The sequence below is a fragment of the Tenebrio molitor genome, chromosome 8 (genome assembly GCF_963966145.1).
Source record: "Tenebrio molitor chromosome 8, icTenMoli1.1, whole genome shotgun sequence".
Taxonomy (NCBI): Eukaryota; Metazoa; Arthropoda; class Insecta; order Coleoptera; family Tenebrionidae; genus Tenebrio; species Tenebrio molitor.
Window position 1 is genome coordinate 17,190,308 of NC_091053.1, and position 131,770 is coordinate 17,322,077.

Sequence of the window (131,770 nt, forward strand, 5' to 3'; positions counted from 1 at the left end):
TTGGTAGTGCAAATTTTCTCGTGCATCATTTCTATTTAGGTTAGGTTAAGTCACAAAGTACATTGTTTTGTTTGTTTGTTTGTGATTTTAAGATAGCACCCTAGATTTTCACATTCGACTATACAAACCCAATACCGTTGGAAAGCTTGTTAAAAAAGCTTTCGACCAGTGCAATAATAAATGCTGGGTGCCATTTGAAAAAAATGAGTTTTTGACATTTTTACTTTGTTATATTTAAAAAATCGCAGTAGGCATATGCGACTAAGCACGTTATTGAGTAAACACTTAGCAGATGCGGCAAACATTCAGAAATCAGACAGCGTCAATTATTTTAATTTATGTGCAACTATTTGGAAGGTACGAATTTTCGAAGAGACCCCGGCAATTCGGAATTCTGGTAAAAAAAAGCGCCACTGATCAAAAACGATGGCAGATACTCGTGAGTAAAAACGACCTGTGTAGATTTGATTCACAATTAGCATAGAATCCAAAAATGAAATCAAACTGGGTAGGTTCCATTTAAAAAAACATAACTTTAGTGTTTTTATAATATTGGGACACTGTATATATATTTTCCGAATATGCAGTATAAGCGTAGTTATCATCTAGAAAAAAGAAGTTGATATCTTTAATAACAAACAAGTTATGGAGCTTTTTCTCAACTCTCAGACACCTGTATGTATTTAGTTTCCGCATCAGAAAGTTTTTATTTGCGTGAATCTCTTATGTAGCAAATCCCAGAAATAGGAAAAAATATCAATAATGAAAGGTATCAGTGTAATAAACCATTTATATTTATTCTTTTTTTAACCGATTATTTGCATTTCTTTATGAAATTCAAACCACAACGACAATTTTTTGTGTAAATTGTTTTGCATTATACTCCATGATTTGTTTACTAACGCAATTAACGTTGACCAATGTCATTACATTGGCTAATAAAAAATATTGTGTTCCATAATAATTGCCAACTAATGATGTACGAGTATACAGGGTGATTTTGAAAGTTGTGCAGATATTTTAATCACGAGCTACTGGCTTCATGTAGAACTCGGAAAAAATATTTTAAAAATACTGTCAAAAAATAAAATAAGATTTATTTTTTGAGCTACAATTTTTTTTAATTGCTTTTAGTTTTCTACGTTATTCCACAACCTCGTAGGTAAAATTTCGGCACATTTTAAAATACACCCATGTTTTAGAAAATGTACGCCAATGCGAAGTAACCTATAGGAAATATGCTTTAAAACAAGGAAACCGCATTGGTGTACGTTTTATAAAATATGATATACAGGGTGTATTTTTAAAATGTGCCGAAATTTTACCTACGAGGTTGTTTGACAACGTAGAAGAATAAAAGCAATTAAAAAAAATTCTAGTTCAAAAAATAAATGTCATTTTATTTTTTGACATAGAATTTTTTAAATATTTTTCCGAGTTCTACATGCTCGTGGTTAAAATATCTGCACAACTTTCAAAATCACCCTGTATGTATTGCATTTTTTGGCGGAATAAACTGTTTATTTACAAGACTGTCGGAAAGTCTATCTTATTGCTTGTCGACGTTCAATTAACTTTTTGTTCTCGTACTTCCTACGATGTTTCCTGTTCAATTAGTACTTAATTAATACATAACTGTAGTAATAACAAGCGATACCAAATACATGCAAGCATTTGGTAACTGAAGTGTGCCAAACTCTTAACGACAGCTACTCTGATTAAAGCTACTCTCATAAGTTACTTATAGTGCGCTGCATTTAATTAAAAATGTTACCGTTTGTTTGGGTAAATCTCATATGATTTTTCATGGAAATTAACTAATTTTTTTGTTTGACACTGTCAGAATTTGAGAATTTTCCCCTGTGTGAACGGAGCTTATCAAATCGACACGTCAAGATAATTTTAAAGATTTTTTTCTAATATCTTATACTGTTTCTACGGTGCATTTGAGCTCACTCGTTATGTTTCAGTAAAAGACGCTTTTCTCTACTATCCATTTAAACTAAACTCCCGCACTGTCAAAGTAGTCCAATCAATAGGGAGTTTTACCTTGCAAAAGGTACAGAAAAGTTCATACTTGGCAGGTATCTTCTATCAGGCATATTATTAATATTGTTGAGTTTGCGACCTTGGGGGGTTGCCGCTCGCCCCGCCATACTGGAGAATAGGGGTGGAAAATCCCATTTCTGCGATTATTTCATTATCCGTGCGAGATACGTCTATCTAAGTTATTATAGAAAATGTAGAGCGTACAATTCTCTACATTTTTTGTTCTTTATGTTTTTTTTTGTCAGATCAATAGTTTCGTAGTTACAGCGTGTAGAATTCGAGAATTTCTTTTATTTTTGTACTTTTTATTCTTTTCCACACCACTACAGAGGTAGAGCAATAGGGTGCGTTTTTTTCTTACGTAGTGTCCCCGGTGGGCATAGTCCACGACGCAATAGAAGTTTACTGTTTTACTCTTTTTGATCTTTTTGTAACGTAGACGGATCCAAATGATCTGGATCGATCGGTATAGATGAGCTGAATTCATCAGAGTTTATGAATTCGGGAATTCCTCTTAAGAAGTTTCCTCTAATTCCTCAGGGTCATCATCATCATCATCAAAATCACCTGGTGTTTGCCAAAACAGAAATTCATTGATTTCAGGTATTTGTTCGTCTTGATCTTCAGATTCTGGAACGTTTGTGATTATTTCATTATCCGTGCAAGATACGTATACTAACTAATTACAAAAAATGTAGAACATACAATTCTCTACAATTTTTGTTCTTTACGTTTTTTTGTCAGATCTATAGTTTCGTAGTTAGAGCCTGTAGAAATCGAGCATTTATTGTTTGCCCGTCTACGGGCATATCGGACTCTAACGTGTATTCTAATGAAACAGGTAAACGCCAAATGATCCTGATGATGATGATGATAACCCCGAGGAACAAGAGGAAAATTCTCAAGAGGAATTCCCAAATTCATAAACTCTGATGAATTCAGCTCATCTATACCGATCGATCCAGATCATTTGGATCCGTCTACGTTACAAAGAGATCAAAAAGAGTAAAACAGTAAACTTCTACTGCATCGTGGACTATGCCCACCGGGGACACTACGTAAGAAAAAAACGCACCCTATTACTCTACCTCTGTGGTGGTATAAAAAAGAATAAAAAGTACAAAAATAAAAGAAATTCTCGAATTCTACACGCTGTAACTACGAAACTATTGCTCTGACAAAAAAACATAAAGAACAAGAAATGTAGATAATTGTACGCTCTACATTTTCTATAATAACTTAGATAGACGTATCTCGCACGGATAATGAAATAATCGCAGAAATGTGATTTTCCACCCCTATTCTCCAGTATGGCGGGGCGAGCGGCAACCCCCCAAGGTCGCAAACTCGGCAATATTAATAATATGCCTAATAGAAAATACCTGCCAAGTGTAAACTTTTCAGTACCTTTTGCAAGGTGGAGCCATTTTTATGTCTCTATTGACTGGACTAACGTGTTTGCAAGGTGCCGCACTGCCGTTCTGACTTCTGAGACACGAGAGGCTAAATAACCCAGGACGATCCTTATCAATACGCATGCGTTAGTAACTTGGGTGCTTTGTTGTTACATGCAGATATTTGTTAGTAAAGTAACGCTTAATAAGATTATATGGCAGCACTAAAATTATCCCAATAATGGAAACCAATATTGGCGTTAAGACGGTTGTCTCGGCTCGTGCAGCTGCATCTCTTTTCCTTAGTTCAGGGCTTAAGGTATAAGATTATATGGCCCTTTAAAAGTATTTGACCGGAGATAAACGTCCCTTTTGTCGCAATTGCAGTAGGCGGTCAGCCCAACCATAAATCATGCTTCAAGCAATTCTCTGTTGTGAATTCCAGAGCCGGCCTCAAAACAAATGCGTACCGATGAAATTATACTTATTTATTAAATATACAATACTATTACAAATCATCTTTACTGTTTTCAAGACACAAAGTACTAAAGGGAATTTCGTTACAATCACAAAATTTACAATAAACATCAAAAACATGTTCTATCACAAATTTTTAATCCCTGCCCTGAACCGAGGAAAAGGGATGCAGCTGCACGAGCGGAGACAACCATCTCAACGCCAATATTGGTTTCCATTATTGGGATAATTTTAGTGCTGCCATATAATCTTATACCTTAAGCGTTACTTTACTTTTTCTAATTTTAACATATAAAGTGACACTTTTCAAAATTAACTGACGTTGGGAAACGTCACACTTTTCGTAACTGGTTACGAAAAGTAAAATCTTTCCTAACTGGTTAGGAAAAATTTATTGTATCATCAGTTTGACACTGTCATATTTTTTGTTTTTAAGCAAAATAACCGTGCCTACTTACCTACTTGATATTTTAACACAATAATAATTTATTATTAATGAAATTCATTACTTCGTTTAACGTTTGAAGAAACTTTTTTTTGTCAAAATTAGAAAAAATCTTGTATGTAACACATTAGGAAATGCAATTTTGTGTAACTCGTGTGATTTTGCGGGATCTCGCTGCGCTCGTCCCGCAAATATTCCACTCGTTACACAAAATAACGCATTTCATAACTGGTTACATAAATAGCTATTTCACGTTTGTTGTTGTAGAATCCTTGTTGGATTAAATATTAAAATTCACAGTTAACAGCTGACGCGCGAGTTCTGGGACACCTGTATAAATGAGTTTACTACATAAAGAAGGTCTTTTATTGTATTGTTTCTTATTAGATACGCAAGTGTTGTTCTAATTTTTAAACAATAAATTTGCGATATTTTCTAAGTCCGTGAACGTCAAATTTAAATAACGCGCAAAATTATAGGACTTGCGCACAAGTATGGAATGGCCTGGGTCATTTAGCCTCTCGTTTCTGAGACTAGTAAGTTTTACTTTAACGTTGGCGCAAAAATTTGAAATTTCAAAATTGAATTTAAGTTTAATAAATTAGATTTCTTTCATTCAAAATGTTACTTACACGAAATGGCTGATCAAAAAAAAAAAGATGTGAAATATAAAATAATACTGCTAACGGCCAGAGAGAAGCGGGGTATTGTTCATTATTGTCTGGAAAGAAGATAATTAACTCCATTAACATAACCAAACTTTTCTTGTTGACGTTCTTATAACTAGATTTTGTGTACAGGCAACTGAAAAGGTATGTCACCATAAGTACACTAAAAAAAAAGTCAAACATTTTACACTGACATGCGGGAGTTTAATAAACGGATAGTATAAAACATGTCGTTAATAGCAACGTATTTTATGAAATTATAAAATACGTCGTCAATAACAACGCATCTTATAGGATTAGAAAATGGACAGATATACATTATTCAATTAACATTTTATTCATCATTTTTACAGTAATAATTTCAAAAGGGAAAAGTACAATTATTGGATTGGAAACTCAGGCCAGTACTTGAGCTAGAACTGCTACATTCTTCACTATTGGTGCTCTTGTTTAATGCGTCCCACCACCAAAGCATGTGTGACGCTGACGAAAGAACTTGAAAGAGACGATGCTCTGCAATTCCTCAACTTTGTTCGTACACCAATGCGGTTTCCTTGTTTTAAAGCATATTTCCTATAGGTTACTTCGCATTGGCGTAAATTTTATAAAACATGATATACAGGGTGTATTTTTAAAATGTGCCGAAATTTTACCTACGAGGTTGTAGGACAACGTGGAAAACTAAAGGCAATTTAAAAAAATTATAGTTCAAAATATAAATGTTATTTTATTTTTGACATAGAATTTTTTAAATATTTTTTCCGAGTTCTACATGAAGCCAGTAGCTCGGGGTTAAAATATCTGTACAACTTTCAATAACACCCAGTATTTATACAAATGCGTGAGGCTATTTCTTGTTCTAACAATTCTTTTAATATTTTGTCCTTTCACGATTTCTATATTCTTTACTTTTATCTAATATACGAGTATGTATAAGGAAATTTTTGAGAAAAAAAATAATAAAGTTGGAATAATTAAATTTTATAAAGAACAAAAACAAGTCAAAAAATCAAGTAGGTAAATCAAACAGTCAAATGTTACTGTCAATTTCATTCGTATGTGTTATTTGTTTTACAAAACATTTTCTAAAATGACTCATTTATTGAAACACAACGTATAGAAATTTTAATTTTGATTAGGTGCGTGGATAAAACTAAAACAGGGGGAATTTCTTCATAAACTTGCTTATTGTCAACAAGCTGGAAGATGGCAATTCAAACATTGAATTCCATAATTTTAAGTACCGAGCGATCATTTAAAAAATAAATCGAGTTTGCTTTGGAGCCTATGCTATAGCATGGGTTGCCATAGATAACACGCCGACTAGATTTATTTTTTAATTGATCGCACCGTACTAACACAGTTTTTGACTCGTTTTTGTTTGTTATTATATTTATTTTTTCCAACTTTATAATTTTTTTCTCAAAAATTTTCTTATGTAAGATAACAAAATTTTTATACTGGCGTTTAGACAATTAAAAGGCCTATCAGAATCAAGAACAAAAATAGGGGGTTTCTATTTAAAAAAAACTATCGATGACGTCATAACTCGAAAACAAATGACTGCTTGGAATTTATTATATTAAAATATGTATTTTTATAAACTAAAATTGACCCTTAAGTGTGTCCACATGACAGCAGGTCTCGACATGTTCACTGTCCGAGAGTTAGTAGGCAATCTCCAATAGTTACTCTTAAAAGTGTGTCCACCAGAGAGTGGACACTTAGCTTACGATAAACCAGCAAGTTTTGTTTGAGCTAAAATTAAAAACAAGTTTTAATTATAAATGTTTGATTATTTTTTCATGTTTATAACCAGAGACCGGCACTCTAGTGCAGTGGCTTGGTCGGCGGAGACGAGTTCCTCCCGGTACCCAAAATATCCTAATCTTGGATGCAGGTAGCGAAGGGTTGGGGATTAGACTGCATTGCAGGGGTGGTATAGTTCTCCCAGAGCTGCAGCGGTTTTATGGCAGGGTACCATTGTATAAACGTTAACAACACCGACAATAGGTTTAAACCGCAAGTACAACCCCTAATCGTAAATTCGTCCAAGTACTACCCTGTAAACTGACAGGTATAGAACGAAAATGATGATTGACAGGGGTCTGTTTATGTCGCGTATCGGCATCTCAACAGGCGTAATAATTACTATTGCCCTGCCATAAAACCGCTGCAGCTCTGGGAGAACTTTAATTATTATCTGCACATTTAAAAAATAATTTTTATTCTAGTCATCCTTCCATTTTTGCTTTTTTAGATGCACTTACATATTAGTTTTCAAACATATACGTATAGCAAAATTCAATCTGCAAACAGAGAAATGAAAAAGTTGAGAAACGACGTAAGAAACAAAAAGGAGACATTACAAAAATTAATAGAAAATTGTGAAAATGGAATACTCCCTAGAATAAATTTGTACAAATAATCTCTTATCATAATAAACCTATGACTCCTGGGAGTAAACATTTTATTTTAATATTTAGCAAATATTCGTTTATCTTGCACTCAAAAATGTAAAAATATACCTGCCGCCTTCCTTAATCCTTCGACAATAAGCGGGAGCAACTCGTCTACAGATAACAGCTAAGTAGCGACCACCTGTGGTGTAAGCTGACCGCTGGGAGGAACTCGTCTACGTCCGGCTTGGTAGCTTTGAGTTCGCCAAATGAATTGTGTGCGTGTCAATTGCGAATTCGAAAATTATAACTCGGACGAGTAAAACCAATTTTTGATTTTGTCAACAGAGAATTGAACAATGTTTCTTGTTTATATGAGAATGAGGATGACGAAGAAAGCATTTAAAATAGGTAAATTTTAGCAAAAATACAAAGTTCCGGGTTATTTCAGCTCGTCGAATAAAAAAATTATTTTCTCAAAAAGTACACGGGCTATCGACTTAATTCTTTTTTTAAAATCTTTTCCAATATCTTAGTTACATTTGACTCGCTACATGTGTATGGAAATTTTCAATATTTCACATAGGTCCCAGCAGAGTGAAGTTTACGATGCGCATTTTTGATTAATCGAAATTCATTAATTATTTTTTTCAAAACTATTGATATTTGCGAAATTTTCAATTCACTGTTGGAAGCGCTCTACTTTCTAGTATAAATATACAGAAAATCAAAATTATAGCTTCAATAGTTGAATTAACACAGCGTTAAATGTTACGAAAAACGTAGTCTTTCGGACTACATCTCAACTACGTAGTTATAAAAGCCGTTTTTAAAGTTCGGTCCTATTATAGTATTTTACAGTAGAAGTCCGTTAGGATAGCCTTTACTGCCGAGCCAGAGATTTTGTGAGACGAGCTCGCAGAGCTAGTCGAATAATACTGGCGAGGCTGTAAAGGCCCTAACGGACGAGTATTGTACAATAGTTTTTGTAATATCTCTACGATTCGTTCAAAATTATCTTTTTGAAATACATTTTTTTCAACGCCATCGAAAAAACCGAATGATTAATAAGTGTGCGAAGAACGTCGTCATGTCAACCGTTGTTTGTGAAAAAAAATTGTTTCAATGTTGTTTGTCAGATTTGTTTAACGCTTAACATTCCGTTGAAAATAAGTGAATGAAATCAATAAAAAATCGCAATCAAGATATTCCCGATGTCCGGAAGTGAGGTCATCGTTATTGCCTGCAAAATCGCACTTGTGTTAGTGAAGCATCATCTTCGATCTTGTCTCCATTTGCTGCTGTTTGTCAGATTTGTTCAACACTTAACTTTCCGTTGAAAATAAACGACTGAAGTGAATAAAAAATCGCGATCAAGGTATTCCCGATGTCCGGATGGCCGCAGAGCAAGTGAAGTCATCGTTATTCCCTGCAAAATCGCGCTTGTGTTGGTGTTAAAATTCTGAAGCATCATCTTCGATCTCGTCTACATCTGCTAGTGGCATACCGATTTGGATTAATTCAAGGTGTGTCCCATAACATTAAACATTAATTATTGTACTATTACGATCATAAAATTTTGGACATCAAACTTCTGTCACATTAAAAAAATTACTCTAAATCATGCTTTATTGAAACTGTCACATGAAAGATGAAATTGTTGTCAATTTGACACCGGTTTAAAATATTTTTTTTTTAATATGCGAGTACATTTGGGTATTTGTTTTATATTTTTTATTAATTAAAACCTCGTTCTATTCCATTTGTCTGATTTTTACAACTTTTTGAATATTTTCTCGGTAAATCTGACATTCACTTTTTCAAAATTGACACAATCAGAATTGAGGTTATTAATACATAAGGGTCGTTTTAGAATGTATGACAGCACGATGACATTAGTGTCCAAAATTTTTTGATCGCAATAGTACCAGTTGTAAAAAAGTTGAAAAATAAAGTTTAGATCTACGTTGCTATAGTTATTTAGTCATTCATAACGGCCGCTCCCACTCATAAAGGACACCTATAACGGACTCCGGCCGTTATGAGGTTGTTTACATGGTGACAAACAGTCCGGAAAGCCACCTTTAACAACTAGATATTACAAAAAAAAAAGTTGTAGATGGCCATTCCTTATGCCCCAAAATGTCCTCTACAAGATAGGATATGTCTCATTTAGTTATTTATACCTTTGAATCACTAATTCATAATTGCAGGCCGATTTTACTCCACTAATAGAGCGTGCCTTGGTTGGTTACATTGTATCCGGTGACGGCGCCGGCTCCGGCTCTGGTTTTGCCGGTGTCTGTGAAAACGGCCTAAGGGTATTGTGGTGGGAGTTATTCGCTAGCGTTTGACCATTTTTCGCCGGTCTCTGTTTATAACTTTCAATAGTTCATCAGCATTTTTGATCACATGTTCAAATCTGTCCAATTGTATCATTATTATAGTGAGTATAATCTAAGTACATTATCCTTGTGAGAATAATATATGTAGTTCGTATTTTGTTTTAATTTTTGTTCAGTGACCACGTATTTTTCAATTGGACAGTAAGTGTCATCAATTGTTGAAAATGAACGAAAAACGATTCAGTGCGATAATATAATCTTTTTTTGTATTTTTTATTTTGTACTCATGAAAAAATAATCCTAGGAATACCCCTCGAGAGTGAGAATAAATAGAAAATAATTCTCCAGATTCTTTCTCAAACTTGTTGCCAAATGGCAACAAGTTTTCGAAAATCTGTGATGGGCGTATCCGAGTTTCTCCCGGTGGTCACTTCTTTACCTGCATAACCCTTTTTAACCAAGGAGTTTCTCCCGAGGTTATCGGGGATTACTGCGATAGGTAGTCGACGGATGGTAGCCGGACTAGATTATAATGACGAGTATTTTGCTTAAAATTGACAAAAAATACACTGATGAGAGGGAGAATTAAAATGACATACGGCATTTACAAATTGTACTCTATTTATGTACCGGGTGTCCCATCACTTGTGTCCCGTAGGAAAATGACTTTAAAACTAAATTATATTTATATGAAGGTATTATAGATGCATAAATACTGTTCACCGCCACAAAAATTGGGTATTACTTTTTTGTTAAAATTAATTACCTAGGTACAGAAAGCAAAAAACTATCACTTTAAAAATTAAATTTTGTTTGATGCAGTTCAAATTTAGTATACGTTATGAAATAGTTATAGAGAAATAAAATCCGTAATTAGAATTTAATTAAAATGTTTTGACGTAAAGATATTTGGTTAATTTAATTTGGGTCCTTCTACTTTATAAAAACTTATGGAAGACAAAGTTAAGTTTGTGGGTATTATTCTTGTCCGCAATTTATGGTACGAAGACCATTCAAGAGGGTTCCAGCGGTACCTGCCTGTGTTACCCCGTCAAACACACTGCAACCCCTCATAAATCTTCGTCTGCAATAAATTTTCATAAAGTAAAACGGCCCAAATTAATTTAACCAAATATCTTTACATCAAAACATTTTAATTAAATTCTAATCACGGATTTTATTGCTCTACCATTTTTTCAAAACGTATACTAAATTTGAACTGCATTGAACAAAATTTAATTTTTAAAGTGATAGTTTTTTGTCTGCTGTACCTAGGTAATTAATTTTAACAAAAAAGTAATACCCAATTTTTGTGGCGGTGAACAGTATTTATGCATCTATAATACCTTCATATAAATATAATTTAGTCATTTTCCTACGGGACACAAGTGATGGGACACCCGGTACATGATATGAGTATACAGTGAGTTTTTTTTAAGACTGGCCATAGGGTTTTACATCTCCAACGTATACGGTTATCACTTTTTACATAACTTTCTGGCTTGACAAAATTTTGCACCATTCACTACAAGTTTGCCTTTTTCACTCAGTTTCCATGGTGACGCTTTTAAAGAAATAATTAAACTAAAAATTTTACTTTGAAATGGGCCTATTTATAAGCGAGATTTACCCCTGCATCCCACCAAAAAAGAGATGGTTTTAATCATTGGTCGCAATTTTTTAGGAAAGGGAATGTAATTCCTAATTACCGGATCATTCTTATCACCAGTGCTAATCCCTTACCGTTCACTACCTTCTACAAGACCTGAAAATTTCTGACCGTCGGGAGGAACTTCGCTGTCGTCCTTGTGATATTATTACAGAAAACATACATTTCTCATGTTCCTAATTTTCAACACTGCCTTCAGCTTGTTAATTCTAAATTCCATTTTAAAATCATTTCCGTTCTATATAAAAGTCAAACTTTTTTGTTATACAGGGTGAATTTGAAATACGTCACAATCTTAAAACCCCAGGATCTTCAGGAAGTGAATAAACCGAAAATGTGGTTAAACATTTTAAATTCATAAAATCCAATTTAACTTAATTCCATCCCGAACGAAACGCTTCTGAAAGTTCTAATAAATCGAAACATGAATATCTGCAAAAACGATTTAAAAACCGAGAGTGACAAAACCTTGTTTTGAATGAAATAGCCGAAAAACACTTTAAACAGCCGCAAAAACATGTAACATTAAGAGTGAAAACCAAGTGAAAGGAAAAGTCGAAGCAAAAACCACAATTACCGTACTTACAATTTATTAGACACAATGTCCGGAATTTGCGCAGATGAATATGCGTGTTAAGGATGAACTGGAGTAACAATCTCAGCAAAAAGTTGCGGAATTCTTATAATGCTATGAAACGTTTATTACGAGAAATCAATATTTGAAAAAATAGTTTTTAATTTTTGGAAAGGAATTGTAATGAGTTGCAAGTAAATTTTGTGTTTATTTTCTTCATATTTACTTACATGTGATTTTACAATCTTTTGACTAAGACTGTACGTGAAAGTAAACAAAAGCTCACTGAATTTCAATTTTCATTGATTTCTGTTAAAGTTCTTAACGTAACTGCAGTAAAACGTGCGATATGAGTGTAATGCTGCATACCGACGTCAATTATATGCATTTTGTTCACTTTTATTGAAATTAAAACAGATACATAACCTCAAAAACCGTGTTTTTCCACATGTAATTAGCGATTACAAGGAAAATCCTCGACCAACTTTTTTTGTAAATTCATTAGAAAATTCTACGACATCGATACTTTATGTGTGAAAAATTTAAGAAAAGTTGGCCTTTTTGAAATATGTTTTTTATCAATTTTTATGCGACCATTGCCCCATTTCTCATAAGAACACGTGTAAAATATCCCGAAATTTTAAAAGGTAATAACATTAAAATTCCTTCCCCAATTTTTTTAAATTTGGCACAGTACTTTAGAATGGATGAAATGACTATTGCCATTTTTCAATGTTACTCCAGTTCATCCTTAACATTAATCGCGTAAAATCAGGTTGATCGACGCACATTTGAATTACTAACAAAAATCTTGCTGACGAATGCAATCGAAAAGTACCATTTTCCCGTAGACAACCGGTGTTTGTAAATTTCTCCGATGGTTAAACTAGGTACTGATAAGACATGGAAAATTTCTCCGATGGTCAAATTAGCCCCTAATTAGGCATGGTAAATTTCTCCGCTGGATTATGGAAGCATCACGTCCGACCGATCGACTACCCGACATAATCCTAGAATATTATCGATTCATGATGAATGTGGATGAGGGGCTACTGTGATTCCTTTTTATCATCTTGGATAAACTGACACCATTTTATATTTTTTCTTGTCAGAAATATGACATGTTTGTTCCGACATTGAAATTTGAACAATGTCGTCTAATTTAATTTGATTAAATATTTTTGTTTGTTTGTTAGAGTATAGATTAAGGTACAGTCGTCGCCAGCAATAAATTTTATTCGTCAATGTCATTTCAAAATTTGGTTAGATTGTCAAAATCCCCGTCTGATTATACTCACGTCAATAAAATGTCAAAAAAATGGGGAAAAAAATATTAAGGTTTTACAATGGAGCATTTTCTATTGCGTCAAAGAATGACATTGACGACTAAGATTTATTGCTCGCAACTGTACTTACCATTTGGTTAAAACAAATTATAAGAAATCAATTTGTGATTAAAAAAAAAATTCATGCCTATTCGTGTGTCAAAATAATAAGCGCCTACTGAAGGGTTAATCCTCTCAGGTACCGAACAGACCACCGGAGCAATTGGCCACTTTCCAGAAAGGCTAGGGTTAATCCTTCGGAGCAATTTACATGTTTGAGGGTTGAAACAATAGCCGAAGATCGCACTGAAAACAACTAACAACAACGCGGTACTAGCACCCGCGTAACAATAGTATGAGTAGCGCTGTCAGATCACTTTTCAGGTATGAGGGCGAAATTTGAAGCACGAGGCGTCAGCCAAGTGCTGCAAAACAGGCCGAACAAAAATGAAATTTTTGCAGACTATTGGGATGCATAGAATGTTTTTAAATGTTGCCACATTTAGTGTAACTTCTACAAAAAAGAAGATTGATTTTTTTAAACATTTTTATCTGAACTCTTAATGACTACTTAACAACGTACTACTACGTTGTTCCGCGAATTTTGGGGCACCCAGTATTTAGTTATATACCACTTTTCCAGTTATGTATCTCAGGAAACGAACACGAAATAGCTATTTATGCACCAAGGGCGTTACAACGATGATTACGCCCGGAGAACGATGAATCCAGCTCGAGAGCTTTAGCCCGAGAGATGGATATCGTTCGATGGGCGTAAGCATTCGGTGACGCCGTGGTGCATACAAGATTTTATTTTTCACTATACGTGTTCTTAAAAAAAAAAATGGCATCTTTGCAATTTTGAATTGATGAGGTCGTTATGAATTCATTACGCCCGCTTATTCTTATTACGTCCTGTATTATTCCCCGGTTGTTATAGACATGTTTACGTATTTCGTATCCTAGGAGTTATCATGCAATTATACTAAAGTGAAAAATAAAACTGTTTGCACCTATTTTGTGTTGCACTTTAGACTCATAGCAAGCACTATCGATGCTTACTCCATATATTCCTCGCCTGCAGCCACGTGGAACTGTGACGCTAGACCTAAATCATTGGCCTCGGACCTCGCCACTGGGCTTCAAATTTTGATACTTTTTCCGGTACCCCCACCAATGCGAATTCCAATTGTCTTGAGTGACGGCTCCGCTGAAGACATCCCACCTCCACTTGTCGACGAGCAAACAGAAAGGCAGCATGGCGACTTTTTGTAATGCCATGTCCATCAGTGTGGTGATCGTAGATTCGTAGTTGTCTTCGTAATCCTGGAGGAAGTGGATCTTTTGCAAGTGTTTGGTTGAGGAGACTGACAATGCGATGCTGTCACTGACAGCCTCGTGGAAGCCTGAATTTGGTGCCTCCCGCAAAATGTAAGGTTGCTTGGTGTACTGCACATAGTACTGGATGTGACCAATTTCGTGATGAACAGCTGGGAAATAGAAGTCGTTGACTTCCGTACACATTAGAATCATAAAATATGAAATTTTGACTTGTTTCAATTGCAGTTTGATGTTATCACCTGTTGTTCTGGCCGTCGCAGAAGTCCACAGCCTGCGACTGAGAGAAGACTTCTCTACCATCAGAAGGTTTCTCGATCACAGCTCCTGCACTAGTGTTATAACAAATGTCGTTTGGAAGTAGTCCCATAGATTTAAAGAAATGATCAGCGGTTTTGAACATTTCCAAGACAGTGTACTTTTGGTCAGCCACAGCCTGGTTAATATCGATTGTGCTTGCATTGGGGAACGGTTTGACCACTCGAGCTAGGGAACCCCACCGTTGCGCAAACATATCTCCTAAGATATGAGCCGGTAGGAGACCATCAGAAATATCTAGTTTATCACCATAAACTTCCTTCAGTTTGTTACTAACATATTTGTGCAATTGTACGTAAAGAGGTTCAACTTTGCTCCACAGATCGTCCATATCTTGGACAAAAGTAGGCGTTTCGTAACTTTCCACATTTCTCCTTTGTTCTTGAAACCTGAAAATATTTGCTTGAAAGGAGTCAGTTACCGTTGGTAACTGCCGCCTCATTCGACAAATCTACATAAGTCTTGTACAGGTTTCTATTTTTGGCACCTGAGGCATCCCTCCAACCCTTCCACACGTAAAGCAACTTATAATTTGAGGAGTTTGCTAAAACGTAAGCGATTTTGGGCTTAAATGACAACTCGTCTTTGGACAAGTCACAACTGATGTTGATATACGGACAGATCTTGGCAGTATGGTAGACGTCGCTCATTGATAATTGTCGTAAGCTTTGTCAGTTTGTCTTCATCAAGCGCAGCATCACCTAGAATTCTTAATCTTTTAAATTGTCTCTTGACTTTTTCGTCTTGATAATTGTCAGGGTTCAAATCTTTGAAGTACTTCTGCCACATAGCTTTTTCCAAAGGATCTTGTTCTAATGTCAGCTCGTGCTGAAATGTTTTTAATCATAATCATAATTTCTTAAGAGAAGTAGTATAGTATATACGTATATTTTTCGCTTTTCCTCGCTGTTTAAGGTCTGTGTGGTGATTCCATTTAGCTTTAATCAGTCTGGTACACATGTCGGACGCCTTTTTTTCATAGTAATCGTTGGCCAAAAAATCTTTGAGTTCTTTTTCGGTCATGGCACATTTTGAGGGGTGTATAAGCATCCCCACTAATATGCCACACAACATCTACATAAAAAAAAACAATGTTGCGTTACGTTAAAAAATAAAACTTTATCTTATCCCTGAACCATACAACTGCCGTATAACTTTTTCAAGTGAAATGGTTTAGGTAAAAAAAATGTTTGTAAAGTAAAAATATGATATAAGAAACCAAGAAAAATGTTTGTTAACAATCTACTGTGACAATTTGAATTGCTTATCAACAAAACAAGAATAATATGTATAATCACATCTGATACTCCTATATGATAAGTAATAAGATTTAAGAAATCACTTAGAAGAATAAGATTCATTTCACTAGTGTGCAGGTGTATTTATAACAATCTTGATTCAAGAATAATAATTTATCAGACCAGTAAATTTCAAGCTGTAAATCAAACGCTTTACTAATTTAAATTTCGCCACAGTTCTGCTACGTCCAAAAATAATGAGAGTTAAAAATTGTTTGCAAAAATTATGTGGAGATCTTGATATTTAAAGAAAATTGAAAAAAATGATAAAAACTGAATGAATTGAATATCATCAATTCATCATATCGAACGTTTTAAATTTAGTTTGGTTGATTGTTAGTTAGCAATGTTACATAAAAAAAGCAAATTTTTATTATTACAATGTGAAACGTTTCACTCGCGTTTTAATCTGGCTCACTCATACCAAAAAAAGCCCAATTTACATACGAACTCGTTAAATAAACAACTATTAATTCACTCTTTGTTAAAGAACAGATATACAGGGTGTCTCAGCTAAGACTTTCGAGCCTAATAACTCGGTTATTTTCCAAAGGATTTTTGTGAAATTTAAAATGCAGATATTTTAGACAGTGAAGAATAAAATTCCATTAATGCAATTACCCAAATCTTAAAAACGTAATTTTTACATGCCTTTTTAAAATGTTGAATCACTTAAAATTTACATCAAAAAATTGATCGTCAATAAAAAATGCTGTCGGGAGAAACTCGTCCTCGAAAGACGTCTGGTTTGCAAGAAAAAAGAAAAAACTCTGTTAAACGTAGCTGCAGATGCAAAAACGTAGACGCGTATGAAACAAACGCGCACCCTCGCCGAATTTTGGTCATCCCTTTTCGCACAAACGCAGGTGACACATTTGACGTTTATCTTGCTAACCTTACAAACATTTACAAAGTTAAAGACAACATTTGGACGTAATTTATTATACTGGATGCTTTAATTCTTTCATAAAGGACTAAAACAGGATCGGGATATTTTAGCAAGGTAATTTAGTTTACGTACGCTTCCTGTGTCTTCAAATAAATTGACGACTCTCTTAACCTTACTTTTTGTAAAGCCTACAATTGGATAGTGTTTCACGAGAAAACGAACTGTGTCATTGAAGTTCTTACGACACTCATAGGCAAGGTAAGAAAGTGCTTTCTTGCAGACCGCAGGCAAAGATTATAAACCGAGCCGTAGGCGAGGTTTGTAAGTGCTAAAAGGTTTGCAAGGGCACTTTCTTAACAAGGTTTGAATACAATTTTTTTCCCTACTGGCACAACTTCGTTGAAAAAAGTCAAAAACAGATGGTTGTATTCCTGATTAAAACGAAAATTTTGGGAATTGAATAGTAGGCTGGTTTATTTGTTTAATTAACTTGTTATCGCATTTGAAAATTTGACGTTTGTTCGAAAATTTGAAATAAACAGGGTAAAGTAATCTACCTACCTAGCTTATCTGTTTATTTTCCAGATTATATGATTGATCTACCAACTTGCTTTATTGAATTGGCTTTCATTTATCAATAACTTATTTCACTTTTGACACTTTTGACATTTGTATTTTGGTACAGTTTTACCATAAACATTTCATGATTAACTTTCTTACCTTAGCGAGAAAGTTGAATTTTCTCACCTCAAATGAGGTATCTACAGCCTACATTTCTAACCGGTAGGGAAAAATTTTTTTTTTGCATAGTTCATAATAATTCGTGAATTGAAACTGTGTCTTCGCAAAATTGAATAAAATATTGTATAAACCGCGTGAGTTAAACGAATGTTTATTTACTAGCGCTTCGCGCTCTTGAGGTAATTCTTCTTTTGAATAAACATTGGTTTAACTCACTTGGTGTATAAATATCTATTTTAATGTATGTGCAATTAACATACCTAGCGATGTTATGATTCATAACATCCGCGGTTTGTTCAATAGATTACCGATTTCAGAATAATTAGAGAGAATTTAAAACAATTAAATCCAAAAACTCGTTTTAAAATAGATTGAGTTGAAAGCGTTTGCATGATATGTTCAGGTGTCATAGTTACATTTGGTTGTTTATACAAACATATATTTCGCAAAATGAGTTTGAATGATAGTGTTTTACCGGAAAACGTCTTAAATGAAGAAGAGAACAAGCTTTAAATAGCTTAATACCGGAAAAATCAAAAGGCAGGAGGTACTTATCTGAACTCAGAGGCATTCAAACAATGGCAAGATCTACATAAGGCTCGAAATAAGGTTACAACTGCAAATGAAAGTGATGTTGGCGTATTTTCATGAACTGGTAAGTGCTCATAGTGTTAGTTCCGTAACGTATTTACCTTTTTGTTTATAGAGTCGAAGAACTATAGCCCCGCATGCCTCATCATTATGGACGTCCTGGTACATATGTACCTACTACCCGAATACCCGATGCCCGATGCTACGAAGTGCAGTTCATTTTTACTATGGCAGAGTTCCGTCTATTTAAGTAATTAATGTTGTTTTTAGTTCCGTTTGTTTGAATAAAGTTAGATACTGTCCTTCATTTGCTGATTGTTGTTGACATGTCACTATGGCAATATTACCCTACAGCATAACTGTACTGGTTACTAGTACTTTTGTGAATGTAAACCAAGGCATACTATATTGAAACCGGTAAAAATTTTAATTGACCTCAAACAAATACAAACAACCATCTAAGCTTAACAATAAAGTTTAACGCAAATGTTGAAATTATTCCCTGCCAACCATTTGGCACTTACCGACACTTTGTACACTGCGCTCAATAATGTCAGGGCTTTTCGTTCCATTTTAGAACGAATTCGCTGCAGTAAATCTTCTAAATTGTTTGGTCGATTAAAATAAACCTTCTGTTTTAAATAAACCAAAAAAAAAAACATTAAAAATGAAATTAAATTTTTGAAATAAAAATTGCCATTTTCTCAAAAAAATTGTTATGTAAGGTACCAATTTTTTTCATTCGTCGTTTATGTAGTAGAAGGGTCTATCAAAAAGAGAAGAAAAAAATGTGGGTTGTCATTTAAAAAAATTGGTGATGATGTGATTGCGCAAAAAGCAGTGACGTCATTTAAACAAGTTGCACGTCACAGGATGTCATTTTTCAAAATAAAATCGACTTGTCCGAGTAATTTTCTTAAAAACATCACATTACACGTGCTGTTTCCTCGTTTTAGTCTCACTCATAGCTCCAGCCTTCTCTTTTTTCAGATTGTTGTAAACATTTAAACAAATCTGTTTAGCCTGTTCATTTAAATTCTTTTCTTTCTTGATTCACTGCTGTTAATTCTTGTGTCTTCTCCATCGGTGCTTTCCAGATAATTAAAATCGCTATCACTATAGCTGTCACTGTAGAGTGTAGAGAAGTACCGTACGATCAAATAAAAATAAATCGAGTAAGCCTTGACTATTATAGTTCAGTTGGCAGCACTAGTTTAAAGTTATAAGACTTAAATGTGTTTTTGGCTACAGTAGTATTTAAACTAGGACTGCCAACTTAACCATGATAGTCATAGTGACTTTTAATGATTGAAATTATTTTTGTTCGGTTGGCAACATATTTACGATTTTATGTTGGTACTGTCAAATTTCAATATGACAATTAAAACCACAAAATAACGCATTGTACATTTAGAATCTTAACCTAGAAAGCGAATCAACAGACAACTCATTGACAAAAGACTAGACGTACCAATTATTCGGGAGTGCCAACCCACTAAATTTGTCTCAATCATTAAAAGTCATCCGGTATTTTGATTACTACAGTACAAGACGAATTACTTGACGGGTTCGTTGCTTAAGGAGACAACAATATCACAAAAACATTTTATTAAACATTAAAGCACCACATTGAGCAAATACATTAAAAATGGAATGTTGAGTCAATTGAATTAAAGCTTTGTGAAACATTTTCATTTTCTGTTTCCTAGTTCTGTAATGGTGGTTGGGGGACACAATTATATTTTATTTTGTTACATATAATGTTTAAAAACACCAACGGTAAATTGTAATCTGTAATTAAATAAAAACCTGTAGGTACAGTTGGTTGCAAAAAAAATGGGAATTGAACATTTTCCTAATGTAAATTTGGTTTTGCCCATTTGTCAATTCATTGTCTACTTGACAATACCTATCAAATAATTTAAAAAAATGTCGTTGAATTTTGACCATAATTCTAACCTACTTATTTCTCGTAAGAAGGTTTCACATTATGGGAAAATTGTAAAAATGTGTCAATTTTATTCTGACAGTTCCCGTTTTTTTGCAACCAACTGTACTTTCTATTGTTGTTATCATTTTGATCTAGGTTAATGTCATTTATTCCCTACACAATTCCATGGCAATTTACTCTCCTCAAATAATATTAGATGATTAGAGCAGAAGAAGTGAGTCTTTTTGTGTTCTAAGCCCAGAGATTGAAGACCGAGACGAAGTCGAGGACGCAACTGGGCGAAGCACAAAAAGACCTCCTACTCTGAATGATATATGTATACTATTTTATCTTCAAGCGGATCACAAAAAAAAACCGGACATGAACTCATTTATCTTCTTTTACTGCAGTTACAGTAAAATGACAATTTTCAAACTTACAATCTTCAAATTTTAAGGCACCAGTAATTCCTACTTCTCTTGTTGCATATTATTGAAGGTTCAATAAGACTGGATGATCCAAATGGTTGTTGACTTGATAATTTTAAAAATCGCGCGACTATGAACTGTCAAAGAAATGTCAACTCAATCCTACCCACACAGCTGCCACATAAATTTTCGTACATAGTTGCCATACCTATTCACAATCATTTTGAATCACCCAATATACAATAGTAAAATCTACTAAAGTCTAAAATTTGCTTTTTAATGGTGAACGGCCATCTTGCTCTTTTTGATTTTGACATTTGTCATCCATTCACCCTGCGACTCGTGTTACACCACAGTGGCACCGGTTAAATATTGGGTAATGATTTCGTTATTTCGCCTTAATAGGGATAATAATAATTAAATATTTCGTAATTTTCGTAATTTCATGTAATTATTGATAAATAAATCGTGAGAAATGCTTCAAATGACCGTACATTTGACTCGAGCCTCCTGTGACATTTCAGCTCCTAGGATTTGAAGTGTTTCAAGTCCGGTCACAAAAAATACATAGTATATTATGTTATGAGGAGCAAAAACAAGCCAAAGCACATAAAACCATTTTGCTCCGAATAACATATACTATTTTGTCTTCAAACCTTCATAACAAATTATTTAAGACATGTTAAGAAACCAGGTAGGAATTTCAAATGATTTAGCTAGTTTACTTTACAGCCGCTCATCAGCGAAGATAATAACTTCACGGACGCCCTCAGCGGAGATAATAACTTCACGGACGCTCCTCAGCGGAGATAATAACTTCACGGACGCTGGTCAGCTCGTTAGATGCCATGACAATGAAGTGACATTTTAGCATTATCAGTGCAGCAGTGCAATGTCATATTTTACGGACGTTTGAAGAAAAAAGTCATTTCCACCGTTTCTATAGACATACACAAAGGTGCAATGCTTGAAGATAAAATATAATTTCCTGACATATCTGATGCTCACAATCCAATCGTTCTAACATGCTGTGGAAGTTAAATGCAAAACGTTTACAAGTGAAGAGTTGCTTTAACGTCTTTTGGCTTGTAAACTGTCTTATCAAATGATTTTCGAACGGTAAAAGTCTCTTTCATGCAGTTCAAAAATATACACATAACGTGCCCACATTTAACACTAACGAAGTCCAACAAAGAATTTTGTTCTTGAACACTTGTCCAAACGTAGTCCTAAACATCCTGTTCATAAAACAGTACAAAATAAAGTTGATGGCCCCATTAATGAGCGCCAATATGTCCATCAATTCTCCGTACAACTGATAACACTCTAGAAACAGATGTTTTCCCTTGATTCCAATCAAGAACGCAAAAATTCCTTGCGGAAATTCGGTGATGAGAAACAATATCAGCACCGCCACCAACATCTTCGTGGTGCGATCGGCACGCCTTTCAGTTTTCGAAACTTCTCGCTTCTTCGTTCCGGTTTCCGTCAAAGGATAACAGTCGTAGCTCCGCAGGACTTGTTTCCGCTTCTTCGCGTTAAACACGGTGCGGATCAACCAACAGCTTATCACCGTCAGGATGCAACAAGGCAACAGCTTGATGAGCACGGCGTAGATCCAGAAGTTGATCTTCAAGAGAGTGTTGTTGGCTTTGAACATGTCGCTCAAGTCTGTGTGGTAAAGGGTGTATCTTGTTTCGTTCTCTATTATTTCCCGTTTTGTTATGCTGATTGCGGTGTAGGTCGGGATGCACAGGATCAGCGGCAGGACGTAGCTGATGCCGATTCCTAAGGTGCAGCGGAACTCCGAGCATACGATGTGTTTTCTCGCAGGATATCTGCAACGAAAAGCAAGAAAATTAATACAGGATGTTAACGAAATCTGTAGAAGAGCTCGCAACTAAACAAGATGGAGTTACAAATGTCAAAACTGGATCTTCAAGGACCGTGTGAAACTAACATTAAGTTATATTTTTATTTTAAATTAAGTCTGAAGCAAATAAAATGGAAACTTAAAGAATACACAACGACAAATTTGATTTATTGTATTTTTTTTACAAAATGGTTGACTTATGTCCCCCACGCGTCTATTTGTAAAGCCCACTTCAGAATTAGAAAAGATTGAATTTTTTTCGCAAACATCTTTTTCATTTTTTCAGCCTACAGTCAGTCCTACGTAGAATTACTCAATTGTAATATTTGTATAAAAGGTGAGTAACCTCCAATTTGGATGACAACCACTTTACTTCCAAGAATTATACAATGTGGCAGCAGTAATTTAAGCAAAGTATCAATGAAAGGTGTTGCCCACATAAACAGCTTTCTTTAAATTTGTTCGCAAATAAAAATCTTCCTTAACATATTCACTTAAAAATATGACAATGAAAAATAACAACTATTCGGTGAAAGTCTCGTGTGTTAAGTTAAGCAATATTTCATTAATTATTTCCAGAAATTAGGTTGAGTGCATGTGACTATTATTTTGGTGCAGTGAACGTAGTATAGCAAAAAGAATCTCTTTATTACATTTAGAATTGAGTTATTTTTAACAGATATAAACGTTTCAAATAAAAACCGCAAACCATACATATCAAATGTCAGTTCTGACAACTAAAAGATAAATATTAGGGTACAGTGGATCTTATTACGAGTCTGTCAGAATCTGTCTAGATCTAACATGTAGGCAGGATTGATTAACTTAAAAATGTTAAAAATTAAATGAAGCCTTCACATTTCTCCATCTCTGATTTTTTTTAATGAAATTGATTTACAGGGATAATCCTGTAAATCAATAAAAAAACATGTACAGTCGCGAGCAATAAATTTTGATCGTCAAGGTCATTCTTTGACGCAATCGAAAATGCTCCATTGTAAAACAGTCGTAAATGTCATAACTTATCATAATGTTGTATGACAGTAATTGTCATTTTGTTCTCATTTTTTTGACACTTTGTTGACATGGGCATAATCAGGCAGGGAATTTTTTAAAATTTGTGACAATCTAACCAAATTTTGAAATGACATTGACGACCAAAATCTATTGCTCGCGACAGTATTATAATAGAAAAAATGTATCTAACATCGTAGTTGGTTGTAATTTACAGTGTACGTATGGATTTTTCCCCTTTTCTGGACTTGTAAATTTGACATTTGACAGTTCACAGTTGTCCCTTTACAGATTTAACTTTTAGCTTTTGTTATATTGATAACATCAGCTGTTTGACGTCAGGCGTCAAGGTAACGAGTGAAACTACGAAGTAAATTTAGTAAAATAACCTTACATTTTTGTGAAAAATGTCTATTACCAACCCACGCGAAAGTCCCTTGTCTAATATGAAAGCTTGAGCAGTCGAAATTTCAGGGATTAGTACAGCAAAGTAGATAAAATAGTATATTATACTATAATAGTTTGTTAGGATTTTTTTACTTCGAAATTAACTTTATCATCTTAAACCCCTCGTATTTAGGCAACCAAGCAATCACGTCGATTTACATTAAGTGTAGTATACTTACGCTATGCATTGTGTGCGGCATATATTATAGACCAGAAACCTATGAAACATTTATAATAACCCCGTATTATCATTAAAATAAAGGTAAATACCGGGTGCCCCAAAATTCTCGGAACAACGTAGTAGTACGTTGTTAAATAGTCATTATGAGATCAGGTAAAAATGTTTAAAAAAATCAATCTTCTTTTTTGTAGAAGATATGGACCTATTCGTTACACTAAATGTGGCAACATTGAAAAACATTCTATGCATCCCAATAGTTTGCAAATATTTCATTTTTGCTGTATCCTTGGAAATGAGAGGGAAAAATCAAAGCCGTGTTGCCGTACGCTATTTAAGGTAAATCGAACATAAAATTACTACTTGGAAATGCTGGAAATAATGAAGAAAATAATTGCAAACCTGAACACAATCGTTCAAAATTATTAGGCCACCACTGGCTAGTAAAAGACAAATAGTCAAAAACATTTTTATTATTTAAAATAAATGAGATCAAAGCTGCACCTTTTGGGCCCCCATATCTTTAAATCTAAGAGGTATAGAATTTTTTAATTATTTTTCTCGTTATTTTCTAACATGAATTGACATTGCCTTAATGAGTTGTTGCGCGAATTTTGGGGCACCCAGTATAAAGCAGTTCAGTTGTTAGTCTAAAACTCTAAAACAAACTTCGCATAAATCATTAATATTTTTTGCATATCGTAATGAAAGTGGCACTTTTTTACACGCAAAATCGTAGTGAAAGTGGCGCTTTTTTACACGAAAAATCGTAGTGAAGGTAGTACTTTTTTGCATCATTTTACTCCATCTCCTTGGAGATGATTCTCAAAGCATACCTATTTTTTTTTTATTAATTTTTTATAAATTCTTTTAGACCAAATTTCTCAACTTATATGCAAAAAAAATGGTGTGTACAACACGTTATGAAAGTCTCTTTTTTACACTTATTTGCTTAATTAACTCGGGCTACGCCCTCGTTAATCAATCTGCAAATTCGTGAAAAAAATTATAACTTTCATAACTAGTTGTACAAATAACTATTTAGTTTTATGTTCGAAGTAATTTTTACTGTGAAAAATTAACGGTTATTTAGAGTTTATAAGATATGAGAGATCTACAAAAGTAATTTACCCCAGGTCGGAATCGATAACGCTCCAATCATCACGATTTTGTCCTCTTAATCCCCGAAATCTCTATAAAACCTGTCAACAATTCTGTTGAAAATATGGAACAAAAACACGCTTTGAAAAAAGAGTTCCTCCAATCTGGAATTTTATTTCAAAACCTAAATCTAATTTTATCGATAGTATTTACAACAAAGATCAACTAAAAGCACGAGACACACAAAGGAAAGCCCAGGAAATACGGGTCTACCGTGAAAAACAACAAAAAAATTTATTTGTTATGAATAGGAATTTTATTTGGGCATTTATTGTAGTCGGGAACACACAGCTTTTTAAGCAGACGAAATAACAATAGACGGTGATTGTGTGGAGTTATTTTGATGCCGGCAGTAAATGTACACGTTTCACGATTATTCTTGGGAGATTTTGGTCAGCTGGTCATAAAAGCAGTTAACTAGGTCGCTGAGAATGTTATATTGAACGTTGAAAAAAATTGTGGTCAAGTGGTCCGATGCTTGCGATTGTTAACATCTGGCGCAGCCTCGCCTATAAAAGGATAAAGAAAGATTTTGTCATTCTCTCCCTTGGGAAGCTGGTCTGACGGTGGCAGGTGGTACTGATGGGTAGAGATTTGACTCCGCATTTAACTATATCTGGCATATAGGGGGCTGGTTTTTAAACGACATATCTAGATCCAGTGGTGTGGAAAAGAAAACCCAGGAAAAAAAAAATGCCCCCACGTATGGGATCGAACCTAACACTCCCCGAATACAAAACGGCAGGCTAAACGCTTGACTGCAGTACTCCTTCAAAACATGTAGGGTTATTAATATTATAAATGTTTCTAATATCGTGGTGGCTGTGCGTTATGCTTTAGGTGCGTCGTTACTAGATGTTAGAAACATTTATAATAACTCCATATTACCGTCAAACGTCTTTTATTTAGCGTACAAGTAATGATGGGATGTAGTAATAATTGTATTGCAAGTAGTAAATTTCAAGCTGATAATAGATACCTACTATTAAATAAATTGTTAATATGTATTAATAAATTAATCTACATATTTGATACAAAATAAATTTGTAATTTTTCCGGTTTGCACTTCGTACTGTCGCCTAGAAAATTTAATGTGCATCTCTGCCAAAAAATGCTTTTTACCCTCGCTTGTTTAAGCCTCGGCTGCGCCTCGGCCAGAAAACCCAGAGTCGGACGAAAAAGATGCACTTTTTGTTTCTCAGGGGCGAAATCATTTACGGTGGCCTCTTATTTTCGTAATAAGACAAAATTGACGGAGTATGAAAAACTCATTACCAGCACCCGAAAGTCTTAGCAAACGTGGTTAACTAAAAAAAATTTTCAAGTAACTGTGTCACATATTTCGTGAAGCAGGACCATCAATGGACACGTCAGGAATTGTTCAAACAGTTGGGGATATAATGGTAAATGAGGCGATGACTTGAATTACATAAGGATTTGCATTTTTATTCTTATCGAGCGGCTGCAATCCCAAAGCTTCTTCTGGCTGATTTAACGTTTACAGTTCAATGGATGTTTCTTAACGTAACAGTAGTCTTTATTTATAAAAAAAATAATGTTCAATTGAATAAAGAGACTAGGATCTCCGTTATGCTTAAAGAGTAGTGGCCTTTTTTACTACCCTGTGGTGCTGCCTTCCCCAAGAAGTCGAAAGCTCGATTCATTTTTTAGAAAGGGGCGTGTTCGAATTATTTTAATCATGTGGCAACTTAAACATCGAAACCATCTAGACTACCACTAAGGACAGCTTAAAATACAGTGTTCGCCAAAATTTGCAACAATGGAAATATTTTCTTTCCATTTGAGCTTTTCGAAGAAACTCGGACAGGTTTCCGATAATTTTCATTTTTCCACCCCCTTCTGTTTGTGTTAGGGATGTAATAAAAAATAAAGCGAAAACTCGAATTACACAAGGATTTGTCCTTATCGAGTGACTGCAGTTTAACAGCTTCTCCCAGCTGATTTGGCGCAATGTTTACAATTCGTTGGATTTTTCTTAAAGTACATTGCTTTTAATTCTGAATTAACTGTATCCTAACTAATTTTTATTTTCACTTAACGTCAAGGCAGTACGGAAGAAATGTTAAGGGCATTTTTGAATGAATTGTAGGATGAGTAATTCCGGCAAGGTTATTTGCATGATGTTGCAACTTCTGGTTGCACTTATCGAACTCTGGTAATTTTCTCATAATAATCGTCTGGTAAGTCGTAAAACAGAGGTTACTTTTCTTCTACATTCCTGAGATGTAACAGTAATTTCCAGTAAGAGTTAATAATGTAGATGAGCTTAAAAGATGCGTTCGAGATATAAGAGATAATATTGAACCAATAAACCACAAGTTCAGAGATATTAAAGAATATTTCCAATAGGCTGAAATGCAGAATAACAACATGATTTGAAATAGGGAGTGAGCGTATTAATAATAGCTTCCGTAATTAATTACGGAGTAAATAATAGAAACAAATGTTGTTAAAAAGTGTTTAATATTTAATTTATTATTTAATTATTATGCTCAGGGGCTACAATGAGCCTTTTAATCTCGAGCATGAAATGTATTACTCTTTTTAAAATGGCATTAAGCGAAGAGAACCGCCCGTTTCATCATCATAATCATCACAATCATCTAGTAGTTGCCTTTTAAGATTGAACATTGACTGACCTGCAAAAAATTAAAAAAATAAAAATTAGAAAACAAATATAAAAAGCATGATGCCTTATTACCATATGGAATGGCCACGACGATCAATAGAAGCAACGCCAACAACTTCATGATGAGGACTTGTGAGCTGCAATTTTTTCGGAAAGCTTTTATTGTAGAATATTGTCGCATGAGATCCGACGAAATTCACTAAGCTAGCAGCAAAATACGAATCATTAAAATAATACAAACACACTTTTTTGGAACTGCAGGTTTTTTTTATAATTTACAGTTTAATAGATGATTGTCCGTAATATAATCTATTATCGAACACCTACTCGTAATAGGAATGTTACGGTTGTAATTGCATCAAATTAATAATATCCACCATTACTTACTAGTGAGAGAATTATAGAATGTCATGGAGAAATAATTGTTATAGTTTTTTTGTGAGTTGCACAACCAAACATTAATAAAATAAAACACAACTTACGGTAACAACTAATCTAAGGTTTATTTATCATTTTTAAAATAACGTATGAAATGATTTCTCGTTATCGGTGCCAAAAAATTCACGAGAAAATGAAAGAAAAAATTTCTTTCGTGACTAATTTCCCACATTTCGCACTCGTTCAATACATAACTATACAGGGTGTTAGGTAAATGTCCGGCCAAACTTTAACCGCGAGCTACTGGCTTCATGTAGAACTCGGAAAAAATATTTAAAAAATTTTATGTCAAAAAATAAATTGACATTTAATTTTTGAGGTAATTTTTTTTAACGGCTTTTAGTCTTCTACGTTGTCCCACAACCTCGTAGGTAAAATTTTGGCATATTTTTAAAATACACCCTGTATATCATATTTTATAAAACGTACGCCAATGCGAAGTAACCTCTAGGAAATATGCTTTCAAACAAGAAAACCGCATTGGTGTACGTTTAATAAAATATGATATACAAGGTGTATTTTAAAAATGTGCCGAAATTTTACCTACGAGGTTGTGAGACAACGTAGAAGACTAAAAGCAGTTAAAAAAAATTGTAACTCAAAAATTAAATGTCAATTTATTTTTTGACATAGAATTTTTTAAATATTTTATCCGAGTTCTACATGAAGCCAGTAGCTCGCGGTTAAAGTTTGGCCGGACATTTACCTAACACACTGTATACGTAATATGCGTCTCGGTGTAAAAGACTTATTCGAACCCAAAAAAACACTCATTTCACGCACTTAATATAAAAATAACTATTATCTACGATCATCAGATAAAAGCAACATTATTGATGTGAAAGCTCTACTCGAAATCGTCATTTAATCCATCAACAAAGTAAAAGCGAGCTTTTATTGGTTCCCAGCCATGGAAAAAAATTAACAGGCTCTTTTATTCATCGGGATTTGAACCATTCAAAATTAGAAATATTGGGATTTTTATTTTTCCACCATAGTCAAGTTGACATCAGTTTACAGTAACTGTAGCAACATAACCAAATACAAGAACGTAGCCATGGTAACAAAACGAACATTAACATTTAAAAAATAAAAAGTATTGAACTAAGAATTTGTTTTGATTTTTGTGTAGGTTTACAATGGCGCTATGTCAACTCATGTTAGAAAATAATAAGAAAAATAATAAAAAATTTCTATACCTCTTTCAGTTTTCTACAGGGTGTTTTCGAAGTTGAGGCGTTCCTTTTAACATATGATAGTATGCGTTGTTCTAAAGAGTTTTAGCCAAAATCACCTTAGTAAAATGTGTACGGCAATGAAGATACAATAAGTTAATTTTTTGAAATTTTTGAAACCGGTCCTGCTCACATTTGCGCTGATTTGTTAGAAATTAGAATTGACAAAAAAAAGTCAAATGAGCATTGACGTTAATCAAAAATACTGTCAGAGTTGTCATTTAATTAGTCGGAATGGCTTTATCATTATCACTCACAGATATGTTGCTGATGTATGGGCAATGTTATCACGTTATCACTGTTATCAGAATGCAGCTGCGGCGTCCGGAGAGTACGCAGGGCGGTTTCCAAAAAGACACCATCCTGGGCCAAGTCAGAAAAAAATGATTCTTCTAATGATTTGAAGTATGTAATTTGTTCTTTTTTCTTGTTCGTTTTTTTCTCTTCTTCTGTCGTTACTAGGTACTATCGATGTAACTGATCTTTCTTTTGTTTGGGACATGTGTAATAATTACTTATGCAACGAGTTTCTGAGTAAATTGGGCTTTTCTAATTGCCCGAGGGACAAGATTAAAACACGAGCGTAGGGAGGGTTTTAAGGCCCAGAAACGAGTTGCATACAAAATTTTATTGTTTGAAACGACGTCCCTGAAGCTTCCAAATCTTTTAAAAATGATTTCACATTTGCTTTTGACAGTTTTGACAAATTTTTTAAGACCTGTCAGAAATGTAACGTTAAATGTGTTGTCTAGGGCAACAGTGCGTTATCTGCTCATTTTGCTTTAGGGCAGTTAAGAGCCAGTTTACAAAGGAGAAAAATGAGAATTTACGACAGTTGAAAACAATAATAGTTATTTACACAATTAGTGGGATAAAAGCAATATTACAGGATTCGAGTGTGAAGATTGCAGATGACGAGGGCGTTAGCCCGAGTTCATCTGTAATCACACGAGTTTCCTGTAATATGCTTTAGCCCACGTGTGATGTACAAAATTTTATCTAAGACCGCCCCGAATTAAAAAAAAAAGGTAAATGTTATTTATTTCCGCCAGTCTCATTACACCACTCAGTGGAATAATGACTTACTTATCCCACTGAGTGGGGTAATGAAGCTCACTTATCCCACTGAGTGGAGTAATGAAATGCGTCCGATAATGAAGTTCCTTATTCCACTCAAATGAGTGGGGTAAGTGTCATTTATCCCACGGGATTAGATAAATACATTTATTTGTATATTAACACGAATAAACAGTCCCTCCGCCACCCGGCGGCACGGCAATTTTGCCGGAGTACATACACTATTACGGATATTACTATCAAGTAATAGTGCAGTGCTTATCAACATAATTACCGGCGTCTCGCCTCCGCATTTTGACCTTGTTGTGTTTTATTATGTTCTGTGTCAATGTTATGTAATTTCCTTACGATGTGACATGAGTACAATAATATACCTTTTTGAATTTCAACTACCAATGTGTTCTCTAATTTTTAAAAAGAGATTGCGGTACTATTCCCGTTGCTGAAATTATAAGTGGTAAAATAGATTTTTTTTCTAAACTCCAAAGATTTCTCATAGCAACGGAGAGCTCTAAATATTTATTAATTTTTGTGTTATATGTCTGTGTTATATTATGGGAATTTGGAACAGCTATATCCAAAAGATATGCTTGCTTTTGTTGTTTATTTAAAATAATAATGTCTGGTCTGTTATGCTGAATATGAATGTCAGTTAAAACTGTACGATCAAAATATAATTTGTAATTGTCATTTTCCAAACAACTTTCTGGTTTATAAATATAACGTGGTTATGTATCCTTTAATAAGTTGAATTTAACTGCTAAATTCATCTGTATAATAATTTTTGCGAATATATCATGACGTTTTTTATATTCGCTTTGAGCCAAAATGGTGCAAGAAGAAATGATGTGTTCAATGGTCTCCCCTTCAGTTCCGCAAATCCTACATTTATCAATTATCGATTGCAAACCGCATATGTGTTTTTTATAATTTCTTGTATTTATAACACGATCTTGTATTGCAAATATAAAACCCTCAGTCTCAGGGTGAATATTTGATTTCTTAAGCCATGCATGAGAAGCCTGAATATTAATTTCTGGTTGTTCCAATTCTTTAAAATATCTCCCATGTAAAGACTTCTGTTTTATATTTGCTAGTGTCAGGTATATTTGACTCAACAATATCTGAAATTACATTATCACTTAAATTTAAAGGTGTGTAACCTTTATCCGCAGAAACCAAAGCATTAAAAAAAGTGTTATCACGAGAAAAAAATTTTTTAGTGAAGCAATTTGATTGTGTTGTAGAATTTCTAGATTTGAAAAACCCCTACCACCAATTTCGCCTGATAAATTAAATCTTTCAATAGCAGATTTGGGTTAGTTGACAAAATTTTGTAAAGAGAACTCTAGTTTGAATGTTTATATTCTGTAAATTAGTTTTAGACCATTTTATAACACCAAAAGAATAGGTCAACAATGGAACAGCATATGTATTAACTGCTTTAATTAAATTATTACCGTTTAATTTTGATTTTAAAATAGATTTAATTCTTAAATAAAATTGTTTTTCTAAATTTTCTTTTATAATTGAATGTTGAATATGATTTGATTGATTAATACCTAAATATTTATTAAACTCTCCTTTATTTAAATTTTTAATGATTTCTCCTTCTTTAGTTATATATTCTAAATTTTCGTAATGACCGCGACATATTGATTGCGTTTTACACTTATCAATACCAAAGCTCATGCCAATATCATTTGAGAAATTTTCAGTTATTGTTAGTAAAGATAAAATGTGATTCTTTTTAGATGCATAAAGTTTTATGTCATCCATATAAAGAAGGTGATTTAATTTGGATAGTGTGGTATTATTAAGTCTAATATTGAAACCATATCCAGTGCTATTTAATAGATTTGTCAAAGGATTAATGGCTAGACAAAACCATAAAGGACTTAAAGAATCTCCTTGATAAATTCCCCGTTTAATTTGAATAGGCTCGGATTTTAATTTAGTATTGTTTATTGATAAATTTAAAGTAGTTCTCCAAAATGTCATTATATGAGATAAAAAATTAATCAAATCCAAATTAATTTTATAAATTTTAAGAATTTTAATTAACCATGAATGTGGTACTGAATCATAGGCTTTTTTGTAGTCTATGAATGCGGTACAAATATTTCTATTATTTTTTCTAGCTTGTTCCATTATTACCGTATCTATTATGAGTTGTTCGTTACAACCAAAACACACCTTAACACAACCTTTTTTTCTTCATTAAGTATATTTAATTTTTGACAATGATCGTAAATTATTACTCTAATGGAAGATGTCATAATTTTATAAATTGCAGGTAGACATGTGATTGGTCTATATTTTGATGGATTTTTAGTATCGGAATCTTTTGGTTTCAGATATGTTATACCATGGGCCAAAAACTCTGGGAATGTGTTAGGTTCCCTAATAAATCCGTTAAAATGATCAAGTAAGCATTTATGAATACAAGTAGATTTTTTTAACCAAAAGTTATGAATTTGGTCACCTCCAGGGGATTTCCAATTATGTGAATTATTAATATTTTTAACTAAAATTTCAAGGCTAATTTGAATATGATGTGGATTATTAATATCTGTTATCTCATTTTCTAAATTAGGAATCCATTCTGCCTGATTATTAAAGTGAACTTCATTTGACCATATGTTTGACCAGAATTTTTAATTTCATTTATATTTGGTATGCCATTATTATTTTGAGTTTTATTATCTGCTAAATTTTTGTAAAACAACTTCTCATTATTTCTAAATAGTTTGTTTTCAAATATCCGTTGTTTATTATTTTTATATCTTTTTAATCGTTTAGAATAAATATTCAATGTTTGTAATAATGTGTCTTTAATTTCTATTAATGTTTCATTATATTCATTAAATTTTAAACAATGTATTCTGTTTTTATTTAAAATCGATTGAATACAGTTATTTAGATGATTAGAATTTATACCCTTTAAATATTGAGTTATTCTACCTAAATCTCGTCTGATATTATTAATACGTTTATTTAGTCTTTGTTCCCATTTTGGTAATTCTTTCGCTTTTATATTATTTGTCTGGCCAATTTCTTTTGATCCATTTAATCTGATAATTGTTAAAGCTCCACTATATATAATACTGTGTAATTTTTTAAAACTTGTGTTATTTACAAATTTAGGCAAAATGAATTGATTTAAAATTTCAATCATTGCAAAGAATTTTTTGGTGCTTTGTTGTTTAGGTAATAGTGGTCTATTAAATGGTTCTATATGTTCAAATTCGTTCAGAGTTCTATTAAATTCATCTTCAATTTGTTCTTCAAAATTTTGATGGTAGTAAAATTTTGATTAATAACATGTATATCATTATAACTCAAGTCTAAATTATTTATCTCTTTTTGTATCGTGTTGTTTGGTGTTGAACTATTTTGATAACAGAAAGAGTCATTATGATTTGATAAACTTTGTAAACTTTGCGGTTCAACAAAATTTTCAACTAAATTATTAGAAACTTCATTATTGTCAGAATAATTAATTGACAATTCTAACTTTACATCATTTTGATCTTTTCTAAAATTGCCGAAGGGATATAATTTTTCTTCATAATGGCTCTCCTTTGGTCAGCTAAATTTTGAATAGTAACAGGAAACTGGGGGTACTTATTTTGGAACGCTTTAAATAAATCAAGCTTGTGAGTACTCACAACATCCTTTAGTTTCGTGATCCGAAAATATTCCCGTATAATGAAAATATTCATTTCCATAGTCCATTTTTTGCGTTTTCTAACTTCTGTAGCACCATTGGATTGCAGTGAAGCACTTGCAACAACATTTGGCGCGTTTTTATTACAGAGCGAATTTAATGACATTTATACAGTTGTCACGGCACTCTTTTTTTTAAAATTATTTTTATTTAGGTAATGTGGTCGAACCGCGGCGGTTGTACACGGAGCTGACTTTTTCGGCAACTGTTCAACGAGTGGGTGATCACGGAAAATTTGATTCACCAAAAAGTGACCACGTTGATATAGAACTTTTTACAAGCCTATGAAGAAGAGCCAAATTTGAGTATCAGAAGACTTGCTTTATGTTTCGGTGTTTCCACTTTTATTGTCTATCGCACGTTACATCTTTACCATGTCCAACGTGTTCAAGCTCTTCAACATGGAGATTCATTTCGGAGGATTGCTTTTCGTCAATGACGTGGCCGGAAGATCGACGAGGTACAAAATTTTCGGAGTCGATTATTAACAAGGGACGAAATCGAAATCGTTTAATTGGGCCCCATAATTTACCTCCACGTTTGAATGATGCAGCGTATTTGGATTTTCTTCAAAATGTGCTGAATGATCCAGTTAATACCATTGAAGAATTAACTGTCCGTCTGATGCAAACGGCCGAAAATATACGTGAAAATCCGGAAATGTAGTGCGAAAACAGGCCTCTGTGGTCCGAAAGACAAAAGCCTGCATGAATAATGATTATGATTAAATCAGCTCAGGGAAATTATTACTAACCTATCTCAATAATACGTTTTTCTAACCCCTACTTTGACACTTCGCTCATGGGATAATCATCAATTGAAACGAAACAGAGAGTGAATTTTTTTTTTGTGCGTAAAAACTTTACCAATTTTTTGAAGAAAAAACTATCGCTGTTCTAATACGAGTACAAGCAGTTTTTATTGTTTCTCATTCTAGGATTTTAATCGAGTAATTCTTTTTTCGTGCTTCGTTCTCAATGGATGTGTAAACACATGAGCGGATATGAATTTTAGGGTTCAAGTCAATCTCGAGATCGTCAGAGGATTTCGTAGCCAAGGTGTACACAACATTTTGTGTGCAACCCGAAAATTTGTAATTATAAAATGAACAAGTAAAATTTCCTTCATTGTCAATAAAAATAAAGTCGGCCTACATGTCGCCATGTCGCTATGGAAACGACATAAATAAAACAACTGACTTTGAGAAAAATTGCAAAAATGTCCGAAGAAAATTACGATGTTTCAGTTCCGTGTACTCATCCAGAGTTAAAAAAATATTATAAATTATGCAGTGTCGCATTTGAAACCTGAAAAAGCGAAACGGCAATATGACAAATGTTACAGTGACTTTGAGACTGATGTAACAAAAAGAATGTGAAAACTGTGTCGGATAATGTTGTACTGGCTTACCTATTTATTGAAATTTATTTATTGTGGAAGGTAAATGTTAAGTTCTGTTATGCTAGGTTGTATCATCTGCTCCTTTTTAGGTTATTTTAATCGTGAAAATATCAGGAGCCGTGCAAAGACACAAATAAATCAAAATGTCTTTTGATGACATTCAGGAATTATTACGAGATATTTCTCTTTTTGATCGGTGAAAAATTAACCAAAATTAACCTAATTCACATGTGTATGTTTTATATAGATGATAGATCGATAATGGGGATCTTTCTTATCGACTCCTTCTCATGCGTCTGTCTCATTTGAAATTGGCGGAAACTTCAAACCGGATGAAAATTCTGTACTAATAGTGGCCGTTCCTGACACAAAATCAAACTTCAACTGCATCCAATCCAGATTTTGTAAGATTACACCGGAAATATGCAGATAGATATGTTGTAATTGTGATAATAAATAGGTACATATAAAAATGACTTTTACTTTTACGGCCGTCGTCAAGGCAACGGCTGCGAAATTCAATTTCGCGGCCTGTTGTACGCACGCGAAGTGCTCATTTCGCGTATGGTTGCACACAATAGTTATTTGTGTATCAAGGCTAAAAAGTGCATCTTTTTTGTCCGAGTCTGGGTTTTCTATTCGAGGCGGAGCCGAGACTTGAAAACAGGTGAGAACAAAAGGCACTTTTTGGCCGAGGTGCTAATTTTTTAGGCAACCGCACGAACTACAAAGCAAAAGACATCCTTGAAAGAATTACAAATTCATTATAGTAATACATTTTAACTACAATGGTGCAACAAGAAGAAAATAACTAAATACAGTGAAAATGTCTTACTTGCTTTCTTTTCACAAAAAGCGAAGAAATATAAATCTTTGACTTATGGTCGACATTTTGAATGTTATACAGGTCTCCAGATTTTTTCGGAAGCAAGTATTGTTTTGCAGCGCTAGCTTCGTCTGCAATGTCCGGCGGCGTATCAGTCATCGCTACGTCAATTTCACTGTCGCTATCATCAATTCATCAAATAACCACTACCAGAAGTAAATCAATGGGGTTAGGTAAATTTTACTGTCATTGATTGATTTTCAGTCGGTTTACACGGTTTTGTCGGTTTCGTTGTTAACTTACTAAATTGACCAATAGATGGCGCTACGGTCCCTGCCTTGAAAAGTGCGCCCGAAAAACAGTTACGCATGGGAGTACGTAAAATTACCTTTTTCATTAAGGGTACCTAAAAACTCATTACCAGCACCCGGAAGTCTTAGCAAACGTGGTTAACTACACATTTTTTCAAATAACTGTGTCACATTTTTCATGAAGCAGGACCATCAATGAACATTTCAGAAATTGTTCAAACAGTTGGGGATATAATGGAAAAAGAAGCGATGACTTGAATTACATAAGGATTTTTGCATCTTTACCCTTATCGAGCGGCTGCAATCCCAAAGCTTCTTCTGGTTGATTTAACGTTTACAGTTCGATGGATGTTTCTTAACGTAACAGTAGTCTTTATTTATAAAAAAAAATCATGTTCAATTGAATAAAGAGACTAGGAGTAGTGGCCCCCCTTCTGCTAAAATTTTTACTACCCTGTACTGCTGCCTTCCCCAATAAGTCGAAAGCTCGATTCATTTCTTAGAAAGGGACGTGTTCAAATTATTTTAACCATGCGATAACTCAAATGTCGAAACCATAAAGTTGAGTTTTTCGAAGAAACTCGGACAGGTTTCCGATAATATTCATTTTCCACCCCCTTCTGTTTGTGTTAGGCACCGCCGTCTTGATGATTGACATATTTCACTATAGATCTGCCTGGGCGAAGTTTTAGTGCCTGTGATCTCCACGGCGCCACTTTAGGGGGGAATGTCACTAAATAATCATAATCTCACAAACAAAAATGTAATGAATTCAGTGAAGTTGTCAAAGTGCAATGTCAAGAGTCTCACAGTTTAAAAAGAACTTTAATAACAAACATTTTATTAATTTAGTTGATGCTAGTTCTGTATGGTATTTCTAGTACCTATTTTGCTGTTAGTGTTTATGAATTGGCTTTTTTATCATATGAGAACTGATATTGCGGTAAATGCAGCAACAAGTTCCCTTAGTTGTAAACCTATTTCTGGAATAATATTAAAATTACAATCTCAATCTTGGATTTGCAGTAGGTACATTATTTCCTAAGCGGATCATTTCAGATAAAAATGAGTCCATAACAAAACAATTATATTTACTTAATTAATCCGTGCCATTCCTGGTGGAAATGAGTGGAAAGTATACTTTAAGTTTTGTACAGTTCTGAATGTAATTAGATAATTTTGGACAAATTATTATTCTGTGAATTTGCACTCGCCACTGACATTTTCTGATATTTTCAAAAAACGCGGCGCCGAAACTTTGTTCCTTCCGCACAACCGAACCAGTGCGCAATATCTTGCTTCTTCAGAATATCCAAACTGTAATTACAATTAAAGTAAAGTATCATTTATCACTGGACAACTACTCAGATACATGTGTGTGGAGTGTGGACTGCATGTCTAAATTGTCACTATGCACATGGCGTCACACATTTGATAGCATGACAGTTAGTTACTAACAGCAACCCCCGAAAACAACCCCAAATGTCAGAATCATGAGGGCAATAGGATTTTTCGGTCTACGCCCAGGCCGCTATAGACACTCTGACTATCTAGCAGGTCGTGGTGTTAGAGATGTAATAAAAAATAAAGCGAAAACTTGAATTACACAAGATTTGTCCTTATCGAGTGACTGCAGTTCAAAAGCTTCTCCTAGCTGATTTGTTGAAAACATTGTTTAGGTTGCTAAACGACGTGGTTCTCAAACGACTTTGGTTATTAAAAAAAAAAAAAAGTGCCGAACTATTAGTTCTGTCAATAAATGTCATCAATCGAATTGACAATTGTGACAATTTACCAAATTGAATTAACAAACGTTGGTGGCTACTTTCAACACTAGCTGTGACTTGCTTTTGTTCCTCCTTTTTAATTTCAATCTCTACTTTGCATTCATATCATCCCTTTGCAATAAATCACATTTGGAATTTTGGAATATTTTGAGGTTAGGCTTTCTTTTTTTTGTAGAGCGGCATTTCGTATTTTTACAAGGGTAATGCAAAGGTAACTAGATGTAAATCATTTTATTCCACACTGTATTTTAAACCCGTTCGTGCAATAAAGGATAACTTTTTACACTTATATCTTAAATAACTATGCTATTTTCAGTTAAAGTCAAGGCAATACGGAAGAAATGTTAAGGGCATTTTTGAATGAATTGTAGGATGAGTAATTCCGGCAAGGTTATTTGCATGATGTTGCAACTTCTGGTTGCACTTATCGAACTCTGGTAATTTTCTCATAATAATCGTCTGGTAAGTCGTAAAACATAGGTTACTTTTCTTCTACATTCCTGAGATGTAACAGTAATTTCCAGTAAGAGTTAATAATGTAGATGAGCTTAAAAGAAGCGTTCGAGATATAAGAGATAATATTGAACCAATAAACCACAAGTTCAGAGATATTAAAGAATATTTCCAATAGGCTGAAATGCAGAATAACAACATGATTTGAAATAGGGAGTGAGCGTATTAATAATAGCTTTCATAATTAATTAAGGAGTAAATAATAGAACCAAGTGTTGTTAAAAAGTGTTTAATATTTAGTAATCATTATGCTCAGGGGCTACAATGAGCCTTTTAATTTCGAACATAGTCCCAAGGAAGCTCATCTTCATCATCAAAATCATCTTCATCAAAGTATCGCTTTTTAAAAATAAACTTTGACTGACCTGCAAAAAATTAAAAAATTAAAAATTAGAAAACAAATATAAAAAGCATGATGCCTTATTACCATATGTAATTGCCAGGACGATCAATAGAAGGAACGCCAACAACTTCATGATGAGGACTTGTGAGCTGCAATTTTTTCGGAGAGCTTTTATTGTGGAATATTGTCACATGAGATCCGACGAAATTCACTAAGCTAGCAGCAAAATAAGAATCATTAAAATAATACAAACAGACTTTTTTGGAACTGCAGATTTTTTTTAAAATTTACAGTTTAATAGATGATTGACCGTAATATAATCTATTATCGAACACCTACTCATAATAGGAATGTTACGGTTGGAATTGCAAATTAATAATATTCACCATTACTTACTAATGAGAGAATTACAGAATGTCATGGAGAAATATTTGTTATAGTTTTTTTGTGAATTGCACAACCAAACAATAATAAAATAAAACACAACTTACCGTAACAACTAATCTAAGGTTTATTTATAATTTTTAAAATAACGTATGAAATGATTTCTCGTTATCGGTGCCAAAAAATTCAGGAGAAAATGAAAGAAAAAATTTCTTTCGTGACTAATTTGCCACATTTCGCACTCGTTCAATACATAAATATACCGGGTGATTCAGTTTGGTATTCGCGGCCTTATATGTTTTTTGTTTTAAGAAAAAAGTATAGCAAACCATATATTTGTAAATCGCTTGTGAAACTACAATAGATGATGTTGTCAAATCTTCTCTACGATGACATATGTCAAAGTTAAGACAGTCAACTTTTTTTTTTAAATAGTACGCTATACATTTCTTAGCCTATTCTTTTAAAGCTTTTTTTTCTACATTTGAATGTGTAAAAAAAGTTGACACTTACATCAGAAAAAAATAGAGAGAAATAATAAAATATGATTTAATTTATTCGAAAGCGTTATTTTCTAAAAAGAGCTTACTAGCTCTTACTAGCCAAACATTTGTAAATTCGCATTATGTTGGTTCCCTGCATGTCACTATTTACAAGACAACCACGTAGCCAAAAAATAAAATGATTTGAGCTTGTTTGTTACGCCTCGGGTGCGCCTCGGCCAGAAAACTGAGACTCGGACGAAATACCAAATCCCCACTGAGCTGGATCTTACTATTTTAAGAATTACATAGCCAAAAAATAAAATGATTTGACAGTGAAATACCCGATCCATCCTGAATTTAATTTATTCGAATATTAGAATACACTTTACACTTATTCGAATTTTACATAGTCACCTATTCAAATATTCGAATATTTCGAATACGATTCCCAAGATTCATCATGTCATTCATGCAGTATCAAAATTCAACTACATATTTTCATCGTGTATGCATTCAAAGCGGTATAGTCAGGAAGAAGTTAGGTTTCGAAGCCAGATGTTATATCATAGTTATTTATTTAAATCTAGGTTATAACATAGCTATTTATTTAAATGTAGGTACGTTAATAATTAACGCTATTAATGTCAAAATTCAATTGTCTCCATGGCTAACTAGCTATTTTTAGAAAATAACACTTTCGAATAAATTAAATCATATTTTTTTTTTTTTCTCGATTTTTTCTTATTGCAAGTGTCAACTTTTTTATACATTCAACTGTAGAAAAAAAGCTTTACAAGAATAGATTAAGAAATGTATAATGTACCATTTAAAAAAAAAGTTGACTGTCTTAACTTTGACATATGTTATCGTAGAGAATATTTGACAACGTCACCTATTGTAGTTTCATAAGCGATTTACAAATATATATGGTTTGCTATACTTTTTTCTTAAAATAAAAAAGATATAGGGGCGCGAATACCAATCTGAATCACCCGGTATACGTAATATGCGTCTCGGTGTAAAAGACTTATTCAAACCCAAAAAAACACTCATTTCACGCACTTGATATAAAAATAACTATTATCTACGATCATCAGATAAAAGCAACATTATTGATGTGAAAGCTCTACTCGAAATCGTCATTTAATCCATCAACAAAGTAAAAGAGAGCTTTTATTGGTTCCCAGCCATGGATAAAATTAACAGGCTCTTTTATCCATCGGGATTTGAACCATTCAAAATTAGAAATATTGGGATTTTTATTTTTCCACCATAGTCAAGTTGACATCAGTTTGCAGTAACTGTAGCAACATAACCAAATACAAGAACGTAGCCATGGTAACAAAACGAACATTAACATTTAAAAAATAAAAAGTATTGAACTAAGAATTTGTTTTGATTTTTGTGTAAGTATACAATGGCGCTATGTCAACTCATGTTAGAAAATAATAAGAAAAATAATAAAAAATTTCTATACCTCTTTCAGTTTTATACAGGGTGTTTTCGAAGTTGAGGCGTTCCTTTTAACATATGATAGTATGCGTTGTTCTAAAGAGTTTTAGCCAAAATCACCTTAGTAAAATGTGTACGGCAATGAAGATACAATAAGTTAATTTTTTGAAATTTTTGAAACCGGTCCTGCTCACATTTGCGCTGATTTGTTAGAAATTAGAATTGACAAAAAAAAGTCAAATGAGCATTGACGTTAATCAAAAATACTGTCAGAGTTGTCATTTAATTAGTCGGAATGGCTTTATCATTATCACTCACAGATATGTTGCTGATGTATGGGCAATGTTATCACGTTATCACTGTTATCAGAATGCAGCTGCGGCGTCCGGAGAGTACGCAGAGCGATTTCCAAAAAGATACCATCCTGGGCCACGTCAGAAAAAAATGATTCTTCTAATGATTTGAAGTATGTAATTTGTTCTTTTTTCTTTTTCTTTTTTTTTTTCTTCTTCGGTCGTTACTAGGTAATATCGATGTAACTGATTTTTCTTTTGTTTGGGACATGTGTAATAATTACTTATGCAACGAGTTTCTGAGTAAATTGGGCTTTTCTAATTGCCCGAGGGACAAGACGAGCGTAGGGAGGGTTTTAAGACCCAGAAATGAGTTGCATACAAAATTTTATTGTTTGAAACGACGTCCCTGAAGCTTCCAAATCTTTTAAAAATGATTTCACATTTACTTTTGACACTTTTGACAAATTTTTTAAGACCTGTCAGAAATGTAACGTTACTCGTAAATGTGTTGTCTAGGGCGACGGTTCGTTATCTGCTCATTTTGCTTTAGGGCAGTTAAGAGCCAGTTTACAAAGGAGAAAAATGAGAATTTACGACAGTTGAAAACAATAAATATTGCATATTAACACAAATAAACATATTATTATGAAATGTAAAATATTGTTACACAGTCTAGGACTGGTTGACAAATCTATGAGGGGCGTGATGACAAACTCAATAGATCGGGACTTCCGAATCACGAGAGAGAATATCGCCTTTTTTTTCCGCCCTGGGTCGGAATCGAACGCGCGACCCTCGCGTCCCTGAGCCGAAAGGGACTCCCTTAGGCAATATTCCGCCTTAAATTTATTCACTATCCCACCTCCACCCGGCGGCACGGCAATTTTGCCGGAGTACATACACTATTACGAAGTGACCACGTTTTGGAAATATAACCTGAAATTTTACAAGCCTATGAAGAAGAGCCAAATTTGAGTATCAGAAGACTTGCTTTATGTTTCGGTGCTTCCACTTTTATTGTCTATCGCACGTTACATCTTTACCATGTCCAACGTGTTCAAGCTCTTCAACATGGAGATTCATTTCGGAGGATTGCTTTTCGTCAATGACGTGGCCGGAAGATCGACGAGGTACAAAATTTTCGAAGTCGATTATTTACAATGGACGAAATCGAAATCGTTTAATTGGGCCCCATAATTTACCTCCACGTTTGAATGATGCAGCGTATTTGGATTTTCTTCAAAATGTGCTGAATGATCCAGTTAATACCATTGAAGAATTAACTGTCCGTCTGATGCAAACGGCCGAAAATATACGTGAAAATCCGGAAATGTAGTGCGAAAACAGGCCTCTGTGGTCCGAAAGACACAAGCCTGCATCAATTGAAACTAAACAGAGAGTGAAAATGTTTTTGTGCGGTAAAAACTTTACCAATTTTTTAAAGAAAGAACGGTCGCTGTTTCAATACTAGCAGTTTTTATTGTTTTTCATTCTAGGATTTTAATCGAGTAATTCTTTTTTCGTGCTTCGTTCTCAATGGATGTGTAAACACATGAGCGGGTATGAATTTTAGGGTTCAAATCATATTTAATTTTAACTCTGCTTTGAAAATTTTGCCGAACAAATGATAAAGAAAAATAGTTATTTGTATATCAAGGATGCGAAATCGTACTTTGACGAACCGAGAGAAAAATTGTCGCCAAGGCCGCTTTGCGGCCGAGTCAAACAATCTCGAGATCGTCAGAGGATTTCGTAGCCAAGGTGTACACAACATTTTGTGTGCAACCCGAAAATTTGTAATTATAAAATGAACAAGTAAAATTTCCTTCATTGTCAATAAAAATAAATTCGGCCTACATGTCGCCATGTCGCTATGGAAACGACATAAATAAAACAATTGACTTTGAGAAAAATTGCAAAAATGTCCGAAGAAAATTACAATGTTTCAGTTCCGTGTACTCATCCAGAGTTAAAAAAATATTATAAATTATGCAGTGTCGCATTTGAAACCTGAAAAATCGAAACAGCAATATGACAAATGTTACAGTGACTTTGAGACTGGTGTAACAAGAAGAATGTGAAAACTGTGTTGGATAATGTTGTACTGGCTTACCTATTTATTGGAATTTATTTATTGTGGAAGGTAAATGTTAAGTTCTGTTATTATTATTATTATTATTATTTCTTCGACTATCCCACCTCCACCCGGCGGCACGGCAATTTTGCCGGAGTACATACACTATTACGGATAATACTATCAAGTAATAGTGCAGTGCTTATCAACATAATTACCGGCGTCTCGCCTCCGCATTTTGACTTTGTTGTGTATTATGTTCTGTGTCAATGTTAAGGAATTTCCTCACGATATGACATGAGTATAATAATATACCTTTTTGAATTTCAACCACTAATGTTTTCTCTAAGTCCAAAATTTTTAAATTTTTAAAAAGAGATTGTGGTACTATTCCTGTTGCTGAAATTATAAATGGTAAAATCGAAATTTTTTCTAAACACCAAAGATTTCTCATAGCAACGGAGAGTTCTAAATATTTATTAATTTTTGTATTATATGTCTGTGTTATATTGTGTGAATTTGGAACAGCTATATCTAAAAGATATGCTTGCTTTTGTTGTTTATTTAAAATAATAATGTCTGGTCTGTTATGCTGAATGTGAATGTCAGTTAAAATTGTGCGATCAAAATATAATTTGTAATTGTCATTTTCTAAACAACTTTCTGGTTTATAAATGTAATGTGGTTGTGTATCCTTTAATAAATTGAATTTAACTGCTAAATTCATGTGTATAATTTTTGCGAATATATCATGACGTTTTTTATATTCGCTTTGAGCCAAATCGGTGCAAGAAGAAATGATGTGTTCAATGGTTTCCCCTTCAGTTCCGCAAATCCTACATTTATCGATGATCGATTGTAAACCGCATATGTGTTTTTTATAATTTCTTGTATTTATAACACGATCTTGTATTGCAAATATAAAACTCTCAGTCTCAGGATGAATATTTGATTTTTTAAGCCATGCATGAGAAGCTTGAATATTAATTTCTGGCTGTTCTAGCTCTTTAAAATATCTCCCATGTAAAGACTTTTGTTTTATATTTGCTATAGTGTCAGGTATATTTGGCTCAACAATATCTGAAATTACATTATCACTTAAATTTAAAGGTGTGTAACCTTTATCCGCTGAAACCAAAGCATTAAAAAAAGTGTTATCACGAGCTCTATTGAGAAAATAATTTTTTCGGCCTCCCAATCTGGGAAATATAGCGTTACCTTACACTTTAGGTCAAGGGAGGTGCGATTTCCCGTACAATGTCAAAAATTTCTAGTGGAATGTGGGAAAAATCTAGTGGAGTACGGGAAAAATGTGCGGACACCGTTGATTTATTGACAATTGTCAGGTATTTAATAAATATCTGCAAAATTGCACAATAAAACTAAACCACAGAAGTTGATATATGGTTTTGTGTACCTACTTTATCCAGTACTAGCTGTTAGTGCTAAAGTGCAACTGGAAACTAAAAATTTACAAAACATTCTAACCCCAAAATCTTGTATTCACCTGAAGAAAGATGATTCGTTTTCACCAGAAAGTACAAGACATTTTAATAAATTGCAACATTATTAACATAATTTATTTTGTAAAATTACAGTTGTAAACATTATTGTTACAATTCTCCCCTTTAGAGAACAATGCAGAAACAATTTGGTAACAGTCAGCTTTATTACTTCTGGGTTGAATGTCAATATGTTGTACTGGTGCTTCTCTTACGGTACTGGTGATGGAATTGTCTGCTGGTACATAGTTATATTGGAAGCAAGTGCTAAAAATTCAAGTAGATTAAAGCACAGTATCGAAGTTTGTGACACAACTCACCATTGTTTGAGCTATAGCTGCAACACAGTACATTTTATTTTTGATGTTGAAGGAAGGTTATCAGTCATCACGAATCATTTTAGGAACTTCAATCTTGTGTCCATAGGGCAATCAAGGTTCAAATATTTGTCAATTTTATTAATACCAATTTAACCTGACTTCCATATATTTCTTCACAGTTTCAACCCAGTTTGGATTGGTAATGGCAAATGATCTACAAATATTGGTTTTTGTGTCAGTTATCAATATAATATCTTCTCTTGACATTTTCCATTTTCAGAGTATATAACTCCTTTCGGAGACAGGCACCACAAACACCTATTAATAAAACTGTCTGTAATAAAATATGGTTTATTAAAAATTTGTGAATTAAAGAATAGTTATTACATACTTTCGTGAGAAGAAATTGTCCTATGTAACGTTTCGATTTTTGTGGTAATAATTCAGAATTTAGTCCTGCCACTAGTTGTACTGCCTCTGGTGTCACATTTAACTCACTCTATATTATATACTAGACATTTTTTTCACTCGATTAATACACCAAAATCAAATTTTGAAGCACGACCGTGAAAATTTAGCCGGCAAATAATTTGTTAGGAAAAAAACAAATGAGCGGTCACGGTCGTCAAGGAATTGATTCCACAGCATTCGATTCTTTATTGACGATTTTAAATTCTACAATAAAATTAGTCTTGATTTTTAGAAGATTTAATATTTTGGTCAGCCGAAAAGTCTAATACAAATGTCGTACGGGACGTATTTTCCGGCCCTCCAACTAATCAGGCACTCGGCTGCGCCATCGTGCCCGAAACCAGTTGTCGTGCCGGAAAATTCACTTCCCGTACTCTAATGTAAATAACTATTTAGTGAAGCAATTTGATTGTGTTGTAAAATTTCTAGATTTGAAAAACCCCTACCACCATTTTCGCGTGGTAAATTAAATCTTTCAATAGCAGATTTGGGGTGATGTTTACAAAATTTTGTAAAGAGAACTCTAGTTTGAATATTTATATTCTGTAAATTAGTTTTGGACCATTTTATAACACCAAAAGAATAGGTCAACAATGGAACAGCATATGTATTAACTGCTTTAATTAAGTTATTACCGTTTAATTTTGATTTTAAAATAGATTTAATTCTTAAATAAAATTGTTTTTCTAAATTTTCTTTTATAATTGAATGTTGAATATGATTTGATTGATTAATACCTAAATATTTATAAAATTCTCCTTTATTTAAATTTTTAATGATTTCTCCTTCTTTAGTTATATATTCTAAATTTTCGTAATGACCACGACATATTGATTGCGTTTTACACTTATCAATACCAAAACTCATGCCAATATCATTTGAGAAATTTTCAGTTACTGTTAGTAAAGATAAAATGTGATTCTTTTTAGATGCATAAAGTTTTATGTCATCCATATAAAGAAGGTGATTTAATTTGGATAGTGTGGTATTATTAACTCTAATATTGAAACCATATCCAGTGCTATTTAATAGATTTGTCAAAGGATTGATGGCTAGACAAAACCATAAAGGACTTAAAGAATCTCCTTGATAAATTCCCCGTTTAATTTGAATAGGCTCGGATTTTAATTTAGTATTGTTTATTGATAAATTTAAAGTAGTTTTCCAAAATGTCATAACATGGGATAAAAAGTTAATCAAATCCAAATTAATTTTATAAATTTTAAGAATTTTAATTAACCATGAATGTGGTACTGAATCATAGGCTTTTTTGTAGTCTATGAATGCGGTACAAATATTTCTATTATTTTTTCTAGCTTGTTCCATTATTACCGTATCTATTATGAGTTGTTCTTTACAACCAAAACACTCCTTAACACAACCTTTTTGTTCTTCATTAAGTATATTTAATTTTTGACAATGGTCGTAAATTATTACTTTAATGCAAGATGTCATAATTTTATAAATTGTAGGCAGACATGTGATTGGCCTATATTTTGATGGATTTTTAGTATCGGAATCTTTTGGTTTCAGATATGTTATACCATGGGCCAAAAACTCTGGAAATGTGTTAGGTTCCCTAATAAATCCGTTAAAGTGATCAAGTAAGCATTTATGAATACAAGTAAATTTTTTTAACCAAAAGTTATGAATTTGGTCACCTCCAGGGGATTTCCAATTATGTGAACTATTAATATTTTTAACTAAAATTTCAAGGCTAATTTGAATATGATGTGGATTATTACTATCTGGTATCTCATTTTCTAAATTAGGAATCCATTCTGCCTGATTATTAAATTGAACTTCATTTGACCATATGTTTGACCAGAATTCTTTAATTTCATTTATATTTGGTAGACCATTATTATTTTGAGTTTTATTATCTGCTAAATTTTTGTAAAACAACTTCTCATTATTTCTAAATAGTTTATTTTCAAATTTCCGTTGTTTATTATTTTTATATCTTTTTAATCGTTTAGAATAAATATTCAATTTTTGTAATAAAGTGTCTTTAATTTCTATTAATGTTTCATTATATTCGTTATAAATTATTAGAAACTTCATTATTGTCAGAAACTGACAATTCTAACTTTATATCATTTTGATCCAACGACTTTAACACTTCAATGCTACAGGAGAACAGATCAACGAGATCACCGACAGAGTTGGAAATATTGAGCATGTTGTTCAAAGGAGAAAATTTAAGAAAATCCGTTCTTGGAGTTGATAAATAAAATAAGTTCTTAGTACGAGTAGTTATAGAATGCTTACCAACACAAAAATTAATCTGACTGAGCAGCGAACAGCAGTCAATCAAGTTATGAAGTATTTTGTACAAGAACAATAAATTCATTAATTTATTGCGTTCAGATAAACTTTTAAACGAGAAACGTTCTAATAAAATGGTCTGTGAATATCCAATAGGAGGATAGCGTCCATCCTCTCTGAAACACAAGTATTTTAAGAATCTACGCTGCAAATGTTCAATACTAGCAATGTGAACAGCATGATGAGGAAACCAAACAATCGACGCATATTCAAGTTTACTTCTGACAAATGATTGAAATAAGTGTATTAATGTGGAGATATTAGAGAAATCTCTGGTATTCCTAATAATATAGCCATAGGTCTTCCAGGAATTTTTTATAACAGAGTTGATGTGGCCTGTAAAAGACAGCTTATTATCAAACAGTACTCCCAAGTCAGAAACCAATTCAGGTCTCTCCAAAACAGCACCATCAATATTATAATCAAAATCAATCTTGTGTTTTTTATTACTAAGAGTCATTACAACACATTTGGTTATATTTAACTAAAGGCTATTTCGTATGCACCAAGTGGAGATTAAATCAATATTATCCTGCAACCTGATACAATCACCAAATTCTCTAATAGACGTAAAAATCTTCATATCATCTGCGTACAGCAAACAGGATACTGAAAGATTCTCAATTATGTCATTAATAAAAATATTGAAGAGTAGCGGTCCCAACACAGATCCTTGAGGCACACCAGAGGAGCAATCAAAAACATTAGAACGGTGTCCATGAACACTAACAAACTGTTTACGACCACTCAGGTAAGAATACAAAAAATTTACAAAGTTAGAAGAGCAACCTAATGTCTCCAGTTTTCTGACAAGGATTTCATGGTCCAGCCTATCAAAAGCTTTTGAAAAATCAGTATTATCACATCAGTTTGGAGGCCCAGATCCATTGAATTAGCTACATACTGTGTGAAAGTACATAAATTGGATATCGTTGACCTACCTCTCACAAAGCCATGTTGTGACTCTGAGATATAACTTTTAAAATGAAAAGACAAGTTATCTGATATTATGAATTCAAATACTTAGAAAAATTACTACAGATCGAAACAGGCCGATAATTTTCAATACAACTGCGATCACCCTTCTTAAAAACCGGCACAACCCTTGCAGTTTTCCAAATTGCAGGAAACGCATTAGTCTTCAAACACAAGTTGAAAATCACTACCAAAGGAGAAACGAAAGCCTCAACACATTCACGGATTAGAAATGATGGGATCATATCAGGACCAGCTGTGAATTTCAACTTAAGTTTGGATATTGCATTCAAAACATCTTGTTCGTTAACAGCAATTAAGAAGAAGATGTACTCCATTCTTCAACAGATGACTCTATGACTGAAGCTTTTTCACAATAAGCAGACTCAAAATAATTAGCAAAAGCTCCCGTAATCTCATCAGCGCCAGAAACTTCCGCTCCCGAAAAAGTCATATTAAGAGGAATACCAGTACCGTTCTGTTTGAATTTGACGAATTGCCAGAACTTATTAGGATCTCTCTTTATGTCAGCCTCAGCTTTAGCAACGTATTGATCATACTGCCTTTTAATATCACCTTTAATATCTCGACGTAACATTCTAAATTTCTCCAGATCACACAGTTTGCCAGATACCCTAAATTTCTTCAATATTCTGTGTTTCAACTTAATTTTATTAATAAGCTCATACGAAAATCAAGGCGGATAATTATGCCTACTTTTTCTTTTCTTTGGAACAATTAAGTCAAACAGCCCAACTAACTTATTGTAGAAACCATGGCATGCCAAATCGACATCCTCATAGCTCTCAAGAAAAGACCAATCTATAAGAAGAAGTTCGTTACGCATCATCTCCATATCAACTGCCCTAAAATTAAAATTATCACCATCATCAACACCATAAATGAACTTCCTTATCTTGATTCTAACGTCAATGGATACCAAAAGAGATGGATGATGAGGATCCTCAGGGACAAGACCCTCCTCACCCCTGGTCACACTACAATGTAAATTTGACAGAACCAAATCGAGTAGCCGATCATTATCATTAGTAATAGAGTTATGCTGCTGAATAGATAACTCACTTAAAATATGAAAAATCGGAACTGCATTACCCCGTAGTTGATCTAAATTCAAAAAGGTAATGTATTCAGTGACATTAAAATCACCCAAGAAAATTATTTTAGAACCATGCAGAAACCGCAAGGAAAGGAAAGCATAAGAAAATTCATGATATCTATGTCTAGTCAGACCAGGAGGAATATATACAAGACAAATGTAGATAGTGGAGTTGACATTATGAATCTTAACACAAATGAAATCAATTTCCGGTAAATTATCAAAGGCTAAATCTACATCCATCAGCTTCACTGACAATGTAGATCTAACAGCCAGAGCAACACCACCACCTCTGGACTGAAAAGTTCTACTAAAATTACGATCCTTTCTGAACACAATATAATCAGAGGAAAACAATTCGGTAGATAATACATCGTCTTTTAACCATGTTTCCGTCACAGCAACCACGTCAACATCAAGAACAGATACAGCATTATAAAATTGCACCAATTTGGTGTTAAGGCCACGTACATTTTGATAAAATATTGATAAAGTATCTATTATTTTATCACACTGATTGGAAGAAAGATTAGTTAGTCACTTATTAGAGCTATCACCAGCCACAGAGTGCTGTCCATCAGAAATTTTGCTCACAGGCAGCTCAGTTGTGATGCCAAACAGATTTTCTTTGAACTTCGCTGTGGCAAGTTTAAAAGCAAAACATTTCTCATGCTCAAATGTTGCATGATTACAGTCAATATCTAATTTTTGCGACATGCGAATGTTCTTACAGTTTCGGCATTTGGGATTAGTTTCATTATCAGCACCTACGCAAGCATTTTCTTCATGAGATTTACCACAAAAAGGGCACAATGGATTGTTCTTACAAAATTTAGCACTATGGTTAAAACCGTGGCATCTGTAACACCTAGTCACGGAGACCGCGTCGTAAACAGAGCAACTACTCAAACCAACGAGCACATGGCCACATTCAAGCAAACATTTATATGTATCCAAATCAACCGAAATTTCAGCTTGAAATATTTTACCGTTTTTCTTTATAGCCCAAAATCTATGCAAATTGACGACAGAACCATCAGTGATTACACTCGGATTTTGTTTCCTGAAGTAGTCAAGAAATTCGGAATTACCAATATCCTCAGATATGCCCACAATTCTAAGACGAGGCAGAACCGGAGCCAACTTCTTAATGTCATATTTAGCTGACAATTTCGTTTCAGCAACTTTTATAAGTTTATCTCCATCTTCACTCCCAGAACAACCAATAATTAACCCACCATTTGAAGCCACCTTTACTCTAGTAATGTCAATGTTTTCATGCAATGGATTAATTGATTTCAAGATTTCAGACTTCGTCTGTGTTACAAACTGTTTAGCAGATTTGGGCTTGAAGATGACATTGTTTTCAGAAGACTGTTTAACCTTAGCAGCAAAAGACGTCGATGGTTGTAGCTCATGTGGTATTGCAGCAGATTTCTGCAATTTAAAAATTTCATCTCGAAGGGGCTGTATAGCATTATTAACAATATTCCTAACATACTTCAAAAACACATTATCTTCTAAAGGAACAGTCGGATCAATCGGAAACAAAGGAGAGCACTGAAAAACGCTATCACAATTCAAACACAATAACTTCAAATGAGAAGATCTTCTGTGAATGCGAAGCAGGAGTTGAGCCTCTTCAGGGGCAACATCCATACAGTTGATGTGTGAGTGAGACTTACAAAGATCACATCTAATGCCTGTACTTTCTTCCACCTCCATTTTACACCCAGGACACGCAGATTTCAAAACATCCTTAGGATTATCCGCAACTAAAGGAGGTTTCTTACGAACCATGATACTGGATAGTCTGGCAACCTTAAAGCTAGCGAGGTGCTTAAACTAGCAACACCCTTCCAAACGGAACAGACTATTCGTACAAAATTATTATAACAAGTTATAATAGCGCCAGCAAGAATTAACACACAGCCAGTCACTTATCGCGCACTAGCTGATAAATTGAAGCACAAAAACAATTGTTATTATTGAAAAAATTAAAGCGAAAACTTCAATTCAAATACAATAAATAGTAAAAGCCTACCTTCAATTCATTTATCAAGCACAATTCAACAATTAAATCGCACTTAAATAACTTAAAAGAAGAATTAATAACAGAGAACAGAACGCAAACGACAGACCAGGCTGTGTTGCCAAATCTCAATGTTATGCTAGGTTGTATCATCTGCTCTTTTTTAGGTTATTTTAATCGTGGAAATATCAGGAGCTGTGCAAAGACACAAATAAACCAAAATGTCTGTTGATGACATTCAGGAATTATTACGAGATATTTCTCTTTTTGATCGGTGAAAAATTAACCAAAATTAACCTAATTCACATGTGTATGTTTTATATAGATGATAGATCGATAATGGGGATCTTTCTTATCGACTCCTTCTCATGCGGCTGTCTCATTTGAAATTGGCGGAAATTTCAAACTGGATGAAAATTCTGTACTAATAGTGGCCGTTCCTGACACAAAATCAAACTTCAACCGCATCCAATCCTGATTTTGTAAGATTACACCGGAAATATGCAGATAGATATGTTGTAATTGTGATAATAAATAAATATAAAAATGATTTTTACTTTTACGACCGTCGTCAAGGCAACGGCTGCGAAATTCAATTTCGCGGCCTGTTGTACGCACGCGAAGTGCTCATTTCGCGTGCGGTTGCACACAAAAATGTTTATTTTAACGAGTCCTACTGGTGATTAAATTTATTACGTGGACACCCTGTATAGAGGTCGTGCAAAAACCATGTTGCCTGTGAAATGTAATTTGGGTTGCTTGTTAGCCTCGTACTCTTGTGTGAACACCTGTATATCAATAAAGTGAAACAACAATTTAAAAACCGCCTATCCTTAGTTGGACCTTAAAAAAAGTGAGAGCAACTTCCAAAATGTTCGTTCGAAGTTTCGAAAACGAGTAGTCTATTGTTATTTTATTACATTTGTTGGAAGAAGATTTTTAGGTTTTTAAAACGTGCATGAAGGTATTTATTTTGTTTGTTTTTTTAGTTTGTTGATATCAAAATTCTTTAGTTGATATGAATACATATGTGTAAATTTAGCCATGTAAGTATTATTTTCTCATTGAAGAATTTTTGTGGTATATGGTAAAGGAGCATAAATCAAATTTTGATAATTGATCCAAATTTCCATATTTAAAGAAATGAAGATAGCTTGCGTTGCACGGAAACAGAAAGCAACTTGAAGAAAATTCCAACGAATGATCGTTATGGCAAATCAGCTAGCAGTATCCACACGATTATGATAATGATACAAATCCTTGTATAATTCAAGTTTTCGATTTGTTTTTTATTACTTTTATAATTTTAATGATACGTGTTTTGCTGCTAGCTTAGTGAATGTTATCGGATCTCAAGTTACAATATTCCACAATAAAAGCTCTCCGAAAAAATAGCGGCTCACAGTTCCTCATCATGAAGTGGTTGGTGTTGCTCCTATTGGTCGTCGTTGCCATTCCATATGGTAATAAGGCATCACGCTTTTTATCTTTGCGTTTTTTAATTTTTAAATCTCTTACAGGCCAGTCATCGTACAGTTTTAGAAAGAATCTTCGCTTACGTCCATTTTATAAAGGGTAATAAATTTCATTCTCGAGATTAAAAGGTTCATTTTAGCCCTTGAGCATATGATTACCATTAAACACTATTAAACAACATTTATTTTTATTATTTACTCATTACTCATTAACTAATTATGAAAGGTATTACATATTAATACGCTTGCTCCCCATTTCAAAACATGTTGTTATTCTCCCTGTCAGCGCATTGTACTACTCGTAAATACTGTGTGAACTGCGGTGCTGAGTGCTGGACACTGTAGCCAAGCGTTTAACGCACCACTTTGCATTCGAGAAGTATCAGGTTCGAATCCCACTTCTGGGTGGATTTTTTTCGTGGGTTTTCTTTCCCACACCACCAAATCTTAATATGTGTAAAAAGGCCATATCGCATATCCCAGACAAGTGGAATGCCGAGTCAAATCTCTCCATCTACTACTTGCCGCCATACTTTTCCCTTTCCCTACCCAGGGACCCATCATAGATTCCTATCCATGTGGCTGATTTGGCAAGGAATGCCTCAGCAGATCGCCTTCCCAAAGGAGGAAATGACAGAATGTTTCTTTATCCCTTTTTTTGGGTGAGGCTGCGACATACGTTAACAAACGCAAACATCGGAACACTTGACCACAAATTGTTTTGAACTATCGAGACAACGATTTCTGTTAATCTGATTTTATGACCACCCGACAAGAAAAATCGTGTTTACTGCCTGCATCGAAATAATTCTTAACAACGACAGTCTATTTTTGATTCATTTGCTTGAAAAGAAGGATGCTCATGCGCAAAATAAAGAATTTCCGGTTAAGAACTTCAGAGGAAAACTTCAACTGACATGACGTGTAGTATTAAATTTGAACGTCTATAACTTGTAGTTACAATTGTTGAAGAATTCCAATGCTTATCCGACTATAGTAAAGATAAATTTAGTCGCTACCAGAGTTTCTATCTTATTAATAAATTATATAGCAAAAATGTTCATTTTAGCAATAGACAATTGCAAAGAAGGGGCTAGAATCATAAGCAAATTTTACGTGTGAGAACATTTTTTCAGAATTTAATAGATTACAATTTTTTTTTCTTACGAAGACACTAATCTTGAGAACACCACAATTACAAAAGAGGACATATTGGAAACAATTAGTGAATTGAAAAATCGAAAGTCGCCAGGTCTTGCTGGTCCAACAACTGTGAAAGCTGTTGAACAAAATAATAAGAAATAGAAAAATACCTACAAATTGAAAAGAAAGCCTAATAGTGCCAATATAAAAATAAAATTAAAGAAAAAAGAAAATTATTGAGGATTTATATCTATATGAGTAAATTCCGTCGCGAACAATTTACATCAATAATAATGAACAGGAAACTGCAGATTGCCACAACTATAGCGGAAGAATAACAAGGATTTAGGCAAAATAGAAGCACACCAAATGCCAGTTTTACACTGAGACAACTTCTTGAGGGTGTGAAGAATAGAAATAGACCGAAATCCTCATCTACGATACATTTATTTACTTTGTTTCTCATTATTTAATTTAATATTTTAAATTTGTTGCTAAATAATAGGTTGTTATTATATCATTAAGAGTAGAAGTGTCTCTTTTTGTGCTAAGCCCAGAGATTGAAGACCGAAACGCAGTTGAGGTCGACAACTGGGCGAAGCACAAAAAGAGCTTCTACTCTGAATAATATACACTATTTTATCTTCAAGCGGATCACAAAAAAAAAGTCGAACAAGAACTTACTTATTTATTTTCTTTTCCTGCAGTTACAATCTTCAAATTTTAAGGTACTAGTAATTTCTACTTCCCTTGTTATTGGTACTTGAAGTTTCGATAATATTAGTAAAGTCTACAATGCTATCCATTCTATCCGATGTACAATCGCGGCCATCCAAAAGTGAACGATAGCTTGCGAAAATTTCCGTATTTTTCGTTAGATTAAATCAGGCTGTATTCATTGACGTTCGTGCAGCAGGCGTTACTATTTTAATAATAAAAAGTTGTAATAAATAATTTTTAATAAAAATGATACTGAGAAGTAATTGATACATTATTAAAGTGAAAGTAAACTTTAGTAAAGAAACCTTTTCAACACCTATTCGTATTGGCCTCTCAAGCCTGTTTTCTTGCCAACGCCTCTTTATATTGAAGATGCAAGTCTTACTGCAATGTAATTCTCTAGCCACAGCAGCCAAAGACCAATTTTCTTCTAGCTTTGCAATAGCCCTAGCTGTCGGAATCGGAGTGAGATGTGGCATTTAAAAAAAATAGTTTAAATAATTTTTTTATCGCTAGTGTCAAACTTTGACATTTTAGGACGCCTATGATTTAAAGTAAAAATCAAACTATAAAAAAAACGTTCACTTTTGGATGGCCGCGATAGTACTTTCTGCAAATTTCCACGTCAAACTTTCCCAAAATGGAAAATAATCGCGATTTGTAATTTTTAGTATCCTGAACTTTTAATACGATAGCAAAGCCCTAATCTTCGATCTCTCGTTGTCAAATTGGTGATTTCACTGCATCGAAAGCGGTCACACTTAGTGACAAGTAAGACACCTACTTAACCTACAATAATAATTTATAATTCTTCCTCTGGCAAATTCAGAAATTTTACCTATGTAATCAGAAACTTTGCATCAGGAGCAATTATGTAGAAATCATACACTTTTCGCCCGGGACTGTGGTTGGATTAGATCTACATTGAGTTTGCCGCGATCTACATCAATTTTGGAGCTGTTGCTCGCACTGCATTTCGTTTTCTAACAGTTGTTACCACCGGGGCTTCTGGTGGTCAAGCTAGGACCACTGTGGGTACCGGTGATGGGTGCGATGTCTCTTATCGTTCCCGGCTCGGGGACACTGACGCGGTTGAAAAGTCGTGCACTTACTTGTTAGAGGAAAATCAGTTAGGTATAACCATGGAGGTAGTATTAACAGGAGGGAGCACTATTTGAAAAAAGCGGAAATGCCGCGTAAATGCGCAGTGCTATAAAGTGGTATGTACTAAATACAGAGCGCACCATGTGCCTTTCCAGTGGCGTGGTAAAATTGGTATTTTTCGCTCTCTTTGCAATTCTTCTGAATTACAAAAAGTTCAAAAATAACAACAAAAACAATAAAACAACACCCAAACACGAAGAAAATTCATACCAAAACCACTCACACGTAAAGCCGAAAGTAAAATAACTGAAATGCCCAAATTCCCCAAATTACTCTTGTTGAGCACGCCACTGGAAAGATTCAAGCAGTGGGCCAACAGTGTCATTAACGCTGGCGGCTAGTTTAAGAAGAGTCATAAAGTGGTACTAGAGATTGGCCGACTGGTACCGCATCTAAAGCATTGACGGTATAGGGAATGCTCCCTCCTGTTAATACTACCTCCATGGGTATAACGAATACAAGACAAGGCCGATTTGCGGACGGTGGTGGCAATTTACGTAAGTTGGGACCGTTCAGTCAACAACTAAAAAAACTTCCGTCACTGTCATTTCCCTTTCGCCCACTTTCTTTATTTATTTATTTTATTTTTTTAAATCAAAACCGATCAAATCATCTCGGTCCGGAAGTAACACAGTACACTGTTCAGATGTTCGCTAAATACAACAAACGTTATCAAAACGTAAATAGCAAACGGTTACAACTTGCAACTGTTTACCTTTTAACACTGATGGGCAATCTTGCAATATTTTTGACATTTGTTTGACATCTGATCTGACATCCACAGAGACGCCCACAAGTCCCAAGTCTTTAATCACAGTCGAATCGGTTAAATAATGGATATTAATTTCGTTATTTTGGTTTTTGAGAGGCTTTATCTTAATGGGGATAATTTATTAATTAAATATTTCGTGTAATTGATAAATAAATCGTGACAAATACTTCGAATGATCTTACATTTGACCCAGACGAGCCGCCTGTGGGACACTTCTACTCCCAGGACTTGAAGTATTGGGTGATTGAAAATGATTGTGGCCAAGTATGGCAACTATGTACGAAAATTTATATGGCAACTGTGTGGGTAGGGTAGAGATGATATTTTTTTGACAGTTCATAGTCGCGCAATTTTGAAAACTGTCAAATCAATGTGTAATGATATCAAAAAAATCAAATGCACGCTTATGAAATGTCATACAGATGACAACTCTACCTCAAATAACCTGCAAATTATTCTCGACTATATTAATTTTTTTTAGAACATCAGTTTTTCTTTTATTCCGTTATTATGTTTTTTTACTAACAATGAAATTTCTCCAAGGCGTAAAATATCATATTAAGCACAAACAGCAATTACATTTTATGTTATAAAAAATCCCTTTTCTTAGATCTGAGTGGAAAATGAAATTCAATTGTTGGAATTTATGTGTATCTATCATTTGTTTTCAATTCGTCAAAAAAAAAAGTAGAATGTCTTTCGAAGTGGAGGTGGATGGGAGCAGAGTATTCACATGACAGTTACACCAAATTATGTACACCTGTGGACACATTCATGTCCTTTGAAGAAACTTTGGAGGAGCATTCCAAGATTTTTTTTCTCAAAGAAATGAGACAACTGGAGTAATTATCTATAAATGTAGGGATGGATGATGAAACTCTAAAATTCTAAAACAATACTACAGGGTGATTCATATAGTTTCATAAATATTTTAACCAGTGGCAGATTCCGGTCTCAAAAGGCTCTTGACAATAACATTTTGAGCCATACATCAAAAATTGGCAAACATTACCATATCGATTTTTTCACTATTAGTAAATGCCATTCTTAGGTTATTAACATAGATCTATATTGTTTTAAAATGATCAACTCTTGGTGTTAGTTGTTACGTAGAATTCCTCCGAGAAGTTATTTTTCACTACTCTACGATGCGGTAGCTTTTTGTAAATTTTTCTATCGCAATTTGCTGTCTCCTCCTTCCGTGGGTTTCTGGGTGTGACGAGTCTTCAAAGAGTGCACCTGCAGACCAATGTATCTTTGTGTGGGGAGTCCCGATTTTATTTTTATTTCCATATTTGGACTACTGAAGTGATTCCCTACAATGCTCTGAATTTGGAATTCGCGAATGTTGCCACACACTGTACGTTATATTCAATAAAAAAGTGGCTTGGAACTCCCAGAAGAATTATTTTTTCCATGATCATTGGATTTTAGTAGTTTTTGGCTCACTGAAAATAGTTGGCAAAGATGGCAATTGAATCACTAGTGAGGAAATAATATTTTCTCACTAGTGAGCAAAGCGAATGTTTTGAGAGTTTGTGGATAGAGGGCACCAAATGTGTTGTACTGAAAGTTTTTTTAATCTGTTTTTAAAATACTTTCTAACTAAAGCGTGTCTTATTTTTGACTTATTTAAATTTGTAATCTGTTATTTAGATTTCTGAAATTGCTTGAGGTAAACTTCTGGAAAAATTCATGCATTATGTGTTGGTATCACTGATTAAACGAAAATCAGTAAATCAATTACAAACACGCAACGTAACCTCTCTTGTTTGGAATTTTGTTGATCCACGTTTTGTTGTGAAAAACTGTTTGCGTGAGTTCTCGTTGGACTAATTTTGTAGAAGTTATTGTTTCATTTATTTTAACAGTTATGGAAAATAGTGATGCATATAGATAAAGATAATGATAGGCACGTACAGTTTACGTTAATATAACCTCATTTTTTACTCTTGTTATGTTTTGTCATTTTGATTTATTTACATTAAAAAATAGTGATTTGCGGCATAATAAGGGGTAGGCAGCAGGTGAAAGCTCACTGCAATTAACTCAAAATTCAAAAAGTGACAAAAAAAATGGTGCCCCAATTTTCGATTCCGCGACTCTATTTTATGATCATGGTACGGTTCGGTCCTCGCCTTCGGCTCAGACGCCCAACTTCCGTACTCGTAATTAAATGCACTACTTTGCTCACTTGTATTGAAAATAGCAAAATAATTATGATTTTTAACGAATTTGTCTAACAATAATGACAATATTTGCTTTCTTTCATTTTTTAAAATGAAATCTAAAGTACAATAAACTGTAAATCAGTTAATGATGCAATCAAATTTCTTATTTTTTGTAAGATGAGTTTATTCAGTAGGAGAATCTAAATGACACAATTTTCATCACTGTTCAGTTGGTTTTACTGATGTAGATGATGTACAAAATCATTCTTTTTACTTTGCAGTTTTTATTGTGTGTCATTTTTCAAAACATCTCGTGCAGAACACTGGTTACAACTTCTAAAATTGTGTTTCTTTTTAAAACACATTATCTAGAAGCCCTTTGTGGTTAGGCAACTAGTTAATCACATCCATTTTTTTTACATTGTGTAGGTACACCGTACAAAGTGCTCAAAAAGAAAACAAATGAGAGCAGGAGTTGTAAATTATTATCAGTCATGTCGTAGCGAAATCCTATGCAAATAAACATTCACTGCATAGGCGTCGACAATTTGTGGTCTCAAATGCTACTTTATAAGTAATGATTTCTCTACTGAATAAAATAACTGTAAATCTACGATTTTGTACACTTTTGAAAAACGTTGCAAAAGTACGAGCTAACAATTATTATTTATTACTCTTTGCGTAAGACATCATTGGTCATTACACTTTGTGTGTGCATTGTTCTGCTTGAATTTCAGAAACGAAATATAAATATATACAAAAGATTACAAAGGAGCTTTCGATGTTGGAAACAAATTGGCTGTTCAGCGATGATAACAGCAGAAGACGATAATACTCACTCAGGTGCCAAATGAGACTAATGGCAGATAAAAAAAAGTATTTGCGTGGGATACCGAATTGAGAAAAGTACGATTTAGATTTAGAACTGTTAAGCTCCATAAAAATGTTTTAAAATATTCGAAACTAACTACAGTGTCAGACTTGACAACAAAAAAAAATCGTATTTTTATAATAATAAATAATAATACACTGACCGGCACAAAAAACGATTCATTATGATTTCTTTAATAACTGATCTTGAAATTATATTTGTGCTTCTTTTTCTTTATTATAGTTAAATTGGGATATTTTCAATGATCGGGAGTGCTATGGTCACCATGGCAACCGAATTGTTTTGTTTAAATAAATTACATATTAGAAAATTTGCGCTACTTCCATGTTGTGTTTTTGTCGGTTGATTTACGTGTTAAAAGATTTAATTTAACAATACGAGATACTAATTCAAAATGCAATTTTTAATAACATACATTTTTTTCTTAAAAATTAGTTTACTTTTTCATTAAAATTTTATTTGCTGTGTTTAATGTTTTGTTTGTCGGATATTCTTTGGCAAAGAATAACTTAAAAATAACGCTTATCAATACAACATGATATCAAAAAAATTTTCCTAAGACAATGAATTACTTAATTAAATGTACACTGACCGGGCCAAAAAACGACTCACTTTGAATGTAGCCTAAGGGAGTCCGTTTCGGCTCAGGGACGCGAGGGTCGCGGGTTCGATTCCGACCCAGGGCGAAATAAAAAAAAAAAAAAGGCTATATTCTGTCTCGTGATTCGGAAGTCACGTTAAGCCATTGGTCCCGGTCTATTGAGTTGGTCATCATGCCCCTCATAGATTTGTAAACCAGTCCTAGACTGTGTAACAAATTTTTTTTTTTTTTTATTTTATTAAAAATTTGTAAACCAGTCCTAGACTGTGTAACAAATTTTTAATAAAATAATAATAATAATAAAATTCAAAGTGAGTCGTTTTTTGGCCCGGTCAGTGTACATTTTTAAAATATTGTAAAATATTGTCTCTGTAGGAAAATTATACAGGTGTTTTTTAAATGCTGGTACAAAAAAAACTGGATCGTATGGAGATTATACAGAGTCCAGAAAACCATAATTTTTAAATCTAAAATGGTAGAGATAAACTAACCTTGTCCATGCACATTCTACAACAATAGTAAACAATCAATTAAACCACAGCAACCCGATAATGCTAGGAACAAAAATCCAATAAAATTATTATTATTGCTTGACAACCGCAATTACGTTTTTAATTGCATTTAATTTAGCAGCGTACTGACAATTTCAACCAACATTTAATTTATTTTTATCTCGAAAACGAAAATACTTTTATTGGATTATTTTGTGTGTATAAGTTCTACTCATCCTCACCTATTACCATGTAATGACCCAGTTTAAAATTTAAATTTTGATTGCCGGTACCGCCACGAAAGCGCGCCAAATGTGAAGGTACTAGCGGCTAGATTAGGAACTAAGGGATGGGGTTGGTGATCCTGGGGAGTTGGCAACAAGGAGAGCGGAAATATAGCGGGGGTGAAGCGGTCTCTCGCGCGCGTGGTTGAAGGGGGTAGAGCACTTTTGTTTGGTTTTTCGAAATGAACACACCGTGCGAAGAGCCATCCATATTCCAAAATTTGTAAGTTAAATCTGAATCAATTACACTACCGTCCCGAGTAGATATTTAGGGTCTCCATGAGGAACCCGACGTTTTAATTCACCCCGGGTAATTTGTCCCACGTTCGTTCTCTTTTTGTGTTTTTTTGGAACCAGGACCACGTGGTAAGGGTATATTGTAAATATCATTTTGTTGCATGCTGTTTCTTTCGGGAAGCGCCCATTTGTTAATTTTAAGCGTTATCCCAAAGTTTTCCCCGGGAGGTTCATTTTCTTTAACACTCTGGTAATTTCAAAAATTAGTCGCCATTTTGTTTTGCTTTGACTAACATTTTCTAACGGCACTCGACCAGCCAGCGATTATTGTACTATTTGTGCCATTTAAAGGTTTTTTATTTTATCGTTATTTAACTTTGCGCTTTGTTCTCTTTTATTTGCTCATTGTTTAATGTTGCGTTTTGCTTTGCTTATTTTATCATTGTTAAATGTGGCGATTTGTTTTGCTAAATTTTCTCATCGTTTAATGTTACTCTTTGTTCGATTGAATTAAACTCTGGTTTTTCTTTGTGTTGTTGCTAGATTTCGGAAAAGTTAAAGTTAAAATGTTACAAGTACGATCACATGGGGGCTAGGTGGCATTCAGGAGGTCAGGGGGTTGTTTAGTCAAATTTCCGTGGGGGCGACGGTTATGTAGGACCGTATAACGGAGGCGGACCAAGTCCTGCTGTACGCGGCTCTGAGATGTTTACGTGAAGCCCCCGTCGCAGTTATAGGGACCTCGGGAGTTTGTCGGTAAACGGTTGGTTGGGGAAGGTGGAACAAGTTCTGCTCTACGCGATTCTGAGAAGCTCATCCTACAACCCCGAACGCTTAAATCACTCGGAATTGGTCGGTAAACAGTAGTCCGACACGCGATACCCCGAGTACCTGTAAATGTCGCTTGCTTTCAAGACGATTCAGATTATTTTTCTGAGTCCCCTCGCAGCCGAAAGTTTGTTACCTCCAGCTCTAAGCTCCCGTTGGCGTACCTTGACCGAGTAGTTACAAATTAAATTAAAGATTGTTTTTGCCATTAATCGAATTGTAAATTATGAGTAATACCTGGGATACGGTTTTTGAAGAGGGTTTTTCATCCGTCCCTGTCTGTAATAACTGCGTTCTAATTTGTTTACTTGTTTTGCAAGCTTTAACCTGTCATTTTGTCTGTCATGTACCCGTTTTCTGATGTTTTAAATGTTGCTGCATTCATCTTGTCGTTCATCTTTGTAATGTACTCAACTAGTTAATTTCTTGTACTCCGTTAAACTTTATTTCTGTCTTTTTGGATTCGTTTCATTTTTTTCCATCAAAGTTATTACAGGCATTTTTAATAAAAGGTATTTTGCGTCCCTCACATGTGTGTTTTATTTGCGGCACTCTTCCAACTGGAACCCTCATCGTTTGCATTCCGAATCTTTTTCCACCAAAAGAAAAACACAACGTAGGGCTCCTCCGCTTCGATGACGATCACGACCACATTTGTTACCGTTTTGCGCAGGTTCGAATATTTGGCGGGAAAAGTAATGTATTCAGATCATTACAACCAGTTTTTTTCTTCACTTGTATTTAAAAAAACATCCTGTATACAGTGGTACGGAGTTACATACATGACAATATTGGGTGATATTAATAAAAATAAGCAAATGCTTCCAAGCATTTGCTACTTAGCATTAGCATTTGCTTTAAAGTAAAAGCTTTTGCTTCTAGCAATTGCTTGCTTTGGTATTAATAAAGAAATCCTCTTGACGAAAGCATATGCTAGTGACTTGACAAGTAATTGCTTGCCGTTCAACGCGGGGCGCCAGGAAAATGTATCCAAAGTGGTGCATTGTCTATAATTTTTCCCGTGACAAATTTTACAACATTCGATACAATTGGTTGACTTACTTCCTTACTTATGAGTTCAGCTACCCCAATCTGAAATCCTATAAATAGTTTAACACTATTTATTACTCTATGAATAATTGAAAAGAGATTAATTTAAATATATTAATAACATAATTACATAAACATTTTTGTTTTATAATACAAAAATTTCCGATAATATTGCGGAATCTGGAAAAGTGCCCCGAATGCTTGCAGCGTTTCCACGTTGAATGGCAAGGGAAATCCTCTCGAAAAGGAATTTCTTTGATTTTGAATCGCCTGATTCCGCGATAAGTCGGTTTCCGATGACATTAATGAAATCGATGGCTTCTTTGCACCAAGGGCCTAAGGTTTCAAATGCTAAACCTTTAAACACGTAGTTTGACGAAATGATTGAACTATATTTGCTATGTTTGCGTTTGCAAGCCATTTCAGCGGCAGAACCTGAGACTTCAGATGATTTCAATACGTAACTGTCTGCAAGTGTGTCTACAACAGTAACGTCCCAAACCAAAGGTTGACCTTTAATCCACGGTACTAAAGTCATCCCATCTGGGCGTTTTCCGTCATCCCGAGACAGTCCGTTTGGTTCTAAAGTTGAATTCACATGAATTGAAGTTAAAGACCGGTTGATAATGGAATTAATTTCAGTGTGTCTTGAAAATCTACCACTGCTTTTGAAACAACTTAGACCGTGGGTGCCAATTTCGTCAACTTTCGCATTGCATTTGCAAATATGAGGTGTACAAAGATTACAACCCAATCTTAAACCAATACAAACTTGGAAGGAAGTGTTATCTAAAAGAGTACCAATATTAGGAGAAAGTATTGCATGTAACCAAGATCCTGATTCTCTGCATTGCAAAGCCTTAAAACGAGCCAAGTCTCTAGGTGAATTAAAGATTAAGTCATTGCCAATTATTCCTTTGATATTAATATTATCCCAATTCTTCTGAAATTGTGGGATTGTTGGTATTTCGTTCTCATTTGCTACACCCCAGACTGCTAAAGCTTCATCATAATGGTGAATATTAAGCTCATTATCCTTTGAGTTTAGTAATAAAGAAACAAGCTTTTTAACCCCATTAATTGAAGATAGGAAAGCAGGGAGGCAAATATCGGAAATGCGACGAATTCCCAGACCACCAAATCTAATCGGTAAAGTGGACTGACGCCATTGTAAATCAGTTAAACGTAAATTAAGTATTCTCTCTAAACAAGACTTTAAAGAAGAATCAATTGAATTAACATAATTAGAAAATTTCCAAAATGGAGTTGTTCTTAATAAAAAATTAAATTTTGATATGAAAAGACAGTTTTTGATTAAAGTATAAACCACGTGTCTGTTAAGGAGTTCAGCTTTGTTTAAAAGATTTTCAACAGTAATTATAGTTTTTTCGACAGTGTTTTTGAAACCTTGGTCAAAGATTGGAGAGCCTAAAAGAGATAAACTTTCTCGGTCACAGATTTTAATGCCTGGTGCTAAATTTTGAAATTTCTTTATGACTTTTAAATCTGTGTCTCCAGAACAGCAAAAGATCTCGCATTTGTTAAAGTTTAATTCAAGGCCAATTTCCTGAGATAAATTGATAACTTTCTTAAAGTCGGATAAAACTACTTCTGGATAATCAGCTAAGGTTCCATCATCTAAATACCATATATTCATTTGAGAATCCAAAGATAAAATAATTGGTTGAATGGCAAGACTAAAAATCATGGGACCGCAGGGATCTCCTTGCTGGGCTCCAACAGAAGAAGAAATTAAATAATTACCGAAAAATAAAGTTGAAGGATTTCTATAGCATTGATAAAGATAAGGGTACAGAAGTGGGGTATGACATTGGACTTCTTTCAGAATACAATCCCGTTCGACTGAGTTAAAGGCATTTTTGAAATCTAATTTAAGAAGAACTTTGCCACGGTTTTGATCGTTATTAACAAAGGTTCGTGTGGTATGAACTGCTGCTTCACATCCTAGTTTAGTTGCAACTCCGAGTTGGTGTGGAGATAAATATGAATTTACAATATTTCGACTTTGAAAACAGGCTAGCTTTGAGGTCAATCTTCGCAAACAGTTTCCGATAGCGATCGGTCTAAGTCCTCCATCTTTCTTGTTAAGGGCACATAAAGACGCACCATACAATAAATGGCAGATTTCTGAAGGAAGTTGCCCAGATAATAAAAAATTGCACAGTTTGGTTAAAGCTCTTAGTGCCCTCTGACCTGCTTCACCCGCTGACAAAGATATGATATCTTTCAAGTATTGTGGTCTCATGCCATCTAAACCTGGTGAAGAACCGGCAGGAAATGAATTGATAGCTTCTCGAACGTTTTGCTCATTGACTATTAAACTAATGTCTCCTGGTTTGGAAGGGTCTGGGAAAAAAAGTTCGCGAGATGGTGAAGGATGTTTTTTTTTAAGTTCTTCGGCAACAACTTCGTTGAATGAAGCTAATGAGTCATCCGAGGACAATAATTTAACAGCTCCTCTGATATCAAAATCGGCTACTTTTGCTTCTACTTTCTTAGCTAATGATAAATTTATACGTTTCTTAGAACCAGTTCGTATTTGAGGTACTTCAAAATTAGAAAGATTTTCTTTTATATGCTTATTCAACGACTTATCAGATTTCTCTGCTACATTGAAAGCTCTATACGAAAAAAGCAAAAGATTCTCAAAGGATGATAATGATTTGGTCGAAAGACAATTATTAATAATGGAACTTAATTTATCCGCAGCTAAATGTCTACAAGCTTTCGGCAATCTTCTAATAGTTGGTAACTGAAGTTTCAAATTAATTAGCAATTTTGTTATTGATTCGGTTGAAGAAGTAGAAGAAGTTGATAGATTATTATCGACATGATACTTATCTACGTGAATTTTCAATCTGTTGTTATCCTTAAATGATTTTCCAGGACATAGAGTACAACGTAATCGTTGAGATCCATCAGGTTGACTATCTTCTGATCCGGATTGTTTCTCATAATCCATGGAAGTAGGTGGAGTTTGATTGATTGTTTCATTTTTCCTTCTTGTTTTATCACTTTTTGAGGAAAATGATTCACACAAAACAGATTGGCCCATTATTCCATGGATTCTTGTTCTATGAATTTTAAGACCCTTTTCATTTTTAAAGTTCCTGTTGCACTCTTCACATTGAAAAACTAATTTATCTTCAGAAATTGTATTGTGACATTTCTTGACATTTCCGAATTTTTGGTCAAGATTTATATTAACGTTCGAAGGACCTGCGTCGGTTAAATCTTTGTCACTAATTTTCAAGTGGGTAGTTCGTAAACGAAATCTTGAGTCTTGAGGATATTTAAATTCAAAAAAACTATCATTTTCGTCAAGAGAAATATCAGATGATGTTGACATAGGCATGGCATACTTTTTTGAATAATTTAATTTTTTATACCTGGATCAGCCACATATCGCAACAATATTTTTATTTTCATCACCGAAGATAAAGCACCACCAACGTCATTCCCAAGAAAATCAGCAATCCACTGAACACTTTTATTTCGGAAATGAAACAATTTTACATCATCTTCTCTTGTAATGGTATTGTCTTTCCTTTCCTTGTAAAATTTACGGTTTCTTGGCACTTGGAACATACTTTTATGGTGCTTTAACAGCCGATTTATAACTACTAGTACGACACGAAGAAGAATGTCATTTATCCTAGCAATTGCTTACTATTTCAAGTAAATGCTAATCTTTATTAATAGTAAAAGAAGCAAATCCTAATATCGTCAAGCAAATGCTTTCTAAAACGAGCAAAAGCATTTGCTAGCCAGGTCTCACTAGCATTTACTACACTTTTATTAATATCACTTAAAGCAATTGCTTATAAAATAGCTAGCAAAAGCATTTGCTAGCTTTTATTAATACTGCCCAATGTAATCGTATTTCCAAACCGACTGAGCGAACAAGAGCAACAACGCGTTCTTTTTGAACGCTTGAGTGGTGTGGACGGATTCGTAAGAGAGCAAATATCAAATAACATTTCATCAAATACTTTTATCCTTTAGAAGGCTATGCATTTTTTTTGTGCGAAATTGTCATGCATGACAAGTTTCACGGATTTTCATTACTTTTTCTTAAGCTCTTTTTATTGAATCTGAGACTTGATATTTTCTGATCTCATTTGTTTGATGACAAGAGCTGAAGACATTCCCTTCAAATAAAACTCCCGTCGTCCAACTTTTTGTAATAGCAACAACACAAAAATGGGCGGAAAGCGTCCTCAAATACTGGATGGTCGAAGCAAACAAAAGAAATTAAGTGAAGGAGTCTAGCGAAGGGTATAAAGTGATTTCTTGTCTGCATGATTAATCCAAAAGTTTAACTAATTATAAAAAATTGAAGTGTATTCAACGTGATAACACTTTCAAATATTATCGAAGTTTGTCCACACACTCATTGCAACATCTTACAGAAACTACATTGCTAATATTGAAAACTCTTTATCAACGAAACCTAAAAAGTTTTAGGCTTTTAAACAAAACAGAAAAGGTAACTCACGAAATGTATCGTGCGTTCAAATGAAAACCTGGCCTGTGGAGGCGGTAAAAAAGTGAACCATTTGGAACAGTGTAAAGTTTGAATTTCCCGCCATTTGACATGATTTAACCGGCACGTACTTGAGCATGTTTGTTTTTAGCAAAGGGTGCCCTTAGATATTTGCTTTGAGAATGAGACTCGCTAGTTATTCTATTTTTAATGTAAAACATTGCAAAGAAAGAAAAAAACAGGAAGTTTTTTTGTTTATAAATTTTAGGTTAGCTGTCAACATGCTTTCATTACAACTGTCAATTTACACTTTAAAAAAGTAAAAATATTTAAAAAATTCTATGTCAAAAAATAAAATGACATTTAATTTTTGAGGGACAATTGTTTTTAGTCTTCTACGTTGTCCCACAACCTCGTAGGTAAAAGTTCCGTACATTTTAAAAATACACCCTGTTTATCATATTTTATAAAACGTACACCAATGCGGTTTCCTTGTTTTAAAGCGTATTTCCCAGAGGTTATTCGCATTGGCGTACATTTTATAAAATACGATATACACGGTGTATTTTTAAAATATGCCGAAATTTTACCTACAAAGTTGTGGGACAACGTAGAAGACTAAAAGCAATTAAAAAAAATTGTAGCTCAAAAAATAAATGTCATTTTATTTTTTGACAGAATTTTTTAAATATTTTTTCCGAGTTCTACATTAAGCCAGTAGCTCGTGGTTAAAGTTTGGTCACGCATTTCGATAACACTCTGTATATCGTTACTCAAATGAACAGAAAACGTTTATGATAAAAAATTATTTGCGAAGAAATGGAAGAAATACTTAGCTTTATATGTATTTACAATTTGAACTTTGGAAATAATTTGAAAATTTGTCAAATTTAGAGCTTTGAGAATAAATTTATAAAACTGAAGTTCACCAGATGATTTCTGATGAAACATGCAAATAATTTGCTTTGATATTTAAATTACAGAAAAACTTAAATTCATAAAGCTGAATTCCAAATATACATGTCACAGACCCCCTCTTTGCCATTTTGAAGAGCTTTATGATTATAAATCATGCGAAGTTAGTTTATTCCGGGAACAATATCAATGTAAAGTTCTATTATAACTTTACCTCTCAGTCCACAGATTTCATCACTGAACCAATTAACAGCTACTTTTCAGCCGTCAATATTTTTAATTTGAATTTACCGAAACGGAAAATGCAAATTAACTGATATCGGAAAAACTTAAATGAATTAAACTCTTCTTCCTGGTTCAAAAGGAACGATATAATTGAGTAGTCTACGTTTAGAACGTCATTACAAAATTGAAATAAACCAGTTTTAATCAAGGAATAAATAATACTCCGTTGACAGATCGGTTTTTCGAGTATGTTAAATTTGACTGAATTTGAATGATGAAATAGAAACCTAGTTTTAGTATTTGTTCATCATGGCATGCTGCTAATTTAGAACTGTATTATTTAAAATTATATAGAACGTAAAAAAATTGTAGTAGAGGTGTTGGATTCTCTCATGGACTGCGACCTTGTAAATATCCGCGCGAAGGCGGAGCGATAAATCAGTGAATAATCTGTAAATGAAAACTGAAAACATCGACGACTTTACATGCAAATAAACGACAGAGAGACAACACTACCGTAACGAATGACGATGTTTTCCGGTCGGTTTGTAGCGCCTACTTGAGACCGATATTCGTAGTTCGCACAGATATGGCCCATAGCCCATGAAAAAATCCAACATCTCTACAGAAGTACATATTACATATCTATAAATTGGTTATCGACTTTGCTTGCTTTGTTTGACATTTTATTTCACTGTTTAGTCCTCGTACGTGGCAAGGGAACGATATTTGTCTATATTACTTTCGAAGAACAAACCTATCTAACACTGAAGGAATTTTGAAAATGAGTTCAGTGGTTCTCGAGTTTATCCAGAACAAATAAATATACAAATATACAAAGTTTAGAATAACCCAGTGTGAGATACCTACAGATAAATATTAAATATAATGTTTCCATATTTAGTAGTTTTGAAAAGACGAATAAAATGAAAAAATCGTAAAGCGACAACTTACCTTAGGGCCAAGTACCTCCACACGGCTAACGTAAGATTGAGACATACAGACGTGGTGTGAAGAATCTGCGTGATGTGAACGTGGAACAGCATATAAATCGCCCCTCGATAGGGAAAATCCAAAGTTTTGGGCAGGGCCATATAATAGTAATAAACGTAAGGGATGTATTCCACCATCAGCAATATGTCAGCCACTGCCAGCGCCGTTAAAATGCGATTAATCGGAGCACACACTGTGTCCTTCCTCGTTAAGACGATAATGTTCAAGACATTGGCGATCGTTCCAAACACACATACAAATATTGCGAAATACGAATGGTAATGATTGGCATAAGTCTCAGCAAAGTTTCTTAATTGGCCACCACAATTCTCCTCGCTTTGGCTGGACTCTGCAAAATTGCTGGCATTACGTTTATGTTTCAACACAGAGAGCAGATTCTGAAGAACTTGTAAGTCGTTTTCGGTGAGGTTGTATGTGTCGTTGGAATCACTCAGAGAATTGACTGCTTGGAATAATTTTAAATTGTGGGAGCCTAGTACAGCCATGGTGTCTTTTTCAGGTCTTGGAATGTAAAAGGTTCTGGATGTTGCTTGAGTTGTCTGAAACAACAACAAATCTGTTTTATTTAATTACGTTACCTCCATGCCATCTTCCAAGTAAATTTTTATTGTGTCAAGGAGGAACTTTTCCACGTAAAGAATGACTCTGAAAACCTGTAAAAACGTTTCATTGAAAATAAAACAATGGAACCAATCCTAATGGTGTCCACCAACATTTTAAATCAGGGAATAAACATGTATTTTTTAAACTGAAATTAATTCATTTTGAACACAATTTTGCTAATTTTGATAAGAAGCAATGTTGCCCTAGGCGCTCTTGTATTTCATCGATATGAAAATTTTCCTTGAAAGCATTAAAATGTTCATATTTCTTCTTTTACGAAAAAAGTCGGATTAATTACCACTTGTTTTGTAATAATTATTGTTTACATTTACAGTAAACGTCTGTAAAATTTTCCGAAAGCGAAAAGTTGTTTTCTGGCTTCATAATAGCACATCGTTGACGTTTTTTTTGACATTTCCGCGAAAAATTTGGTTACCAGTGGCGTCGCGTTTGACAATACAGCTGGTAAATTACCCATTCTTACGAATGGAAAAATGTTTCAATATCTCACATCAGACACGAATTTGTTACAATTTGAGGTAGGAATTTCAAATGATTTAGCTAGTTTACTTCACAGCCGCTCATCATCGGAGATAATAATTACACCGACGCTCCTCAGCGGAGATAATAAATAACTTCACGGACGCTGGACAGTTTGTTAGATGCCATGACAACGAAGTGACACTTTAGCATTATCAATGCAGCAGTATAATGTCATCATTTACGGACGTTTGAAGAAAAAATTATTACGAAATAAAAAAGAAATGCATGGGAAGATTTCGGCCATGAAATTGAAAAAAATAGCAAAGTATTATATAGAAAAATCAATTGACACGGTAAAAAACAAGATATCAATTTTATAGAAAATAAGAATGGACATCAAGTGAACAAATTATAGGCAAATGGCAATAACATTAATACAAAGCTAAATAGAAAAATAGAAGTGGAAACAGAAACTGATAAACAACAAATCTTTCATGAAAAGATAATAACGAAATTGCAGTTGATGAAGTAGAACAAGCATTAGGTAAGAAAAGTCAAAAATGGTAATAAAGCAGCTGGGCGGGATAATATAAAAGCGGAATTAATAAAGTACATGGGGATACCGGAATAAAATGACTACACAAAATAATTAATGCAGCTAGTATTAAATTTACCTCCCATGGTATTTCAACTAAGAAACTTGAATTGATTTATTGTGATTTACAGCCAGCATATTTGCTCTTTGCTTTTGTATAGAAGTAATTTATTTGGAAGCTTCCTCTATTAAGAACTCACTGCGGGATGATTTGAATGATATTGTAATATGTCGAGAATTATATTGAAGTGACTCTACTCGTATCATTCACAAACATTTCGATCAATATCATCCCGTCAATCAACAATTCATCATTGCTAAATTTCAAAACTAATGAGAGATAAAATGTTTGGAACAATATCGAAATTAAGCCAATTTTAAAGCGGTACAATTTCATCTTTATGAACTATCTCTAGCTGGGTCTTGTATTATACGACAACCGTATTAACAACATTATTGTTGGTTTGGAAAATGAATGCAAATACATGATTTGGGAATGTGTCGATTTTTAAATCAGATTTGTATTATTCATTTGGTGTTCCTCAAGACGCGATTAAGAGGAAGTCATGTCTGTGGAAGCAAGTCTTCGAGTTTTGCAAGAAAGAAAATTAACTAATGGCTGATACGTACCAAATTGTCTAGAAGAAATTTTAAAAAGAAACGTAATATAAAGAAACTGGGTGATGATAACTGCAAAGAAGCATGCGTGAAGCTTGCCAAATTTTTGCAAGAAAAATACTTCCACAGCAGGCGTTAGTTGCGAGGGTGGTGGCACATCCAACTGCGATGGGACAATCATTTATAATGACCCTGTATAAAGATTTTTTCTTTCAAGAAGCAAGACTTAAGAGATTCAAAAGGAAGAAGCCGTTAGAGATGCTCAGACGAAAGCAACTAAGTGGTGCATTTACAATCGGCTTTTCGATGCCAGCTTTGAAGATAAATTTAAATGAACACCCGATATCTTTTAATTACTTTTCATCTAACAACAGGCTCTGTTAAAAACCTGTTATAAATGAACTTACATAACTTCTGTTTTTCTATTTGGTACCACAATAATAATAATAATAATAATAATAATAATTGTTTATTCGTGTTAAATATACAAAATAGTATTTACACATGTCCCAAAACGAAAGAAAAATTAATTACATAAGGAATAGTAATGAGAGAAAAAAATAAATAAATAAAAAAGAACAAATAAAACAAATTTGACTATTTCAAATCATTAGATGAATTGTTTAAAAATTCATTAAAAGAGTAAATTATTTTATTTAATAAATAAGTTTTTATATGCTTTAAAAATTGGTTTGGAGGTAAATTTTTATGAGAGTCCGGAAGTGCGTTGAAAAATTTAATGCAATAATAGTGGATTCCATCTTGCGATTTAGTTAAACGTAGAGATATATGATCAATGTCTTGAGACCTAGTACTGTATTGATGATAAGATGATAGTTTGGGGTATAGTTTCGGATTTTTAATGACATATTCCAAACATCTATATATAAATATGGCGGGAAGAGTCAAGATTTTCAATTTAGCAAAATGTTGCCGACAATCGTCTCTAAAACCAAGGTTGGCAATAACCCTAACAGCCCTTCTTTGCAATCGGAAAATTCTGTACAGAGTACCTGAGTGACCCCAGATTAAAATACCGTATTCAATATGGCAATGCACTAATGCAAAATATGCTAGTCTAAGACTTTGGAGAGGAAGATTGTTAGCTAGATTACGTAATAGATATATATTTCTAGATATTTTAGAAGCCATTTGTTCACCGTGTGCATTCCAGGTTAACTGCATATCGACATATATTCCTAAATATTTTGTTTGTTCTGAGTATTCTACTCCTCCAACAAATTGTTTTAAAGTAAACATCATATGTACAGTTTTATCTTTGTTTAAATTTAGTCGATTTGCCAGGAACCATTCTTCAGTTAATGAAATACTATATTTTTTTTTAAGTAAAAGATTCTCCATGGATATTTCCGCATTGCTCACAGTAGTGTCATCGGCAAACAATGTAATATCAGCACACGAAACATAAGAAGATAGATCGTTAATATAAATTAAAAACAAAATCGGGCCAAGGATAGAACCTTGTGGCACCCCATAAACAATGCGTGAAAAATCAGATAATACTTCGTTTATTCTAACACACTGACTGCGGTCACTCAAATATGATAAAATTAATCGTGTACTCGACGGATGAAAATTATACGTATAGAGTTTCCTCAATAGGATGTCATGTGACACACAATCGAAAGCCTTGCTCAAGTCCAGGAAAGATGTTGAATAATATTCTTTACGTTCAAAACAGTCTATTATCTTCTCTACCAAATTAGTAACTGCTTTTACGGTGGAAGATCCTGTACGAAAACCAAATTGCTGAGGAGACAATAGATTGTTATCATGCAAAAAATTTAAAATTTGTTCAAATAATAATTTTTCAAAAATTTTTGATATAGCGGGCAAGAGAGAAATAGGTCTATAGTTATTCATATCAGCTGGATTTCCTTTTTTATGCAGTGGAATGACAACGGCCTTTTTTAAGCAATCAGGAAAAATATTTTCTTTAATGCAGTAATTACATAATTTAGTAAGAGGTGGAATTAGAATATTTTGAACACATTTTATAATCGGTACAGAAAGACCATAAATATCTTTTGAATGAGTATTACGTAACTTGGTGATTGCATCCCGTACTTGAACTTCCGATACCCCTTTAAAACAAAAAATATTATTTGTACTATTCTCATTAGTCATAATAGAAATCGGATCTCTGCTTCCACTGGGTAATGAATTAATGATATTTTCAGCAACTCTCGAAAAAAAATTATTAAAATCATTGGGATTTATCTCACAATTGTTGTGTTTGTTCTTTGATGTTCGATTATTGTTGATAAGGTTCCATAGGACTCTGGGATTGTTTTTATTATCAGAAATAAACTTGGCATTTGCTTCAATTTTAGCATCTCTAATAGCAAGATGGTAACGCTTCTTATAATCTGTTAGAAGTGATTTCAATTCCGGAGTCCTATGTAAATTATAAGCGTCACATATAAGACCTAGTGTATTACGCATCTTATCTAGTACAGGTGTAAACCACTTCACAGAAGTGTTAGATCTGGAACCAGTTTTACAGAAAATTTGTTTTTGTGGGAAAGCTAAATTGTAATAGTACATAATAGTGTTCATAAACATTTGAAACCTAACATTGAGATCAAAAGATAAATCTACAAAATTCCAGTTTACATTTTCTAAGAATTTAAAGAACATAAATTTACCCTCATCAGACAAAGGTCTAACAATTTTTACTTTAGACTTTCTCGTGATAAAATGATTGGTACGTAAATTAACTGATATTCCTAAATGGTCTGATATGTGAAAATTTACTGGAGTAACGTCTATGTCTTCAGTAATTATATTAGAAAATACATTGTCAATTGCGGATAACCCTCTAGTAGGGAATTTAACATGCGAATACAGACCATAACTTTGAAGTAAATCAGAAAACGATTGTGCATATTTGTTGTTAGTATTAAAGTGCATGTTAAAATCCCCTCCAATTATTAGATTTTTATTTTTATAATCGATTTTACCCAAAAGCTTGTGCATAGTTTCAATAAACATGTTAAAGTCACCCAGAGGTGACCTATACACCGTAATGATGTACACATCTAATGAAGGAATAAATGTCCCTACTAATTCACAGTCTATTTCTATGGATAAAGTTTTAACAGTAGGAAGAGGTATACATTCAAAACTGGAGTTAACAAACTGTATTACTCCTCCATGGATATGATTTTTTCGAGCAAAGTATTCAGCTACTGAATAACTACCTACTGTAAAATAACTCGCCTCAGACTCGACCAGCCAGTGTTCTTCGAAACATAAAATATCAAATTTATTAGTTTCTAATACAACCTCAAGTTCCTGAATTTTGTTTCTTAAACACTGGATGTTCAAAAAAAGGATACCTGTTTTTACAACACTGCAGCACTTTGATTGCTACATGGAGTAGCGCGTTTTGCTTTTACTAACTGACACTTGTTTTTTATATACTTCACATGAGTAATTGAATCGCGAATGATCAACTTTCAAATTTAAATTGTTGGATTTGTTTAACTTCAAACAGTTAACACACACGGAATTATTATTACAATCCTTCTCGTCGTGACCTTCCTCGCAACAATTCAAACATTTAGAAACATCTTCTTTGCACTTTTCACTAGTGTGATTAAATCCTCCGCATTTAAAACACCGTAAAACATTTACGTGTTCATAAACTTTACAGATATTCCATCCGATACACACAGATTCCATTTTCATAAAGTCGGCGAAAGTAAGAGGATCAACTTCGATAATTGCTAAATAATTTTTTTTCATTTTCTTGCAGGTAATCAGTTTAAAAGTACCGCTGATGTTTTTGAGAGATAAATTCTGTTGAATTAAACAGTTTCTCAGGTTTTCCTCGTTGAGTTCCTCGCTAAAACCTACAATTTTGATTTTTGGGTTGTACAGGATTGTTTTCTTAACACTGTACGCATCTCCAAGTTTTTTTTTTGCCTCAGTCTCCAATTTAATCCTTTCATCAGCATTGTTGCATGCGACTGAAATTCCTCCATTTTTGAGATGCTTAATCTTTGTTATTCCTACTCCAACTTCAGCTAAATTAATTTGTTCTTTTAAATTTTTCATAGTAGAAAGAGAGTCTTGAAGAACCTTTGGTTGAAGAATTACTACATCCTTGGGTTGTTTAGCAATTTCGCTGTAAGTTTTTGGCGAAGATATTGACGGCGATAACCCAGTTCCCAGCTCATTAAACTTCTGACTAACGTGTATGTTTATATCATTTTTTAGTGAAGAGAAGTACTCCGTTAAATCAGCCTTAAATTTATCTGTAATCGTTTTTATAACGGTGATATCAGTACTATTTTCCTTCAAATCGGAACTGTTATCGCAATTTTTTAACTTATTAATCTCCATTCCAAGGGCTTCGATTTCGGAGCTTAGACTACAATTTTCAGTTATTAACTTACTATTTTCGTTTTTCAGAGCCAAATTTTCCTGCTTGAGTTCTTTCACTACTCTTTGAAAGGTCTCCTCGACGCAACTTATCTGCCTGCAGTGTTCCTCGCACAACATCATGCTGTCGGTTATCACACAAAACTTTTTACCCTTGCCAACTAATATTTGAAAACACCTTTCGTGATATATCTCATTACATTTTGCACACTTAACTGATGCATGTAACACTTTTCGCCTGCATTTTCTGCACTTTTCATTACTTTGTTCGGAGCTCGAGTCGGAATCGTCATCCCGCCCAGGCGACATGGCGACTAAAAAATATACTACAGAGCGGTAAAAATCAAATACATTCTAATTCCACAGGACTCTTGATGTACGTTCTTTTAGAGACACTTTATGCAATAAGGAATGAAGGTTATGTTCTAACTCTCAATGCAAACTGAAAAATTAAAAAATAGTGAAATATAACTCTTGGTGTAAATACCTCATCAAAGTGCACTAAAGAATATGCAGAAAAATTGGGATAGAAACAAGATAAGGGAAATGTATTAACCATTCTAGTTGAGCTTTGCGGCATCTGCTTTAGAGAAACAGATTGTTGGTTGGTTAACAAAATGTTTATTTTGAATTTGATTCTGGTCATTACCAGAAGCTAATGAAGAGCTTACGAAGTAATCCATAAAAAGAAGTAGGAACCAAAGAAAGTAATGACAATTTGAGCAAAATTAACAATTGTGCTTTATTTATAAAATAATTATCCGAATACCATTCGTTGCAAAATTTAACCATTGATGATATTCAATAGGTATAATTAATTGATTACACCCTTCTATCAGCTTGCATGCTTATTACAGATGTTTTAGATGATGAAATTAATGTTACTAAAATGCTACAAATAGCTATTTGTGCAATAAGTTAGGAAATGTAATTAATTTTTTTTGGTATTACGCATGGGATTTTTTATCCAGACGCTAGCTGAGATAAAAAAGATGCTGTGTACTGGAGTTTGGAAAATAAATTAAATTTGTATATTTTTAATATATTTATTAATTATTTCTAAATTAAAAAGCGGAATCATGATTATTCTGCTTTCGTTACTGTAAAGAAATAATTTAGTTTATAAAAAAAGAAAGTTTGTGAAAGCGTTTAAGTTCGCTCGAGCAAATTTACAGAATTTCTATTAAAATGTCTGATACAAACAAATGAATCGTTTGATATTAAAGAAAATGCAAAACAGACCGAATACCTGAAAAGTAACAGCGCAACCTTTTTCATCTTAGTTTAAGTAAAGTCCTTCAAAAACATTAATCACTAATCAGTTATAAATTTTGAGGTTATCTTTCCGCCCTTGTTATGAAATATTCCACTTTTCTCAATTCAAATTAGTATTTAAATATGTTAGTTTTCCAATCTCTAGAAGAAATTTTTTGTGGGCTTCAGTTCATTCAGTGTCGAAAATTACGGCAGAAAATCGTACGACACTCATTAATGACTAATAGAAAAATTAGTCCACAAAAAAAATGTCTTGGACATTTTTTGTATTAGGTAGACCAATCTAACTGTGATTAATAAGTGGAAATGTTTTGCTGTCAAAGACGTCAAATTTTATTAAATTATTCTTGTTAGGATTTGTGTCGTTACGATTTTCTTACCGAATCTGCATTCGAGCATTAATTCATATTCGGAAATTATTAAGAATTAATGCTCTTATGAGATTATAAGCGAAAATTTCTTACAAAAAGATATTCAGATATTCAGTTTCTTGTGATTTACAGATTCGTACCGGTTTAGGGACAATTGATTGAAAGAAGATGTGAAAGCTGTGTAAAAATACAGTGTCCAAATATCTACTAAGTATAAATTACTATTTTCTACTTTGGGTCTATAGCTATGTATTACAATACGCATTTTGCGTATGATAGAAATTTGCGTATCGAAATAAATTAGCGCAATTTACTTTTTCAAGGTTGGCATGACGAAAATGAAATGTCAAAACAAAAGGAATTTTAATTTAAGTTGTTATTTTCGTGGAATATACAATTGTTGCAAATATTAAACGTGTCTTGTTAGACCAATCCTTGGTAAATTGCTGTCCACGACATTTGGGTGAAAATTGCTTTCATTGCTAACTATTGTGCTTTTATTCGTGTTGTTGAATGGCGCCATTTGAATCTTCCAAACGATGACATTTGTTGCCAACCATGACAAAATTCCCCAAATTTAAAAAATTGTTAATTTTCTTAAAAATGGTTTAAAAAGTGCAAAGTAGAAAAAATAGTGTATGATATCTCGTTTATAAGACATTTTGTAGCACTTACTCCTTTATGGCACTCCTCGCAAGCTCGTCGTGCTACAAAATGCTTCGTATAATATACTATTTTAATACTGATTAGAAGTAATTTCCATAATTTTCGACTATTAACACTGCAAAACATAACAGGTATGTTAATTTCCGTTCACTAAACTTTTTTTTCTTGTTATAAATTGTTGAACTTTTGTCCTCTTAAGGATGGTATTTTGCTTTTTTGTTTTAATTGTTATTGTTTATAAAAACATAGAATTGTACTTACGTATATACCCAATTTAGTGAGTGAAACATTATTGAAAAATATGAATTTTATTATTGAATGGTTGTGAAAGAAAATGACAATAATTTTAAAAAATGTTTATTTACTACTAAAGATTTTTACAAACGATTTTTTATAATATTTTCTAGATTTTGGCAATAGGCTTGTAACGCCGAAACACTTAACAATACAAAAAAAAAAATTAAAACAAAACGTTCGTCCACTTTATGCAGCATAAAATTTCATTGATATGACGCTGACGCGTGATATCCATTTTGACGTAAAACTATAAAACATTTGTAACGAGCAAGGGTAAGGAAAACAAAATTTCTGAAAACTTTAGTATAATTTATTTAAGATGCGTCACATATTTTCAGAAGCCCTTTCTTATCTCTTTCTTTGTGTTAGTCAAATTGCATATTTGTCTTTTTGAGTCACGTCTGTGAGGCCCTTATATCATATAGGTACTCTTCTGATTTTCTCTGAACAATGAGTCATCCATTCCTGTTTCTATATCGGACGACATCAGTGACATTACCTTCGTTGGCGACACAGGTGCGAGTCTAGACCCGTCGCAATTATTCTTCACGCCTTACAATACGGTCATCTTTTTTTTTCTTCTATATAGTCCATTTTTAGATGACATCCATATTGGAGTCTATTCATTCGGCATTACATCACCCAAATATCGACCCCACCCAGCGTTGCTTAACTTCTTTGATTCAAGAGTGCTTTCAATGTAACGATAATATGTAAAATTCGATTCTATAATTATTTCAAATTTCAATTTGTCTGAAACCATATTTAAACAAGTTTTATAAAGTGATTATAAAGAAACGTCGGGAAAGAATCTCACAGGGGAAATTTTTTAACAGACATGATATACAGGGTGATTCATATAGTATCAGACAAACTTTAACCAGTGGTAGATTCCAACCCCTAGACACTCTTACAAAAATGTCTAGGTTCTAACGTTAAAATTAATGAAGATAAAGCATGTTGAAGAGTGTACTTTCACCTTTTAAGAACTGCAGATAAATGAAATATTTTACGTTGAAACAAACTGTCGGGCATTGTTGTCAAAATAAAACTAAAGCGACCTTTATAATATCAATATTTTCGCTATAGTAACAATTGTTTGCTTCTATTATGACATTTATGACATTTGTAATACGTTGATCGTAATGTGGAATAAATTAGCGTGTAATGGCATTTACTAATTGTGAAAAAACCGCTATGGTAATTTTTGCCAATTTTTTATGTATGACTCAAAATTTTATTGTCAAGAGCCTTTTGAGACCAGAATCTGCCACTGGTTAAAATATTTATAAAACTATATGAATCACCCTGTATACTTATACAGGGTGTTATGGAAGTCCACGTGATAAATTTACTCATTAATAGACGTCTTTAAAATAAGAATGTTTTTGTTTATCATTTTTTCCCCAAATTCTTCAAAACATGTCTATAGTGTACAATAATTACTATTAGATAGTTTAGTCGGTGAAAATTTGTTTCCAGCAACTTGATTCCACCAAACTGTCGAACAATTAAATGTCGACAGCGTTAAAACTGTCTCTTTTTTCAGTTTTATTTGTTCTGTGAAGGCTGAGTTGAGATCAAATAACACGGCAATTTATTTTTCATACGAATGTGTGCGTAGTCAGGCTTACAAATAATTTTATTTGACTTGTTGTCGAAAGAAAAACGTCAAAACACATCACACAGAAAAATAGCAAATACTCCATAACGTTATTCGACCCGGACTGCACCCACTTAATAGGGTGGGTCAAGGTCTGGAGTAAAATAGAGCACCACTTATTCTTGAATCCGAAAGGGTGGGACGTAGGGTAGAATAGGATATAAAATAACTAGAAAGTCGGTGACATACCTACGTACAAATTGGTAAAAAGTGAAACGCTCACGACAAGTATTTGAAATTGTTCCGAAGCTCCAGGAATCTAAATCATGTTTAGGAATTTGTAGGACTGCTCAAACTGAATGCATTAAATTTTGTGGCGCCTTTGAACTGGCATCAACAGAACATTAAGTTCAGAGCATTTCATGTTTAATTAATCTTATAGCGTAACTAGACGTTACCTTTGAAGAACATTTCGAATAAATGTAATTTTCAAATGGACTTCCAAAATTGTTCACAATGATCCTCGAAATTCCGTTTGCCATCACAGAATTAAATCTGAAATCGATCCAGCAGACTATGTCCAAGTAGATAAAACGACACGATTTGTAAATATGGTTCAGTCTATGAAAGATTTTTTGGATTTTCCTGGGACCACAGTAGTGCAACTCTACCAGGATATTTTTCAAGTTCTTGGTTAGAGATTTCCAAAAATACAGAAAAACTTTTAGGTCAAAGTTAGGATGGTGAGTCTGTAATGTGTGGGAAATATAGAGGAGTTCAAGCAAGGGCAAAACAGCTAATTTTATTCATTGCTGTTACCACCAGTTAAATTATGCAAAAGAAAAGCAATTCAAATTTTTGTTTACAAATTTGCACGCTTTTCCGTCTTTTTTTTTTTCATCCCATCGAAAAGAACTGAGGACATGGTAAAGTGACGGTTAGCAAGAGTGGCACTAATCAGACGTAATTTTAATGCAAAATGCATGAAGACTATATATCGGAATGAGTTATCGACCTGCATAGAAAAAATGTTGGACAATAAAACTGATCATTCAAGCAGTGGGTTTAAGAAATTACGTATGCCATGAAGTTTTACACACTGGCTACAAAATTTTCACACCGTTTTGCTATATTGTGATATTTTGTTTAAACAACTTCAGAAACGCACTCTTTATGTTGAAGGAGATATTCAGAAAATAACACAACTATCGATAAATAATATAATTTAGTTAGTTCATCGGCTTATGGAAGACCACCGAAAAGAGCGATTTTTTTCCGTCGGAAATAAAGGAAAAGTTCGAATTAGGGATTTTTTAAAATCATTTCGTAGCTGTTTCACTTTGAAAAATTTTAAGAATACAAAAAACAATTTTCCCACAATATTTTATAGTTATTTAGGAAAACTCATCGAGCACAACAATAAGCTTAGTAACTTTTTGGAGAAATTGCTCTGAAGCTTTATAAAAATCATCCCGCCGTGTCTCATAAAAAGAATGAACCCACAAAAAATTAACGCAAGTAAAAGTGAAAACATGTTGATTCATTTACTATTTACACACTTTATTACGAAACCAAATAAAATAGTTATTTGTATATCAAGGCCAAAAAGTGTCCGAATCTGAGTTTTCTGGCCGAGGCGGTGCCGAGGCTTAAACAGGCGAGAAAGCACTTTTCGGTAGAGGTGTACATTAAATTTTTAGGCGACCGTACGAACTGCAAACCAAAAAGAGATACTTTTATTAATGCATATTAACAATTTCTTTATAGTAGTTTTTATCAGCTTGCCAACAAAACTAGAAATTTACCATTTGCAATACAATTACTTATTTACATAATTTATGGTGACAGAATAAATGTTCAAAATTTAGCATTTACCGGATGCCACGCGATGGGCGACTTATTGTTTAAAAACGCATCCGATTGGCGATCTGCCGTTGTAGAATGAAAATACAAGGGATGCGATTTGCCGACAGCTGTGGATTTCAGTATATTCTAACACGGGGCGTGGAATTGATATCATTCTTTCATTGAATATCCAACAAGAATACATTCATTCTTTAATAGTCGTAGAGAAAAACACATTATGTGTAAGTGCACTTTCTGCTACTTACTCTCAAAATAAAAAAAGTTAATCGAAATTATTTGTGCATTTGGGTTAAATGACAGTTCTGATAGTCCTTCACGTTTAATGTCAATAAATAATATTTAGTAGTATTTACGTAAAATGTTCATTGAATAATGATGTTTTTCTTCAAACGTCCGTAAATTATGACATTATCCTGCTGCATTGATAATGCTAAAGTGTCACTTCATTGTCATGGCATCTAACGAGCTGACGAGCGGCAGATAAAGTTATTATCTCCGCTGAGGGCGTCCGTGAAGTTATTATCTCCGCTGATGAGCGGCAGTAAAGTAAACTAGCTAAATCATTTGAAATTCCTGCCTGGTTTTTTAACATGTCTTAAATAATTTGTTATGAAGGTTTGAAGAAAAAATAGTATATGTTATTCGGAGCAAAAATTAAGTTTTATGTGCTTTGGCTGGTTTGTCTGCCTCACTGCGTTCGGCAGCCAATCTACCAGCCGCAGCACATAAAACTTCATTTTTGCTCCTCATAACATAATATACTATTATCTACGTTCATCAGATAAAACCAACATTATAGTATTATACTCGCAAGTTTTTATGCACTCAAATTATCATACGCACTCGCCTTCGGCTCGTGCAGCAACCTTCATTTTCGTGGATAAAAACCTTCTTTATCCTGTAATTATACAGGGTGTTTCTGAAATACGTGTGTTAATTTTAACCAGTGAAAGAACTCGCGAATTTATGAAACTTTTCTCTATAACATTTTGTAAAATTCGTAAAAGTATTGCAAGAATTTTTGCCCCACAATTTTTACCAAACGAGTCGTTTTGTGTGATTAACTAGTTTCTATTTTTTATAACCATGAGAATCTAAATTTTGATTATTTATTTTTTTTATAACAATGGAACTTTTTAACAAAGCTCTGTTTCTATCACAACAGAAAATTTCCGCACTTACCCATAGGCGGGTATACACTTTGATGGTTAATTTATTCCAAATTTTAAATCAATTTGTATTGCTCTTTCGTAAAAATGTTATAGAGAAAAGTTCCATGATTTGGCGCGTTCTTCCACTGGTTAAAATTAACACGCGTATTTCAGAAACATCCTGTATAGGTACTATTGTTTTGTATTACTTACGTCCAATGGAACGTTTTGCATTTTTTTGGCATTGCCCATGACAAGGCCCATGCATCGTGGTGGTTGTTAAGTTGTTGTGCCTACTCACCAAGTTGGTAATTGAAAAAAAGTGTTCCATAACGTGTAGTTTTTGTTTAAAACGAGCTTTTTCCACGTTGCCTCAAGTTTTATTCGGAGATAATTCGGACACTGAAAAGCTGTATTCATGACACAAATGTCAATTAAAAGTTTTAATTGCATCATCGTCTCACTTTAGTAAATATTTACCCTCCAACATTACAAATTCGGATTTGTGTTGATTTAGGAACTGGAGGTAAATAAAAGTATCAACATTTTGCATGAACTCGTAATTACATAATTGGGATGGGCAGAAAATAACTGATTTGATCGATTTGAAATTTGCAATTAACTTTCTTGATCATAACTTTTGTTGACTGTTGACTGTTGTCTTCACTATGCTACAATGTGCTGAATTTAATTTACAGAATGTAATGCTTTTAAAAATGTTATTAACCCAATGTGTTACCACTTGAATTAATTTTACAATTTATTCTTTATAATTAAAAAAAAAATGTGTGCAAATATTTTATTCTTTTTATGCAGATTTATGAGTGTGGTCCGCAATTCGTAAACTTATAATTCAAAGATGGAAATCTAATTAAGAAGATCGAAACAGCAACTCTTGTCCAGACATTTAATTCACGTTAATTGCTTTATTATTCGCACTTCGTAACTTTTGCACTAATGTACCTAAGTCCCAACGAAGATAAAGTGTAATGAGATTTGTTTTTTTTTTAACTAATTTAGGTTATCAAATATCCATTAACGCCCACAACATCGATCAATTTGTAATAATTTACCTTGAAAAAGTTTTACGCTCAACAGGTAGCAGACATCACTAACACTGCTACAGCTTCGAAAGCAATCCGGACACTAATAAAGAGAACTTGCGCCACAAATTTAACGATTTTGAAGCGCATGTGCCCTAAAAGTATTGCTAAACGTTTCATCTAAAAATAACTTAACATGTTCATCTCTTGGATAAATATAATAAATTTTGTTAACAAAAGGAATTCAAATCTTTGAACGGATATTCCGAGTGCTAATTTTGAGCATAAGTAAAACAAGTAGAAACTAGCACATGTAAACGATAAACACCTAGCACCTGTAATAGCCCCAGTCTCCTCACTGGGAGACCGCCAATGCCAGCGTGAGAGCGCGCCATACGTTCGGTGCTCAGGCATATACCATGGTATCTGCCAGAGGTTTTACACATTGATGGCACTGGTTTGGGTGGAAGGGGTAGTTTTTCTATTGCGTTTTTAAAATTCGCTTACAAACAACTAATTTATTACTGATTAAGAATTAACACTAAATGAGCATTACGTTCACAGCTCAGAAAATTAAACTGAAGTTCGTAATTTAGCGTCTAGCATCGTGTCGTTTTTTACCCTCATGCCTACTCTGTCTCGAACATTCCAGGTAGGCCTCGGCGCTCGACGATACAAACATCTAATTTACTTATTATCGTAAAGTGAAAAGGAAAGAAACATTCTGTGCGCGTTAGGAAAGTGTTCGCATTAGAGATTTTACAGGAAATCAAGAAAACATCTTTTTCATCAGTTTATTTTGGTTATATCTAAATAAGAGTATATATTTACAGTATAATAAATGAAGAAAGGGAACAGCGGAATGAACCGAAGTACTACGTGAAGGTGGAAAGAAATGTTTTGAGCTACCTGGAAGAGCTACTAATGGAATTTTAGGACTCCAAGTAATTACAAGGAGAGTGTTTGTCTCCGCCGGCAATTTTGCTCTTTACGTAAACAACACATCTCTCAACACTCTCTACAATGTAAATTTCCTTGAAATGAAAAAACTTCCAAAATTAGGTAGAGCTGAACTGTGACTTCAAAAGCTATTTCCAAAAATAACAAACAGTTTCCAAATATGTTAATAAAAGTCTGTGGAAACTATCAATACATTCTTGTCCTTTTTTGTTTGAAACTGTTGCTCAGACGGTATATTTATTAATATTTTAAATGTTTTCTGTTGTTAAGTATTCCCTAATCGTATTGGTATGCGTGAATGCTTTTCGTGATGATGACATAAATACCAATAATGTCTTTATCATCGTAAAGTTTAAAGAACTTTTTAATGAATATCGTTGGCCTGAAAATATCGATTGGTCTTTTGTAAACAGCTTTAATTATAATACTGGACAGACTTTTAAAACGTTCAGCAAACTCGTTAATGAAAAGTGTTCTTAAAGGATTCCCGTTAAAAAAATCTCTTAAGAACAGTTCTTGTATAAATATTTTTAGCCACATAATCTATTGTGATTTATATTTACACGCATACAGTGTGTTTCACGAGTTACCGCAGTTACATTATTTCTTGTGACAGCGTCAATGTGACCACCTAAATTTGAACTATTTGGAAGCGGATGTGGTGTAAATTCTGAACACACAGCCCACAAATGAAAACGTTTGTTATAAACTATCTGGTTCAATTTAGGTCGATCAGGGTGGTACAAATCACTGATGACGTGCAGGTCTCACTTGTTTCTCTGCAGTTTTAATTGTTTGTCACTTTTCATGTAATCAATTACGCTGTTCTCTATTAGTTAAAGCAGCAGAAAAGTCTTTCTAAAGAATAACGCGGGCAGGATCTTAGTTATTATTCGTGACAATGATTTTATTTCAAATTATGTTTTGTTTAAAAGCTTCTTGCTTTTAGGCAACCAATTAATCAGATCAATGTTTTTTTTTTTCATAGTATAGGTACACATACACACATAAGCACAACATTTTCATGGCACATTACAATTTAGGGAACGTTGTAAGGAAAGAATACAAGGATAGTAACTGTCCTGAGTCCCTCACAGAGACAATATTGTAACAAAAAATATACAAAATATGTGACGTACTGTCGCGAGCAATAAATTTTGGTCGTTAGTGTCATTTCAAAATTTGGTTAGATTGTCACAAATTTAAAAAAATTCCCTGCCTGATTATGCCCATGTCAACAAAGTGTCAAAAGAATGAGAAAAAAATGACAATTAATGTCATGCAACATGATGATAGGTTATGATATTTACGACTGTTTTACAATGGAGCATTTTCGATTGCGTCAAAGAATGACCTTGACGGCCAAAATTTATTGCTCGCGATTGTACGTATTTGGTTCCACAGTTGCACAGCAAAATTTATATTGAAATATTGTTAAGTGTATATTATGCTTTCGTAATATAATAAAATGCACCATTATAATTCTAACGTCTAAATGTCTAGAATTCATTATAAGTAGCGTATGAGACCATAAATTGTCGACGCCCATGCATTGAATGTTTATTTGCACAGGATTCCGCTACGACATGCCCGATAATTTGCAACGCCTGCTCTGATTTGTTTTCTTTTTGATGACTTTGTACTTAATAATGTTACTTACAGTGTATTTGCCTGGGCTTATGAAAACATGCAACAAAACTTTCCAGAGAACAAAGTTTTGTTACGAATTAATGCATAATAAATTATACGTATCTATCTACATGTCTATGATAATGTATTGTAGTAGATACTGAAATTGTTTTGTGACTGTGACTTCGACGAAACTTTGTGGAAACAATGAGCAACTAATTTTGTTGTTAACTAATAATTTACACAACACAACATCTCCTATTATTCGATCTGGTCCTGTGTTCGAACATTACAGGCTTATTAGCCAATAAAACTTGTAAATTACCTATGTTATACATTTTCTTCATTATCAGACAATAATAATAAAAATTCATGAGGTATGATTTATTATAAAGTAGCGTTTGAGACCACAAATTGTCTACGCCCATGCATTGAACGCTCATTTCCATTGAATTCCGCTACGACGTGACCGATAATTTGCAACGCCTACTCTGATTTGTTTTCTTTTTTATCACATTGTACAGGGCGTGTCAGAATTTCACCGACAAACTTTCAGAGCTGATTCTACGATCAAAAATAAGCATAAAACTCTTAATACATATGGGGTTAAAAGCGCTCAGTTTGGGAGATAATCAACAAAAAACGTAAAAACAATTTCGACCTGAGTTCCTTGGATTTTATGGGGTCAACTGGGGGGGGGGGGGCGAAATTTTGACAATTTTGCTTTTCCTGCTTTTGTTGCTGGTAAAACTTTTTAGTCGATTATCTCGCAAACTAACCGTTTTTGACCCCATATGTATTCAAAGTTTTATGCTTATTTGTGATCACAGAATCAGCCCTGAATGTTTGTCGGTGGAATTCTGACACACCCTGTATATACTGGATACTGTTTTTGTGCGTAATCTCTATCTTGCTTGATTTAATTAAAAAGAAAGGGAGGAACGATTTAAGTTTGCACTGAGTTAACACTTTAGAAGAACTAGTGGAATTTTTTAATTAGTTGACATTTAGTTCTTATTGATTTGTACAAATTTTGATACGAAATACTAATAAAATCAGTGTCTGAAAATTAATAAACGTTCTGGGAACGCAATAGAATATTCGGAAAAAAAATACATTTTGGAAATATAATATAAATAAAGGCGACATTTACAATTACTTATACAGGGTGATTTTGAAAGTTGTGCAGATATTTTAATCACGAGCTACTGGCTCGGAACTCGGAAAAAATATTTAAAAAAATCTATGTCAAAAAATAAAATAACATTTATTTTTTGAGCTAGAATTTTTTTTAATTGCTTTTATTCTTCTACGTTGTCAAACAACCTCGTAGGTAAAATTTCGGCCCATTTTAAAAATACACCCTGTATATAATATTTTATATAACGTACACCAATGCAGTTTCCTTGTTTTAAAGCATATTTCCTATAGGTTACTTCGCATTGGCGTACATTTTATAAAACATGATATACAAGGGTGTATTTTTATAATGTGCCGAAATTTTACCTACGAGGTTGTGGAATAACGTAGAAAACTAAAAGCAATTAAAAAAATTGTAGCTCAAAAAATAAATGTTGTTTTATTTTTTGACATAGAATTTTTTAAATATTTTTTCCGAGTTCTACATGAAGCCAGTAGCTCGTGATTAAAATATCTGCACAACTTTCAAAATCACCCTGTATGTATAACCAATTGTTGTTATAATGTGTGGGTAGTGTGGTATTCAAAGGTTGTTCACCCTGAATAATAATTTATCGAAATAAATTTCAATTTTCAAAGCATCCATCTTCTTCGGACAATGCAAACTTTTTCAAAAGCTTCAACAACAATTTCAATTCATCCTTGAACTTTATTTTCTTCCTAATCTTCTCGAGTCCTCTGTTGTCGATGTGATCAACAACTGTTTATTTGTGTAGCAAGACTTTTCTTTTTCACCCCACATTACTGCCAGTTTTCTTTCCTCGATTTTTATCGGTAAGGACAATTTTCATGTATCCTGCGGTGCATGAGAGTATGATGATGATGATGTCTGTGGGTTTTTAATCCAATTTTTTGCAGTTTCGTTGTCGACGCTGACTGATTCGTTTTAAATTGCTTCACAAAAAAATGTGTGATATTTTTAATCTAACCTTGAATCTTTACAACTTTTTCTCCAAAAATAGCAGCCGTATGATTGTGTCTGGCAGATTTTAAAAATTTCCACCATTTTCCTAACAGCGCATTTGTTACTTTTTTAGAAAATAGAAACATTTCACTTTGAATAATTGTCTTCTATTTCTAATTTTACCATCTCAGTGGTCTTAATTAACAATTATCAATCAAAAAACATCTTATTCACATTCTCACCCTTAAAATCATACTGTAAATGCGAACAGATGTTCAACAAGAGATATTTTATTTTAACCTTATTATGTCTTGGCACTTCCTTTCTGATCCCGGAGAAAGCATTTTTACACTCTCCCGGATTCCGTATTAAAGATGTTCTAGAGTGAATATATATTTTAGTGTCCGTGCTTGGATTACGGATTGTTCGCATTAGAATTTCTATTTTAATATACCTAACACATCTGGGAATAAGAAAATCCGTCAGCACAAGGAGGTTTTTGCAATAGGGGCGTCTGTAATAAGAAATTCTATTGTGTGAAACAATTTGTTTAACTATGTTTGTAATAGAATTCAAATTCGAAATGAATCGATCCGTTCACCTCCCACAACTTGTTTATTCACCCCTAAAGAGGTGTTCATTCGTTAAATATGTACAGGTATTTCATTTTCACAATGTTTACACTCAATTTAATTAACATTCTTCAAATTAATTTTACGTTTAACTTGATTTTTTTTTAAATATTTGTAACGTAATTTCATATTGTGAAAGATTATTTACCTCTCCTTTGAAGAATAACCTTTCGGAAATAACAACATAATGCTTGATAACTTCCAGCTACTGAATTTGTTGTTTTGTAAATATTGTAACGCTTCCGTAAAAGAAAATCTTTCAGCAGCCAGACTTTTTCTATATTTGTGTCAGAGGTCAGAGGTTATCAGTGAAAAATATTTGTCTCTTACATTTTGCACGCTGTGCTTTATTCAAAACGAATTTCCAGAAACCTCATTTCAAAATAATTTTCTTCTCAAAAAGGATATGTTTCAAATAAGACAATTTAGCTTAATCGATAGATAATAATTAAGCAATCTGTATGCACTTTCAAAGCTATTTTCAACATCGAATATTTTGTCCACATTGATGAAGCCGTGAAATTTTTCTTAACATTTTGAAAATATTCCAGCAAGGCATTTTCAGTCATTGCTTTACACTCCTTTTTCCTTCCGGTCGTTACACTATGCAATTTTTTTCGTAGGCGTCCCTAGAGTTTATCGCCAACAAACAATTCAAAAAGTACCAACTGTTTACACGATCCTACATAAAACCAATTTATTTTGGAAGCTTACGTTATTAAGGACTGTCAGATGGGATAATTTGAATTTTTCAACTCCAAGCAAAAAGTGGTGTGCGAGTTTTGATACGAAAATCAAAGCTTAACTCGTGTCAAGAATTACATTTAACTTTTTAAACATCCTCCCATTAGCTTGTGTAATATGTATATTTATTTTAGATGTAGATGCAAAATTTAATCCTGATAAAATGCTTGAAAATTCTAATTTTCGCAGATGCAATACCTACTAGAAATGTCATATTCTAGATAATGAATATCGTCATTACCCAAAAAACGCTTTCAATATTATTTAAGATTGCTTAATAGTTATTTCCTGGTCGAGAGAAAAATTGTCGCCGAGGTCGCTTGCGGCCGAGGCAAAACAATAGCAAGTATGTCAAAGGATTTCACGGATTTCGCGATGTACACAAAATTTTTTGTGCAACCGAAAATGTTGTAATTATTATAAAATGAATAAGTAAAATTTACCTCACTATCAATACATACATATAAATTCGGCTTACATGTCATTATGACATAAAACAATTCATTTTGTAAATAATGGTAAAAATGTCGGAAAAGAATTGTAGTGAAAGTGATGTTTCAGTTTCGTGTGGGTACTCTTCTAGAATTAAAAAGTACGTATTATAAATTCTGTGGTTTCTTATTTCATACCTGAAAAATTGAAACGCCACTCTTACATGAAAACTCTGGTTTGTATCAAATATTAAAATGACGTTTACTTTAACGACCATCGTTGTTTTAGGAGGTACGCGAAGTGCTCGCTTCGCGTACGGTTGCACAAAATAGTTATTTACATTACAAGCTGCGAAAGTTTACTTTTATGTGCGAGGTGTTTTTAAATGCCCGAGGCGAAGCGTAAGCGGAGCCGAGGTTATTTACAAACGCCAAGCACAAGAAAGAGCTTTCGCAGCGTGTAATGTATTAAACTTTTCATTCTCCCATCGACATTTAATAAGATAAAATGATTCAGTGATTATAATAAATCTAGTATAAGCTGGTTTGTTGTTAACGTTACTTTAGTAACAATACAAAAAAAAAAAAATTCGATCAGCATTTGAGCGTTGCACACATTTATATATCAGTTTTAATATTCTTCTAGTTGTAGATACGCATCGAAAGTTGCAACTGTTTCATGTGGGGGTTTGGGTGCATTCAAATGCAGTGAGTGATTCATCAGGTTTTGAGCAGCGAGGACACGGCAAATTTAACACTGTTTTGATGCATATTTTCAGAGCGCTCTAGTTAAGACGAAGACTAATCATAAGAATCCGTAGGAATAAATTAGGTTTTCTTGGTCTATACATCGCTGGCGTGACATTTAATTAATTGAAATCCTGCGCAACATGTATTAACAAAAAACTTTCTTTTCACACACTGGAGGAAATACTTCAAATCGGAGATCTTAGAAGATAATTTGAAATTAGTTTCTTGAGGACGTCGTGAATTTGATTTGTCGTTAAATCAAGGATTATTTCGAAGACTTATAAATTTTACTTCAGAAAATGTTCTAAAGCATCATCTTGAAAAGGCAACTGCTTTTAAATGAACTTCAAACATTATAGTGAATTAACGCAGTGAAATTTTTTTTAGAAATTAACAAATTTGATTTTATTGCTGTTACAGCAAACGAGAGGCCTATGTTTCGATTATTTGTCACCGATACATCGTCAAAAACAAAACAGCTGATGCTTTCGTAACCCTTGTGAACATGATGCTCGGTCGCTAGCAACAGTTATTAAAAAAACTGAACAAATCTATTAGATAATGCATGAAGTACATAATATTTTTGTTTTACAATTCAAACATTTCCGATAATAATGCGGAATCTGGAAAAGTGCCTCGAATGCTTGCAGCGTTTCCACGTTGAATGGCAAGGGAAATCTTCCCGAAAAGCAATTTCTTTGATTTTGAATTACCTGATTCCGCAATAAGTCGGTCTTCGATGACATTAATGAAATCGATGGCTTCTTTGCACCAAAGGCCTAAGGTTTCAAAGGCTAAACCTTTAAATACGTAATTTGACGAAATAATTGATTTATATTTGCTATGTTTGCGTCTGCAAACCTCAAACCATTTCAGCGGCACATCCTGAAATTTCTGATGTTTTCAAAACGTAACTATCTGCAAGTGTATCTACAACAGTAACGTCCCAAACTAAAGGTTGATCTTTAATCCATGGTACTAAAATTATCCCATCTGGGAGTTTTCCATCATCCCGAGACAGTCCGTTTGGTTCTAAAGTTAAATTAACATAAATAGAAGTCAAAAACCGGTTGATAATAGAATTAATTTCAGTGTGTCTGGAAAATCTACCACTGCTTTTTGAACAACTTAGACCGTGGATGCCAATTTCGTCAACTTTCGCTTTGCATTTGTAAATATGAGGTGTACAAAGATTACAACTTAATCTTAAACCAATACAAATTTGGAAGGAAGTGTTATCTAAGAGAGAGTACCAATATTAGAAGAAGGTATTGCATGTAACCAAGATCTTGATTCTCTGCATGCAAAGCCTTAAAACGAGCCAAGTCTCTAGGTGAGTTAAAGATTAAGTCATTGGCAATTATTCCTTTGATATTGAAATTATCCCAAATCTTCTGAAATTGTGGGATTGTTGCTCTTTCGTTCTCATTTTCTACATTCCAGGCTGCTAAAGCTTCATCATAATGGTGAATAATAAGCTCATTATCCTTTGAATTTAGTAATAGTGTAACAAGCTTTTTAACACCATGAATTGAAGGTGGGAAAGCAGGGAGGCAAATATCGGAAATGCGACGAATTCCCAGTCAACCAAATCTAATCGGTAAAGTGGACTGACATTATTGTAAATCTGTTAAACGTAAATTAAGTATTCTTTCTAAAGAAGACTTGAATTAGAAAATTTCCAAAATGGAGTTGTTCTTAATAAAAAATTAAATTTTGGTATGAAAAGACAGTTCTTGATTACAGTATAAGCCACGTGTCTAATGTGGCTTCAGGGAACCGCAGTGTTAGAATTTTTTCTTGCTAGTTTGGGAGGTTTCTTTTCCAATTAATCTCAAAAACATTTCGTTTTCGATTATATTGTGTCAAAACACCTACCACAGTCAGAATCCGGAAAATGGACTCTTCATTGTAGAACCAATAATATAAAATACTGTTGGTTGATAACATGTATGGAAATCCTGGAAAATCCAAGATTACTAACTTACTCATTTACCTAATCCTGATGCCTTTCTATCTTTCCCGGTGTAAAGCATGTGGGAGTTGGTGTCAGTTTTTTCCCCACGTCTCTTTCCTTTCTTTTGTGTCTTGCTTTTTTATTTCACTCCTTCCCAGCTACCCTACTGCCGCTTTAATTTCTTCGGTCCAAATCCTTGTGGCTCGTCCTTTCTTTCTTTGATTGAAGGTCTTTTCCTCAAAAATCCGTCTTAAAATTTTCTCATCTCCCATCCTGTTTATGTATCCGAAGCACTTCATTTGTCTTTTTTGTATGTTTGCAGAGTTAGTTTTATTTTCAAGTTTTCTCTAAAGGTGGAGTTCCTTATTCTCTCTTGCCTGAACTTTGTTCTTTCTGGTATTGTTAATAGCTTCAAAAAAACATTTATTCGATTTACTCAAAATTTTTGTTTTTCTTCCTTTACTAATCTTTTCACCTTCCTTTTTATATTTCTCATAGTCTACCTGTGATTTCGTACTAAATATATTTTTTCCAGAATTGTTTTTTTCTTTTGATTGCTTCTTTTGAAAAACGTCTACAATTGCGCAAGCAACTGGTCTGAAAAGAACTTCAACGATGATTCCATATTTTGATTCACAAAATCATGTGTCATGAGATGTATTATACCAGGTCTAATGGAAGTCCACGTAATAAATTTAATCACCAATAGAACTCTTTAAAATTAATATTTTTACATTTTGATCTTTTTTGATTTTGATTTTGATAGCTTTTATTCAAGAGGATGAAAATTCCAACACGAGCCGTAGGCGAGTAGTGGAATCATCCCAGTGAATAATAGCCATTATACGCTAGTTGAAGACTATACTTTCTCCACGACTATACCAAGAAAAAACAATCTTTGAAAACTGAATTTAATTTGATTTTTAATATTTGAAAATTAAAATTGTGCCTCGTTCAGCGGACTTACCTATTCTTTACAAACCCATCCGATTGGCGATCTGCCGTTGCAGAATGAAAATACGAGAAATCGAATAGTCGTGGAGAAAAATGTTACTGTTTTTTTTTTTAAGAAACAACCATCACTGGCTGTTCTAATACTAACAGTTTTTACTGTTTTTCATTCGAGTATTTTAATCAAATTTTTTTTTCGTACTTTGTAATCAATGGATGAGCGTGTATGAATTGTAGGGTTTAAATTATACAGGGTGTTAGTAAATGGTTAGGAATAAATTTCAGGGTGAATTCCTTACGAAAAATGTGGCTTAAAACCTAAATAAAGTTTTTCGTTAAAATGGGTAGTTTTCTCAAAAAAAAAAAAATGTAGTCTACTGTTGGAGAATTTCTCTAATTAGTTCATTTGTCTACCTAAAATCGCATTAGTTTTGAATTTTTTTTTTAAATTCAACCTTCCACGTTTAAATTTATTCTTTAAACCATTATTATTTCGCAGTATTTCAAAAAAATACGGATATGCCAGAATACATTAATTTTTCTTTTTTCTTTTTTTTTGGTTTTAAGCCACATTTTTCATAAGAAATTCACCCCGAAATTTATTCCCAACCATTTACTAACACCCTGTATTTAATTTTAACTCTGTTTTGAAGAAGAATTTGCGCACTGTATATGACAGCCATCGTCTACATCGTATTCTTGTCGGTGTCGTGTTGTTTGCCTATTTAGGTACGAAATCAACGCTCCATCTACCACAAACTGGCTGCACTAAACGAGGATTAATCGATGTGTCACTGATATGTCATTTATGGCGCACCTCAAGTTGATCGATTAAATTTGTAATTATAAAATCTATTATGCAACAGATTGTTATTTTACCTCAGCACTGCAGAAGACACAACTGAGGTAATAGATGATGACATGATGACAACGAGTTATTCTCGTTGCACTAATTGCTGCCCACACACACCTTATCTAGATGTAAAGAAGCTTCAGGAAAGTTTTGCAGCTTTTCAGTGGTCCAGATTCTCATATCTCAAGGATTAACACATCCTGTTTAAAAAAAAATCAATCTAGAACTTTGTCATCATGACGCAAACACCGTTCACGTTGTTTTGGTATAATGGGAGGCCAGGATTTATTTTTTAAAGTTGGACACACTGTTTAATTTCCATGACTAAACTGCCGGACATGTAGAAGTATCAAAATTAACATAACATGTTGCTGAAATTCACGTGATGTCTGAGTATTCTTCTGTTGCAAACTAGTATAACTGACAACAATGTACTAGACATTGACGCTATTTATAACCTCAAACTCAAGACCTAACCTAATTCAACAGACAGCTTTACTACCAAATTAAATGCAAAACCTCTATGACAAAGAAACTTTCGCAAAGCTCTAAACGTTGTGGTTTATGATAGATAAACTGGAGTAGTTCGGTGTAGTTACGCAAAGACGCAAATCCTTGTAAAATATTGCGTGACATGTTCCTAAAATAGCCCAATTTGTTGTGACAAGCAACGAATTCAAGTCGTCATTTTCTATTACATCCCTAACTATTTGAACAGTTTCTGGAGTCCGTATTAATGGTCCACTTCCACTTTTTCCTCCTACATATCCCGTTTCAAAAAACACCGTGACATGGATCTACAGTTACTTGAAATAAATTGTAGTCAATTGGGTGTTTTGAAAATTCTTGCTGATATTCTCGTAAACATCTCTGTAATGAGTAGCTACTTTCATGCTACACCAATTTTTGTCCCATTACGAAAATAAGATTCCATCGTAAAAGATTTCTGCTGTAAAGTAGAAATCGTCGAGTCGCACAAAGGAAACCAAGAAAACTCTAATTGACTAGTCCTAAAAAGAACTGTTTTTTTCTAAAAGATATGGAGTTATTCCTTTTGCAAAAAAGAGTGGTGTGAGTACAGGACTGCTTGTTCGTCGAATAAATCATGTTTCAAATTAAAAAAAAAAAAAAATCGATTTGATTTGATGAGATTACTTCGTCATAAGTCAATGGATACAAAAGTAAACATCAGGCATACATTGTTATTTGAACAGAATCAATGTATAATTTAGCAGGATTCGAAACAGAGTAAAGCATTTGAGATTAAAAAATGCGCTACATCCCGAGGTGCATTTTCCGCCACCTGCTCTCAAAATAAAATCAGTTAATTTAAATTGTTTGTGCAGTTTAATTAAATATTCTGATAGTTCTGATATTCCTTCGTAAAGTGCAATTTTTATGGCCTTGCCTATGCTCCGTAAGTGGTTTTTACGGATCTCAAATAGAAGTAAAATGGCCCAGTTACAAACCTGGTAGCAGAAAAAATATTTTTTTTAATTTTCATTAATTAATAAATACATAATCATAATAGGGAAAATACAACCAATCAGGTTGGCAGTTCTGTATGTCAAAAAAGCTTGACATTTGTTATTTCATAAAAATCTGCAAAAGTGCAAAATAAAACATTTGGTTAGCCGAAAAGTCTAATACAAATGTCGTACGGTAGGTATTTTACAGCGGTCTAAGTAATCAGGCACTCGGTTTTGTCTCGTGCCTGAAACCTAGTTGTCACGCTGTACAATACACCTACCGTACTCTAATATGTAGTGATCAAAAAGAAAACAAATCAGAGCAGGCGTTGCAAATTATCTGTCATGTCGTAGCGGAATTCTATGCAAGTAATGCATAGGCGTACACATTTTGTGGTCTCAAAAGCTACTTTATAATAAATCATACGTCATGCATTTTAGACGTTGGAATTATAATTGTGCATTTTATTATTATGGATAATGGAGAAAATTTATAAAATAAGCAAGAGCTACATTTTACATGCGTAAGAATGGGTAATTTATCAGCTTTATTGCCAAATGCGACGCCATTGCTTAGCAGATTTTTCGCAGAAATGTCAAAGAAACGTCAACGATGTGTTCTTGTTAACCTAGAAAACAACGTTCCGATTTCGGCAAAGTTTACAGAAGTTTACTGTAATTCTAAGCAACAATTATCCCAAAATAAGTGGTAAAATTGGTTTTAACATTGAAAATGAAGCGTTAATTATTAATAATTAATAATAGATTTTTAGAGAAGTAGGCAACCAATACAACGACCGTGCATAACAAGCATACATATGCGTACGATCAAGATAAGACGAACGTTTCGATAAAACAAAAGATGAGGTCGCTAATCTGCAAATTGCTGAATTTAATTTACAGAACGTAAATTAGTTATGAATAATTTCTGATGCCATTAAGAATGTCAATAGCCCAGTGTTTTAATAACGTTTTGATGTTAATAAAAGGGATGCTCAAAGTAAAGATAAATATATTATCTTGAGTACCCGACTAATTTTTGAATTTATTTAATAATTTCTTATTTATAATTATGTAAAACGAAAATGCTTCATTATTTTTATCTTCAAGCGGCCGAAAATCGCGCCTTTCCATAGAAACAGTTAAAGTGGCATTTTTTTTTCTAGGCGGAGTTGAAATACTTCAAATCCTAGGAGTAGAAGTGTCCACAGGGGGCTCGACCGTGTCAAATGTAAGGCCATTTGAAGAATTTGTCAAAAAACTAATGAGTTCATGTCCGATTTTTTTTTTGTGATCCGCTTGAAGATAAAATAATATATCTTTCAGAGTAGAAGGTCTTTTTGTGCTTCGCCCAGTTGCGAATCGCTGGGCTTAGCACAAAAAGACTCACTTCTACCCGTTATGATAGTTATGACAATCTAGTATTAAACAGATTTGTTACCCTAGAAATGATTTGATTCTTTACAAAGTTTTACACATCCATTAAATATTTTGATATAAATTATCGGTTATTTCTTATGAATTATGTAACAGTTCTGTAACTTTTAAAGTGCTTTAAAATTGACAATTTGATTTATGTAATGTACAAAGTTAGAGCAATTTGCAGTTCAACGAAAGTTTCTTAGTTTTACCAAATTCTAACACGCTTCTATTACATTTTCTTTGAATAACTTTTTTACAAATCCGCGAACCGTCTAAAATTCGGAATTCGTACATTTGTAATAAAAAGCTGACACTAATGATATTTAAAAAAATCTAAATGGCATTTTAATTTACTTTGCATCAATTAATTTATTATTTGCATTTTTAGCACTGATTTGCGCCAGAAGAAACACGTGCATTTTTTTTAAATTTATTTCATTAATTTAGTCCAACAAACATCATTGGTGGATTCGTACAACATCGATACAATTGTAATAATTTACCTTGAGAAATTTTTTACGATCAACAGGTAGAAGACGTCACAAACACTGTTAGAGCTTCAGAAGCAATCCGGATACTAATAAAATAAGGAGAACTTGCGCCACAATTTTAACGACTTTGAAGCGCATGTGCCCTAAAAGTCCTAAACGTTTCACAGAAAATAATAACGTTAGTTCTGAGTGCTAATTTTCAGCATACCTACGTAAAACAAGTAGAAACTGGCACAAAAAGTACTGACGTTAGAGATTTTTTAATAAAATTCATGGAAAATATGAAACATGAAACACGAGGTTCATAATAGCCAACAGAAATATATTATAATTTACAATTTATTGATAATTTTTTATAATTCGAGCTAAATTAAAACGAGATATATATCGTGCGATCGAAAATTAAAAAAAAAATTGCAAACATGAAGCCAAGAGTAGCATTATGTTTGGAAGCTGAAAGCAGACATTTCGAACATTTACTCTAGTTCGTAAATACGATTGGAGCTCCTCATGATTCTTTCACAACCGAGAGGTCACACATAATTCACACCTTTATGAAAATCAAGATTTCAACGTTTTCGAAATTACTAACCTAACTTTTACGACTGGCCTCTGATAATTGAAATTTTAACGAATTGCCAACTAAAATTTTTGGTCAGCCAATTCTATTTTTTTTTTCGATCTCATGGTACTACAGAAGTTAACCTGCACTCTTCCACTATCACCTCATTCTTATTCATCGTTTTCCCTCTCTTTTTGTCTTCGAACGTGCAAGATGGACTAGGCGCTTCTAAATCTGTCGCGGATGGCTCACTTCAGTTCGCGACACAGGTACGGATTTGGGGGAGTTTCACATACGTTCCGGCATTTTTCACAGATTGCACTAGCTCCCACTAAAAGTTGGAAGATTACATTAATCACAATTTCTTCATATAATTTTTTATATGGAAGAAACAGTTTGCATTTATCGATGTGATCAACACACTTCTTTAACATCCCACGAAATGTCTCTGTATCAAGGTTTCTCGTTTTCACCCAATTAACAAATCTCTGCACAATATTCCTCTCAATTTTGTTTCCTGCTGTTAATAAGACGATTTTTATTGGCAAGGTCGATAAAAAAATCCACTTTACTCTAACCCCCCACGTATCCCGTGGTGCGTAATTTTTCGCTACGTCTGGGCTTTTTTGATAAAAATATTATGCTTGAGAAATATTGTATTTGTTGTTTTATAAATATAAAAGTTTCATAAAAGAAAATATTTTATCAGCCAGATTTTTTCGACTGATTCCGAAAATTATATTTTAGCGTCAGAGGTCGGAGGTCATCGACACCAAATTCCTTTATCTCTCGTATTTCCCACGTTGTGCTTTGTTCAACGAGTATTAATTAAAATGCAGCCATAGTAATAACAAGTAAATTCAGAATTGATGAAACATTTGGTAATTAATAGAGCTTCACTGTTTATTTCCGGTTGCTAATCTAGCTACAATTTTGAATGAGAAATATTTATTTTTTTAATTATTTTAACTGGCAAGCGACGCACAGTTGACTGTTCCTCGCTCGCTCCGCTAAACTCGACTCCAGAGATTTTACCTCGCTGCGAACGATTTTAGCGTGATGCGAACGATTTTAGCGTCACGCTTGAAACTAATTCACTTCCCGGGAATAAAATGCACGTGGTGCGCCTAAAGAAGTTTTCACAAAAATATACTGGCTTCTGCGAAGAAACTCAGCTGTGTCAATACATGATAAGCTTCCCTTTTATAAGCAAATCAGAACACCAGTATGGACGTACGGTATACTATGGGGGTGTATTAAAAAAGCAATATCAAAATAATTCAATACTTTCAAGACAAAGTGTGTTGTGAACGCGCCCTGGGACATCCGTAACGAAGACCTCCACAGGGACCTTGGACCACGTCGACGAAGAAATACAAGTTGGCAGGAAGCCATGAAGAAAGACTTCTTCAACATGAGAACATCGAAGCTCGTGGATAACTCCAACCAGAGAAGAAGAAAATTCCTGGTTCTAAAATTTTGGCACCAACAAAATTATTGAACAACATAAAAGAGTAGGCACTGTTACGTTATTATTTGGGACACCCGTAGAAGCTTCTAAACTAAAGGTCGTGAACTCCGAACCATGAATGGGCCATTCGTCGCTGGTTCCCTATGTTTATCAATTTCGCCCCTCTCCCGTGGGGGTTTTTCGGCGGAAACCGGAGATTCGAGTGGTGCGATGAGGTTCTAGCACGTTCTGAAACATTCGCGAAGATTTTAAGGCGCATAGATTCACAGTACTGACGGTTGACAAAAAAATGAGAAATGTCCTTGATGAACAAGAACTCGTAATTTACGAACAGAATGGTTTATAATATTATCTTATCAAGAAAGAAAGACATTTTTTTGTAATAGACATTTGCAAAGCGATTATGTTTCGGTTTTATGTCAATCGATAACCCTAGACTACGTAATTAATTGGCAAACATGTGACTGTGGCACCTTCTGAACTGGGTTGGCAGGAGAAAAACAATCACGTTTATAAAAAAATTGTTTTTAAACATCAGATTTTAAAAGGTGCCGATTTACACATAAACATCTTACGCAACGTTTTCTCTGTTTTGCAAGTTGCTCAGGAGAAAATCACGTGTACGACATTGGTAGACCCAAAATAACTTCAATTATCGTTTGAAATATATAATTCTTTCGTACATTCTTCGTCCAAAAATTAAAGTAAACTTCAACCTTCATGAGGTTGTGACTGTGATAGACAGGATTAAAACAGCTAAAGCTCTTCTTGTGCGCAATCGACTAATTTTAAAGTACTGGTATTAAATGTAGTAAAAACATCATCGGACATGTATTTTATTTTTTTCGTTAATACCTCGAATATTGTCGCGTCGTTTGGTGACTCGTGCTTGACAAATTCTCATTGACAGTATGAAAAGTTTCTGCGTCGCTCTTTCAAGTGCTTGGCTTTTAGGATTGACTGTTGTTATCCAGGAAGCAGATTTTCACGACATGAATAGCAAATTTGAGTCGAGAACTGGATGCTGTAATTAATGTTTTCACAAGATTCTTAACAAACAGCTTAGAATTGTTTGCTTCATCACAACATTTACTTACGTCTCCATTAGAATTAACTGAACGTTTGGTGTTGCAAAATATGAAAGTCTTATAATTTTCTCATATGTAAAAGTGAGTGAAAAAACGCTTTTACAGTTAAAAACAATGTTTGGGTATTTAAAACTTTTCTAACGGGTCATAATCTAATAATAGAGAGTTTGCGGAACGTCATTTTTCGTTATGCTTATGTCTGATTTTATGTTATAAATATCACGTAATTCATAATTTTCAAAAGTATTTGCGGAAAATTTTCATAACTACAAAATATTATAATAATGCCCTTGCCCTTATAATTTGGCATTTATTTAGAAAACTGTCACCAAAATTTTTGAGTTTCTCGCAACCATTCGGCTGCGAAGCACATCTTCGAGTATTTCGAAGTTTTCAATGATATTATTTAGTTATCAACTTATCACAATGGACACAATGGACAAGTTAATATTTGTCAGATCCTGACATCTATCTTTATTAGACGTAAAGACCAACAAAATATAACGTTGAACTATATGATTGGCTACGTTATTTTTCAAAATAGTCTAAGAATCGGATATTACGATAAGCTTATACGTGAATCTTATGGTTGTAAGCATAAGGAAACGTTTTATAAGCAAAAAATTGCCTACCGCAAACAGGCTAATAAATACAGGAATGCTATAAATGTTTCTTGCATAGTAGATATCTGTGAAATTTGCCGCTTACAATACATAGCGTAACTGTATAGTACTAAACGTAAATTGCTGTGATTACTTGGTTGCCTAAATACAAGGGGCTTCGAAATTATATAATATAAAATAAAGCATTGTAACAAATATTTAAAATAAAATTATTTTACAACAAATTTCGCTGAATTCATTGAGTAAAGTTTGACTAAAAATTATCAGAACAAAAACAGCATCAAAAAATGTATTGCCTTCGAAGTAAAAGTGTTCATTGCAACGCTCCAGGCACTCGATTCTTCTTTTTCACTTATTTAAAAACATATTTTGCCGCATTGTCTGGCCAATATTGCGGCAGTAATTTCTTCCTGTAGTCTTTAAACACTTGGTTTTTATAATATTCTTTTACTGAAAAAAATTGTGTTTGCGTGATCTAGTCGTTCCTTTAATATTTAACAGTTTCCTCAGATTGTGGAAATTTTCCAGTAGATTTTCTTTTATTGCCTTTTCAGCCTGGACAAATCAATTGATTATACCTCTAACGTGGACCTTCAAAGACGTTTCTTTGTTGAAATGTTTTGTAAGGATTCATGCACAATAAATCGCAGCCAACTAGGATGTTAGAAATATTTATAATAACCCTGTATTTGTACTATTTTGTCATTGAAATATTTAAACCAAAACTGGCAACATTAAGGTAATAACCTTAATTTCCTCATCCTAAATCATTAAATCATTAAATTCAAATTGAAGTAATATCAGGAATCGTAAAAAGGAAAGGTACCATCAGTCTTATGAGAAACTCTTTTCACCTCTCAGCTATTTTGTCAACGATTCATTTCCTCATTAATGGGTGGCGTCGCTTCATTTTGTGCTCTGCGGCGGACCAGAGCAGAAGACTGGTGAAGCCTCACCGTCTACGAAAGCTCCAAGGAACAAATACATAATGAATGAAAAATCTTTTAAGACTAATTTAGAAAAAGTCGGTTTGTTTTTCCAATCGTTAAATGCAATAGGATCACATACTTGGCGATAATGAATTTTAATCAAGTTAAATTAAGGGTTTTATAAACGAAATTTCCAAAGAAATACAGTCACGGGCACAAAAAGCGACTCCTTATAATTTTTTTAATAAATAATCTTGAAATATCCCTCCGCCACCCGGCGGCACGGAAATTTTGCCGGAGTACATACACTATTACGGAAAAAAAAAATAAAATTTGTTACACAGTCTAGGACTGGTTTTACAAATCTATGAGGGGCATGATGACCAACTCAATAGACCGGGACCAATGGCTTAACGTGACTTCCGAATCACGAGACAGAATATAGCCTTTTTTTTAATTTCGCCCTGGGTCGGAATTGAACCCGCGACCCTCACGTTCCTGAGCCGAAACGGACTCCCTTAGGCTATCTTCTGCCTTTTTGAATTTCAACTATCAATGTGTTTCCTAAATCCAGAATTTTTAAATTTTTAAAAAGAGATTGCGGTACTATTCCCGTTGCTAAAATTATAAGTGGTAAAATAGAAATTTTTTCTAAACTCCAAAGATTTCTCATAGCAACGGAGAGCTCTAAATATTTATTAATTTTTGTGTTATATGTCTGCGTTATATTATGGGAATTTGGAACAGCTATATCTAAAAGATATGCTTGCTTTTGTTGTTTATTTAAAATAATAATATCTGGTCTGTTATGCAGAATGTGAATGTCAGTTAAAACTGTTCGATCAAAATATAATTTGTAATTACATTTTCCAAACAACTTTCTGGTGTATAACTATAATGTGGTTGTGTATTCTTTAATAAATTGAATTTAACAGATAAATTCATATGTATAATTTTAGCGAGTATATCATGACGTTTCTTATATTCGCTTTGAGCCAAAACGGGGCAAGAAGAAATGATGTTTTCAATGGTTTCCCCTTCAGTTCCGCAAATCCTACATTTATCGATGATCGATTTTAATTATATTTGTGCCTATTTTTCTTTTTAATAATTAAATTGGGATATTTTCAATGATCGGGAGTGCTATGGTCACCATGGCAACCAAACTGTTTTGTTTAAATAAATGATTATTATTACTTCCATGTTGTGTTTTTGTCGGTTGTCTTACGTGTTAAAAGATTTAATTTGACAATACGAGATACTAATTCAAAATACTGTTGAAATTTTGGCAATTTTTCATAACATAAAATGTTTTCTAAAACATTACTTTTATCATTTTTCATTAAAATCTTATTTGCTGTGTTTAATGTTTTGTTTGTCGGATATTCTTTGGCAAAGAATAACTTAAATAACACTTATCAATGCAACATGATACCAAAAAATTTTTCTAAGACAATGAATTACTTCAAATTCCGAGTAAAATTCAAAGTGAGTCGTTTTTTGTGCCGGTCAGTGTACATATTTTCTTTTACTTTAGTGCAAGAAAAGAACTAATAAATGAAAGTGAAATTTAAATTTAATTTGTTTTGCGCCATAATTTTGAATGTTTAAAATTAGATTTTTGTTAGGATCGAACTAACATAATTCCACTCCCGTAAATGCTTGTTAAGGATGTTTTGTTGAAATTATTGGAAATTAGAGGGATTGAGGGAAAGAGGGCTTACCCCACTCGACCACACTAATTGCTGGCCAAGAAACATGAATGCGCCTTATACTCCATTAGGAGGAAAGGATTTAGAGAGAGAATTTAGCGAACCTTTCTGGACCATTACAATACACAAACCAAAACAAAATCAAAGTTTATCTGATATAGCAAACAGAAAGGCTTTGAAAATCGATTATATTCATGGTCGATGTTTAATAAAAATAAGATGTGGGCTTTTCAGAAGGACGTAGATATATCTTGTTGTATTTTGATGAAGTTCGAACGAGTTGCAGAACCTGACTGAAATTGTAAAAATTGCCCCAAAAATAAAAACTAAGTGTAAATGGTGTTCATATAACAGTGCCCGTAAATAACTTCTTTTACGTCATCTCTTTAGGTGCAGTCTCATTAGTCATTAGTCATTACGTTTGCATCGTCGTAAGATTTTTGGATACATTTTTGAATATTAGTGTTAGATTTGGCTGCAATATTTCCTATATAATGAAAATGAGATGAAGCGTCCATAATATGAAATCCCAGGAAGCGGTCGTAAATAACTCCATCTACGTAATATCTTACAAAAGCAATTTGCTCAACTTCAGAAATATCTTTGGTCTCCTTATAATAATTGCAAAACATGATGCACGTTCTTAAGTCAGCAGATATTTGTCTTAATAGATTTTTTTTTTCACTTTAGTATAATTGCATGATAACTCCTAGGATACGAAATACGTAAACATGTCTATAACAACCGGGGAATAATACAGGGCGTAATAAGAATAAGCGGGCGTAATGAATTCATAACGCCCTCATCAATTCAAAATTGCAAAGATGCCAATTTTTTTTTCTTTAAGAACACGTATAGTGAAAAATAAAATCTTGTATGCACCACGGCGTCACCGAATGATTACGCCCATCGAACGATATCCACCTCTCGGGCTAAAGCCCTCGAGCTAGATTCGTCGTTCTCCGGGCGTAATCATCGTTGTAACGCCCTTGGTGCATAAATAGCTATTATGCATTAAGGGAGATATGAACATGATTTTTCCCTAAGGTTGACGTGGTTAAATCCGAGGGCCTTTGGCCCGAGAAATTATAAGGCAACCGAGTGGAAAACCATGAATATCTCCCGTGGTGCATACAATATTTTATTTTTTAGTCTCTGTACTTAAAAGTTAAAATTTTATTAAAAATATTTAGCAGGGAAGATTGCGTGAATATGTGGTTGCTATAGTTTCGTTCTCATGAGTTTGTTATCAACAATGTGGAGGACGAAAAAATTTGACAAATCCCAAGGGAGATATGAGTTGTTTTTCACAATCTGTATCTATGACGAAAAGAAACAATATCGTGTTACTAAAAAATAAAGTATATTATAATTGACGTCTGCGGCCGGTTGCAGCAAAATGTTTCGTTGCGAGACAAAATGTTGCGTTTAGTTCCGTCACTGCGTGTGGCAATTATTGGAATTAGATGGATGAGAACCTAATACAACATTCAACGTATTGTCGATAACTATTCAATGAGGAGATATCTCATTCAAAGATAAAACACATTAACTCTACATTAGCTCCACCTATTGGATCATCAAGAGAGTACATTAGAAATTGCTGCGTTCTGTCGCCAGGGTGTGACTCCAAGTTAAAATAATAATAACTTTGCTCTAACTGTAATAATCTCATAGAATAGTTTTGCAATATTGAGCGTCTGTTAAAAATAGGTACTATTGCGATCATTAAATTTTGGACATCATTTTTCTATCATATAAAAAAAATCACTCTAAATTATGCTTTACTGAAATTGTCACACATGAATGATGAGTTTCTTGTCAAATGTATCTACAATTTGTGAACATGAGCAATGACAAAATATTGAGTTTATAGTTTTTATTTATTTATTTTCTATTTTTTATTAATTAAAACCTCGTTCTATTCCATTTGTCTGATTTTTAAAACTTCTTGAATGTTTTGTCGCTAAATCTGACATTCTCATTTTCAAAATTGACACAATCAAAATTAAGGTTATTAATACATAAAATAAAGATCGTTTCAGAATGTATGACAGCTTGATGACACTAGTGTCCAAAATTTATTGATCGCGACCGTACACGTCTTAAGAGATGATAATGTAAACAGCAATGCAACAGTGTTTTCACATTTAATATTTATTGTAGTAAATTTAGCACCAATGTTATTATTTATTGTCAATTCACGATAAATGTAGATAAGGCATTAAGGGGTAGCTGTGATTTATTTTTATCATGTTGGGTGAACTGACTCAATTTTATATCTTTTCCTGTCAGAAATATGACATGACAGTTGCGACATTCAAATTTGAACAAAGTTGTCTAATTTAATTTCATTAAAAAATCTTGTTTTTAATCAAGTGTCTAAAAGAGAACGTATTTCCAGAATCCTGTGGAATTCGAAAATATTTAATTTTTGCCGCTCTATTGCATATTGTGGTGCCAAATAAAAAAAAACAGGTTATGTAAGTTCATTAATGACAAATGTTTAGAATTTGGAAAAAGTGAAGAAAATCACAAGCAAAATAGCTAAGACGTCGAAATCACAACTGACGCTAAGATTTAATAATTTGACATTTGACTGTTGACACCTAATTTGACGGCTTCAAAAGGAAGTTAAATTTAATTTCCTTGAGTTTGACACAATAAAACTATAGAACCGTACAATTCCACAGGACTCTTGAGTCTTGATAGATGTTCTTTTATAGACACCTTTTATTATTTATTAACGTTCAAGTTGGCAACGATGTTACCGTTTCTGTCACAAAATTTAACCTTAATTGAAATCAACTTAACTTAACCCGAAAGCCATCAATTTCTATTACGGAATTTTATTTGTTCTGTAATTACTACCAACAATATTACCAGATGTCGTAGCCACCCCTTGGCCCTTATCCACATTCATCGTGAATAGACAATATACAGGGTTATTCACGAAAGGGGTATTTCTGAATTTCTTTTTGCCGCAACCCATTATACACATTGCAACAATATCTTGATTTCAAATTTTGAAAATAATCATAACTGAATCCACGACGGCTCTTAGCCTGTCTCTTTGACGTTAAAGCAAAAAATCTTTGTCAATTCAAAAAAATTGTTTTTACAATAACGACGAAAAGACTGATATGATCCTCATTTTGGAGAGCGTGGAAGGAATTCTGTCGCCGCTGTGGATGTTTCCAAGCCGATGGTTTTAGACACTTCGGACATCTTTTACATTAACTTAATTTGTTAATTTATTTGTTGAATTTTGATTAAATACAGGTTATCTGCCAATCTGACATTTCTGACAAATCTATTCAACTTACTTTAATTTCTAATTTAAAAGAAATAACACATTTGATTTAGTAGTCACTGCCATTGTATTGTTGGTTGCGGCAAAATAAAAATTGAGAAGTACCCCTCTCGTGAATAACCCTGTACAGTGTGGTGATAAAGTAAGGAACAAAATTGCAAAATCGTACGGGTCGAATTTATTTACAAAAATGTCATCTTGTGACAAGCAATTTGTTTAAAATAACCAATTTTTTTAAATGACAACTCTTACTTTTTTCTTCACTTTCTGATAGACCTTCCCACTATCTAACTAAACGATGAACGAAAAAAATTAATACCTTACATAACGATTTTTTTGGACAAATGACAAATTTTACTTCAAAAAATTAATTTAATTTTTAATGTAAATTTTTTTTTGTATACATTTATTTAAAACAGTAGGTTTATTTTAATAGACCAAACAATTTAGAAGAAACTGCAACGTCCTGACGCCAGGGTGAGTTCCAGCTAAAAAAGAAAAATAAATGAGCAACCCTTACAGTTCTTCCTCATTCCAAAGCTGTGCTTCTAGATTCATTAGTGTTGCAATAATCACATTTCTACAAGAAGACAAATTTAAATCAATATTATAAACTGGTCCTTGTAGAAAAGTTTTGTAATATTAAATAATTTTTTACGTGTTGATTTCCTGAGCGGGGTTTTGAACCCGCAACCAAACTACAAACAGAGAAACCCCCAGACTATTTGCAACATCCCGAGTACTTGTTCGTGGCTGGTTTTCAATTTCGTGAAGAGTTTCTTCTTCGGCAAGTAAAATGCGATCTTCTCATTAGCGGCTAGGATCACGCTTATTCATTTTGAAACGTTCGAATTCGCGAAGATGCTGCACAACGTTTACAAAGGTTCGTGCTAGCACTGAAGGATCTCGGGCTTCGCCATAAATGAAAATCGTATTGGATTTCTCCAGGTTGGTGAAAGCCATTTGTGGTTAAGATTGAGGTTCTTGTCAAAGTAACTTCATTTTGTATTAAATGACTACAAAAAAGTCGACTATTATTTTTTTGAACCCTTTTTTCATAAAACTCAGTGGCTCCCAATTTTTTTTTTTTTTAACTTTTAGCCCCTTTTTGATACGATAATTGGAAAACGCAACTTACATTTTATAATCTGATCTGTACAACAAAGTAAACATTTAATGTTATCTATGTATATTCGCGATAAAAATGAAACATCCGCATAACAACTTTCCAGTGCTATCAGTAATAAAATATAAGTCAACATGCTTGTTGTACTTGTTGGGCTGTTGGTTATATTTGATGCGTCACATGGTGCAAGGATCTTGGGAGTTTTTCCAGGGCCAATACCTAGTCATTACTTTCTCAGCAATTCCTTAATGAAAGGATTGGCAGAAAAGGGTCACGACGTAACAATGATTAGTCCATTTGTTGATAAGATTCCACCAAAAATTGGTTCGTACAAGAATATTGTACTTACAGGATTTGCAGAAGAGCACGAGCGTAAGTCCATTTCATTTGTAATTTAGTTAAATAAACAAAAATAACCTAGGTCTGGTGAAAGGAATAAATGTTTTGCCATTCTCCCAATTCTTGCGAAGATTATAAACATGTGTGAACAAACTTTCAATCATACAGATGTGCAAAAACTTATCCATTCTGGTGATAAGTTTGATGTTGTTATCGTGGAATTGTTAATGAATGATGCACACAATATTCTCGCATCTCATTTCAATGCTCCACTTGTTCTCTTTAGCACAGTTGGAGTGAACACTTGGATTAATCAATTAGTTGGAAATCCACAACCCCTCGCTTACGTACAGGATGCATTTCTCGGATTTTCCGGCAAAATGTCATTTTTCCAAAGATTACTTAACACTGTAGGGTACGTCGCTGAACAAGGTATGAATTATTTGTACATGTTCCCACAACAAGACAAGCTGGTCAAGAAATATTTTCCAACTGGACCTAGCCTATATGATGTTATCTACAATGCTTCAATTTTGCTTGTCAACTCGCATCCAAGCATTGATCAGCCTGTTCCGCGCGTTCCAAGCATGATCGATGTTGGTGGACTTCATGTGAAACCTCCAAAACCATTGCCCAAAGATTTACAAGAACTGCTAGACAGGGCCGAAGAGGGTGTGGTTTATTTCAGTTTAGGTTCATATTTAAAGAGTGCGTTTCTTCCAGAAGAAAAGAGACAAATATTTGTCAAAGCTTTTTCCAAGTTGAAACAGACAGTCTTGTGGAAGTGGGAAGAAGACAGTCTCCCGGGGCAGCCGGCAAATGTTCATTTGGCAAAGTGGCTACCACAACAAGACATTTTAGGTAATAACGAAAAAAAAAATGTTTCGATGAATGATAACCTTATTTAAGCTCATCCAAATGTTAAACTTTTTATAACCCATGGCGGTTTCTTGAGTACAACAGAGACAATTTACAATGGAGTTCCCGCTTTGGCGATCCCAATCATGGGTGATCAAAACTTGAACGCTCAGCAAATAGTGAATCAAGGAATAGGGCTTTCGATGAGCTTCCAAGAAATTACCGAAGAAGCTTTAACCGACAAAATTAACGAACTTTTGACGAATCCAGAGTAAAAATTACGAAATTATTCCCACCGGGTGTTATGATTTGTTCGTTTTAGATACACCAAAAATGCCAAGAGCAAATCAAAACTTTTTCATGACAGACTGGTTAGTCCACTGGACACGGCAATTTATTGGGTCGAGTATGTCATACGACATGGGGGAGCTCCACACTTAAGAGTTGGTGGTTTAGATTTGCCTTGGTACCAATATTTCCTTCTAGATGTGATAGTCGTGGTGTCAGTAGTGACATTAGTTGCTTTGTTAATTTTGTATCAAAGTATTAAAAAAATATTTTCGGTTTGTCGCAAACAAAGAAAGCAAAAATTGAATTGAGATTTCAAAAGAATAGAAAGTAATGACTAATGATTTGGAAAGAGGGAATTCTTGGAAAAAAACTGCCAATGATTTTTTCTCAGTTTTTACAAGAAAGTGGTTCTTTTGTTGTAAAACAAAATGTACACAGTGTGTACATAAAACATGGAATAAATTCTCTATTATCGAATGCAGAAGTTTATTTATTTATTAAATAAAATAATATACCTTTTTGAATTTCAACTACCACTGTGTTACCTAAATCCAGAATTTTTAAAAAGAGATTGCGGTACTATTCCCGTTGCTGAACTTTTTTTTTTTTTTTTTAATTTGCCATTCCCGTTTTTTGCCATACGGCTTTTACGGTACCTTTCGGTCGGCCGTTTTCCAATTCATTTTTCCTTTATTATTTCCATTATCCTCTTCAGGTGATGCGACGGGGCTCCGGGGCACTTTCCCCGGCCACCCACGCCCATTCCACCTCACATTCACAGACATACACAACAACATTTATACACCCATGGGCGCCCTTCCCAACGGTCTTCCTTCCACCACCCTACCGTCAGCCCTGAGGAGACATACACACACATCCATGGCCCGGCGGAGGTTCCTTCCTTTGAAAAAATCCTCCCCCTTCGGTGGGATTCGAACCCACTAGCATCGGGGCCGCGACCTCGGAGTACTTTCTCCGACAGCCATGCGGCCACTGAGCCACCCTTATAAGTGGACTTATAAGTGGTAAAATAGATTTTTTTTTAAACACCAAAGATTTCTCATAGTAACGGAGAGCTCTAAATATTTATTAATTTTTGTGTTATATGGCTGAGTTATATTATATGAATTTGGAACAACTATATCTAAACGATATGCTTGCTTTTGTTGTTTATTTAAAATAATAATGTCTGGTCTGTTATGCTGAATATGAATGTCAGTTAAAACTTTTCGATCAAAATATAATTTGTAATTGTCATTTTCCAAACAACTTTCTGGTTTATAAATGTAATGTGGTTGTGTATCCTTTAATAAATTGAATTTAACAGCTAAATTCATGTGTATAATTTTAGCGAATATATCATGACGTTTCTTATATTCGCTTTGAGCCAAAACGGTGCAAGAAGAAATGATGTCTTCAATGGTTTCCCCTTCAGTTCCGCAAATCCTACATTTATCGATAATCGATTTTAAATCGCATATGCGTTTTTTACAATTTCTTGTATTGATAACACGATCTTCTATTGCAAATATAAAACCTCAGGGTGAATATTTGATTTCTTAAGCCATGCATGAGAAGCCTGAATATTAATTTCTGGTTGTTCCAGTTCTTTAAAGTATCTCCCATGTAAAGACTTCTGTTTTATATTTACTATAGTGGCAGGTATATTTGATTTGATGATAACTTTCTTAAAGTCGGACAAAACTACTTCTGGGTAATCAGCTAAGGTTTCATCATCTAAATACCAAATATTCAGTTGAAAATCCAAAGCTAAAATAATTGGTTGAATGGCAAATGTATGAAAATCCTGGAAAATTCGAGATTACTAACTTACTCATTTACTTAATCATCATGCCTTTTTATCTTTCCCGGTGTAAAGCATGTGGGAGTTGGTGTAAGTTTTTTCCCCACATCTCTTTCCTTTCTTTTGTGTCATGTTTTTTTGTTTCACTCCTTCCCAGCTACCGTCTCGTTTCTCCACTGCCGCTTTAATTTCTTCAGTCCAAGTCCTTGTGGCTCGCCTTTCTTTTTTTCTTGGAGGTCTTTTCCTTTTGAAATTTCTTTATGACTTTTAACTGTGTCTCCAGAACAGCAAAAGAGCTCGCATTTGTTAAAATTTAATTCAAGACCATTTTTTCTGGATAAATTGATAACTTTCTTAAAGTCGGACAAAACTACTTCTGGGTAATCAGCTAAGGTTCCATCATCTAAATACCAAATATGTATTCAGTTGAAAATCCAAAGATAAAATAATTGGTTGAATGAGTAAAAATCATAGAACCGCAAGGAAATCCTTGTTGGGCTCCAACAGAAGAAGAAATTAAATGATCACCGAAAAATAAAGTTGAAGGATTCCTATAGCATTGATAAAGATAAGGGTAAAGAAGTGGGGTATGACATTGCACTTCTTTTAGAATACAATCCCGTTCGACTGAGTTAAAGGCGTTTTTGAAATCTAATTTAGGAACAACTTTATTATTAAGTTAAATAATTAAAAAAATGTCAGTTTTCCCCACGGTTCATTGGCCTGTGGTTGTGGATCTTTTCTAATACAACTTGTACGACTGACCCGAAAGAACTTTGTCTTGTTAAACACGTTTTGGAAGATGTGACTTTACAATTGCTTATTAAATTTGCCAATGGGCACTGGAGATAAATTTACTAAATTGCAAAATATTAATTATAATAACCAATCTTGTTGGGTATTATGTATAATCTCCGGTTATTATTCATAATGACCGGTTAATCACATTTCCCGGAACGTACACTTCTATTCAAAAAAAAAGCGTACACGTATTGAGAGCCAATGTAAATGGGGATAAAATTAATTAATCGTTTCCAAGAAAACGTATTACGGTATTACTGACATTTTGTATGTATGTCAAATGTGTGAAAATTGTTTTTTATAAATTTTTAAATTGTTGTTAGATTGTTGAGAGTTGCCTTTTTCTATAAATTTACGAATAAAAGTTTGAGCTGTGTTTGTAGTAATTCAGTAATTGGTAATACTTGCGTAATAAATAAGGCTCAACATTTACACACATTAAAATCTCGAAAAATACATCGATAAAATCCAGCTATTAGCATGGGTTTTGTTACAGGTTTCTAAGTAACAACAATTAAAGGATAGGTTTACAGTATGGTAATCTAGCCAAAATTGTGCTCACTACTTGTACGCTTTTTTTTTTTAATAGAAGTGTACATATTTTTACGTAAAATGTAAAATTTCTTATAATAGTTGTTAATACGAGTACATAATTCGAGTTGAACGATGCAGCATGCCTCTGCCTTGTTGTTTGTTACATCCCACAATTTAAATCGAAATGACGAAAGTAACACGTTCTATTACTAAACCAGATACTAGCAGTAATAACGTAGTAATATGTAATTATTTACGAACCAAGTGCGAGAAGACATTTTTCGTGCATGAGCGCATTATTTGACACACGAGCTACGAAGGAACGAGTGCTTCATTCGCGCAAATGTGCCGAATACTTCTTCGCGCTTGGGAATATTTACAATGATTTTTGAAACGAACATTATGTCTGATTTGTTGTGTACCATTTGTGAATAGCTTGCCAACGCGTCAGTCGAATTAATAGTGATTTACATTCACTCTTTCGAAATTGTCTTGTATCAAAGTATTAAAAAAATATCTTCAGTTTGTCGGAGGCACAGAAAGCAAAAATTGAATTAAGATTTAAAAAGGAAAGAGGTAATTGTCTTTCTCTCAGTAGCCTTGCTTTAGATTTCTTGCATGATATGATTATTCATTATTCTACTATTTTTTTTAAATATTTATATTTTAATTTTTGGCACGTACGAAGATACGTAGATACGGTACACACAAGATAATGGTTAAATTATTATTAGCTAAATTGAGCATTTTTTTAAAATTTGTTATTACATATCTATATCACCTTACGTTATATCTATTTTAGGTTCATAAGCTAACTCAGTTGTTATATACAGGGTGTTTCTGAAATGCGTGTGTTAATTTTAACCAGTGGAAGAACGCGCCAAATCATGGAACTTTTTTCTATAACATTTTTACGAAAAAGCAATACACATTGATTTAAAATTTGGAATAAATTAACCATCAAAGTGTATACCCGCCTATGAGTAAGGGCGAAAATTTTCTGTTGTGATAGAAACAGAGTTTTGTTAAAAAGTTCCATTATTATAGAAAAAAATAAATAATCAAAATTTAGATTCTCATGGTTACAAAAAATAGAAACTAGTTAATCACACAAAACGACTCGTTTGGTAAAAATTGTGGGACAAAAAATCTTGGAATACTTTTACGAATTTTACAAAATGTTATAGAGAAAAGTTTCATAAATTGGCGATTTCTTTCACTGGTTAAAATTAACACACGTATTTCAGAAACACCCTGTAGACTTCAGTTCATTATTTGTAACCAACATTTTAAAAGCGTTAATTTTAATAATGACAAAGTATTCATACATTAATAATTATTCTAAGCCGGTCCTGCTTATAAGCTCCACCTCCTCGCGTGGTTACAGTTAGTCAGCGATGAAATGATGTGGAAATGCGTGTTGACGTCCAGAAAACTGAATCGGTCGTGCATATAGCCTCGGCACTATAAAGATTGGAGCAACAACTATACTAGCAGTAATAACGTAGTGACACTCAATTTAAAAGATAAAACGACCTTGGCCTTTAAAGTGTCTCCTTGGCTGATAAGTTTACTACCGCATCTGTCAATGTAAATAACTATTTTTGTAATCTGATCTATGCAACAATGTAAACATTGAATGTTATCTGTATACGTGATAAAAATGAAAAACGTTTATAATACAAACCCACATGACAACCTTCCAGTGCTATCATTAGTAACAAAAAATAAGTGAAAATGTTTGTTTTACTTGCTGGGGTGTTATGTATACTTGATGTTGCACATAGTGCAAGGATCTTGGGAGTATTTCCAGTGGCATCACCTAGTCATCACATTCTTGGCAATTCTTTATTGAAAGGATTGGCGGAAAAAGGCCACGACGTAACAATGGTTAGTCCATATGATGATGAGAATCCACCAAGAAATGGTTCGTACAGGAGTATCGTACTTACAGGAAATGCAGAAGAGCGCCAGCGTGAGTTTATTTCATTTTTATAATTCAGTTAAATAAACAAAAATCATCCAGGTATGGCTAAAGGATCAAATATTTTCGAAACGGAAAAGAAAAGCTTCTCAATTCTACCCCCGATCCTTGCGGTTCATATAAAAATGTGTGAACTAACTCTCAATCATACAAATATGCAAAAACTTATCCATTCTGGTGATAAGTTTGACGTTGTTATCGTGGAAACGTTTATGAATGATGCACAAAATGTGCTCGCAACACATTTCAATGCTCCACTTGTTCTCTTTAGCGCGCTTGGAGCGAACACTTGGATTAATCAATTAGTTGGAAATCCACAACCCCTCGCTTACGTACCGGAAACTTTTTTCGGATTCTCCAGCAAAATGTCATTTTTCCAAAAATTAGTTAATACTGTAGCGCACGTCGCCCAACTAGGTGTGAATCATTTGTACATGTTGCCACAACAAGACAAGTTGGTTAAGAAATATTTTCCAAATGGACCTAGCGTATATGATGTTATGTACAATGCTTCAATCTTGCTTCTCAACTCACATCCAAGCACTAATCAGCCTGTTCCGCACGTTCCAAGCATGATCGATGTTGGGGGACTTCATGTGAAACCTCCTAAACCATTGCCCAAAGACTTGCAAGAATTGCTAGATGGGGCCAAAGAGGGTGTGATTTATTTCAGTCTAGGTTCACATATAAAGAGTGCGCTTCTTCCGCAGGAAAAGAGGCAAATACTTCTCAACACTTTTTCCAAGTTGAAAGAGACAGTCTTGTGGAAGTGGGAAGAAGATAGTCTTCCGGGGCAACCGGCAAATGTTCACTTGGCAAAGTGGCTACCACAACAAGACATTTTAGGTAACAATGACAAAAACAACTTTCGATGAATGATAAATTTGTTACAGGTCATCCAAATGTCAAACTCTTTATAACTCATGCTGGTTTGTTAAGCACAACGGAAACAATTTACCACGGAGTTCCAGCTCTGGCGATTCCAATTGTTGCTGATCAACACTTGAACGCTCGACAAATAGTGAATCAAAGAATAGGGCTTTCGATGAACTTGCAAGAAATTACCGAAGAAGCTTTAACTGACAACATTAACGAATTATTGACGAATCCAAAGTAAAAATTGCGAAATTAGTCCCACCGGGTGTTACAACTTTTTCATTTTAGATACACCAAAAATGCCAAGAGCAGGTCAAAACTTTTTCACGACAGACTGGTTAGTCCACTGGACACGGCAATTTATTGGGTCGAGTATGTGATACGACATGGGGGAGCTCCACATTTAAAAGTTGGAGGTTTAGATTTACCTTGGTACCAATATTTCCTTCTAGATGTGATTGTGGTGGTGTCAGTGGCGACTTTAGTTGTTTTGTTTGTTTTGTATCGAAGTATTAAAAAAATATCTTCGGTTTGTCGCAAGCAAAAAAAGCAAAAATTGAATTAACATTTGAAGGGAAAAGAGGTAACTCTGCTCCGAAAGCAATTATTACAAAGAGTGATTTAATTGATACGACAATTCTATACAGTGTATACCGAGCGATTAACAAGAAAACAAATCAAGAGTGCTGCCGCATCTTTTTCAGGCACATTTGAGACAATCTCTTATTCTGAAATACTTGATGATAAATCTTTTTTTGCTTTTATCAATTTTATTAAAGTGTGATCTTTCAGGAATATATTATTATGCTTTACAACTTCCAGCTAATGTATTTGTTGTTTTGTATACATACATTACAACACTGTAGCAAAAGAAAATATTTCGTCAACCAGGTCTTTCGATAAACTCCGGGAATTCTATTTTTGTGTCAAAAGTCGCAAAGTTTTTGGAAATGTTTTCTTAACGTGATGAAAGATATGCATTCTTTTAGTTAGAAGCTATCTATAGTTTCTCAACTTTCTTTTCTTTAAATGTTTCGTAAAATACCTGGAGTTCATCAAGAAAAAAATTATCGATACTTTTGCTACGCTAGAATCTGCAACGTTCTGACGCTTGCAATATTGAACATCTGTGATATATTATATTACATTACGAGAGTAGTAAAGAGCATATTACGTACAAGAGAATTAATTGCATACGAGCGACGAAGGAGCGAGTAATGTAAATCCACGTGTCTTTAAGGAGAACACACCAATAAAGTTGCGCGGCAGACGCAACTACGTTGGTCGAGTCCATTCTTCGATTTTTAGGGTGGGAAGGTAGAACCGCTTCGCTTACCGGCCATGCAGCGTCAGAGGCGTACGTTCATTCGTGATCTGCTTTGCCAGTGTTCGTTTCGTTGTTTCGTGATTTCAGGGTTGTTTTCTATTGCAATGAAATCAGTTCTTTTCGGAACTAAATAATTTTTATTTCTTTATTTGAGCGAGGTTGGTATTGATAAAAACGGTATCACAATCATTCAAATAAAAACGTATGCCCCCATTTCTGAACGCAAGTGATACGCCACTGGACAAAACTCCACGGACAGATTTGGATGACTAAACGTGTTCTCTTCATCTTCTGGAGACATGTCGGGAGCGTTATTGATTTCATTTAATGTGTTACCATAATCGGAATCTTTACTAGCAATTCTATTTTGTCTCTTCGCACCATTATTTTTTCTCATACCTCTCTAGCCTTGAAACGTCGTTCTGAAAATTTTTGTGTATGATATCCCACTATATTGTTATTATGTTATTTGATTTTTCAATTGTTTTTAAAATAAATATGCCCTTTGTATTATAATCAACAAGAGCGCTGTAACATCTACCTTCGTATGAACCTTTTAAAGAAAAATTAATTCTTTTGCCCCCAACAAATTTATTCACTATTGAATTGTAACATTCTGAAGCATTATTATCACCATCAAATAAAAGACAGTGATCATCACGAATGTGACACTCAAAATGCAACCACAAAACTGAAAATATTTTTTCCATTAATGCATGTTTATAAACTTTTCTATTCCCATTCTTTCCAATTTGGAAGCCGTTGTTGGTCAGTTGGGCCGAACTACCTGTGTCTAATGTCGAGTAAACGGCCAAACTGTAGGTAATTAGTTGTTCACAGAAAAGATTCAATATTGAATATTAGCACCCCTACTAATTTACACAGAAACTAGGAAAATGCCTATCATCTTTTTGAATAAACGTCTGAGTGGATAGATTCTGACAGGGTTCCAAGTATGTATTTCTGACAAATGGAGAAAGTTGGAAGTATTATCCGATAGCAGATTTTTTTCTGGATTTATTTGTGCAGGTAATGAAAACAGGCGCTATTGTAATCCTATCTTTCTTATATAGAGATATAGTATAGCCTTTTGGGAAGACGTCACGATTTTCTTTCTCGTTTTCTCCTGTTTGAAATGACAGAAAAAAATGCGATGCGTTTATTTATTATTGGTTACAAATTTGAAAGATAATAGTTATTCATGATCAATTCAAATTAGTTTCTGACTAGTTCAAACATACGTGAAGTTACTAGATAGTGGCGTCCTCGCAAATGGGTAAAAATTGGACTCTAACAACTATTTTTGCATTAAAATTTGATTAATAGTGACAGTTGTTTGATGTTTATTAGCTAAAGATAGCAGAGATACGAAAAATCTGACACTGTCAAAGTCATAGTTGCCTCTTATCTAAGTAATTGTTGATTGCACGGTATTTACAGTTCAATTTTTACCCATTTACCCATGACGTCATTAGCTAATAACTTTTACGTATGTTTGAGCTAGGATCCGAAACAAATTTGAATTGGTCATAAATAACACTAATATCAATATCTGTTTATGTTGGAATGAACATCAGTGGTGCAAATGACCTGACCTGTCACTATGATAACTCATATGAAAGTTAATGCCACATGTGTGCGATTTGCACCACTGATGTTCAATCCAACGTGAACAGTATACTGTGAGCGACAAAAGTATGAAATAAATTCATTAAAAATTAACCAATATTTTTTTTGAAAAAATCTTTGAACAGGTCAATTTTAGTTTATGAAGAAATTCTCCCTGTTTTAGTTTTATCTAGTTTTATCCCCGCACCCAATCAAAATTAAAATTTCTATACGTTTGATTGTTTGATCCTCAGTTGACTTGGCCAATAAAACAACAATCCGAAAATACATCTAGTAACTCTCTATTTGCAGATTTGATAATGAATTCTAATCTACAACAATTTATTTTAGAACCTATAAGGTACCGTTGTGGCCAACGTCCATCTCTACTTGACTTACTGTTATGTAAGGAAAATAATTTAATTTATGATATCAGTTTAACATCTCCTATTGGTAAATCTGATCATGTAGTAATTGAATATAAACTCCAATTGCTAATAGACAACAAACCTAAACAATTTCTGAAACATCTTAACATCATTAATTATACGAATCTTAAGAAACGACTGAATTCTACTGATTGGTCCTTGGTTTTTGATTCAACATCTTCTGGGAATTGCTTCAATGACTTACTATCATCAGCAGTCTCTCAAGAAACTATTACTAAAGTGGTCACGGTCAACCCTTCTCATCCCTGGATATTTCTTGATTTACGTCGTCGTGCTAAAATGAAAAAAAAGTTGTGTATGAAGTTTAAATCTTCTAACTCTCCTGTTGATTATTACAACCATCGTAAATTTTCTAATAAATTATCCTGCGATTTAAAAAAGGCCAAATGTTTGTACGAAAACAGAATACATAATAGTAATAATAAATCCGTATAAAAATATATTAGACAAAAAACATCTTCCACAGTTTCGACTCCTCGTGTACAAAAATCTGATGGATCACTCAGCGAATCTGACCTAGAGACAGCCAACATTTTGTCCAATTTTTTTGAAAGCGTATTTGTTAAAGAACCGCCATCTCTTCCGCATACTATTCACAGACCTTACGTGCATGATTCTCTAGAAACTGTAATATTAAACGACAACTTACTACTGGAAGAAATGTACCGCATTAATGTAAACAGTGCTCCTGGCCCTGACAATATAACCGCAAAGACACTCAAATTTTGTGCTGATGCCTTAGTTCAACCTCCACATTTTCAAACTCTCTTTCCAGTGTTCGTCTTTACCTTCAGGGTGGCTAAAAGCTCTAGTAACCCCTATCTACAACAAAGGAGACAAAACTTTGGCGTCTAATTACCGTCCTATAAGTTTGACATCCATATGTTGCAAGCTCATGGAGCGAATTATCTCTAAACAGCTTACTGAATTTGCATTGAATCATAATGTCATTCCCAAAGAACAACATGGTTTCCTTCCAGGCAGATCAGTGTTCACCTGTCACCTCCATTGTTTAAACAAATGGACATCGGATTTAGACAATTCGAGACCAGTTGATGTTGTTTACTTGGACTTTGAGAAGGCGTTTGACCGGGTCCCTCATAGACGATTGCTTCTTAAGTTACAGCACTTTGGTGTACGCGGACTAATGTTGAGGTGGATTCAAGCTTTTCTTTCAAACAGAACATTCTCTGTTAAAGTGCGCGATTCCAAATCATATGATGTAGCATATGCGTGGACATGAGACTTTTGTTCATGCGCAACAAGAAGGGCTGACTTAGCAATTTAAGAAAACTTTAGTACGCTCGGTAGTTTGTTACATCTAATATAGTGTTTTTCTGTAAAAAGGGGTTTTATTGAACTATAAAAACCTTACAAATCAGGAGTGGGATTGTTTATCCATAACTTTTATTGTAAAAGGTGTTTCGTGTCGTGGTTTAAAAAACAAAACGGTGTCAAGTGTTGAAACAATGCCGAAGCGTGCGAGACATCATGGTCGACGCCATGACAGGGCGGGTCCCTCGAAGGATTCAACATCTTCATCTTCAAGCTCTACTTCTTCTACAACATCGTCGAGTTCTGGGGAACAACGTCGCTTGCGTAAAGTAGAAAAGCGTCTTCGTGCTGTTGAAAACGCCAGAAGTTTTGGTGCGCATTATGGCGAAAGTGACGTCATCCCCATATTTGATCCGCAATCAACTCAGTCCATCGATACCTGGGTTCATCGCGTAGATGAATTGGCAAAGAACTACGGTTGGGACGATCGTAGTACCACCAAGCTGGTCGCCAGCAGGTTGCAGGGAATGGCACGACGATGGTACGATGCCCAGGATCACCTAGGCATCAATTGGCGTGATATGAGAACGCAGTTGGTAAAACAGTTTCACAAGCCATTGCCGTTCGCGAAACTGCTACGAGAGGCCGCGCTATATGAAGCACAGCCGGGACAAGACTTGAGCGAGTATTGTTTTCTAAAGATGGAGAAACTCAAAGCACTGAACCTGACCATCCCAGAAGATTATCTCCTCGACGCAGTTGTCGGAGGAATCACGGACGAAAATATACAAAGATCTGCAAAGTCTTCGCGGTTTGTGGATACCGCCGAGTTATATGCCTATCTCAGTACCTTAGGCTGTATGCCTGACCATACGAAGACAACAATTACTCCTGCAGCCCCAAAGGAAGCAGCGAAAAAAACCTTCACAAAGACCTTCGCAAATTCAAGCAATACAACCACAAGAGCTGTACAGTGCTTCAACTGCAAAGGCGCCCATTGGGTTAAAGACTGTCCAAAGCCCAAGATAGAGTGCTTTTATTGTAAGCACCTGGGGCACTTTCAAAACAAATGCCCATTCAAAAACTCGAAGCCCAAGGCTAAGCGCGAGATAAACGAAATCGCCAAAGACTCCGAGAAGTGCAAAAACCCATTTGTAATGCCCGCGGTACTAAACGGAAAGAAAGTAAAGTGTCTCGTGGATACAGGAAGTTCAACCACGATAATTCGCCAGTGTGTGGCCAAGACCTTAGGTTTGTCTGTAAGGGAGGACATTGGACGACCTGTGTTGCGAGGGTTTAGCGGTAACCGCGTCGCGTCAACCGGGACGGTAAACATTCACGTGCGCGTGGGCGAAGCCAGTGCGAGATTACGGGTAGTGGTTGTAAACGATGACCAGCTGATGCATGATTGCATCATTGGCGCCGATTTCCTTAACCTACCCGACGTCTTATTAGTTAAGGTCGAAGACAAGGTTTCTGTGCGGTACTTGAACCAAACAAAACTATTACGGGAGCCAGAGTGTTTCGAATTACAGGAACTTGATGAGTCCGCCATACATTGTGGCAACGTTTCACCAATAGACAAAACAAAGTGTTTCGACCTGTTGAACGAATTCAACGACCGGATAACAACCATTATGGCAAATTTAGGAAAGACCAACTCAGCACAATTAGTAATCAAGTGCATCACCGACGAGCCGGTGATATGTCATCCTTACCGCCTACCCGAAGCAGAAAAGAAAATACTACAAGGAATTATAGATGAGCTGCTGAACAATGAAATTATTAGAGAATCAAATTCGCCATATGCCAGCCCGATATTGCTGGTTAAGAAGAAAACGGGGGATTACCGAATGTGCATCGACTACAGGCGCCTGAATGCTGTAACGATCAAGGACAAGTACCCCCTTCCACTCATAGACGAGCAGCTAGATCGCTTGGGAGGCAATCATTATTTTACAACACTCGATTTGGCGTCCGGTTTCTACCCGGTGCCAGTTGAAGAAGAGTCAATCGCAAAGACGGCATTCGTCACACCGAAGTCACATTATGAATTCCTTCGAATGCCATTCGGGCTGACGAATGCTCCATCTGTATTCCAGCGCCTGATGAATAACGTTCTTGGACAGCTGAAACACACTGTTGCATTCCCCTATATTGACGATATAATCATACCATCGGCTACGGTCGAAGAGGGTTTGGATCGTCTACGCTTGGTACTAGAAGCCCTGCGTAAGCACAATCTGGCCATAAAACTCGGTAAGTGTAACTTTTTCTATACCGAGATAAGCTATCTAGGTCGCGAAGTTAGCGCGGAAGGCATACGTCCTGGTCAGCAAAAGATTCAGGCCGTGTTGCAAATGAGTGCCCCGCGTACGGTCAAGCAAGTACGACAATTTATCGAGCTACTGTCGTAAATTTTTAAAAGACTACGCAAGAATCGTCGAAACATTGACTAAGCTAACGCGACGGGACGTTAAATGGCAATGGAAGGCCGAGCAGGAGCAGGCTTTTCAGACCGTAAAAGAAATGTTGACATCCAGACCCGTACTAGCTATCTTCGATCCACACTTGCCTACGGAGCTTCACACCGATGCTTCTTCGACAGGGCTAGGTGCCATTCTCTTACAAGAACACAACGGCAAACAGCGGGTAGCTGCGTATTTTAGCAAGCAGACCACGATAGATCAAAGGCAATACCACTCTTACGAACTCGAGACGATGGCAGTTGTCTATGCACTCAAACATTTTCGGGTATACTTACTAGGACTACACTTTACTGTGGTCACTGACTGCAACGCGTTAAGAACCACGTTCTCTAAGAAAGACTTAATTCCGCGAGTTGGTCGATGGTGGCTCGAGGTACAGGACTATAGTTTCGAAATTAAATATCGACCCGGGACACGCATGAACCACGTCGACGCACTGAGCAGATACCCGACAAACGACATAGAGGTGAACAATGTTGATTTAACCGAAAGTAATTGGCTTGTGGCGGCACAACTCCAGGACGAGCAACTTCTGAGGATCCGTCAAATACTGCAGGCCAAGATTGTGAATTCGGAAACCAGGCAGTATTTTGATAATTACGAAGTAAAAAACAACAAAGTGTACCGAGTGTTGGGAGATGGAACCAAGCTGTGGGTGGTGCCAAAGGAGGCACGCTGGCAAATTCTTAGACTATGCCACGACCAAGCTGGTCATTTCGGTATTGAACACACAATCCGGCGAATTCAACTTAATTATTGGTTTCCCAAAATGAGGCGTTTTGTGACGAAGTATGTTAAGGCCTGCTTGAACTGCGCTTATTATAAGCACTCTGCCGGAAAGAAACAAGGAAAACTACACCCGATAGAGAAGCTTCCGATCCCTTTTCATACTATACATATTGATCATGTTGGGCCGTTCGAAACCAGCAAGAGTGGTAAAAAGTTTTTGCTTGTGATTGTCGATGCTTTTACGAAATTTACAATAATGGAAGCCGTGAAGTCTACAAAAGTTAAGATTGTCATTCGAGTACTACAAACAGTCACGTGTATTTTCGGTGTACCCAGCCGTATAGTTAGTGATCGCGGAAGTGCCTTCACCTCGAGAATTTTCAGTATCTTTTGCAAATCGTATGGTATCAGACACATTTTGAATGCGGTAGCGACCCCGAGGGCCAATGGACAATGCGAGAGGTACAACAAGACGATTGTAAACATGCTGGCCACTTCAAGCATTGAGGCAGAGAGCAACTTGTGGGACACTCACATCAAACAACTGCAAAGCGCACTCAACACTTCCTTCAATAAGAGCATGGTGAAGGCATTGTTCGGCTACCAAACAAAGACAACGGCAGAAGCTGTGTTGCTAAACTCACTACAGTCGGGAGTGGAGCAGATAGACATCGACGATCTCAGAGGTCGTATTCAGTGCCACATCACCGAGGATCAACGAAAACAAAAAGAACAGTACGATAAGAACAGGCGGGAAGCCGACAAATATAAGACGAGTGACCTTGTTCTTGTTCGGATTACCAGCGAAGCCAATACAGGCACTAGCAAGAAACTATTACCTAAGTACAAAGGACCTTTTAGGGTAGTGCGAGTGCTGTTTAATGACAGGTACGAAGTGGAAGACTTACGAGAAGGACATCGTAAGGGGCGGCTCGTGGTCGCAGTGGAAAGAATGAAGCCGTGGATCACGGTTCAGAAGTGAGTAATACCTAATGAGGCTGTAAAAAATATTTGCCGGGAGACGTGGTAATAAAGACTACACTAAGCCGAGGCTGAGGTAGCCTGGTTACTGTACGAGTTACACGTAGGCATACAATCAAGGAACAGAGTAGGTAAATCTCTGAAAGAAACAGAGTAGGTAAATCTCTCAAAGAAGCAGAGTAGGTAAATCTCTGAAAGAAACAGAGTAGGTAAATCTCTGGGAATCTACGACATTTGAGCGCGCGACAAATGAGCGCGCGACAAAAGAGAGCCGCAATATGAGCGCAGAGACAAAAGAGCGCAGCGACAAAAGAGCGCCACGACAAAAGAGCCCCGCGACAAAAGAGCGCCGGCGCCGCGACAAAATAGCGTGAGACAAATAAACACTGTGACAAGACAGGATTTTGAAAAAGCAGCAGTCAATGTATTTACGGAGGAGGTTGCTTTTTCCATTTTTCGCAGGCAATTTATCGGCATGTCCAATCTGCAGGACTCCAAGCATCTTATGCTGCAAATACTGAATTTGCACTCATGTTGCGCCACCTGCCAGCATTGGCATTTGTTCCAATACAAAATGTACAGGATTATTTGGTAATTGTTCACTTTAACTACTTCTGGAATTTTCGCGTTTTTTCTGGCTAGACAGCCTCAGGGCGTCCTCCTAGATCGTGTCCCACCATTCAAACCTTGTGCAAATGCCTTTTTTTTCTCTCTTGTTGTGTTTCAAGGTCGTGTCAAGTTCGCGCCAATTCTTAGTATAACTAAAGGGTAAGGAAAATTTTCATTCAATATGGAAATTAATTATTGCCTTAAGAAAGGCAAAGGCAAAGGCAACCTGTATTTACCTTCTTTTGTGGTCACGCTCTTTTGTCGCCGCGCTCTTATGTCGTCGCGCTCTTGTCGCCGCGCTTTTATGTCGCCGCGCTCTTATGTCGCCGCGCTCTTATGTCGCACGATCTTTTGTCGCGCGCTCTTTTTGCGGCGCGCTTTTGTCGCGATACCAATCTCTGGAAAGGTCAGAGTAGGTAAATCTCTGGAAGGCAAAGGAGACGTGTGAACAACGAGGATGATAATTCGAGGCCTCTACATTGTCTGTTTATTATCTGAGTTGCACGTTGGTATGAAATGTGATACGATGAGGTTCGAAGTAGGTAAATCTCTGAAGTGCCTGGAGACGAGTCAGCAAGGACGGTAGTAAGCGAGGTAAAGATGGCCTGAGGACAGTCCACACGCAGGATAGCCGTATGTAGCACATGCGTGGACATGAGACTCTTGTTCATGCGCAACAAGAAGGGCTGACTTAGCAATTTAAGAAAACTTTTATACGCTCGGTAGTTTGTTACATCTAATATAGTGTTTTTCTGTAAAAAGGGGTTTTATTGAACTATAAAAACCTTACAATGATTGCACGGTGGCTTCGGGTGTTCCTCAGGGTTCGGTTTTAGGCTCTCTTTGTTATATATATATCTCGGACCTCAACTCTATTATCGACGTTGATCATGTATTCTTTGCTGATGATGGCAAATTATACGGTAACCCATCTTCGCAATTTCAATCCATCCAGGATAGTTTGGTAAAGATCTCCCATTGGTGTCGTGACTGGTTGATTCAGCTAAACATTGAAAAGTGTGAGGTCTTGCATTTGGGTAAGAATAACCCGCATCTCGCGTACGTTATTAATAATAAAAATCTGAAAGAGGTTGAGTCTCATAATGATCTGGGTGTGATTGTGAACCAGAATTTGTCGTGGTCCGACCATGTATGTTTCATAACAAAACGTGCCAACAGATCGAGTTATTTAATGTTCAAGGTTTTTCGTCGTCTTGATTTTGAAACTTTCAAAAAATTAAGTAAAGTCTATATACGTCCTCTGTTGGAATATGCGAATGTGATATGGTCCCCTCACTTACAACGTGATATTGACACCCTTGAGAGAATTCAAAGAAGGGCTACTAAACGAGTCGCTGGACTTAGATCGATTCCATACGCAACTAGACTGCAAATGTTAGACTTGCCAACTCTCCAACACCGCAGAAGACGGGGTGATCTCATATGGACCTATAAAATATTGACCAACAACGAATCTGACGAATTACTTAATTTATTTGAATTCAACACAAACATCCATTTGCGCGGCCATCGATTTAAACTGAAAATTTAAAATTTTAAGACAAGTATCAGAAGCCATTTCCTTCCGAATCGGGTTTTTAGCGACTGGAACGCCTTGAGTGACGAAATTGTAAACGCATCCAACCCCAACATCTTTAAAAACAAACTTGATGCACACTTTCGATGACGAAGCAGATGCGATCAATTGAAATTGAAATTACGGAAATAGTTTACTTTTCCGATTTGATCTGGGAGCTAAATAGACTTCGGTCTCAGCTTCTATTTTGCGTAATAATAATAATTTACCTGCTTGATTTTTTGACTTGTTTTTGTTCGTTATAAAATTTATTTTTTCCAACTTTATAATTTTTTTTCTCAAAAATGTCCTTATGTAAGATAACAAAATTTTTATACTGTCATTTAGACAATTAAAAGGGCTATCAGAATCAAGAAAAAAAATAGGGGTTTTCTATTTAAAAAAAACTATGGATGACGTCATAACTCGAAAACAAATGACTGCTTGGAATTTTCTTTCATACTAAAACATGTATTTTTATAAACTAAAATTGACTTGTCCAAAGATTTTTTTGAAAAAAAAAATTGTTTTATTTTTTAGGAATTTATTCCATACTTTTGCCGCTCACTGTATATACTTTATTCACGTTGAGTTGAACATTTCAAGGTCAAATGATTTATTTTTTTGGCTCTGTAATTATGTTTTGTAAATAGTGACATGCAGCTAATCAACGTAATGCGAATTTAGCAATCCTCAATCCAACGTGAACGGTGTTTACCTGCATGTCACTATTTACAAAACATAATTACAGAGCCAAAAAATTAAATTGTTTGACCTTGAAATGTTCCACTCAACGTGAATAACGTTTATTATGTTTCAAATTTGTTGACAATTGCTTCGAAAGGTTATGTTTGTAATCAACGTAATAAGTGAAAGAAATTAAACATTGTCAAATTGACAGGAGCATAAAATAACCGCACAGTAACCAACAATAAATAAATCATTCTTTAAATTAATTTTCTGGAAGTAAGAGATTAAACCACTAAAGTACACAGATACCTCCAACCTTCAAGAAAATCTAAAATTTGCCAACAGATTTGTTCACAGTAGGAAGATTTACTGTTCTTGTAAAATGGTAATTTTATGACTGACGGGTCTCGAGAGGGTACCTGCTGCAGTGTTTGACCGATCCAAGAATTCTGAATACTTCTGCAACTTGAACTACACCTCGCCCAAAAGTTTTATTACTGTGCAACAGCCTTAAAGTGTGCCATTATTTTAGCAGATGGTTTCATTGTATTGGAATTGTCTTCGA

At 34.3% G+C, this 131,770-nt stretch overlaps 2 protein-coding genes, 2 long non-coding RNA genes and 2 pseudogenes across 5 annotated transcripts; 4 read left to right on the plus strand and 2 right to left on the minus strand.

Annotated features, from left to right (window-relative positions):
- Positions 1-14,403: 14,403 nt before the first annotated feature.
- LOC138136983 (angiotensin-converting enzyme-like) lies at positions 14,404-19,092 on the minus strand (annotated as a pseudogene).
- Positions 19,093-21,848: 2,756 nt separating this feature from the next.
- LOC138136729 (G-protein coupled receptor dmsr-1-like) lies at positions 21,849-101,320 on the minus strand. The gene is made up of 3 exons (XM_069056009.1): positions 101,174-101,320; positions 71,728-72,326; positions 21,849-22,716 (listed from the first exon to the last, which is right to left on the minus strand). Exons 2-3 carry the CDS (start codon positions 72,270-72,272, stop codon positions 22,020-22,022), a joined length of 1,242 nt encoding a protein of 413 aa, XP_068912110.1. The 5' UTR covers positions 72,273-72,326; positions 101,174-101,320; the 3' UTR covers positions 21,849-22,019.
- Positions 46,354-46,984, plus strand: LOC138136731 (uncharacterized). The gene is made up of 2 exons (XR_011161410.1): positions 46,354-46,491; positions 46,555-46,984. It is a non-coding gene; the product is annotated as an uncharacterized lncRNA (long non-coding RNA).
- On the plus strand, positions 54,438-54,954 carry LOC138136730 (uncharacterized). Its single transcript, XR_011161409.1, has 2 exons — positions 54,438-54,761; positions 54,819-54,954. It is a non-coding gene; the product is annotated as an uncharacterized lncRNA (long non-coding RNA).
- Positions 101,321-112,077: 10,757 nt separating the features above from the next.
- LOC138136476 (UDP-glycosyltransferase UGT5-like) lies at positions 112,078-113,950 on the plus strand (annotated as a pseudogene).
- A 4,143-nt stretch (positions 113,951-118,093) lies between these two features.
- LOC138136475 (UDP-glycosyltransferase UGT5-like) lies at positions 118,094-120,267 on the plus strand. Of its 2 annotated transcripts, XM_069055662.1 has the most exons (5): positions 118,094-118,587; positions 118,639-119,442; positions 119,490-119,709; positions 119,761-120,055; positions 120,120-120,267. In XM_069055662.1, the coding sequence occupies exons 1-4, from the start codon at positions 118,350-118,352 to the stop codon at positions 120,035-120,037; spliced, it is 1,539 nt and encodes a 512-aa protein (XP_068911763.1). In that variant the 5' UTR covers positions 118,094-118,349; the 3' UTR covers positions 120,038-120,055; positions 120,120-120,267. The 2 variants fall into 2 exon arrangements, with proteins under 2 accessions (XP_068911763.1, XP_068911762.1); XM_069055661.1 differs by having other exon boundaries at positions 119,761-120,267.
- Positions 120,268-131,770: the final 11,503 nt, after the last annotated feature.

Bases quoted from the DNA above. Each gene is read 5' to 3' on its own strand.
- LOC138136729 (XM_069056009.1), bottom strand. From the start codon at position 72,272: ATGGCTGTACTAGGCTCCCACAATTTAAAATTATTCCAAGCAGTCAAT. The intron at 22,717-71,727 runs GTAAGTTGTCGC...TTTTCGTTGCAG, and splicing joins TGGAGGTACTTGGCCCTAAG to ATATCCTGCGAGAAAACACA.
- LOC138136475 (XM_069055661.1), top strand. From the start codon at position 118,350: ATGTTTGTTTTACTTGCTGGGGTGTTATGTATACTTGATGTTGCACAT. The intron at 118,588-118,638 runs GTGAGTTTATTT...AAAATCATCCAG, and splicing joins AAATGCAGAAGAGCGCCAGC to GTATGGCTAAAGGATCAAAT. The intron at 119,710-119,760 runs GTAAAAATTGCG...TTTTCATTTTAG, and splicing joins GAATTATTGACGAATCCAAA to ATACACCAAAAATGCCAAGA.